At 31.1% G+C, this 121,896-nt stretch overlaps 1 long non-coding RNA gene across 3 annotated transcripts; it reads left to right on the top strand.

Annotated features, from left to right (window-relative positions):
- The first annotated feature begins 201 nt into the window (after positions 1-201).
- On the top strand, positions 202-97,435 carry LOC116420384. Of its 3 annotated transcripts, XR_004230667.1 has the most exons (9): positions 202-3,556; positions 4,777-4,986; positions 50,393-50,447; positions 51,699-51,883; positions 85,931-86,024; positions 87,059-87,126; positions 91,266-91,402; positions 91,542-91,739; positions 97,150-97,435. It is a non-coding gene; the product is annotated as an uncharacterized LOC116420384 (long non-coding RNA). The 3 variants fall into 3 exon arrangements; XR_004230666.1 differs by having other exon boundaries at positions 50,393-50,442; positions 85,931-87,126; XR_004230665.1 differs by having other exon boundaries at positions 85,931-87,126.
- The last annotated feature ends 24,461 nt before the right edge of the window (positions 97,436-121,896 follow it).

The following is a 121,896-nucleotide window of genomic DNA, read 5'->3' as shown; positions in this document are numbered from 1 at the left end:
TCATTATTATTAAAATAAAACAATGTTTAAATTATCACAAACAATAATTATAAGAGGATGTCTATATAATATGAAATTTTATCAAATTAAAATTTTAAAAGATCCTACTTGAAATAGCAAGTTTCGCTAATCACCAGGGCTAGATTCAGTTACTATTATTTTTCTCATGTTGATGCATTAACAGTTAATGAAAAAAGTTTAAAAGGTCTTTAAAAGAATCATTATTATTAAAACAAAATAACCATTAAATTATTACTAGCACTATAATATGAAAAAATATCAAAATCAATTCTCAACATTACTACATCAGACAACAAGTTTCATTAATCACCCGGCATAGATAGTTATTATTATCTCTCATGTTGATACATTAACAGTTAATATAAACATTTAACAGGTCTTTAAAAAAGAATTATTATCATTAAAATAAAACAACCATTAAATTATCACAAATAATATTCATCATATTATGTCTATATAATATGAAATATCAAATTAGAATCTCAAGATATCCTACTTTAGACTGTAAGTTTCAGTACTGTTATTAAAATAAAAAAATAAATTATCTCAAACTAATTATTGAGTATGTTTATAAGATATGAAAAAATATTAAAAATCCCAAAATATTCTACCTCAGACTACAAGTTTCAGTAATTAGCAGGCTTAGATATAGTTATTATTATTTCTCTCATGTTGATGCAATAACAGTTAATGAACAAGGTTAAAGAGGTCTTTAAAAAGAATAATAATTATTAAAATAATACAACAATGAACTTATCACAAATAATAGTCATAATAGTATGTCTACATAATAGTATGTATATGTAATAAGAAATAATGTAAAATTAGAATCCCATGTTATCCTATCTCAGACATCAAGTTTCATTAAATCACTGGGACCTGATACTTTCTCTCATGTTTATAAAATAAAAGTTAATGAAAATGTTCAACAGGTATTTAAAAAAGAATCATTATTATTAAAAATTAAACAAATTATCACAATATTAATTATAGTATATTTATATAATATGCAATAATATGAAATTATAATCCCACGAACTCCTAAATCAGACAGCAAGTTTCACTAATGACTTGGTCCAAATATATTTATTATGAGTATTTCTCACTTTGATGCAGTAATGGCAAATGAAAAGTTTAAGTGGTCTTTTAAAAAAGTAAATATTATTAAAATAACTGATAATGAAGTAGAAGGAAATGAACAAAACTGGAAGAACACTATATTTAGGACCAGCAATATTTTATAATGATCAATTGTGAATTACTTATCAATTCGGAGCAACACAGTGATTCCAAATAATTTTAAAGGTCTTAGGATGAAAAATGCTTTCCATTTCTGGAGAAAAAATGATGAAATCTAAATACAGAAGAAGGCACTTTTTCTTTGCTTTCTTTTCCTTGTGTTTTTGGTCTGTGTTGTCTTTCATGGCATGCCTTCCATGGAAATGTTGTGCAAAATGCACATGTACAATCATTATAAAAAGTGTTGCCTTCCTAAAAAGAAATGGGGAGGAGGGAAGATGTGAGAGTATTTGGAACTCCACATATGAAAAATAAAGACAGAATGTTAAAATAGTTTTGATATATAACTGGGAAAAAATAAAATATTAAATTAAGTTAACAAAAAAGAAATCTCAGTGGAAGTCCATGGAGCATGATGAAAAGATACCTGCCTCTCCTCTTTTCTTCTCTCTACTTCCATTTAGTGGCTAGAGATCAGGCAGGAGACAGGCAGGACACAATCGAAAACTGCCACCTCTCCTCTTAGAAGCTGGAGACCAGGGAGGAGTCTCACAAAAATGAGGGAAGAGAATCAAGGAGCATTATGGAAGGAACCTCCACTCCTGTTTTCTTCTCTTCTTTGATCCTTGGAAGCTGCATGTCAGGCAGGAGATATGCAGGGCATAATGGAAGGGGCCCATCATTTCTCTTGTCTCTGCCAGTGGATGCTGGAGACCAGAAAGGAGACTAATAGCGGTCAGGAAGAATGCATCCAAAGAACAAGGGAAGGCGCCCCCTCTCCTCTTGGATCCAGAGGCTGGGGACCAGACAGCAGATTCCTAGAGTTCAGACAGGGTAGATGTGGGGCACAATGGGGCTTCTGCTGCTTCTTTCTCTCCTTCTCAATACTTTCCTGCAGAGAAGGAAGATGGCTCAGGAAGATGAGGAAGAAAATGCACTGGCATGGTGGAAGGCACCTGTACCTCTTCTTTCCTTCTCTCCTCTTCCCTTTGGAGACTAAAGATCACAAAAAAGACAGAAATAATACAATGGAACCCGTAGCCTCTCCTTGTTGATCCAGAAGCTGTGGAAATCAGAAAGGAGAGGCATGGAATGTGATGGAGAACCCCCTTCTTCCCACTTCCACTGGTATCTGGAGACCAGGCAGGAGACTCATGGAAACTAGGGGGAGACACATAGAACATAATGAAAAGTGCCTGCCTCTCCTCCTCAATCCTTATCTCCTCTTCTCCTTTCTCCTCTTCCATTTGGAGAATGGAAATTAGGCAGGAAATAGGCAAGGCACAATGGAAAGTGCCCACCAGTTCTCGTCAATACACAGGCTAGAGATCAGGCAGAAGACAAACATGTTACGATAGAACACCACTTCTTGTTGATACAGAGATTAGAGAATAAGCATGAGACTTGTGGAGATCAGGAAGGAAATGCACAGGGCACTATGGAAGAAATCTACTTCTCTTCTCTCTCTGATCAGAGGCAGGAAACCATGCAAAAGAATCATGAAAATCAGGCAGGAAACTCACAGAAAATATCTAGGTGTCTTCTTTCCTTCTCTCATCTTTCCTCTGAAGACTGGGGATCAGGCAGAAGACAGACCTGGCTCAATGGAAGCTGCCCATCTCTCCCTTTTTGATCCAGAGGCTAGAGACCAGACAGGAAGCTTGTGGAAATTAGGATGGAGAAGCACATGGCAGGATGGAACAGACCCAGCTTTTTTCACTGCCAAGGAAGGCTGGAGACCCATCAGTAGACTCATGGGCATCAGGGAGGAGGTAAATGGGAATGATGAAATGTGCCCATCTGTTCTCTTCTCTCTTTTCCTCTTACCTGCAGAGGCTGGAGATCAGACCAGAGAAAGATGGAATCAACTGGAAGGCACTTGCCTCTCCTCTTCCCATTTCAACTAGAGGCTAGAATCCAAGCAGGAGACACATAAAAATCAATCAGGAGACTCCTGGTTCACTCTGGAAGGCACTGCCACTTCTCCCCTCCTTTTCTGTCAGCTTCCCTCTGGAGGCTGGAGATGAGGCAGGAGTCAAGAAGGGCACTGTGAAGGGCACACATCTCTCTGCCATCCACAGGCTGATGGTCAAGAAAGAGATGCTCTGGATGGAATGGAAGGCTCCCACTTTTCCTCTGATTCAGAAAGCGGATCTCATGTAGGAAATTCATTGAGATCAGGCAGGAGATAGGGCTGGGTGAAAACCATTCTCTCACCTTCTTCCTTTCACTACAGGCTAGAGACCATGGAGCAATCTTATGGAAAACAGAAGGAGATGCAGAAGCATGAAGTAAGGTGCATTTATTTCCTCTTTTCTTCTTTGGTTTCTACCCAGAGATGGGAAATAATTGATATAGAGTGAAATGGGGAGAACCAGGAGAACACTATATATAACACCAGCAATTTTCATAATAATCAACTGTGAATGACTTATTGATTATCAGTTTTAAAGTTCTTAGGATGAAAAATGTTCTACATTTCTGGAGAAAAAAATTGCTGAAATCTAAATACAGAGAAGGGCACTTTTTCTTTGCTTCCTTTTTTGTGTGTTGTCTTTCACAGCGTGACTTACATGGAAATATTTTCGAAAATGCACAGGTTTGGTCAAATATGAAAAGGGTTGCCTTCTTAATGAGGAGGGGGGAGGAGGGAGGAAGTGAGAGTATTTGGAACTCCATATATGAAAAATAAAGACAGAATGTTAAAATTGTTTTGATATATAACTGGAAAATATTAACATATTAAATTAACAAAAAAGAAATCACAGGGGAGATGCCTGGAGCATGATGAAAGGTACTTCTTTTTTTCTCACCTCTTCCATTTGGAGGCTAGAGATCAGGTAGGAGACAGGCAGGACACAATGGAAAGCTGCCACCTCTCCTCTTAAATGTAGAGGCTGGAGACCAGGCAGGAAATCAGGGGGAAGACCCATAGAGGATGATACAAAGTATCAGCCCATGTTCTTTCCTTCTTTCTTCTATTTGGAGGCTGTAAGTCAGACAGGAGACAGGCACAGTGCCAGAGAAGGCCCGATCTCTCCTCTTGGATCCGGAGGCTGGAGACCAAGTGTGAGGCCCCTGCAAAACAAGGAGAGATATATGGAATTATGAAAGATGCCCACTTCCTCTCTTCCCAGTCCTATTAGAAGTGAGAGATCATGAGGAGAATTATGGAAATCAGGGAAGAGACACAAGGACCATCAAAGAAGGAACTTCCTCTCCTATATTCTTCTCTCCTCTGTCCCCTGGAAGCTGGATATCAGGCAGGAGATATGTAGTGCATAATGGAAAGGGACCATCTTTTCTCACTCCCAGTGAATGCTGGAGACCAGACAGGAGAGTAATAGAGGTCAGGAAGGATGCATGCAAAGAACAAGGGAAGGCGCCCACCTCTCCTCTTGGATCAAGAGGCTTGGGACTAGACAACAGATTCCTAGAGTTCAGACGAGATAGATATGGACAACAATGGGGCTTCTGCTGTTTCTTTCTCCCCTTATTCATTCTACTTTCCTGCAGAGAATGAAGAAGACTCAGAAAGATGAGGAAGGAAATGCACTGGCATGATGGAAGGCAACTGCACCTCTTCTTTTCACATATGAGAGATGGAAGATCAGGTAAAGGATTCATGAAGATCAAGCGGGAGACTCATGGAAATCCAAGAGGCGACCCATGGAGAATGATGAAGGGCACCTGCCTCTCCTCTTCCCTCCTGAGGCAGAAATTCAGGTAACAGACTCATGGAGTTCCCCAAGGAGAGGAATGGGCCTGGTGGAAATTCCACCTCCCCTCTTTCCTCTTCCACTGGAATCAGGAAATCACACAAGAGACTCATGGAAATCAAAGGGCATATTATTTCTCACTTATTGATCTCATGCAACAATAGTTAATGAAAGGGTTTAACAGGTCTACTATACTATGTCTATATAATATACAGGAATATCAAATTAAAATCACAAGTGTTCCTACCTCAGAACACAAGTTTCACTTATCGCCAGGGCTAGATACAGTTATTATTTCTCTCATGTTGATTCAATAACAGTTAATGAAAAAATTCCACAGGTTTTTAAAAAAATAATTATTAGTTTAATAAAACAACCATAGTATTATAAAAATAGTATTCATTCTACCATGTCTATATAATATGCAATAATATCAAATGAAAATCCCAAAAGATCAAACCTCCTATAGCAAGCTTCATACACATCACCAAGCCTAGATACAGTTATTATAACTTCTGATTTTGATACAATAACACATAAGGAAAAATTTAACAGGCCTTTAAAAAAGAATAATTATTAATAAAATAAAACAACCATTAATAATCACAAATAATATGACATAATATATCTATATAATATGAAATAGTATCCAATTAAAATTCCAAGAGATCCTATTTCAGATAGCATTCACCAGGCCTAGATAAAATTAAAATTTTTTTGCTCATTTGGATGCAATAATAGTTAATGAAAAAGTTTAACAGGTCTTTACAAAAAAATCATTATTATTAAAATAAAAAAACCTTTAAAGTATCACAAACAATAATTATTATGTCTGTATAATATAAAATTATATAAAATTAAAATCTGAAAAGATCCTTCCTCATTGAGTAAGTTTCAGTAATGAGCAGGCCTTGATATTTATTATTATTTCTCACATGTTGATGTAATAACAGTTTATGAAAGGGTTTTAAAAGTCTTTAAAAAGAATAAGTTTAGTTAAAATAAAACAAGCATTAATTTATCACAAATAATATTCATTACATTATGTCTATATAATATGAAAAAATATCAAATTAAAATCCCAAAAGATCCTACCACTGATACTACTAATTACCAGGGCTAGACACACTATTTTTTCTCTCATGTTATTGCAATAAAATTTAATAAAAAGTTTAATAGATCTTCAAAGAAATCATTATTATAAAATAAAATAACCATGAAATTATCTCAGATAATATTCATCATAGTATGTCCATATATTATGATATAATATTAACTTAAAATCCCCAAAATCCTACCTTAGGCATCAAGTTTCACTAATCAATAGGGATAGATACAGTTACTATTATTTTTCTCATGTTGATGCAATAATAATGCAATTTAACAGGTTTTCAAAAAGAAAAATTATTATTTAAAAACAATAAATTATAATAAACATTAATTATTACATGTCTATATAATATGAAATAACATCAAATTAAAATCCCAAAGGATCATATCTTTTACATGTTTCATTAATCACCTGAGTTAGATACTGTTATTATTTCTCTCATGTTGATGCAATAACAGTTAATGATATGGTTTAACAAGTGTTTAAAAGGAATCATTATTATTAAAAGAAAACAACCATTAAATTTAAATTATCAAAAACAACAATTATTACAGTATATCTATAAGATATGAAATAGTATCACAATAAAATACCCAAAGTTACTACCTCAAACAGAAAGTTTTAGTAAACTTCAGGCCTAGATACAGTTATTATTACTTCTCTCATGCTAATGTAGTAGCAATTAATGAAAAAGTTTAACAGGTCTTTAAAAAAGAATCATAATTATTAAAATTAAACAAGCATAAAGTTATCATAAATAATAGTCATTATACTATTTCTATACAATATGTAATGATAATAAATTAAAATCCCAAACGATCTTACCTCAGACATCAAGTTTCAATAAGTAGCAAGACTAGATACAATTATTATAACTTCTTTCATGTTGATGCAATAATACTTTATAAAAGGACTTAACAAATCTTTAAAAAAGAATCATTATTATTAAAATAAAACAACCATTAAATTATCCCAAACAATAATTATTATAGTATATCTATAAAATATGAAATAACATCAAATTAAAATGCAAAAAGATCCTACATCTGACAGCAAGCTTTATTAATCACCAGGGCTAGATTCGGTTACTATTACTTCTTTTGTTGATGCAAAAACAGTTAATAGAAAAGTAATATAGGTCTTTAAAAAAGAATCATAGCATGTTTACATAATATGCAATCATATCAAATTAAAATCCCAAAAGATCCCATTTCTGACAGTAAGTTTCCTTAATCACCCTGCCTAGATACTGTTATTATTATTATTTCTCAGGTTGATTCCAAAACCATTGAGGAAAATATTTAACAAGTCTTTAAAAAGATCATTCTTATTAAAATAAGATAACCATTAAATTATCACAAAAATGTTCATTATAGAATGTCTATATAATATGAAATAACATCAAATTAGAATCTCAAGACATCCTACCTCAAACTGTAAGTTTAAGTAATCAGCAGCCAGAGTTATTAGTTTTTCCCTCTTGTTGATACGATAACATTTTATGAAAGGGTTTAACAGGTATTTAAAAATGAATCGTTATTATTAAAATAAAACAACAAATAAATTACCACAAACAATATTTATTATAGAATGACTATATAATATGAAATGATATCAGATTAGAATCTCAAGGCATCCTACCTGAAACAATGGGTTTCAGTAATCAATAGGCCAAGATAGTTATTATTACTTCTCTCTTGTTGATCTAATGACCATTTATAAAAGGGTTCTAAAAAGGAATCATTATTATCAAAATAAAATAACCATTAAATTATTGTAAACAATAATTATTATAATATATGTGTACCATATGAAATAATATCAAATTAAAATCCTAAAAGATTTTACCTCAGACACCAAGGTTTGCTAATCACCAGGCATAGATACAGTAATATTTACTCTTCTCATGTTGATGCAATAATAGTTTATAAAAGGGTTTAACAAGTCTTTAAAAAAGAATCATTACTATTAAAATAAAACAACAGTTAAATTATCAAAAACAATAGTTGTTATAGTATATATAATATGAAATAATATCAAATTAAAGTTCCAAAAGATCCTACCTCTGAAAGCAAGTTTCATTGATCACCATGGCTACATACTTTTATAATTATTATTACTCATGTTGATGGAATAACAGTTAATGAAAAAGTTTAACAGGTCTTTAAAATGGAATCATTATTATTAAAATAAGACATTCAATTATCACAAATAGTGTTCATTATATTATGTCTACATAAAATGAAATAATATCAAATTGGAATCCTAAGACATACTACCTCGGAAAGTAATTTTCTAGGCCTGTAATGGGCAGGCCTAGGTACAGTTATGTCTCTCTTGTTGATGTAATAACCAATTTATGAAATGGTTTAACAGGTCTTTTGGAAAGAATCATTAGGGGCAGCCAGGTAGTGTGGTGGATAGAGTAGCAATCCTGAAGTCAGGAGTACCTAAGTTCAAATCTGGTCTCAAACATGCAACACTTCCTGGCTGTGTGACCTTACTCAAGTCCTTATCCCCAATTGCCTCAGGAAAAAAAAAATCATTATTATCAAAATAAAACAACCACTAAATTATTACAACCAATAATTATTATAGTATGTCTATAAGATATGCAATATTATCAAATTAAAATCACAAGAGATCCTACCTTAGACAGCAAATTTCATTAGTAAGGAAGCTTATAAAGAGTTATTATTACTTCTCTCATACTGAGGCAATAACAGTTAAAAGAATCATTATTTTTAAAATAGATTAAATTATCACAAACAATAATTATTATACTATATCTTTATAATATGAAATAATATCGAATTGGAATCCCAAAAGATCTGATATTTGACAGCAAGTTTCACTAATCACCGGGCCTATATACTGTTATTATTATTGTTACTTCTTATGTTGGTGCAATAAAAGTTAATAGAAAAGTTTAACAGGTCTTTAAAGAAGAATCATAATATGTTTATAAAATGTGCAATCATATCAAATTAAAATCTCAAAAAAAATTCCACCACTGACAGCAAGTTTCAGTAATCACCAGGCCTAGATACTGTTATTTTTTATTATTTTTCATGATGAGGCAAAAACAGTCAATGAAAAAGTTTAACACTTCTTCAAAAACAAATCATGATTATTAAAATAAAACAACCATTAAATTATTACAAATAATATTCATTAGAGTATGTCTATAAGTTACGAAATAATATCAAAGTAGAATCCCATGATGTCCTAGTTCAGATATTAAGTTCTTTAAAAAAGAATCATTATTATTAAAATAAAACAACTGTGAAATTATTACAAATAATATTCATTATAAAATGTCTGTACACTATGATATAATTTCAAATTTGAATCTGAAGACATCCAACTTCACACTGTAAGTTTCAGTAATAAGTAGGTCTAGATACAGTTATTATTGTGTATCTCAAATTGATGCAATAACAGTATATAAAATAGTTTAAAGGGTCTTTAAAATGTATTATTATTAAAATAAAACAACCATTAAACTGTGACAAACAATAATTATTATACTATATGTATGAAAGGATGTGACATGTTTTATAAAAAGAATCATTATTATTAAAATAAAATAACCATTAAATTATCACAAACAATGATTACTATAGTATTTCTGTATAGTATGAAATAATATCAAATTAAAATAAAAAAATATCCTATGTCTAACAGCAAGTTTCACTAATCATCAGGCTTAGATACACTTATTATTATTATTATTTTTCATGTTGATGGAATAATACTTAATGAAAAAGTTTAACAGATCTTTAAAAAAGAATCACAACTATTAAAATAAAAAAATTACATTATCACAAATAATATTCATTATACTATTTCTATACATTATAAAATAATTTCAAATAGAATCCCAAAGTACTTACTTCTGACAGAAGGTTTCACCAATCACTAGGCCTTGATATATTTACTATTATTATTTTTCATGTGGACACAATAACAATCAATAAAAAAATTTTAAAGTTCTTTAAAAATGACTCATTATTGTTAAACAAAATGACCATTCAATTATCACAAATAATATTCATTATAGTATGTTTGTATAATATGAAACAATATGAAATTAGAATCTCAAGAAATCCTACATTAGACTGTAAATTTCAGTAATGAATAGGCCTAGATACAGGTATTATTATTCCTCTCATGTTGATGCAAAAATAGTTAATGAAAAAAATTAACAGGTATTTTAAAATAATCGTTATTATTAAAATAGAAACCATTAATATATCACAAAGAATATTTATTGTAGTATGTTTTTATAATATGCAATAATATGAAATTAGAATCTCCAAAGGTACTAATTCAGACAGTGAGTTTCACTAATCACCAGGCCTAGATACCAGTTATTATTATGTCCTTCATTTTGATGCAATAACAGCTAATGAAAAAGTTTTAAGAGATGTTTTAAAAAGAATCAATATTATTAAAATAATGCTACCATCAAATCATCACAAATAATATTTCTTATAAAATATCTATATAATATGACAAAATATCAAATTTGATTTCCAAGACATCCTACCTGAGACAGTAATTTTCAGTAATGAGCAGGCCTAGATACTGTTATTATTATTTTTCTCTTGTTGAAGCAATAACAGTTTATGAAAGGCTTTTATAGAGATTTGAAAAAGAATCATTCTTCTTAAAATAATACAACCATTAAATTTTCACACACAGTAATTATTGTAGTATTTTTATGAGATTTGAAATAATATCAAATTAAACTCCCAAGACATCCTACCTCAGATGATAAGTTTCAGTAATGAGCAGTTCTAATAATAGTTATAATTATTTCTCTTCTGTTGATGCAATAATATTTTATTAAATGGTTTAACAAGTATTAAGAAAGAAATATTGTTATTAAAATATAATAACCATTAAATTATCACAAACAATAAATATTATAATGTTTGTATAATATAAAATAATATCAAATTAAAATCCCAAAGGATTCTACCTCTGACAAGTTTCACTAATCACCAGGCCTAGATAGGTTTATTATTTTTTCTCAAATTAATGCAACAATATAATAATGATCAAGTTTAACAGGTCTTTAAAAAAGAATCATTATTATTAAAACAAAAAAATTAAATTGTCGCAAAAAAATTCATTATTGTATGCTTTTATAATATGCAATAATATGAAATTAGAACCTCAAGATGTCAAGATGTCCTAACTCAGACAGCTAGTTTCACTAATCATCAAGGCTAGATAATTATTTTTCTGTTATTTTGATGCAATAACAATTAATGAAAAAGTTTAATAGTTCATTAAAAAAATCATTATTATTAAAATAAAATAATGATTAAATTACCACAAACAATATTTATTATACAATGTCTATATAATATGAAAAAAAATCAAATTAAAATCCCAAAAGATCCTACCTCTGAAAGCAAGTTTCACTAATCATAAGGCTTAGATACTGTAATTGTTATTTCTCATGTTAAAGCAATAATTGTTCATAAAAAAGTTTATAAAAAAAATCATTATTATTAAAATAAAACAAAAATTTAATTGTCACCAAGAATGTTCATTATAGTATATCTATATAATATGAAATAATATCAAATTAGAATCTCAAGGCATTCTGCTTCAGACTGTAAATTTCAGTAATGAATAGGCCTAGATACAGTTATTATTATTATTTCTCTCATGTTGATGCATAAGTAGTTTATGAAAGTGCTTTACAGGTCTTTTAAAGAATCATTAGTATTAAAATAAATATCCATTAGATTATCACAAATAATATTAATTATCCTATGTCTATGTAATATGAAATAATATTCAAGAATAATCCCAAAAGATCCTACCTCAGACAATGAGTTTCACTAATCACTAGGGATAGATACAATTAATTCATGTTGATTAAATAAAAAATAATGAAAAATTTTGACATTTCTTTTTTAAAGTGTCATTATTATTAAAATAAAGCAACCATTAAATTATCACAAATATTCATTATACTATATTTATGTAATATGATATAATATCAAATTAAAATTCCAAGAGATCCTACCTCAGACAGCAAGTTTAATTTATTATGAGGACTAGATACAGTTATTATTTCTCCTATGTTGATCCAATAACAGTTAATGAAAAAAATTTAACAAATCTTAAATAAATAATCATAATTATTAAAATAAAACAACCATTAAATGATCACAAATAACATTCGTTATAGAATGACTATGTAAAATGAATTATCAAATTTGAATCCCAAGCCACGCTCCCTTAGATTTTCAAGAATGAGATGTTCCAGATTCAGTTATTATTATTTTTCTTGTGATGATGCAATAATAGTTACTGAAAGGCCTTTTCAGGTCTTTGAAAAGGAATCATTTCCATTAAAATAAAACCATCATTAAATTATCACAAATGCTATTCATTATACTATATCTATGAAATATGAAATAATATCAAATTAAAATCCCAAAGATCCTACCTCAGACAGCCAGTATTATTTCTCTTAGACTGATGCCATAATGAAAATGATAATGATAATGATAATGAAAAGTATTCACAGGTCTTTAAAAAAGAATCATTATTATTTAAACAAATCAACCATTAAATTTTCACTAACAATAATTATTATAGTATGTATGTAAGATATGAAATTGTATCAAATTAAAATCCCAAGAATCCTACTTCAGAAAAGTTTCAGTAATCGACAGGCATAGATACACTTATTTGTCTCATGTTGATGCAATAACAGTTTATGAAATGATTTAGCAGGTCTTTAAAAAAATTGTTTTTCTTAAAATAAAACAACCATGAAATCATGAAAAACCATAATTATATCTATATGACATGAAATGAACATTAAATTACAATTCATAGATTCTAGTTCAGACAGGAAGTTTCAGTCATCAGCAGGCCTAGATACAGTTATTATTATTTCTCTTATGCTGATGCAGTAACAAATTAATAAAAAGTTTAACAGGTCTTTGAAAAAGAATAACTATTATTAAAATAAAACAATTAAATTCACACATAATATTCAGTATACTATTTCTATACTTTGGGAAATAATATCAAATTAGAATCCCAAAAGATCTTTTCTCTGGACAGAAAGTTTCACTAATCAACAGGCCTAGATACAGTTGTTATATTTTTAGTCATTTTGATGCAATAAAAGTTAATGAAAAAGTTTAATAGGCCTTAAAAAGGAATCATTATTATTGCAATAAAATGTGGATTAAATTATCACAGATATTCATTATAGGATATCTATATAACATAAAATAATGTCAAATTAATCCTAAGAGATCCTATCTCAGACAGCAAACTTCAGTAATGTGCAGGGCAAGATATAGTCGTTATTATTGATCTCATGATGCAATAATAGTTTATGGAATAGTTTTACAACTCTTTACAAAAGAATCATGATTATTAAAATAAAACAATCATTAAATTATAACAAAAATAGTTATAATCTGTCTATATAATATTATATTATAATCTGTCTATATAATATCAAATTTAAATCCCATAAATCCTTCCTTAGATGGCAAGTTTGAGTAATCAATAGACCCAAATACATTTATTATTATTATTTCTCATGTTGATGTAATATCGATTAATGAAAAAACTTAGTCTTTAAAATGAATTATTATTAAAATAAAACAACTATTAAGTTATCACAAATAATATAACAAATTTCACTCATCACTGAGACTTGATGCAGCAATGATTATTTCTCTAATGTTGGTATAATAAACTAATTTAAAAGTTAATAGGTCTTTAAAAATAATCATTAATGTTAAAATAAAACAAGCATTAAATTATCACAAATAATATTTATTATACAATATTATTATAATATGAAATAATATCAGATTAAAATCCCAAGAGATCCCACATCTAACAGCAAGTTTCAGTAATGAGCAAGGCTATATAGTTATTATTTCTCTCTTGTTGATGCAATAAAAGTTTATGAAAGGATTTAACAGGTGTTTAAAAAAGAATCACTATTATTAAATTAAAACAACCATTAAATTATCACTAACAGTAATTATTATAATATGCTTATAAGATATGAAAGAATATCAGTATAAAAACCCTGAAGACCCTCATAATAATAAGAAGTAATCATGATTATTAAAAATAAAACAACCATTAAATGACCACAGATAACATTCATTGCAGAATGGCTATGTAATATGAAATATCAAATTTGAATCCCAAGAGATCCTACCTCAGAAAGGAAGTTTCAGTAATGAGCAGGCCTAATTATACTTATTATTATTTATCTCATGTTGATGAAATAACAATTTATGAGAAAGTATAACAGGTTTTTTAAAAAGAATAATTTTATTGAAATAAAGCAAACATTAAATTATCAAAAAACAAAAATTATATAGTATGTCTGTATAATATGAAATAATATCTAATTAAAATCCTAAAAGACCCTACCTCAAACAGCAAGTTTCACTAAGAACCAGGCCTAGATAAAATTATCATTATTATTTCTCATGCTCATGCAATAACAATTAAAGAGAAACTTTTCATCTTGAAAAAAGATGCAGTTATTAGAATAAGCAACCACTAAATTATCACCAATAATATTCATAATAAAATGTGTATATAATATGAAATGATATCAAATTTGAATCCCAAAACATCCTGCCTCAGAAAGCAAGTCTCCCTTATCACCAGGGATAAGGGAATACAGTTTATATAAAATACAGTTTATATACAGTATATAAAAGCTAGATACAGTTATTTTTATTCCTATGTTGATTTAATAACAGTTAATGAAAAAAGTTTAACAGAGCTTTAAGAAATAATCATAATTATTAAAATAAAAACCCATTAATTTATAATAAATAATATTCATTATATTTTGTATAAGATGAAATAAAGTCATATTAAAATCCCCTAAGACCCTACTTCAGACAGCAAGCTTCATGAATCCTCAGGACTAGATACAGTTATTATTGAATTTATTATATTCATGCAATAACACTTATGGAAAAGTTTAACAAATGTTTTAAAAAGAATAATATCAAATTAAAATCTCAAGCATTTGTACCACCACATAACATGTTTCACTAATCATCAGGACTAGTTAGAGTTATTATATCACTCATTTTGATGCAATAAGAGTTAATGAAAAAGGTTAACAAGTCTATAAAAAAAGAATCAATATTATTAACATAAAAATCATTAAATTGTCACAAGCAATAATTATTATAGTATATCTATATGATATATAATGGCATCAAATTAGAATCCCAAAAGATGCTTCCTCAGACCATAAATTTCAGTAACTAACAGGCCTATATATTATTACTTCTCTTCTGTTGATGCAATAAAAGTTTGACAGGTCATTAAAAAAGAATTATTGTTAAAATAAAACAACCATTAATTAAATGCAAATAATATTCAAAAAATATTTCTATACAATATAAAATAATATCAAACAAAAATCCCAGGAGATCCTATTGCAGAAATCACATTTCACTAGTCATCAAGGTAGATAGAGTTATTATTATTTATCTCATGTTTATAGAATGAAACAATGAAAATGTTCAAAAGGTATTTAAAAATATAATAATATAATTAAAATAAAACAACAATTAAATTATCACAAATAATAATCATTATTGTATATTTCTACAATAGGCAATGATATGAAATTAGAATCTCATGAGCTCCTAACTCAGAAAGCTATTTTCACTAATCACCAACCCTGGATACAGTTATTATTTTTCATGCTAATTCAATAACAATTAATGAAAAAGTTTAACAGGTCTTTAAAAAGCTATCATTATTATTAAAATAAAACAACCATTAATTAGCAAAAATAATATTCATTATAGTACAGCTCTGTAATAAGAAAAAATATAAAAGTATAATCCCAAAAGATCTTATCTCAGACAACAAGTTTGACTAATCACTAGGGCTAAATACAATTATTATTATTTCTCTCATGTTGACACAATAACAATAAAAATTTTTAAATGTCTTTAAAAAGTATCATTATTATTAACATAAAAGAACCCTAAAATTTGTCACAAATAGTATTTATTACACTATTGTGTATAAGATATGAAAACATGTCAAAATAAAATCCTAAGTGATCCTACTTCAGATAGCAAGTTTCGCTTATCACCAGGACTAGATTCAGTTATTATTATTATTTCTCCTATGCTGGTCCAATAACAGTTAATGAAAAAAGTTTTAACAGGTTTTAAGAAATAATAATAATTATTAAAATAAAGCAAGCATTAAAATATAACAAATAATATTTATTTAAATGTTAACAAAATTTGCAATAATATAAAATTAGAATCACAAGATTTTCTACATGAGACAGTAAGTTTCAGAAATTATTAGCCCTAGATACTGTTTTTATTATTTCTCTCATGTTGATGCAACAACAGATTCTGAAAGGGTTTTTACAAGCCTTTTAAAAAAATCATTATTATTAAAATAAAACAATTTATAAATTATCAAAATAATATTCATTATATCTATAGAATATTAAATAATATCAAATTAAAATCCCAAAGATGGTACCTAAAACAGCATGTTTCACTAATCAACAGGGCTAGAAGCAGTAATATTTCTCTTCTGCTGATGCAATAACAGACCAAAAAAAGGTTCCACAAGTCTTTAAATAAAAACTTTTTATTAAAAGAAATCAACCATTAAATTTTCACTAACAATAATTATTATAGTATGTCTATAAGATATGAAATAATATAAAATTAAATTCCAAGAATCATACCTCAGAACAGTTTCAGTAATCAGCATTATAATATGTCTATATAATATGAAATAAGATAAAATTAAATGCCAAGAAATTGTACCACAAATAGCATGTTTCAAACTAATCATCAGTCCTAGTTAGAGTTTTTATTATTTCACTAGTTTTGATGCTATAAGCCTTAATGAAAAGAGTTAACAGATCTTTAAGAAAGAATTAATTATTATTAAAATAAAACCACCAGTAAATTATCATAAAAATATTCATTATAGTGTGTCTATAAGGCATGAAAAAATATTAAATTAAAATCCCAAGAGATCCTACTTCAGATAGCAAGTTTCAATAATCAGAAGGCTTAGATATAGATATTATTATTTGTCTCATGTTGATGCAATAATAGTTTATGAATGGTTTAAAAGATCTTTAAAAAAGAATCATTATTACTTAAATAAAACAACCATTAAATTATCACAAATAATATTCACCGGAGAATATCTATATAATATGAAATTAAAATCCAAAAAACATCCTACCTCAGACAGTAATTTTCAGTAATGAATAGGTCCAGATACATTTATTATTATTTCTCTCATGTTGCTGCAATAAGCTTATGAAAGGGTTTAATAGGTCATTAAAAATATCATTTTATTATAATCAAACAACCATCATAGTATTACAAATAAATTATAATATTTTATACAATATGCAATAATACAAAACTACAATCTCACAAGGTTCTAATTCAGACAGCTAATTTCACTAATCACCAGGCCTAGATACTGCTAGTATTATTTCTTATGTTAATTCAATGCCAGTTAATGAAAAATTTAACAAGTTTTAAAAAATAATCATGAATGTTAAAATAAAACAACAAATAAGTTATCACCAATAATATGAATTATACTCTTTCTATACAATATAAAATAATATAAAATTGAATTCCCAAAAGATCCAACCTCTGACAGCAAGTTTCACTAATTACCAAGCCTAGATATTGTTATTGTTATTATGTCGCATGTTGATGCAACAACAGTTAATGAAAATGTTTAAAAGGTATTTAACAAAGAATCATTATTATTTTAAATAACATTTAAATTATCACAAATATTCATTACAGAATGTCTATATAATATGAAATAATATCAAGTTAGAATCTCAAGACATCCTACCTCACACTGTAAGTTTCAGTAATGAGTAGGCCTAGACACAGTTATTGGTGTTTCTCTGATGTTGATTCAATAACAAATAATGCAAAAGTTTAACACGTCTTTAAAAAAAGTATCATTATTAGTAAAATAAAACAGCCATTAAGTTATCATATGCAATAATTAACCTTGTTTGTCTACATAATAGGCCGTAATATCAAATTAAAATTCCACAAATTCTTCCTGAGACAGCAAGTTGCATTAATCACCAGGCCAATTACATTTACTATTACTATTATTTATCATGTTGGTACAATAACAGTTAATGAAAACCTTTAAGAGGTATTTTAAAAAGAATAATTAAAATTAAATAAACATTAAATTGTTACCAAAATATTCATTATGCTATTTCTATAAAATATGAAATGAAATCAAATTAAAATCCCAAGAGTTCTTACCTCAGATATCAAGTTTAACTAATCACCAGGCGCAAATAAATTTATTTTTATCATTTCTCATGCTGATGCAATAACAGTTAAGAAAAAAACTAAGTGGTCTTAGTTAGAATAATTATTAAAATAAAATAACCATTAATTTATAATAAGTAATATTTATTATAGTATATCTATACAATATGAAATATAATAATATTAAAATCCCAGAAGGCCCTACTTCAGACATCAAGTTTCAGTTATCATCAGGGCTAGATACAATTATTATTTTGCTCATGTTGTCCAATAAGAAATAATGAAAATGTTTAATAGTTCTTTACAAAAGGGTCATTAAACTTAAAATAAAACAACCATTAAATTATCACAAATAATATTTATTATAGAATGTCTATATAATATGAAATAATAACAAATTACAATCCCCCAAAATTGGATGCTTTAGAATGCTGCCTTATAGGATGCTTTAGAATCACTACAATCCAATTCCACCACAGAGTCAGATGAGACTGGACATTTGCAGGGGCATGTGAATGTTGTCATTGGGTTATTCTGCTGCTGCTGCTTGTGCTCTCCAGTACTCTGTTGAAAAGCCCATCGGAGTGGTTTGGCTGTTTCCTTATGAGTTAGTTCTGGCCCAGTGGACCTGAATCATGAGGAAAATTGCTGCTCCTGTTTTCTCCCTCCTGGAAGATCCAGCTGCCAAAGAAAATAGGCAGGTGCAACCTGTTAAACATGCACACTTGTCGCCCCAAAGAATTGGTTCTTTCACAGAGCTTTTATTTGGGACCCATTTCAGTAGTGACTTGTAAAGAACCTTGGAAACCTGTCTGACAGCATGTTTCACCGGACTTAGACACTGTTATTATTATTTCTTATAATGATGCAATAACAGTTAAGGAAAAATTTAACAGGATTTAAAAAATAATCATCATTATTAAAATAAAACAACCATTAATTTATCACAAATAATATTTGTAGTGTGATTTCTAGAGCCCCCAAGTTGGGGTACCAAAATATACTGTCCAGACTAGCTCTCTGGAAGACCTCAGGACCAGCCTGGATCCTTGGTCTTATTGAAGGATTGATGAAGGCAGGAGACTCACAAGGATGGTCAAAGATGGAGTCTTGAATTCAAGTCCTCTCAGCTCTTAAATAGCTTGGTATGATTATATCATTTTATCATTATATTATTATCATTATGATTATATGAACTAAGTATGTGCCAACTAGAGAACCATACATCACCACAGCACACAGAGCAAATGCTAACTATAAGCACCTTGCTATTGACATGTAAATGCCTCTCTTTACTGTAAGTATCCCTTGCTCCAAGTAGAACACATGATCACCTGGTCATGCCCTCCTTGACTTCTCAGGAAGGGTGAGAACACCAAAGGGAGATGGGGAGCCAAATCAGACATTGTTACCAGGTTTCCTCTGGGCTGATGGGTCTTATATTTACCCAGAGTTCCTCCACTATCTGCAGTCCTTTACTCATTATAGTATGTCTATACAATATGAAATAATGCCAAATTAGAATCTCAAGACTTACTACCTTTGACTGTAAATTTCTGTAATGAGGTGGCCCAGGTATAATTATTATTATTTCTCTCTTGTTGATGCAAAGATACTTTATGAAAGGGTTTAACAGATCTTTAAAAAAGAATAGTTGCCCTTAAAAGAAAAATAATTATTATGTCTTTGAGATATGAAATAATATCAAATTAAAAATTCCTACCTTAGATGTCCTGTAATCAGTAGGCCTAGATTCAATTATTATTATTTCTCTCATATTAATGCAATAAAAAGTTTATGAAAGGAATCATTATTATTAAAATAAAACCATCATTACAATGTCACAAACAATAATTATTATATTTTTCCATAAAATATGAAATAATATCAAATTATCAAAATATCAAATTAAATTCCCCAAAATATTTCCTCAGACAGTAAATTTCATTAATCACCAGCCATAAATGCATTTATTATTATTATTTCTCATCTTGATACAATAACAGTAAATGAAAAAGTTTGACAGGTCTTTAAAAAAGAATAGTTATTAAAATAACAATGCATCAAATTATCATAAACAATATTCATCACATTATTTCTATATAATGTAAAATAATATTAAATTAAAATCTCAAAAGAGGCTACCTCAAGCAACAAATTTCACTAATCACTATTTCTTTCATGTTGATGTAATAGCAGTTAATGAAAAATTTAACGAGTCTTTAAAAAATGAATCATTATTATTAAAATAAAGCAACAATTAAGTTATCAGAAATAATGGTCATTATACTATTTCTCTATAATATGACAATGTCAAGTTCATTTTCCAAAACATCCTATCTCTGACATCAAGGTACACTAATCACTCAGGCCTCTGTACTATTATGGTTATTATGTCTTATTTTGATGCGATAACAGTTAATGAAAAAGTTTATCAGGCCTTTAAAAAAGATTCATTATTATTGAAAAAGACAACCTTTAAATTATCACAAATAATGTTCATTATAGTTTCAAATAATATGAAATAATATCAAATTAGAATCCAAAGACATCCTGCCCAGATAGTAAGGTTCAGTAATGAGCAGGCCTACATCCACTTATTCTTATTTGTCTCAAGAACTTGATAAAATGGTTTTAGATGTCTTTAAAAAAGTATAATTTTTATAAAAATAAAACAGTAATCATTATAGTATGTCTATTTAATATGAAATCAAATTAAATTCCCAAAAGGTCCTGTGTAAAAACAGCAAGCTTCACTAATCACCAGGGCTAGATTCAGTTACTATTATTTCTTTCATGTTGATGCAATAACAGTTAATGAAAAGGGTTCAACAGGTTTTTAAAGGAATTATTATTATTATTATTAAAATAAAACAACTATTATAAGATCACAAATAATATTCATCACAATATTTTTATATATGGAACGATATGAAATTGGAATCCCACAAGGTCCTAACTCAGACAGCTATTTTCACTAATCAACAGGCCTAGATTTCTCTCATTTTGATGCAATAACAGTTAATGAAAATGTTATTAGGTTTTCAAAAAGGAATCATTATTATTAAAATAAAACAACCATTAAATTATCACTAATAATTTTTCTCATAGTATATTTATATAATATAAAATAATATCAAATTAGAATCCCAAAAAATCCAACCTCTTACAGTAAGTTTTAATAATCACCAGGCCTAGATGCTTTTATTCTTATTCATTTCTCATGTTAATACAATAATTATTATAATTAATTATAATTAATAATTAATTAATTATAATTAATAATAATTAAAATATAAAGAAATACTACCTCAGACAGCAATTTTCAAAAATCAGGAGGCCATTATTATTTTTCTCACACGGATGCAATAACAGTAAGTGAATAAGTATTACAGGTCTTTAAAAAAGAATCATAATTATTAAAATGAAACAACCACTAAAATGAAACAACACAACTAATATTGATTAAAATATTTCCATATGATATGAAATAATATCAAATTAGAAACCCGAGAGATCCCATCTCAGATATCATGTTTCACCAATCACCAGAGTAGCCATTTTTTCTCTCATGTTTATGCCATAAAAGTTAATGAAAATGTTCAATAGATATTTAAAGAAGAGTCATTATAATTAAAATAAAACAACAATTAAATCATCACAAATAATATTAATTATACCATGTTTATATAATAAGTAATAATATGAAAGTAGAATCCCACGAGTTCCCAACTTAGATAGCTATTATCACTAATCATTATTATTAAAATACACAACCATTAAATTATCACAAATAATATTCATTGTAACATTTCTATATAATATGAAATAGTATCAAATTAAAATCCCAAAAAGTCCTACCTCAGACAGGAAGTTTCTTGCATCACCAAACCTAGATGCATTTATTATTATTATAGTTTCTCATTTTGCTACAAATAAAGTTGATGAAAAAGTTAACCAGTCTTTTAAAATAACAATTATTATTTTAAAAAATAACAAATGATCACAAACAACAAATATTAAGGAATGTCAATATGATATGAACTCATATGAAATTAGAATTCCAAGATAGCCTATTACAGACATTAAGTTTCATTAAGTATTAGGGTTAAATTCAGTTATTATTATTTCTCTCATTTTGATGCAATAAAAGTTAATGAAAAAGTTCAACCTGTCTTTAAAAAGAATCATTATTACTAACATAAAACAAGCATCATATTATCAAAATAATATTCATTATAGCATGTGTTTATAATATGCAATAGTATCAAATTAAATTCCCAAAAGATCCTACCTCAGATAGGAAGTTTCTTGCATCACCAAGCTTAGATACAGTAATTATTATAATTTCTCATATTGATTCAATACGAGTTAATGAAAAAAGGTTTTACACATTTAAAAAAATAATCATTATTATTAAAATAAAACTACCATTAAAGATAATATTCATTATACTAGATATATAATATGAAATAATATCAAATTAAAAATCTCAAAGATCAAATCTCATGTGGCATCTTTAACTAATCAAGAGGGCTAGGTACAGTCATTATTATTTCCCTTACACTGATGCAATAAAAGTTAATGAAAAGGTTTGACAAGTCCTTAAAAGAATCATTATTACCAAAACAAAATAACCATTCATTTATCATAAATAATAATTATTAGAGTATGTCTATATCTATATAATATGTAATAATATCAAATTTAAATCCCCCAAAACCCTACCAAAGACCTCAAGTTTTACTAATCACCAGGCCTAGATGCAGTTATTATTTCCCATTTTGATACAATAACAGTTAACAAAAAATTTTAACAGGTCTTTAAAAAGAAATCATTATCATAAAAATAAAATAACCATTATATTGTCACAAATACTAATGATTATCATATATCTATATAATATGAAATCATATCAAATTAAAATTCTAAAAGATCCTATAGAGATAGGATACTGACAGCAATTTCAGTAATCACCAGGCCCCAAAACTGTTGTTGTTATTATTATTATTTCTCTTGTTGCTGCAATAATATTTAATGAAAAATTTTAGTCTTTAAAAAAAGAAACATAATTGTTAAAAAAAAACAAGTTATCAGCTATAATAAACATTATACTATTTCTATACAATATGAAATAATATCAAATTAAAATGCCAAAAGATCCTATTTCTGACAGCCAGTTTAACTAATCACCAGGCCTTGATACAGCTAATATTATTATTTTTCATGATGATGCAATGACAGTAAATGAAATACTTTAATAGTTCTTTTAAAATGAATCATTATTATGAAAAACATAACCATTAAATTATCACATATAATACTAACTACAATATATCTATATAATATGAAATGATATCAAATTAAAATTCCAAGACAATTTACTTCAGACAGTAAGTTTCAGTAATGAATAGGCCTACATAAAGTTATTATTTCTCTCAAGTTGATGTAATAAAAGTATATTAAATGGCTTAAAATTCTTTAAAAAGTATCATTATTAGTAAAATAAAACAACTATTAAATTGTCATAAAGAATAATTATTATACTACTGTGGAGGTTTTCTTGGGAGCCAGCCTTAGTCTTAGTTGAAATAAATAATTACTTCGAAATCTCAGCCAGCTGGTAAAAGTTGCAAACGTTTATTTCTCCTTACATATTATCCCGGTTAGTTGAGGCCTATCTCACTGCCTGGCTCCAAGAGATCTTGTAGTTTTGTCCTTGGCTCTTGCCTCTGCTTTCTTCAGCCTCCAGCCAGCTCCGACTCCTGGCTTCTCAATCTCCAGTCTGTGGCAAGTAGTCTTTTCTTCCAGAGTGTTCTGTCTCAGAGCCCTGTTGATGTTCTGGAGAAATTCCTCCTAGCTCCAAGAGCTTCCTTCATTTATGTGATCTCCCAAAGGTTAACTCCGCCTTCTGGAGGGAGAGGGATTCTGGGTTATCTCCCAGAGTGCTCTCTGGTCCTGAGGAAGGTGTGAATTCAGCTCTCATACTAGCCCTGAACTCTCGTGTGAACTCCATTGAGTACTTAGATACTTGAACACAAGCATTGTTCAATCAGTTCCACCTAATACCTTGTTTCAAGTTCTGGCCCAAAATCAGATCAAATCAACTCCAATGTCTTCACACTTTGTAAAAGATTCCAACAGATCCTACCTCAGACAGCAAGTTCCAATAAACAGTAGGCCTAGATAAAAACATGTAATAACGGATTTCTACGAGAAAGTTTAAAAGGCCTTTAAAAAAAGAATCACTGTTATCAAAATTAGACAAGTATTAAATTATCACACAAAATAATTATTATAGTATGTCTGTATAATATGCATTAATACCAAATTAAAATCCTAAAATTTCCTACCTAAAACAGCAAATTTCAGTATTTATCAATCTAGATAATATTATTATTATTTCTCATGTTGTTGCAATAATAGTTAATGAAAAACTTTAACAGGTCTTTAAAAAAGAATCATAATCATTAAAACAACTGTTATCACCAATAATATACAGTATAGTATTTCTAAACAACATGAAATAAAATCAAATTAGAAACCCAATTGTCCTACTTCTCACAAGCAGTTTCACTAATCATCAGGCCTTTATACAGTCATTATTATTATTTTTCATGGTGATGCAGTAATAGTTAATGAAAACCTTTAACAGTTCTTTTTAAATGAATCATTATTACTAAAATAAAACAACCATTAAATTATCGCAACTAATATTCATTGTACTATGTCTATATAATATGAAATAATATCAAATTAAATTGCCAAATATCTTACCTCAGAAAGCTTGTTTCACTAATCACCAGGACTCGATACTAATTATTATTTATTATTTTGCTTATCTGATGCATTAACAGTTAATGAAAAGGTTGACAATTCTTTAAAAAAATATTATTAAAATAACAAAACCATTAAATTATCAAATAATATTCATTATAGGATGTCTATATTTATTAAAAATATTAAATTAGGATCCCAAAATTCTATTCACACAGTAAATTTCAGTAATATAAGCCTAGAATAAAGTTATTATTATTTCCTTCATTTGGATTCAATAACAGTAAGGAAAAAGTTTAACAGTCTTTACAAAAATTATTATTATTAAAATAAAAAACCATTACATTATCACAAACAATAATTATTATACTATGGCTATGTAATTGAAATAATTCAATTTAGGATCCAAGAATACCTCAGAAATAAGTTTCAGTAATAAACGAGCCTATATACAGTTATTATTATTTCTTTCATGTGGATGCAATAACAGCTAATGAAAAATTTGAACAGGTCTTTAAAAAGATTGATTATTATTAAAATAAAACAACAATTAAACAGTCCCCAAAATAATTATTATAGTATTCTACACAATATGAAATAATATCAAGTAAAGTACCAAGAGCTCCTACCTCAAACAGCAAGTTTCCGTAATCACCAGGCCTAGATATAGTTATTATGATTTCTCTCAAGGATGATACAATAAAAGTTAATCAAAAGTTAATAGTTTTAACATAATTATCACTATTAAAATAACCATTAAATTATACAAATAATTTTGATTACAAAATTCTACATATAAAAACAACATCAAATTAGATTCCTAAGACATCCTACCTGACGTAATTTTCATAATGAGAAAGGCCTTACATACAAGTTATTGTTTTTTCATTTTGATCAATAACAGTTTATGAAAGGTTTTATAATTTTAAAAGAATAATTTTATTAAAATAAACCATTAATTTATCACAATAATATTCATTATATTTTGTCTTTATAATATGAAATAATATCAAATTAAAATCAAAGAATCCTACCACTGAGAAGTAAGTTTCACTAATCACCAGGATAGATACAATAACTATTTTCTCTCATGGTGTTGCAATAAAACTTAATAAAAAGTTTTAATAGGTCACTTTTGTAGACCTATTAATGTAGAATCATTATTATGAAAATAAAACAACCATTAAATTACCACAGTTAATATTCATGGTATGTCTATATATTATTCAATAATATCAACTTAAAAATCCCAAAAGATCCCACCTTAGGCAACAATTTCACTAATCATTAAGGATAGATACATTTACTATTATTTTCTTATTATAAGTGTTTATGAAAAGGTTGAAAAGGTCTTTGAAAAAGAATAATTATTATCAAAATAAAATCATTAAATTAACATTAACAATAATTATTATCTGTAATTATACTGTAAATGAAATGGTTAACTTTCTGAGCCTTCAGAATGGGTCTTAGTTTCAGTGGAGAATCAGGAGGCAGGAAAGCCACCAGGAGGCTGATCAAGAATGGAATCTCTCTGGTGACTTTGTCCTCAGTTTAAATACTCTAATTATAAGTACATCATCATAGGGGTAAATCTTGTAGGATAGGTGTCAATCTTGTAGAACTATACTAGGTACTAAGTACATGAAACTAGAGAATCATTATATTAATTCCACTAGTTAACTTGTTTTAGGATTAATCATTATATAAACTAGAATCTATTAATCACCATTAAACTAGATAACCATTGTCTTAACAATTCCACTGAGTTAACACCTTGTTGTGGATTAAATCAATCACACTGAACGAAGCATATTTCTCCAGAGTTCCTGCTCTTTACGTTATAAGTGTAAGTTATGAAATAATATAAATTAAAATACAAAAGATCCTATTTCAGACAAGAAGCTTCAGTAATCAACAAGCCTTGATATAGTTATTATTATTTCTCTTATGTTGATACAGTAACAGATTATGAAAAGGAAGTCTAACAAGTCATTTAAAAGAACCATTATATTAAATAAATCAACCACTAAATTATCCTAAACAATAATTATTATAGGATATCTAAATAATATCAAATAATATCAAATTAAAATCCTAAAAGCTTTACCTCAACAACAAGTTTCACTAATCACCAGAACTAGAATGATTACTATTAATTTCTTTCATATTGATAGAATAAAGTTTATGAAAAGTTTAATTAAAAGAATCATTATTATTAAAGAAAACAGCACAAATAATATTCACTAAAGTATATTTATATAATTAATACAATGCATAATATAAATTAAAATCCAAAGGTTCTAACTCAGACAGCTAGTTGATCATTATTAAAAACAACCATTAAATTTTCACAAACAATAATTTTTATAGAGTTCAATTAGATATGCAATAATATCAAATTAAAATCCCCAGAGATCCTACCTCATTTAACAAGTTTCAGTCATCAGGAGCCCTGGAATCAGTTACTATTATTTTTCTCATGTTGATGCAATAATAGTTAATGCAAAGAGTTTAAGGTTATTAAGAAAGCATTATTCTTAAAGTAAAGGAAGCATTAATTATCAAAATAATATTCATTATATTTAAATAATATTATATGAATTTAAATCCATAAGATCAAGCCAAGATAATAGTTTCACTAATGACCAGGACTAAATACAGTTTATGATTATTTCCATAATTTTTCTGCAATAACAGTTAATGAAAAGTTTAAGAAAATTTTAAAAATAATTATTATTATTAAAAATAAAACACCATTAAATGATCATAAACAATATTTATTATTTCTCTCTCTATATATATAATATGAAATAATATCAAGTTTAAATCCCAAAGATCCTACATCAGATAGGAAGTTTCACTAATTTGAGGCCTTGATAAGTTATTATTATTTTACATTTAATGAAATGTCAATGAAAAAGGTTAACAGTTCTTTAAAAAATGAATCATTATTATTTAAATAAAAATCCAATTAAATTATGACAAATAATATATATCATAGAAATTCTATATTTATGAAATAATATCAAACTAGAATCCAACACATCCTACCTCGGAATGTAATTTTCAGTAACAAAAAATCTAGATAGTTATTATTTCTCTCTTGATGCAATAGCATATTATGAAAGCTTTTAACAGGCCTTTTAAAAATCACTATTATTAATCTAAAACAGCCATTACATTATCATAAACAATAATTGGTAATATGCTTATAACATATGAAAACATGTAAAATTAAAATATAAAGAAATACTACCTCAGACAGCAATTTTCAAAAATCAGGAGGCAAATACAATTATTATTTTTCACACGGATCAATAACAGTAAGTGAATAAGTATTACAGGTCTTTAAAAAAGAATCATAATTATTAAAATGAAACAACCACTAAATGAAACAACACAACTAATATTGATTAAAATATTTCCATATGATAGAAATAATATCAAATTAGAAACCGAGAATCCATCTCAGATATCATGTTTCACCAATCACCAAGGTAACCATTTTTCTCTCATGTTTATGCCATAAAAGTTAATGAAAATGTTCAATAGATATTTAAAGAGTCATTATAATTAAATAAAACAACAATTAAATCATCACAAATAATATTAATTATACCATGTTTATATAATAAATAATAATATGAAAGTAGAATCCACGAGTTCCCAACTTAGATAGCTATTATCACTAATCATTATTATTAAAATACACAACCATTAAATTATCACAAATAATATTCATTGTAACATTTCTATATAATATGAAATAGTATCAAATTAAAATCCCAAAAAGTCCTACCTCAGACAGGAAGTTTCTTGCATCACCAAACCTAGATGCATTTATTATTATTATAGTTTCTCATTTTGCTACAAATAAAGTTGATGAAAAAGTTAACCAGTCTTTTAAAATAACAATTATTATTTTAAAAAATAACAAATGATCACAAACAACAAATATTAAGGAATGTCAATATGATATGAACTCATATGAAATTAGAATTCCAAGATAGCCTATTACAGACATTAAGTTTCATTAAGTATTAGGGTTAAATTCAGTTATTATTATTTCTCTCATTTTGATGCAATAAAAGTTAATGAAAAAGTTCAACCTGTCTTTAAAAAGAATCATTATTACTAACATAAAACAAGCATCATATTATCAAAATAATATTCATTATAGCATGTGTTTATAATATGCAATAGTATCAAATTAAATTCCCAAAAGATCCTACCTCAGATAGGAAGTTTCTTGCATCACCAAGCTTAGATACAGTAATTATTATAATTTCTCATATTGATTCAATACGAGTTAATGAAAAAAGGTTTTACACATTTAAAAAAATAATCATTATTATTAAAATAAAACTACCATTAAAGATAATATTCATTATACTAGATATATAATATGAAATAATATCAAATTAAAAATCTCAAAGATCAAATCTCATGTGGCATCTTTAACTAATCAAGAGGGCTAGGTACAGTCATTATTATTTCCCTTACACTGATGCAATAAAAGTTAATGAAAAGGTTTGACAAGTCCTTAAAAGAATCATTATTACCAAAACAAAATAACCATTCATTTATCATAAATAATAATTATTAGAGTATGTCTATATCTATATAATATGTAATAATATCAAATTTAAATCCCCCAAAACCCTACCAAAGACCTCAAGTTTTACTAATCACCAGGCCTAGATGCAGTTATTATTTCCCATTTTGATACAATAACAGTTAACAAAAAATTTTAACAGGTCTTTAAAAAGAAATCATTATCATAAAAATAAAATAACCATTATATTGTCACAAATACTAATGATTATCATATATCTATATAATATGAAATCATATCAAATTAAAATTCTAAAAGATCCTATAGAGATAGGATACTGACAGCAATTTCAGTAATCACCAGGCCCCAAAACTGTTGTTGTTATTATTATTATTTCTCTTGTTGCTGCAATAATATTTAATGAAAAATTTTAGTCTTTAAAAAAAGAAACATAATTGTTAAAAAAAAACAAGTTATCAGCTATAATAAACATTATACTATTTCTATACAATATGAAATAATATCAAATTAAAATGCCAAAAGATCCTATTTCTGACAGCCAGTTTAACTAATCACCAGGCCTTGATACAGCTAATATTATTATTTTTCATGATGATGCAATGACAGTAAATGAAATACTTTAATAGTTCTTTTAAAATGAATCATTATTATGAAAAACATAACCATTAAATTATCACATATAATACTAACTACAATATATCTATATAATATGAAATGATATCAAATTAAAATTCCAAGACAATTTACTTCAGACAGTAAGTTTCAGTAATGAATAGGCCTACATAAAGTTATTATTTCTCTCAAGTTGATGTAATAAAAGTATATTAAATGGCTTAAAATTCTTTAAAAAGTATCATTATTAGTAAAATAAAACAACTATTAAATTGTCATAAAGAATAATTATTATACTACTGTGGAGGTTTTCTTGGGAGCCAGCCTTAGTCTTAGTTGAAATAAATAATTACTTCGAAATCTCAGCCAGCTGGTAAAAGTTGCAAACGTTTATTTCTCCTTACATATTATCCCGGTTAGTTGAGGCCTATCTCACTGCCTGGCTCCAAGAGATCTTGTAGTTTTGTCCTTGGCTCTTGCCTCTGCTTTCTTCAGCCTCCAGCCAGCTCCGACTCCTGGCTTCTCAATCTCCAGTCTGTGGCAAGTAGTCTTTTCTTCCAGAGTGTTCTGTCTCAGAGCCCTGTTGATGTTCTGGAGAAATTCCTCCTAGCTCCAAGAGCTTCCTTCATTTATGTGATCTCCCAAAGGTTAACTCCGCCTTCTGGAGGGAGAGGGATTCTGGGTTATCTCCCAGAGTGCTCTCTGGTCCTGAGGAAGGTGTGAATTCAGCTCTCATACTAGCCCTGAACTCTCGTGTGAACTCCATTGAGTACTTAGATACTTGAACACAAGCATTGTTCAATCAGTTCCACCTAATACCTTGTTTCAAGTTCTGGCCCAAAATCAGATCAAATCAACTCCAATGTCTTCACACTTTGTAAAAGATTCCAACAGATCCTACCTCAGACAGCAAGTTCCAATAAACAGTAGGCCTAGATAAAAACATGTAATAACGGATTTCTACGAGAAAGTTTAAAAGGCCTTTAAAAAAAGAATCACTGTTATCAAAATTAGACAAGTATTAAATTATCACACAAAATAATTATTATAGTATGTCTGTATAATATGCATTAATACCAAATTAAAATCCTAAAATTTCCTACCTAAAACAGCAAATTTCAGTATTTATCAATCTAGATAATATTATTATTATTTCTCATGTTGTTGCAATAATAGTTAATGAAAAACTTTAACAGGTCTTTAAAAAAGAATCATAATCATTAAAACAACTGTTATCACCAATAATATACAGTATAGTATTTCTAAACAACATGAAATAAAATCAAATTAGAAACCCAATTGTCCTACTTCTCACAAGCAGTTTCACTAATCATCAGGCCTTTATACAGTCATTATTATTATTTTTCATGGTGATGCAGTAATAGTTAATGAAAACCTTTAACAGTTCTTTTTAAATGAATCATTATTACTAAAATAAAACAACCATTAAATTATCGCAACTAATATTCATTGTACTATGTCTATATAATATGAAATAATATCAAATTAAATTGCCAAATATCTTACCTCAGAAAGCTTGTTTCACTAATCACCAGGACTCGATGCACTAATTATTATTTATTATTTTGCTTATGCTGATGCATTAACAGTTAATGAAAAGGTTGAACAATTCTTTAAAAAAAGAATATTATTAAAATAACAAAACCATTAAATTATCACAAGTAATATTCATTATAGGATGTCTATATATTATTAAAAATATTAAATTAGGATCCCAAAACATTCTATGTCACACAGTAAATTTCAGTAATGAGTAAGCCTAGATAAAGTTATTATTATTTCCTTCATTTGGATGCAATAACAGTAAAGGAAAAAGTTTAACAGGTCTTTACAAAAGAATTATTATTATTAAAATAAAAAACCATTACATTATCACAAACAATAATTATTATACTATGGCTATGTAATATGAAATAATGTCAATTTAGGATCCCAAGAATACCTCAGAGAATAAGTTTCAGTAATAAGCAGGCCTATATACAGTTATTATTATTTCTTTCATGTGGATGCAATAACAGCTAATGAAAAATTTGAACAGGTCTTTAAAAAGATTGATTATTATTAAAATAAAACAACCATTAAACAGTCCCCCAAAATAATTATTATAGTATGTCTACACAATATGAAATAATATCAAAGTAAAGTACCAAGAGCTCCTACCTCAAACAGCAAGTTTCCGTAATCACCAGGCCTAGATATAGTTATTATGATTTCTCTCAGGATGATGCAATAAAAGTTAATCAAAAAGTTAAATGAGTTTTAAACATAATTATCACTATTAAAATAACCATTAAATTATCACAAATAATTTTGATTACAAAATGTCTACATAATAAGAAACAACATCAAATTAGATTCCTAAGACATCCTACCTAGACAGTAATTTTCAGTAATGAGAAGGCCTTACATACAGTTATTGTTTCTTTCATTTTGATGCAATAACAGTTTATGAAAGGGTTTTTATAAGTTTTTTAAAAAGAATAATTTTTATTAAAATACAACCATTAATTTATCACAATAATATTCATTATATTTTTGTCTTTATAATATGAAATAATATCAAATTAAAATCCAAAGAGATCCTACCACTGAGAGTAAGTTTCACTAATCACCAGGACTAGATACAATAACTATTTTTTCTCTCATGGTGTTGCAATAAAACTTAATAAAAAGTTTAATAGGTCCACTTTTTGTAGACCTATTAATGTAGAATCATTATTATGAAAATAAAACAACCATTAAATTACCACAGTTAATATTCATCATGGTATGTCTATATATTATTCAATAATATCAACTTAAAATCCCAAAAGATCCCACCTTAGGCAACAAATTTCACTAATCATTAGGGCTAGATACATTTACTATTATTTTTCTTATTGCAATAAGTGTTTATGAAAGGGTTGAAAAGGTCTTTGAAAAGAATAATTATTATCAAAATAAAATCATTAAATTAACATTAACAATAATTATTATACTGTAATTATACTGTAATGAAATGGTTAGCTTTCTGGAGGCCTTCCAGAATGGGTCTTGGTTTCAGTGGAGGAATGCAGGAGGCAGGAAAGCCACCAGGAGGCTGATCAAAGATGGAATCTCTCTGGGTGACTTTGTCCTCAGTTTAAATACTCTATTATAAGTACATCATCATAGGGGTAAATCTTGTAGGATAGGTGTCAATCTTGTAGAACTATACTAGGTACTAAGTACATGTAAACTAGAGAATCATTATATTAATTCCACTGAGTTAACACCTTGTTTTAGGATTAAATCAATTATACTAAACTAGAGATCTATTAATCACCATGCTAAACTAGATAACCATTGTCTTAACAATTCCACTGAGTTAACACCTTGTTGTAGGATTAAATCAATCACACTGAACAGAAGCATATTTCTCCAGAGTTCCTGCTCTTTACGTTATAGAGTGTAAGTTATGAAATAATATAAAATTAAAATACAAAGAGATCCTATTTCAGACAAAGAGCTTCAGTAATCAACAAGCCTTGATATAGTTATTATTATTTCTCTTATGTTGATACAGTAACAGATTATGAAAGAGTCTAACAAGTCATTTAAAAAGAACCATTATATTAAAATAAATCAACCACTAAATTATCCTAAACAATAATTATTATAGGATATCTAAATAATATCAAATAATATCAAATTAAAATCCTAAAAGCTTTACCTCAACAGCAAGTTTCACTAATCACCAGAACTAGATATGATTACTATTATTTCTTTCATATTGATAGAATAAAGTTTATGAAAAGTTTAATTAAAAAGAATCATTATTATTAAAAGAAAACAGCACAAATAATATTCACTAAAGTATATTTGTATAATATGCAATGCAGTAATATGAAATTAAAATCCCAAGAGGTTCTAACTCAGACAGCTAGTTGATCATTATTATTAAAAAACAACCATTAAATTTTCACAAACAATAATTTTTATAGAGTGTCAATTAGATATGCAATAATATCAAATTAAAATCCCCAGAGATCCTACCTCATTTAACAAGTTTCAGTCATCAGGAGCCCTGGAATCAGTTACTATTATTTTTCTCATGTTGATGCAATAATAGTTAATGCAAAGAGTTTAGCAGGTTATTAAGAAAGCATTATTCTTAAAGTAAAGGAAGCATTAATTATCACAAATAATATTCATTATGTTTAAATAATATGCAGTTATATGAATTTAGAATCCCATAAGATCCAAGCCAAGATAGCTAGTTTCACTAATGACCAGGACTAAATACAGTTATGATTATTTCCATAATTTTTCTGCAATAACAGTTAATGAAGAAGTTTAAGAAAATTTTAAAAATGAATTATTATTATTAAAATAAAACCACCATTAAATGATCATAAACAATATTTGTTATATTCTCTCTCTATATATATAATATGAAATAATATCAAGTTTAAATCCCAAAAGATCCTACATCAGATAGGAAGTTTCACTAATTATGAGGCCTTGATACAGTTATTATTATTTTACATGTTAATGAAATAGTCAATGAAAAAGGTTAACAGTTCTTTAAAAAATGAATCATTATTATTTAAATAAAAAATCATTAAATTATGACAAATAATATATATCATAGAATGTCTATATTATATGAAATAATATCAAACTAGAATCTCAACACATCCTACCTCAGAATGTAATTTTCAGTAACAAAAAATCTAGATAGTTATTATTTCTCTCTTGTTGATGCAATAGCATATTATGAAAGCTTTTAACAGGCCTTTTAAAAATCACTATTATTAATCTAAAACAGCCATTACATTATCATAAACAATAATTGGTACAGTATGCTTATAACATATGAAAACATGTAAAATTAAAATATAAAGAAATACTACCTCAGACAGCAATTTTCAAAAATCAGGAGGCCAAATACAATTATTATTATTTTTCTCACACGGATGCAATAACAGTAAGTGAATAAGTATTACAGGTCTTTAAAAAAGAATCATAATTATTAAAATGAAACAACCACTAAAATGAAACAACACAACTAATATTGATTAAAATATTTCCATATGATATGAAATAATATCAAATTAGAAACCCGAGAGATCCCATCTCAGATATCATGTTTCACCAATCACCAGAGTAGCCATTTTTTCTCTCATGTTTATGCCATAAAAGTTAATGAAAATGTTCAATAGATATTTAAAGAAGAGTCATTATAATTAAAATAAAACAACAATTAAATCATCACAAATAATATTAATTATACCATGTTTATATAATAAGTAATAATATGAAAGTAGAATCCCACGAGTTCCCAAATTAGATAGCTATTATCACTAATCATTATTATTAAAATACACAACCATTAAATTATCACAAATAATATTCATTGTAACATTTCTATATAATATGAAATAGTATCAAATTAAAATCCCAAAAAGTCCTACCTCAGACAGGAAGTTTCTTGCATCACCAAACCTAGATGCATTTATTATTATTATAGTTTCTCATTTTGCTACAAATAAAGTTGATGAAAAAGTTAACCAGTCTTTTAAAATAACAATTATTATTTTAAAAAATAACAAATGATCACAAACAACAAATATTAAGGAATGTCAATATGATATGAACTCATATGAAATTAGAATTCCAAGATAGCCTATTACAGACATTAAGTTTCATTAAGTATTAGGGTTAAATTCAGTTATTATTATTTCTCTCATTTTGATGCAATAAAAGTTAATGAAAAAGTTCAACCTGTCTTTAAAAAGAATCATTATTACTAACATAAAACAAGCATCATATTATCAAAATAATATTCATTATAGCATGTGTTTATAATATGCAATAGTATCAAATTAAATTCCCAAAAGATCCTACCTCAGATAGGAAGTTTCTTGCATCACCAAGCTTAGATACAGTAATTATTATAATTTCTCATATTGATTCAATACGAGTTAATGAAAAAAGGTTTTACACATTTAAAAAATAATCATTATTATTAAAATAAAACTACCATTAAAGATAATATTCATTATACTAGATATATAATATGAAATAATATCAAATTAAAAATCTCAAAGATCAAATCTCATGTGGCATCTTTAACTAATCAAGAGGGCTAGGTACAGTCATTATTATTTCCCTTACACTGATGCAATAAAAGTTAATGAAAAGGTTTGACAAGTCCTTAAAAAAGAATCATTATTACCAAAACAAAATAACCATTCATTTATCATAAATAATAATTATTAGAGTATGTCTATATCTATATAATATGTAATAATATCAAATTTAAATCCCCCAAAACCCTACCAAAGACCTCAAGTTTTACTAATCGCCAGGCCTAGATGCAGTTATTATTTCCCATTTTGATACAATAACAGTTAACAAAAATTTTCAAATATCAAATTAAAATCCCGAAAGGCCATACCTCTAACAGCAAGTTTCAATAATCACCAGGCCTAGTTATTATTTCTCGTGTGGTTGCAATAACAGTTAAGAAAAAAGTTTAAGAAGTCTTTTTAAAAAGAATCACAACTGTTAAAATAAAACAATTAAGTTATCTCCAATAATATTCTTTATATTATTTCTATACAATATTAAATAATTTCAAATTAGAATCCCAAAGTACTTACCTCTGATGGTTTGTTTCACTAATCACCAAGCCTTAATGTCATTATTATTTTTTTTCATCTTGATACAATAACAGTCCACGAAAAAGTTTAACAGTTCTTTAAAAATGAATTATTATTATTATTAAACAAAATGACCATTCAATTATCACAAGTAACATTCATTATTGTATCTTTGTATAATATGAAATAAAAATGCCAAGACATCCTACTTTAGACAGTAAGATTCAGTAATGAGCAGTCCTAGATACATTTATTATTATTTCTCCCATGTTGGTACAATAACAATTTATGAAAGGGTTTAACAGGTATTTTAAAAAGAATCACCATTGGGACTGCTAGGTGCTGCAGTGGATAGAGTACCAGCCCTGAAAAGTCAGGAAGATCTGAGTTCACTTCTGGCCTCAGACACTTATTGCTTCCTAGCTGTGTGACCCTGGGCAAATCACTTAACCCCAATTGCCTCAGGGGGAAAAAGAATGATTATTACTAAAATAAAACAAGCCTTAAAGTATCACAAACAATAACTATTATACTATATCTATATAATATGAAATAATATCAATGTAAAATCCCAAAATATCCTACCTCAAACAACAAGTTTCACTAAGCACCAGGGCTAGATACGGTTACTATTATTTCTCGCATGTTGATGCAATAACAGTTAATGAAAAAAGCTTAACATGTCTTTAAAAATAATCATTATTTTTAAAATAAAACAACCATTAAATTATCACTAACAATAATTATTATAGCATGCCTATATAATATAAATTAATATCAAATTAAAATCCCAAAAGACTCTACCTATTGTTAGAAATAACACTCTTGACACGGAAAACCAGATATCCAGGAAAATTTCTTAAAGACAAATCTTAAGGAATCGTCTTAACGTTTATATCCAGAAGTGGGCCCCACTCCTCTTCGGGAAGAGGGAGCATTGAGTACTTTATACTTACTCATGTGAAGCAACTCCTGCCTTCAGAAAACAGATTGGTCCATTTTATCCAGGTTACAATCTTTCTGATATGCTCACTACATGTTTCCCCTTAATATGTCTAAAATATGCCCCCTTCATCATACATCCCATGTTCAAAAATAGCAGAAAACTCCTGCTATCAGGTGTGTTGTTTAATATTCAATTAGCCTGTTAAGCAGGCACATTAGTGATTTCGTCAAGTCTTGTCATTGACCCCAACTAGTTTAAGTTGGATGGGCTATTATCTCAAGTTTGTGATTTTCTCAAAACCACAAGACTCTTGCTAATTGGCTGAATCCCCCTGTGCCTTCCCACCTCCCCCAATTCCTTCTTTGCTCAAGACTTTTACTGATCACTTAATTGTTCTGTGAAGCCTAACCTTCCTTAACCTCTCATATTCTGAAAATCTCTTGCTCAGTGGTAACCACTATCCCACACTACCTCAAAGCTTGCAATACTGTGGAAACACATGCTTTCAACATTTCTCATAATTTCTGCATTTCCTTTTTAATAAGGATTTGGTTTGCACATCTTTTCTGTTGCCCCTTTTTCAAACCTTTAAACATCATCTTACATTCCTCATCTATATTTTGATCTTCCTCAAAAGTAACCATTCTAATTTAACATTTCTCTTTAAACTAAAAATTTGTAACCTGAAAGGAACAAGACTAACAAAGGAATACAATAAACTTGGCCCAAACAAAATCAAACAATAATGTGATCCACAATCCATAATTAGGTGTACATGGTTCTAAGTAGATCCTCAGCTTGAACCCATCATCCTCCTTCTTCTTTCTTTTGTGTGATGGAATTCTAGGGACAAGGGAAAGAGATCTCAGTCTTCCACAGGAATCATGATTACTTCAAGCTGGAAAGGGGTGGTAGCGTTGAATCATCTTACAGAGTAAACCTTTAAGAACCTTATTTTATACAGATTAATGCATCTATCAATAGATAGAATGAGTAGGCCAAATATTCATTTACCTACTTATTTAGGATATAATGATCATATTTTTCAGATTGAAAACTACAAGGTCTTACATACTTGTATTGTACTCATGATTTCTATTGATTACTTACTCTAGTTAAAGCAGCTTGCTATAAGAGGAAAAAGCTGGAACATAACTAATAATCAAAAACTGGTCCTTCAGGCCTGTCTGAGAGCACATCCATGATAGGATAAAGCATTCTTAGCTCTGTTTTATAGTTGACAATTATGCAGTAACCATTCCACCTTATAGCCACTCAGGAGTAATCAGGTAGGTTTTTACTGAAAGGAACTCCCCTGGGAAACTGAGTCAGAAGGATCCTGCCTCAAGCAGAGGCCAAGGTTTTTTGCCCAGAAATTAACTTTTGCCCAGACATTAACTTCCATCTATAACAGTTCAAGATCACATTCTTCTGAGTAGATTGTGGCATATTTCTCTCATATGGTGTATTACTGACGATGACTTTTGTAGAAAATTATACCTGAATTCTAAATTCTAAAAATATCAGCTATAGTCCCAAGAGATTTATCTCAAATAGCAAGTCTCATCAATCAAAGCTTTAGATTTAATTTAGTTCTCAAGAATCACATATCCTAAATAAGTATTGCCTACAATCCTACATTAATAACAGTAAGAGATTCATCCTAGAAATTTCTTAAGTCAGAAGACTTTTCTGCTTTAAATCTCCTTCCTTAGTTTTACCTGTAGAGGGTCTCCTGTAGGAATTACACCCCCCCTCCAGTTATAATTTGTTTCTTTGGTTTCCTTCACTTCCTCTAATTCTCCCAGTTCAGAAACAGGTCCCTTAACTTTAGTGTAATGAGTCCAATCTCATTCAGTGGTTCTTACAACAGTCTCAGTGGTTAGCAGAATCTGGAATGGCCCATCCCAGTTAGGAAGTAACCTTTCTCCTTTCCAAGATTTTATCAGTACCAGTCACCTGGTTTGGATGGAAGTACAGTGAATTCAAGTGGTGGAGTCTGAGCAAGGAATCCTTTGAATGGAAGTTCTGAAAGACAAGTAGATACTGCCAGTATATAGCGTCTTAGAAACCTATCCTTCCTCTGAAAGCATGGGACCTCTCCTTCCCTTACATACAACATTTCAAAGGATGATAATCCAATATCCCACCTAGGGGTTGTTCTGACTCTGAGAAGTGCTAGTGGCAAAAATTTCGTCCAAGGTAACCTTGTTTCAATGCCTACTTTAGTGATCTGTTGTTTTAAAGTTTGATTCATTGGCTCTACTCTTCCTGAAGAAGGTGGATGCCAAGGGCTATGGAATTCCCATTTAATTCCTAAACACATCAAGACATTCTGTAATACCCTAGCAGGAAAGTGGGTTCCATTGTCCACAGTGGCCCTTTCCACTAATCCAAACCGAGGTATGATCTGTTCAAGGAGGATTTTGCTGACCCCAGCTTCCATGGCTGAGCTCAGAGGATAGGCTTCCCATCAACCAGTTAAGTGATCTACAATTACCAGTAAATGTTTACATATCCCAATTAGTGGCATTTCAGTGAAAATTACCTGAAGAGTTTGGAAGGGTCTTAGCGAGATTTCTCTTCCCCACTTCATTTGTTTCCTCAGGATCTTTTTGTGCCATATTACACATCTTTCTGTGATTTGTTTCGCCACTGTGTAAGTCCCAATACACCCAAACTGTTTAAGAATCATATCACACAGTGCTTGGGTTCCTCAATGACTTTCCCTATGGAGAATTCCTATCAGTTCTCTTGTTATCCCTTTGCTTAACATTTTGGGAGTACCCACCATCCTTTCTCATCTTTAGTAGCCCCTAATTTAAGCAACTCTTCTGTTTCCCTTTGATTAAAGATGCGGGTCACTTTGGGACAATCTATTTGCAGTATTAAGACTAATGTGGAGTTTTCTTTGTCACTTAGTACAGCTTGCCTTGCTTCCTCATCTGCAAGCCTATTTTCACTCACTTCTAGCGAGCTTCCCTTTTGGTGTCCTTTGATATGTACCACTACTATTTCTGATGGCAATAGTAAATTTTCTCACCATGAGCCAAATCCTTTCCTTTACTATTTATGAGGCTCCCTTCCTCCCAAAATTTTCCAGCTGACTACCCCGTAGGCAGATTTGGAATCTGTATATATAGGTCCTTCTTAGTTTCCTGAAAGGCCCGATTTAGAGCACAGAGTTGTATGTCTGTGCTGACCAATTCTTTGGACTCTTGTACTGACCAATCTTTCCCATTTATGATTGTAGAACCATTCCTTCTCTTTCCTTCAACCACTTGTGAAGATCCATCTATGAATAATCGTTCTTCTGTTTCAAAAGGAATATCACTCAAATCTAATCTAACTTTGGTTTGGAAGTCTATCACATTCAGACAACTATATTCAGGTTCTACCTGACTTGATTGACTTTTCTGTGGGGAGGTGACTGGATTGATACAGTTCTCAATGCTTAAAACCAAGTCATCTTTTTCAGCAATAATAATTCATATTTTAAGATTCTTGAATCAGTCAGCCAAGAATCTGACCTTTGGTTTAGGATAGTCCTAACTTGATGTGGGGTGCTTACTATCAATGCTCCCCCAAAAGTCAATTTTCAACTTTCTTTTACCAACAAGGTAGTTGCGGCTACTACTTGTATAGACTCAGGCCATCTTCTAGAGGTAGGATCAAGTAATTTGGATAAGAAGGCAACTGGTTGCCTTTGTCCAGCCCATAACTGAGTTAAAACCCCCAAAGCAGTTCCTTTACAATAACAAACAGATGGAAAGGTTTGTTAAGAGTAGGCAGAGCCAATACTGGGGCTGTAACCAGAGCCTGCTTTACCTGTAGAAACATTTCTTTCTTCTCTTGTAACCATTTTTAATTGCTCTAGCTCTTTTAATAATTTTTGAGTCTTTTGTTAGTTATGCATATTAGTCAATCCATACTCTATCCTGTCAATCCCCCAAATTTCCTTAATTCCCTCTTAGTCTGGGGGATGGGTTTCTCTGTTACAGCTTTAATTCTGTCAGAATTGGTTTTTCTAATTATTTTGCAGATCAGATGTCCCAAATTTCTACCTCTCTTTCCAAAAACTAATTTCTTGGGTGACACTGTCAACCCATTATCTCCTAAAAAGTTTAAAAGATTCATTGAGGTTTCAGAAACTTTTTTCTGTTTTTCTCCAGTGAGCAAGTCATCTACATATTTAACAAACTTAGACCCTTTGGGAGTTCAAACTTTTCTAGAAGACTTTCCAAAATTTGTCCAAAAAGATTTGGAGCCTCAGTGAATCCTTGAGGTAGAACCATCCACTTATATTGCTGTTTCCCATCTGTCCAAGCAAATAAATCTCTACTGTTTTCAGCTAAAGGACCATCCCAAAAGGCATCCTTCAAGTCATTAATTGTGAACCACCCATGTTTTGTAGGTATTTGGCTAAATAGGGTATAAAGATTAGGAACCATTGACTGACAGACTGAAACCAACTGATTTACTTCCCTCAAATCTTGAACCAGCCGATATGTTCCATCAGGTTTTTGAACTAGGAGTACAGACATATTGAAAGGAGACATACATGGTTCCAAAAGCCCTTGCTTTAACAGTTGATCAATAACCGGCTGCAGTCCTTTCCTTCCCTCCATTGGGATAGTATATTGTCTAACATAGGCCACAGCCTGAGAATTCTTTAGTTTAATTTCCATTGGATCAACCTTCATACCCCCACAATTTCCTTCCCCTACCCAAACTTCTGGTCTAATGTTTTTATAGGTTTCAGTACTTAACAAATGTAGTCTAACAGCCAATAATTCCTGTATCATTTTTATCTCTATATCTAATTTATGAATTAAGTCTATTCCCAACAGGTTTATTCCTACTTCTGGGACAAATAAAAATTTGATAGTACTTTGTTTATTTCCATACTAAATAGTTGTTTCATTAAAAATTGGTACTTGAAAATTTTCTCCTTTCACTCCAGAGATCTTAAGGCTGTCCCCACTCAATTTCATGCTCTCAGGTTGTGTAATAAGTGAGGATCTTTCTGCCCTGGTATCTACAAGGAATAGCATATTTTCTCTGGAGCTCCCAACCTTTACATTAAGCAGGGGTTTTTGGCCAGGTTTAAAAAGAAAGAACCCCTGAATTCCCTAACAGTTTTCTTCCTCAAATGACATGAAGGGTGTTACTTGCTTTTTTTTTCACTTAGGGCAATTCCTCTTGAAGTGCCCTTGATGAGATTCTAGTGGTAGAGAATTGATGTGGGAATCCTGGTCAGAGGCACAGGTCCAATATGAAAAGAATTCATGAACCCGAAGTCTTAGTGGCAAAAAATGAAGTTTTATTCTTCACTAAGAAGCTCTCTCTTAGCAGACAAATATCTTGATGAGATTTGCAAAGAATGTGTTAACATTCTTTTGTGAGCAAATCTTGGGGCTGGGGGCAGTTTGAGCTGAATATATATATCCCAATTGAATGAAATCACTTTGAAGGCTTTTTCCAGAATTTGGAGTTTCCTGAATGAGGATCCAGTGACCCAAAAGATCAATGGGGGGGGGGGTGATTTGCCCAAGATCTCCAATTGAATGAACTGCTTATCTTAGAAAAAGACCAATCTGGAAAATATGCCCCATCCAAGACTCAGGAACCCCGAATCTCCCTTCTTTTACAGATCAAAAGGGACACAGTTTCAGAGTTCAACCTTTCCCCCCAACCCTGACTTTCCACATCTATAACACTTATTTTCTCCTAACCACTCCTTACCTCTCCATTGTTTCTCATTATTTTCCCTTCTTTCCCCAATCTGGTACTTCTGTTTATTTTCTCCTAACCACTCCTTACCTCTCCATTGTTTCTCATTATTTTCCCTTCTTTCCCCAATCTGGTACTTCTGTTTATTTGTTTGTCATGGTTTGTTCCCATGATTTTATTTTTCTGTTTTTTGTTTCTCATCTTCCCTTAGGACATACTTTCTGAGCCTCCCTCAATAATTCTTCTAGAGGCTTAGTATTCTATTGTTCCAACTTTTGGATTTTTTTATTTATATCTGGCCAAGAATTGGTCACAAAGTGTGCCTTGAATATCCCTTCTGCTAGAGGATCTGTAAGTCTAAACCAGAATACCTTCTAAAAATTTCTCTCAGCCTTTCTAAAAATTCATATGGAGACCCCTCCTTTTTTGGTGAATTTCAAACACCTTGTTCAAATTCTGAGACTTTGGTACTGATTCTTAAATGCCTGCTATAATTAATTCCCTATGGTCTTGTATATTAGCCCAGTGAACTTGATTATTATGATCCCCACCTGGGTCTACATAGGGATACTTGATCTCCCCTGGAATCACTCCCACTGTGGGAGGGTGTCTCCTTTCCCACCCTGCCATCCCAACCCTCCTTATCATACTCTTTTCCTCTCCAGTTAAAAGAATGTTGAGGATTGACATCAACTTGATGAGGTATGGATCATGGCAAAAATATGGGTTGGTCTCCTAGTTCTCTAATACACCAAGTTAGGGCAGGTTCACAGGGAGAAACGCTACACAAAAGGCTGTGATAAGAAAAGGCACTTTATTAAAGAGAGAAAGATACTAAGATGTTCTCTTAGTGGGCAATGTCAAAGAATTGCCAACAGACATTTTCTCAGGGCTTACTTATATACAGAAACAAAACAATTTGGGCTTTGCATCCGAAAGGAACATACTTGAGATAGGGTGTGGGAAAAGTCTTTCCCAGAGAATGTAGATTTAGCATCCAAAAGGTGCATAATGTGTGGGAAGAGAGTCTTTCCCAGGGAATGTAGGTTTTGCATCCAAAAGGTGCATAATGTGTGGGAAGAGAGTCTTTCCCAGGGAAGGTACATATGGGAAGAGAGTCTTTCCCAGGGAATGCAGATGCTCTTCTGGACAAGGCTGTATTGTCCTCATCAAACTCACTCCAAGTATAGATATTTGGACCTAAAAACTGGTCCATTAGTTCAGACAAAGATTTCATTTTTCTTAAAGGATCTCACTTCAGTAGTACTTAAGGGAGCATTCACAAATGCAATTCCCTCCCTCCCATTGGTCCTTCCCTTAGGGGAAACGTGGGGTGGGATTAGGAGTAGGAATGGAAACAGAGCCTCATTCCATCCCACTTTTTTCTTTACACTTAAATGGAAGTTTCTGAATGTCTTGTTTATACTGTTTTCCTTCTTTTCTGCCTGGAGTAAAGTTTTTCTTCTATCTCCTTTTTGTCTGAAGTTGGTGGATTTATTAATAGGAGTAGCGAAGGGTAAGGGAGAAGGAAATAGGAGAGCTGAAGCATTAAGTAGAGGTGGATTATAAAGAGGAGACAGGGGGGTAAAACAAAAAGGGGATCCCATTTAGAAAATGACTCAGTACTTTCCTGATCTTTGCTTGATTGACTTAGAAAAATTCCAGCAGCTGTTGAAATCTGAGGACCCCAACAACTGGCATGATCCTTTTCTCCCCCTGTGACTCCTTTCTTATCATTTACATACAAGTTTAGTAATTTTAATAATTTAGTCCCCTAATTCCTTATTTGCTCAAGGCTTCTATTAATCACTTAATTGTTCTGTGAATCCTAATCTTCTTTAACCTCTCACATTCTGAAAATTTCTTGGTCAGTAGTACCCATTATCCCACACTTCCTCAATGTTTGCAATATTGTGGAAACCCAACTTTTCAGCATATCTCACACTAACAGCAAGTTTCACTAATCACCAGGGCTAGATAGGTTACTTATAGTTCTCCCATGTTGATGCAATAACAGTTAATGAAAAAGTTTAACAGGTCTTTAAAAATAATCCTTATTATTAAAATAAAATAACCATTGAATTATCAGTAAAAATAATTATCATAATATTCATGTATAATATGTAATAATATCAAATTAACATTCCAAAAATTAAAATTCCATCAACAAACCTAGATAAAATTATTATTATAATTTCTCATAATCATGCAATTACAGCTAAGGAAAGAGTAACAGGTCTTTAAAAAAGAACAATTATTATTAAAACAGTCATTAAATTATCACAAGTCATATTCATTATAGTATATCTACATAATATGAAATAATATCAAAGTATAATCCCAAAAGATCCTACCTCAGACTGCAAGTATCAGTAATAAGGAGACCTAAGTAAAGTTTTTATTATTTCTGTCATGTTGATGCAATGCCAATTTGTGAAAGGGTTTAACAGATCTTTTAAAAAGAATCATAATTGATAAAACAAAACAATCATTAAATTATCAGAAATAATTATTAGAGTATGTGTATAAGACATGGAATGATATCAAATTAAAATCTCGAGACATCCTACCTCCAACAGCCATGTATAGTAATCAACAAAACTAAATATAAGTATTATTATTTCTCTTATGTAGATGCAGTAACAATTAATGAAAAAGATTAAAAAGTCTTTCAAAAAGCATCATAACTATTAAAATAAAACAGCCATTAAGCTACCACAAATAATATTTATCATGTTAATTCTGTACAACATGAAATAATATAAAATTAAAATCCCAAAAGATACTACCTCAGAGAACAAGTTTCACTAATTGCCAGGGATGAAAACAGTTACAATGATTTCTCCCATATTTATGCAATAAAAGTTAATGAAATAGTTTAACACGTCTATAAGAAAAAAATCATATATTATTAAAATAAAACAACCATCATGTTATCACAATAATATGCATTATAAAGTGTTTATACTATGCAATAATATCAAATTAAAATACCAGAACATCCTACCTAAATTAGGAAGTTTCATGCATCACCAATCCTAGATACAGATATTATTGTTAAAATTTCTCACATTGATGCAATAACAGTTAATGAAAAAGTTTAATAGATCTTAAAAATAATAATTATTGAAATAAAACAACAATTAAATTATCAAAAATAATATTCATTATACTATATCTATGAACTAATAACAAACTAGAATCCCAAAAATTCCTGGCTCAGACAGAAATGTTTCACTAATCATTAGGTCTAAAAAAGATATTATTATGCAATAAAAGTTCATGAAAAAGTTCAACAGGGCTTTAAAAATTGTTTTTATTAAAATTAAAAACCATCATATAAAAATAATATTCATTATAGTATGACTACATAATCTGCAATAATATCAAATTAAAATCCCCAAAGAACTTTCCTGAGATAGGAAGTTTCATGTATCACTAAGCTTAGATACTGTTATTATTAATATAATTTCTCATGTTGAGGAAATAACAGTTAATGAAAATTTTAACAGGTCTTCTAAAAATAATGGTTATTATTAAAATGAAACAACCATTAGATTATCAAAAATAATATTCTTTATACTATATCTGTATTATATGAAATAATATAAAATTAAAATCCCAAAGATCCTACCTCAGACAGCCATGTTTCACTAATTACCAAGACTAGATGCAATAATTATTATGTCTCTTAAGCTTATGCAATAACAGTTAATGAAAAGGTATAATGTCCTGGTTAGTTTTCTGGAGGTCTCTGAACAAGGCTTCATTTCAACAGAGTAATCACCATGAGAATAGCCAGGGATCAAGTCCAAATTCTTTATTTCTACTTCAAAATCTGTCTCCTTCATTTGGGGCCTGGCTAGCTTTCTGGAGGTCCTTCAGAAAGGACTTGGTTTCAGTGGAGAAATGAAGGAGAGGAACCAGGAGCCTGATCAAAGATGGAATGTCTCTCTGAGTCCAAGGGTTAAATTATCACAACCTATAATTATTATAGTACATATATAAAATAAAAAATAACATCAAATTAAAATCCCAAAGAGCCTTCCTCTGACAACATGTTTCACTAATTACCAAGGGTAGATGCAGTAATTATTATGTCTCTTATGCTTATATAATAATAGTAAATGAAAAAGTTTAACAGGGCTTTAAGAAGGAATCGTTATTAAAATAAAAAAAAACAATTAAATGATCACAAATACAATTCATTATATAATGTCTATAAAAGTTGAAAGAATATCAAATTAGAATCATAAGACAACCTGCCTTAGACGGTTAAGTTTCAGGAATGAGGTGTCCTAGGTATATTTATTATTACTTCCCTCATTGTGATGCAACAACATTTTATGAAAGAATATAACATCTTTAAAAAGAATCATTATTTCTAAAACAAAACAACTATCATGTTATCAAAATAATATTCATTATAATATCGATTTATAATGTGCAATTATATCAAATTAAAATCTCAAAATATCCTCCCTCAGATAAGAATTTTCTTGCATCACCAAGCCTAGATAAAGTTATTATTATTATTATAATTTCTCATGTTGATGCAATAACAGTTAATGAAAATGTTTAACAGGTGGTTTAAAAGAATTGTTATTATTATAATAAAACAACCATTAAATTAACACAAATAATATTAGTTTAATAAAATAACCATCATGTTATAAAAACAATATTCATTCTACTATGTCTATATAATATGCAATAATATCAAATGAAAATCCCCAAAGATCAAACCGTATATGGCAAGCTTTACATATCACCAAGCCTAGATACAGTTATTATTATTATAATTTCTAATTTTGATACAATAACACTTAAGGGAAAATTTAACAGGTCTTTAAAAAAGAATAATTATCAATAAAATAAACTGATTAAATTATCACAAATAATATTAATTGTAATATACCCATATAATATGAAATAGTATCAAATTAAAATCCCCAAAGATCCTACCTCAGACAGAAAGTTTTAGTTAACTTCAGGCCTAGATACAGTTATTATTACTTCTCTCATGCTGATGCAGTGACAATTAACGAAAAAGTTTAACAGGTCTTTAAAAAGAATCATAATTATTAAAATAAAACAACCATAAAGTTATTATAAATAATATTCATTATACTATTTCTATACAATATGTAATAATATTAAATTAAAATCTCAAAAGATCCTACCTCAGAGATCAAGTTTCAATAAGTAGCAGGATTAGATACAATTATTATAACTTCTTTCATATTGATGCAATAACACTTTATGAAAGGACTTAACAAATCTTTAAAAAAGAATCATTATTATTAAAATAAAACAACCATTAAATTATCTCAAACAATAAGTATTATAGTATATCTATAAACTATGAAATAACATCAAATTAAAACGCCAAAAGATCCTACATCTGACAGCAAGTTTTATTAATCACCAGTTCATTTAGTTACTGTTACTTCTTGTGTTGATGGAAAAACAGTTAACAGAAAAGTAAAACAGGTCTTCAAAAAAGAATCATAGTATGTTTACATAATATGCAATCATATCAAATTAAAATTTCAACAGATCCCATCTCTGTATTTATCCAAGAACACTTGCTATTTTTCCAATTGTTTAGATATGACTTCATTTGTGTGGAAATTGTTTTGTAGTTCTGCTCATATAGTTTCTGACTTTCCCTTGGTAGATATATTACTAAATATTTTATACTATCAACAGTTATTTTAAGTGCAATTTCTCTTTGTATCTCTTGCTGTTGGATTTTGTTAGTGATATATAAAGATGCTGATGATTTATGTGGATTTACTTTGTATCCTGCAACTTTGCTAAAGTTGTAGATTACTTCAAATAGCTTTTTAATTAATTCTCTAGGGTTCTCTAAGTATACCATCATATCATATGCAAAGAATGATAATTTGGTTTCCTCATTATCTGTTCTAATTCCTTTAATCTCTTTTTCTTCTCTTATTGCCAAGGCTAGGATTTCCAATACAATATTGAATAGCAATGGTGATAGTAGGCAACCTTGTTTCACCCCAGATCTTCTTGGGAATAGTTCCAGTTTATCCCCAGTTTATTCCAGTTTATGGAAATCAGGATGGAGAAGCACAGGGCATGATGGAAGGCATCCAGCTTTTCTCACTGCCAAGAAAGATCGGAGACATAAGTAGACTCATGGACATCAGGCAGAAGATACATGGGAATGATGCGATGTGCCCATCTCTTCTCTTCTCTCTTCTCCTCTTCCCTGCAGAGGATGGAGATCAGAGCAGAGAAAGATGGAATTAACTGGAAGGCACTTGACTCTCCTCTTCTTATTTTAACTAGAGGCTAGAAACCAAGCAGGAGACTCATGAAAATCAATCAGGAGACTCTCAGTTTACTCTGGAAGGCACTGCCACTTCTTCTCTCCTTTTCTGTCTTCTTCCCTCTGGAGGCTGGAGATGAGGCAGGAGCCAGGAAGGGCACTGTGAAGGGCACACATCTCTCTGCCATCCATAGGTCAAAAAATAGATGCTCTGGATGGAATGGAAGGCTCCCACTTTTCCTCTGATTCAGAAGGGGGAAACTTATGTAGGAAATTCATTGAGATCAGGCAGAAGATAGGGCTGGGTAAAAGAGTGAAAGCAATTTTCTCACCTTCTTTCTTTCACTACAGGCCATGGAGAAGTCTTATGGGAAAACAGGCAGGAGATGCAAGAGCATGAAGTAAGGTGCATTTATTTCCTCTTTTCTCCTTTGTTTTCTACCCAGAGATGGGAGATAACTGATATAGAGTAAAATGGGGAGAACCAGGAGAACACTATATATAGCACCAGCAATATTTTATAATGATCTACTGTGAATGACTTATCAATTATCAGTTTTAAAGTTCTTAGGATGAAAAATGTTCTACATTTCTGGAGAAAAAAATTGATGAAATCTAAATACAGAGGAAGGCACTTTTTCTTTGCTTTCTTTTCCTTGGGTTTTTGCTCTATTTTGTCTTTTGTATCATGACTTACGTGGAAAGGTTTTACAAAATGCACAGGTTTAGTCTAATATGAAAAGGGTTGCCTTCTTAATGAGGAGTGGGAGTAGGGAGGAAGTGAGAGTATTTGGAACTCCATATATGAAAAATAAAGACAGAATGTTAAAATTGTTTTGATATATAAGTAGGAAAATAATAACTTATTAAATCAAGTAAACAAAAAAGAAATGACAGGGGAGGTCCATGGAGTATGAAGAAAGATACCAGCCTCTTCTCTTTTCTTCTCTCCTGTTTCTTTTGGAGGTTAGAGATCAAGTAGGAGACAGACAGGACACAATAGAAAGCTGTCACTTCTCTCTTAGATGTAGAGGCTGGAGACCAGGAAGGAAATCAGGGGGAAGACCCATAGAGGATGATGCAAAGTATCTGCCCCTGTTCTTTCCTTCTTTCTTCTTCTTTTGGAGGCTGGAAGTCAGACAGGAGACAGGCACAATGCCAGAGAAGGCCCGATCTCTCCTTTTGGATCTGGAGGCTGGAGACCAAGTGTGAGGCCCCTGCAAAAAAAGAAGGAGAGATACATGGAATTATGAAAGATGCCCACTTCCTCTCTTCCCAGTCCCATTAGAAGTTAGAGATCATGAGGAGAATCATGGAAATCAGGGAAGAGACACAAGGACCATCAAAGAAGGAACCTCCTCTCCTATATTCTTCTCTCCTCTGTCCCCTGGAAACTGGATATCAGGCAGGAGATATGTAGGGCATAATGGAAAGGGACCATCTTTTCTCACTCCCAGTGAATGCTGGAGACCAGAGAGGAGAGTAATAGAGGTCAGGAAGGATGCATGCAAAGAACAAGGAAAGGCGCCCACCTCTCCTCTTGGATCAAGAGGCTTGGGACCAGACAACAGATTCCTAGAGTTCAGACGAGATAGATATGGACAACAATGGGCTTCTGCTGTTTCTTTCTCCCCTTATTCATTCTACTTTCCTGCAGAGAATGAAGAAGACTCAGAAAGATGAGGAGGAAATGCACCTCTTCTTCTCATGCATGAGAGATGGGAGATCAGGTAAAGGATTCATGAAGATCAAGCGGGAGACTCATGGAAATCCAAGAGGAGACCCATGAAGAATGATGAAGGGCACCTGCCTCTCCTCTTCCCTCCTGAGGCAGAAATTCAGGTAACAGACTCATGGAGTTCCCCAAGGAGAGGAATAGACCTGGTGGAAATTCCATCTCCCCTCTTTCCTCTTCCACTGGAATCAGGAAATCACACAAGAGACTCATGGAAATCAAAGGGCATATTATTTCTCACTTATTGATCTCACGCAACAATAGTTAATGAAAGGGTTTAACAGGTCTATTATACTATGTCTATATAATATACAGGAATATCAAATTAAAATCACAAGTGTTCCTACCTCAGAACACAAGTTTCACTTGTTACCAGGGCTAGATACAGTTATTATTTTTCTCATGTTGATTCAATAACAGTTAATGAAAAAGTTTAACAGGTTTAAAAAATAATAATTATTAGATTAATAAAACAACCATCATATTATAAAAACAATATTCATTCTACTATGTCTATATGATATGCAATAATATCAAATGAAAATTACAAAAGATCAAACCTCATATAGCAAGCTTTAAACATCACCAAGCCTAGATACAGTTATTATTATTATAACTTCTGATTTTGATACAATAACACTTAAAGGAAAATTTAACAAGTCTTTAAAAAAGAATAATTATTAATAAAATAAAACAACCATTATATTTTCACAAATAATATTAATTGTAATATATCTATATAATAGTAACAAATTAAAATTCCAAGAGATCATACTTCAGATAGCATTCACCAGGCCTAGATAGAATTATAATTATTTCCCTCATTTGGATGCAATAATAGTTAATGAAAAAGTTTAACAGGTCTTTAAAAAAGAATTATTATTAAAATGAAAACCATTAAAGTATCATAAACAATAATTATTATGACTGTATAATATGAAATTATATAAAATTAAAATCTTAAAAGATCCTACCTCATTGAGTAAGTTTCAGTAATGAGCAGGCCTAGATACAGTTATTATTATTTCTTTCATGTTGATATTATAACAGTTTATGAAAGGGTTTTAAAAGAAAAGGGTTTTAAAAAGAATAAGTTTAATTAAAATAAAACAATCATTAATTTATCAGGAATAATATTCATTACTTTATGTCTATATAATATGAAAAATATCAAATTAAAATCTGAAAAGATCCTACCAGTGATAACAAGTTTCACTAATCACCAGGACACTATTTTTTCTCTCATGTTGTTGTAACAAAAGTTTAAAAAAGTTTAATAGGTCTACAAAGAAGAATCATTATTGTTAAAATAAAATAACCATTAAATTGTCACAGATAATTTTCATCATAGTATGTCCATATATTTTGCAATAATATCAACTTTAAATCCCCCAAATCCTAACTTAGGCAGCAAGTTTCACTAATCACTAGGGATAGATACAGTTACTATTATTTTTCTCATGTTGATGCAATAATAATGCAATTATTTGACAGGTTTTTAAAAAGAAATATTATTTTTAAAATATTAAATTATAACAAACATTAATTATTATAATGTCTATATAATATGAAATAACATTAAATTAAAATCCCCAAAAATCCTACCTTTTACATGTTTCATTAATCACATGAGTTAGATATTGTTGTTATTATTATTATTTCTCTCATGTTGATGCAATAACAGTTAATGGTACAGTTTAACAGATTTTTAAAAGGAATCATTTTTTATTTTATATATATATGATATAAAATTGTATCAAAATAAAATAACCAAAGTTACTACCTCAAACAGAAAGTTTTAGTAAACTTCAGGCCTAGATACAGTTATTCTTACTTCTCTCATACTGATGCAGTAACAATTAATGAAAAAGTTTAACAGGTCTTTAAAAAAGAATCATAATTATTAAAATAAAACAACCATAAAATTATCATAAATAATATTCATTATACTATTTCTATATAATATGTAATGATAATAAATTAAAATCCCAAAAGATCTTATCTCAGACATCAAGTTTCAATAAGTAGCAGGACTAGATACAATTATTATAACTTCTTTCATATTGATGCAATAACACTTTATGAAAGGACTTAACAAATCTTTAAAAAAGCATCATTATTTTAAAAATAAAACAACAATTAAATTATCCCAAATAATAATGATTATAGTATATCTATAAAATATGAAATAACATCAAATTAAAATGCAAAAAGATCCTACATCTGACAGCAAGTTTTATTAATCACCAGGGCTAGATTCAGTTACTATTACTCTTGTGTTGATACAGAAACAATTAATAGAAAAGTTCTTAAACAGGTCTTTAAAAAAAGTCATAGTATGTTTACATAATATGCAATCATATCAAATTAAAATCCCAAAAGATCCCATCTCTGACAGCAAGTTTCCTTAATCACCTTGCCTAGATACTGTTATTGTTATTATTTCTCAGGCTGATTAAAGGAAAACATTTAATGGGTCTTTAAAAGGAATCATTCTTATTAAAATAAAACAACCATTAAATTATCACAAAAATGTTCATTGTAGAATATCTATACAATATGAAATACCATCAAATTAGAATGTCAAGACATCCTACCTCAAACTGTAAGATTAAGTAATCAGCAGACATAGTTATTAGTTTTTCCTTCTTGTTGATACAATAACATTTTATGAAAGGGTTTAACAGGTATTTAAAAATGAATCATCATGATTAAAATAAAACAAGAAATAAATTATCACAAGCAATATTCATTATAGAATGACTATATAATATAAAATATTAGATTAGAATCTCAAGGCATCCTACCTGAAACAATGGGTTTCAGTAATCAATAAGCCAAGATAGTTATTATTACTTCTCTCTTGTTGATGTAATGACCAATTATGAAAGGGTTCTAAAAAGGAATCATTATTATCAAAATAAAATAACCATTAAATTATTGTAAACAATAATTATTATAATATATGTGTAGCATATGAAATAATATCAAGTTAAAATCCTAAAAGATTTTACCTCAGACACCAAAGTTTGCTAATCACCAGGCAAAGATACAATAATTATTACTTTTCTCATGTTGATGCAATAACAGTTTATAAAAGGGTTTTAACAAGTCTTTAAAAAAGAATCATCATTATTAAAATAAAACAACAGTTAAATTATCAAAAACAATAATTGTTATAGTATATATAATATGAAATAATATCAAATTAAAGTTCCAAAAGATCCTACCTCTGACAGCAAGTTTCATTGATCACCATGGCTACATACTTTTATAATTATTATTACTCATGTTGATGAAATAACAGTTAATGAAAAAGTTTAACAGGTCTTTAAAACAGAATCATTATTATTAAAATAAGACATTCAATTATCACAAATAATGTTCATTACATTATGTCTATATAAAATGAAATAATATCAAATTGGAATCCTAAGACATCCTACCTTGGAAAGTAATTTTCTACGGCTGTAATAGGCAGGTCTAGACACAGTTATTATTATTTCTCTCTTGAATGAAATGATGATGAAAATGAAAGAGTTTAACAGGTCTTTAAAAAAAGAAACCTAACTTAAAATAAAAACAATTATATTATCACAAATAATATTCATTATACTGTTTCTATATATTATGAAATAATTTCAAATTAGAATCCCAAAGTACTGATGGTATATTTCACCAATCATTAACCCTTGATATAGTTATTATTTTCATTTTTCACATTGACACAATAAGTCAATGACAAATTTTAAAGTTTAAAGTTCTTTAAAAATGAATCATTATTATTAAAGAAAATGACCATTCAGTTATCACATTAATATTCATTATAGTATGTTTGTATAATATGAAACAATATGAAATTAGAATCTCAAGCAATCCTACATTAGAATGTAAATTTCAGTAACGAATACGCCTAGATACAGTTATTTTTATTCCTCTCATGTTGAAGCAATATTAGTTAATGAAAAAAATTTAACAGGTCATTAAAAATAATCATCATTATTAAAATAAAAAGCCATTAATATATATCACAATAATATATATATATATATATATATATATATATATATATATATATCACAAAGAATATTCATTGTCGTTTGTTTCAATAATATGCAATAAGATGAAATTAGAATCTCCAAAGGTCCTAACTCAGACAGTGAGTTTCACTAATCACCAGCCTAGATACCAGTTATTATTATGTCCTTCATTTTGATGCAATAACAGCTAATGAAAAAGTTTAAGAGATGTTTTAAAAAGAATCAATATTGTTAAAATAATGCTACCATTAAATCATAACAAATAATATTTATTATAAAATATCTATATAATATGATAAAATATCAAATGTGATTTCCAAGACAGTACCTCAGACAGTAATTTTCAATAATGAGCATGTCTAGATATTTTTTTTTTCATTGAAGCAATAACAGATTATGAAAGGCTTTTATAGGGGTTGAAAAAAGAATCATTATTATTAAAATAATACAACCATTAAATTTTCACACAGATTAATTATTGTAGTATGTGTATAAGATTTGAAATAATATCAAATTAAAGTCCCAAGACATCCTACCTCAGATAGTAAGTTTCAGTAAGGAGCAGTTCTAACAGTTATAATTATTTCTCTTATGTTGATTCAATAATACTTTATTAAATGGTTTAATGAGTATTTAAGAAATAATTACTGTTATTAAAATATAATAACCATTAAATTATCACAAACAATAAATATTATAATATGTCTATATAATGTAAAATAATATCAAATTAAAATTTCCAAAGAACCTACCTCTAACAAGTTTCATTAATCACCAGGCCTAGATACAATTATTATTGTTTTTTCTCATATTAATGCAACAACATTTAATGATAAAGTTTAAAAGGTCTTTGAAAAGAATCATTATTATTAAAACAAAACAACAATTAAATTATCACAAATAATATTCATTATTTTATGTTTATAAAATATGAAATAATATGAAATTAGAATCTCATGATATCCTAACTCAGACAGCTAGTTTTACTAATCACCAAGCCTAGATATAGTTATTGTTTTTTTCTGCCATTTTGATGCAATAATAGTTAAAGAAAAAGTTTAACAGTTAATTTTAAAAAATCATTATTAAAATAAAATGATTAAATTGTTACAAACAATATTTATTATACAATATCTATATAATATGAAAAATTATCAAATTAAAATCCACAAAGGTCCTACCTCTGATAACATGTTTCCCTAATCATGAGGCTTAGATACTATTATTGCTATTATTTCTCATGTTGATGCAATAACAGTTAATGAAAAAGTTTCATTATTATCTGAGCTAGATGTACTAATTATTATTTCTGTAATGCTGATGCAATACCAGTTAATGAAAAGGTTTAACAGTTCTTTAAAAAGAATCATTATTATTAAAATAAGACAACCATTAAAATACAACAAAGAATGTTCATTTCAGTATGTTGCTATAATATGAAATGATATCAAATTAAAATCACAAAGAGCCTACTTCTGACAGCATGTTTTACTACTCAACAAGGCTTCATGCAGTAATTATTATTTCTGTTACACTAACAGATAATGAAAAGTTTTCACAGGTCTTTAAAACATCATTAATGTTAAAGCAAATCAACCACTAAATTTTCAGTAACAATAATTATTATGTCTATAAGATTTGAAATAATATTAAATTAAAAACCCAAGTATCCTGCCTCAGAAAACAGATTCAGTAATCAGCAAGCCTAGATATACTTGTTATTATTTCTCTCCTGTTGATGAAATAACAGTTTATGAAATGTTTTAGCTGGTCTTTAAAAAAAGATTTGTTTTTCTTAAAATAAAACAACCATTAAATTATGAATAACAATAATTATTTTAGTATGTCTAAAAGACATGATATAATATTAAATTAAATTTCCAAAAGATCATACCTCAGACAAAATGTTTCATTAAGTTGCAGGCCTAGATAGTTATTATTACTTCTCTCATGCTAATGCAATAATAGTTTAAGAAAGGGTCTAATCATTATTTTAAAAATACAAATATTAAATTATCACAAAAATAAATTATTTTTATGTATACATAATATGAAATAATATCAAATTAAAATCCCAAAAGATCTTATCTCTGACAGGAAATTTCAATGATCACCAGGGCTAAATAGTGTTATATTTTTATTTTTCATGCTGATGCAAATACAGTTAAAAGTTTAAAAGGTCTTTTAAAAAGAATCATAATTATTAAAATGAAACAATAATTATTAAATGCAAACAATATTCATTAAAATATTTCTATACAATTTGAAATAATATAAAATTAAAATCCCAGGAGATCCTATTGCAGACATCACATTTCACTAATCACCAGGGTAGATAGAGTTATTATTTCTCTTATGTTTATTGAATGAAACTTAATGAAAATGTTCAAAAGGTATTTTAAAATATAATAATATAATTAAAATGAAACAACATTTAAATTATCACAAATAATATTCATTATTATATATTTATATAATATGCAATAATATGCAATTAGAATCCCATGAGTTCCTAACTCAGACAGCTATTTTCACTAATCACCAACCCTAGATACAGTTATTATCATTATTTTTCATGTTGATGCAATAACAATTAATGAAAAAGTTTAACAGCTCTTTAAAAAGCTATCACTATTATTAAAATAAAACACTTAAATGAGTACAAATAATATTCATTATAGTACAGCTATGTAATAAGAAATAATATCAAAGTATAATCCCAAAAGATCTTATCTCAGATACCAAGTTTCACTAATTACTAGGGCTAAATACAATTATTATTATTTCTCTCATGTTGATTCAATAACAAAAAATGAAAAATTTAAAATTTCTTTAAAAGATATCATTATTATTAAAATAAAAGAACCCTAAAATTATCACAAATAATATTCATTGCACTATGTGTATAAGATATGAAAGCATGTCAAATTAAAATCCTAAGAGATCCTATCTCAGGCAGCAAGATACATTTATTATTATTATTTCTCTTATGTTGATCCAATAACAGTTAATGAAAAAAGTTTAACAGGTCTTTAAGAAATAATAATAATTATTAAAATAAAACAACCATTAAAATATAACCAATAATATTCATGTCAATATGTTAACATAATTTGCAATCATAGAAAATTAGAATCCAAGATTTTCTATGTCAGACAGTAAGTTTCAGGAATGAGTAGCCCTAGCTACTGTTATTATTTCTCTCATGTTAATGCAACAAGTTTATGAAAGGGTTTTAATACTTCTTTTTAAAAAGAATCATTATTATTAAAATAAAACAATTATTAAACTATAAAAATAATACTCATTATATTATATCTATATAATATGAAATAATGTCAAATTAAAATCCCAAAGATCCTACCTCAGACAGCATGTTTCACTCATCAACAGGGCTAGAAGCAGTAAGTATTGTTTCTCTTATGCTGATGCAATAACAAAGAAAAGGTTTACAGGTCTTTAAAAATAGTTATTATTAAAATAAATCAATCATTAAATTTTCACTAACAATAATTATTATAGTATGTCTATAAGATATGAAATAATATAAAATTAAATTCCAAGGATCCTACCTCAGAAAAGTTTCAGTAATCAACATTATAATATATCTATATAATATGAAATAATATCAAATTAATATCCCAAGAGATTATACCACAAATAGCATGTTTCAAACTAATCATCAGGCCTAGTTAGAGTTATTATTATTTAACTCATTTTGATGCTATAAGACTTAATGAAAAAGGTTAACAGATCTTTAAGAAAGAATAATTATTATTAAAATAAAACTACCATTAAATTATCATAAAAATATTCATTATAGTATGTCTATATGGTATGAAAAAATATTAAATTAAAATCCCAAGAGATCTTACTTTAGACAGCAAATTTCAATAATCAGGCCTAGATATAGATATTATTATTTTTCTCATGTTGATGCAATAACAGTTTATGAAATGGTTTAAAAGACCTTTAAAAAGAATTATTATTACTAAAATAATACTACTATTAAATTATCACAAATAATATCCATTAGAGAATTTCTATATAATATGAAATAATATGAAATTAAAATCCCCAAAACATCCTACCCCAGAAAGTAAGTTCCAGTAATGAATAGGACCAGATGCATTTATTATTATTTCTCTCATGTTGTTGCAATAGGTTTATGAAAGTGTTTAATAGGTCATTAAAAAGTATAATTTTATTATAATCAAACAACCATCATAGTATTACAAATAACATTATAATATTTTATACAATATGCAATAATATGAAATTAGAATCCCACAAGGTCCTAATTCAGACAGCTAATTTTATTAATCACCAGGCCTAGACAGTGCTATTATTATTATTTCTTTGGTTGATGCAATGGTAGTTAATGAAAAAGCTTAACAAGTTTTTAAAAAAAGAATCATAAATGTTAAAATAAAACAGCAAACAAGTTATCACCAATAATACGAATTATACTCTTTCTATACAATATGAAATAATATCAAATTAGAATCCCAAATGTCCTAAGTCTGACAGGAAGTTTCACTAATCATCAGGCCTTGATACAATTATTATTATTATTTTTCATGTTGAACCAATAACAGTCAATGAAAAAGAGTGAGTTCTTTAAAAATGAATCATTATTATCTAAAGACTCACCATTTAATTATTACAAATAGTATTTATTACAGCATATCTATATAATACGAAATAATATAAAATTAAAATCCAAAGACATCCTACCTTAGTAAGTTTTAGTAAAGAGGATACCTAGATACAGTATTAGTTTTCTCATGTTGATGTAATAATAGTTTATGAAATGGTTTAAAGGTCTTTAAAAAAGTTTTTTTATTATGATAAAACAGCCAATAAAGTATCAAAATTAATTATTATAGTGTGTCTATATATTAGTTATTATTATCTCTTTCATGTTGATGCAATAACAATTTATGAAAGGGTTTAATAAGTCTTTTAAAAAGAATCATCACTATTAAATCAAGCAGCTTTATATATATAAATATATAATATTTATTGTTATAAATTATAGTTGTTGTAGTCTGTCTTTATAATATGAAATAATATCAAATTAAAATCCCAAAAGTCCCTACCTCTGACAGCAAGTTTCACCAATTAACAGGCCTACATACTGTTATTATTTTTTTTTTATCTTAATGCAATAATATTAATGAAAAAGAGTTTTAACAAGTCTTTAAAAGAGAAGCATTTTTTAAAAAATCCCATTAAAATCTCACAAATCATATTCCTTATGCTATATTTATATAATATATACTAATATAAAATTATAAAAGCATGGGATTTTGATGTAAGTAAAACAACATTAAATTATCACAAATAATAATTATTATACGTCTATAAAATATGAAAAATGTCTAATTAAAATCCCAAGAGATTGTACTTCACACAGCAAGTTGCAGTAAACAGGAAGTCTAGATACAGTTATTATTTCTCTAATGTTGAGGCAATAACACTATGTGACAGGGTTTAATACCTCTTTCAAAATGAATCATAATTAGTAAATTAAAACTATAAAGTTTTATATATATATGTATGTATATATATAAAGATAAAAAATTATCAAAACTACTAATCCTTGTACTATTTCTATAGTATCAAATATCAAATTAAATTCCCAAACGATCCTACCTCTGACAGCAAGTTTTACTAATCATCAGGTCTAGATACTATTATTGTTATTATGTCTTATGTTGATGCAATAACAGTTAATGAAAATGTTTAAAAGGTCTTTTTTAAAAGAATCATTATTTTTCAAAAGAACCTTTAAATTATCACAAATATTATTCATTACAGAATGTCTAGGTAATATGAAATAATATCAGATTAGAATCTCAAGACATCCTACCTCACACTGTAAGTTTCAGTAATGAGTAGGCCTAGACACAGTTATTGTTATTTCTCTCATGTTGAGAATGTGGCTTTGAATTTTTTCTGGAGCTATATACAATTGGTAGTTCCTTAGTCTTTCTATGGTCTCTTGTAGAAATGCTTCTAATATTTGCTCCTCAGGTGCACACCCCAAGATATCATCTATGTAATGTAACAACATTACTTTTGGAAATGCTTTTCTTGCATGAATAAGAGCAGCAGCCACATACATTTGACACATAGTAGGGCTTTTTTCATTCCCTGGAGCGAAACTGCCATTTATATCCTTTATAAGACTCAGTTAAATTAACATTGGGCACTGAAAAGGCAAATCTTTTCATATCCTGCTTATCTAGAGAAATAGAATAGAAACATTCCTGTCTATAACCCAAAGAGGCCATTCTCTAGGCAATTGAGTAGGAGATGAAAGTCCAGGCTGAAGAGTTCCCATAGTTTCCATCTGTTCATTATTTTTCTTAAACCAGTCAACATCCTCAATTTTCCAGATTTCTTTTTTTTTTTTTTTTTTTTTACAACAAATACAGGGGAATTCTAAGGACTTAGAGAAGGTTGTGACCTTGGTCAAGGTGTTTCTGTCCTATATATAACAAAAATGTCTAATTCAACTCTTACAGAATATTCCAGCTTGCTTATTTCTATACTCACCCTATTTCTGGGTCACGGAGACTTCTCCACTGAACTCAATGATCATGTAGATTGAGCTGCTGAGTGTAGGTCCTCACATCTAGGGCCTCACATCTAGAGCCATACGTTTAGGCACCAAAATGTAGTGTCTTTCTTTCTAGTGCCCCACATTGGGCGCCAAAATGTAATGTCCTTTCTAGAGCCCCCAAATTGGGGTGCCAACATGTACTATGCTTTCTAGAGTCCCCACGCTGGGGTAACAAAATATACCATCCAGACTAGCTCTCTGGAGGACCGGAGTCAGTGCTCCACAATGAGCAAGTGCTAACTATAAGCACCCTGCTATTGATATGTAAATGCTTCTCTTTACTGTAAGTATCCCTTGCTTCAAGTAGAACACAGGTGGTCATGCCCTCCTTGACTTCTTAAGAAGGGTGAGAACACCAAAGGGAGATGGGCAGCCAAACCAGACATTGTTACCAGGTTCCTTCTGGGTGGAAGGGTCTTATATCTTACCTACAGTTCTCCCACCATCTGTGGCCCTCTACAAATATTCATTATAGAATGTTTATATAATATGAAATAATGCCAAATTAGAATCTCAAGACATCCTACCTTCGACTGTAAATTTCAGTAATGAGTTGGCTTAGATATAGTTATTATTATTTCTCTCTTGTTGCTGCAATGATCATTATGAAAGGGCTTAACAGGTTTTTAAAAAGAATAGGAGTCCTTAAAGGAAAACAACTATTAAATTAGGAAAAACAATAATTATTATGGCTGTGAGATATGAAATAATATCAAAATCGCAAAAATTCCTACCTCAGATGTCCAGTTTTAGTCATCAGTAGGCTAGATTCAGTTATTATTATTTCTCTCATATTAATGCAATAAAAAGTTTATGAAAGGAGTTAATACATATTTTAAAAGTCATTATTATTAAAGTAAAAGAATCATTAATTATCAAATCAATATTTGTTATAGTATGTCTATAAGATATGAAGTAATATCAAAACAGAATCCCATGAGATCCCATCACAGGTATCAAGTTTCACTAATCAACAGGACTAGATTCAGTTGTTATTACTTCGCTCATGTAGATGCAATAAAAGTTAATTCAAAAGTTCAACAGGTTTTTCAAAAAATAATTATTAATTTAATAAAACAACCATCATATTATCAAAAATAGTATTGATTTTAGTATGTCTATGTAATATGAAATGAAAATTCCAAAAGATCCTACCTCAGATAGGAAGTTTTATCACAAATCCTAGATATATTTATTATTATTATTATTATAATTTGTGATATTGATGCAATAACAGTTAAGGAAAATTTTAACAGTTTAAAAAAGGATAACTATTAATAAAACAACCATTAAATTACTACAAATAATATTCATTATAATATGTCTGTGCAATATGAAATAATATCAAATTAAAATCCCAAGAGATTGTCCTGCAGATAGCAAGTTTCACTAATCACCAGGCCTTAGTACTATTTCACACCTTTTAATGCAATAAGATTTAATGAAAAAAGTTAACAGATGTTTAAAAAAGAATCATTATTATTAATCTAAAAATCATTAAATTATACCAAATAATGATTATGACATTATGCTTATACAATATGAAATATCAAATTAAAATTCCATAAGACCCTACATCAAACCCTAAGTTTTAGTAATTACCAGACATAGCCACAGTTAATATTATTTCTCTCATGCAGATGCAATAACAGTTAATGAAAAAGTTTAACAGGTTTTCAAAAAAAGAATCATTATTATTAAAATACAGCAACCATTAACTTATCACAAATAATATTCTTTATAATATGCCTATAAGAAATGAAAATTATCAAATTAAATCCTAAATATTCTACCTCAGACAGAAATTTAACTAATCACCAGGGATAGATACTGTTATGATTATTTCTCTCAAGTTGATACAATAACAGTTAATTAAAAAACTATAACAGGTCTTTAAAAAAGAATCATTATTATCAAAATCAAACAACCATTAAATTATCAAAAATAATATTCATAATAGTTTCTCTATATAATATGAAATAATATCAAACATAATCCCAAAAGAACCTACCTCAGACAGCAAGTTTCAATAATGAACAGGTCTAGATACAGTTAATATTATTTCTGTCACGTTGAAGCTGTAACAGGTAATGAAAAATGTTTAACAGGTTTTTAAAAGAATTATTATTATTAAAATAAAACAATTAAAGTATAACAAACAATAAACATTATAATAAGTCTATATAATATGAATAAATATCAAATTAAAATCCCCAAAGATCCCACCTCTGAGAGCAAATTTCTTTTATCACTCTGCCAAGATACTGTTATTATTTCTCATGTTGATGCAATAACAGTTAATCAAAAAGTTTAACAGGCCTTTAAAAAGAATCATAATTATTAAAATAAGACAAACATTAAATTATCACAAATAATGTTCATTATAGAATGTCTATATAATATGAAATAATATGAAATTAGAATCTCAAGACAGCATATCCCAAACTGTAAGTTTCAGTAATCAGCAGGCCTAGATACAGTTACTGCTTTTTTCCTCTTCTTGATACAATAACATTTTATAAAAGGGTTTAACAAGTTTTATAAAAGGAATCATTATTATTAAAATAAAACCATCATTACCATGTCACAAACAATAATTATATTATTTCTATAAAATATGGAATAATATTAAATTAAATTCCCCAAAATATTTCCTCACACAGTAAATTTCATTAATCACCAGGCTTAAATATATTTATTATTATTTCTCATGTTAATACAATAACAGTAAATAAAAAAAAGTTTGACAGGTCTTTTAAAAAGAATCATAATTATTAAAATGAAACAACTATTAATTAAATGCAAATTATATTCATTAAAATATTTCTGTACAATATGAAATAATATCAAATTAAAATCCCAGGAGATCCTATTGTAGACATCACATTTCACTAATCACCAGGGTAGATAGAGTTATTATTATGTCTCTCGTGTTTATGGAAAGAAACTTAATGAAAATGTTCAAAAGGTATTTAAAAATATAATAATATAATTAAAATAAAACAACAATTAAATTATCGCAAATAATATTTATTATTGTATATTTATATGATATGCAATAATATGAAATTAGAATCCCATGAGTTCCTAACTCAGACAGCTATTTTCATTAATCACCACCCCTAGATACAGTTATTATTATTTTTCATGTTGATACAATAACAATTAATGAAAAAGTTTAGCAGGTCTATCATTATTATTAAAATAAACAAACATTAAATTAGCATAATAATATTCATTATAGTACAGCTATGGAATAAGAAATAATGTCAAAATACAATCCCAAAAGATCTTATCTCAGACAGAAAGTTTCACTAATCACTAGGGCTAAATACAATTATTATTATTTTCTCTCATCTTGATTCAATAACAATAAAAAATTTAAAACTTCTTTAAAAAGTGTCATTATTATTAAAATAAAAGAACCCTAAAATTATCACAAATAATATTCATTACACTATGTGTATAAGATATGAAAACATGTCAGATTAAAATCCTAAGAGATACTACCTCAGACAGCAAGTTTTGGTTATCACAAGGACTAGATTCAATTATTATTGTTATTCCTCCTCTGTTGATCCAATAACAGTTCGTGAAAAAAGTTTACAGATCCTTAAGAAATAATAATAATAATTAAAATAAAAAGCCATTAAAATATAACAAATAATATTCATTTCAATATGTTAACATAATTTGCAATAATATAAAATTAGTATCCCAAGATTTTCTAGGTCACACAGTAAGTTTCAGTAATGAGTAGCCTTAGATCCTGTTTTTATTAGTTCTCTCATGCTGATGCAGCAACAGTTTATGAAAGGACTTTTAGACTTCTTTAAAAAAGAATCATTATCAGTAGAATAAAACAATTATTAAATCATCAAAATAATATTCATTATATTATATCTATATAATATGAAATAATATAAAATTAAAATATTTAAGATCCTACCTCAAACAGCATGGTTCACTAATCAACAGGGCTGGAAGCAATAAGTATTATTTCTGTTATGCTGATGCAATCACAGACAACGAAAAGGTTTCACAGGTCTTTATTAGTCAAAAGAATCAACCATTAAATTTTCACTAAATAATTTTTATAGTATGTCTATAAGATATGAAATAATATAAAATTAAATTCCAAGGATCCTACCTCAGAAAAGTTTCAGTAATCAGCATTATAATGTCTATATGATATGAAATAATATCAAATTAAAATCCCAAGAGATTGTACCACAGATAGCATGTTTCAAACTAATCATCAGGCTTAGTTAGAATTTTTTATTATTTCGCTCATTTTGATGTTATAAGACTTAATGAAAAAGGTTAACAGATCTTTAAGAAATAATAATTATTATTAAAATAAAAACACCATAAAATTATCATAAAAATATTCATTATAGCATGTCTGTAAGGCATGAAAAAATAGTTCATTAAAATAAAACAACTGTTAAGTTATCACCAATAATATGCAGTATAATATTTCTAAATAATATGAAATAATATCAAATTAGAAACCCAATTGTCCTACCTCTCACAAGCAGTTTCACTAATCACCAGGCCTTGATACAGTCATTATTGTTTTTCATACTGATGCAATAATAGTTAATGAAAATCTTTAACAGTTCTTTTAAAATGAATCATTATTACTAAAATAAAACAACTATTAAATTATCACAACTAATATTCATTGTACTATGCCTATATAATATGAAATAATATCAAATTAATTTGCTAAATATATTATCTCAGAAAGATTGTTTCACTGATCACCAGGACTCAATGCACTAATTATTGTTTATTATTTTGCTTATGCTGATGCAGTAACAGTAAATGAAAAGGTTTAACAATTCTTTAAAAAAATATTATTAAAATAACAAAATCATTAAATTATCACAAATAATATTCAATATAGGATGTTTATATATCAAATTAGGATCCCAGGACATTCTACATCCCACAGTAAATTTCAGTATTGAGTAAGCCTAGATAGTTATTATTATTTCCCTCATTTGGATGTAATAACAGTAAAGGAAAAAGTTTAACAGGTCTTTAGACAAGAATTATTATTATTATTATTAAAATAAAAAACCATTAAATTATCACAAACAATAATTATTATCCTATGCTCATATAATATGAAATAATATCAATTTAGAATCCCAAGATATCTTACCTCAGAGAATAAGTTTCAATAATGAGTAGGCCTATACAGTTATTATTTCTCTCATGTGGATGCAATAACAGTTAATGAAAAAGTTTAACAGGTCTTTAAAAAAGATTGATTATTATTAAAATAAAACAACCATTAAACTGTCCCAAAGAATAATTATGTTAGTATGTCTACAAAATGTGAAATAATATCAAACTAAAATGCTAAGAGATCCTATCTCAAACAGCAAGTTTCAGTAATCACCAGGCCTAGATACAGTTATGATCATTTCTCTCAGGATGATGCAATAAAAGTTAATCAAAAAGTTAAATGAGTTTTTTAAAATGATTATCATTATTAAAATAAAACATCCATCAAATTATCGCAAATAATTTGGATGACAAAATGTCTACATAACATGAAACAACATCAAATTAGAATCCCAAGACATCCTACCTAGACAGTAAGTTTCAGTAATGACCAGGCTATATATAATTATTATTGTTTCTCTCATTTTGATGCAATAACAGTTTATGAAAGGGTTTTACAAGTCTTTAGAAAGAATAACTTTTATTAAAATACAACAACCATTAATTTATCACAGATAATATTCATTATATTTTGTCTTTATAATATGAAATAATATCAAATTAAAATCCAAAGAGATCCTACCACTGAGAGTAAGTTTCACTAATCACCAGGACTAGATATAATAATTATTTTTTCTGTCATGGTGTTGCCATAAAACTTAATAAAAAGTTTAATAGGTCTACAAAAAAAGAATCATTATTACGAAAATAAAGCAACTATTAAATTATCACAGATAATATTCATCATAGTATGTCTATATATTACATAATAATATAAATTTAAAATTCCCAAAGATCCTACCTTAGGAAACAAGTTCACTAATCACTAGGGCTAGATACAGTTACCATTATTTTTCTCATGTTGATGCAATAAGTGTTTCTGAAAGGGTTGAAAAGGTCTTTGAAAAGAATAATTATTATAAAAACAAAAGCATTAAATTATCATTAATAATAATTATTATAGAGTTTAAGTTATGAAATAATATAAAATTAAAATACAAAGAGATCTTACTTCAGACAAAAAGTTTCAGTAATTAACAAGCCTTGATACAGTTATTATTATTTCTCTTATGTTGATTATGAATCTAATGTAACAGATTATGAAAGAATTTAACAGGTCATATAAATAGGATCACTATATTAAAATAAATCAAGCATTAAATTATCATAAACAATAATTATTATGGAATGTCTAAATAATATGAAATAATATCAAAATAAAATCCCAAAAGCTTTACATCTCAAACAGCAAGTTTCACTAATCACCAGATATGATTACTATTATTTCTCTCATGTTGATATTATGACCATTTATGAAAGGTTTTAACAGGTGTTTTAAAAGAGAATCATTATTATTAAAAGAAAACAACCATTAAAATATCACAAATAACATTCAGTATCGTATGTTTGTATAATATGCAATAATATGAAATTAGAATCCCAAGAGGTTCTAACTCAGACAACTAGATAATCTTTATTATTAAAAACAACAACTGTGGTGTTCTCTTCTTTAAAATATAATGGTTCTCTGTGAGAACAGGTTTCTTGGGGAGGTTTTCTGGAGGCAGCCTTAGTTCAGTTCAGAGTAATAATCACTCCAAATACAGCCAGCTGATAAAATCCAAACGTTTATTTCTTATCTCTTACCAAGCTCGGTTAACTTTCTTAAAGGCCTCTCTCTCTCCTTGGTTCTAAGAGATCTTGAAGCTTTGTCCTTTGCTTCTGCCTCTGCTTTCTTCAGCTTCCAGCCAGCACAAAGGTGCAAGATGGAATGAATCTGACTCCACCTCCAAGAGTGGGCTTGTGGGCTTCTTCCCAGAGTGCTCTTTGGCCCTAAGAGCTTCTTGCTTATATGAGTTCTCTAAAGGTGTGAACACAAGCATTGTTTCTATCAGTTCCACTTAGAACCTTGTTTCAAGTTCTGGCCCATAACATCTCCTTTTAAGATCAGATCAATCACACTGAACCACGCTAAATTAGATCATTATTGTCTCTATCAATTCTAATGACTTAACAGCTTGTAAGGATTCTAACATCTCCCCCTTTCTTTTGATTTAGAACATAGGTGGTCATGACCTCCCTGACATCTCAAGGAGGTGAGAACCCCCCAAAAAAGGAGGTCATCACGCCTTCCCAGACTGCTCAAAAAAGAAGTGAAAACACCATAAAAAGAAGGTGGTCACACCCTCCCTGACATCTCAGGAAGGGAGATGAAAACACCAAAGGAAATGGGAAGTCAAATCAGATTAGCGGGTTTCTAAAGGGCTCACTTGAAACAGGTACACATCAATATGGGAGGTATTACACATAATTACATAGATTACATAAGCACATAGCAATATAACACAGGCTAGTAGTAATGTAACAAATAACATGAATTTATACATGAGAATTTATACATGTCCATAAGTCCTAGAAATAGTCCAAAAGGAGTCCATTGTCCATTAGTTCATGTGCCTGTAAGCTCTGAAGTACTGCAATAGTCTCATCAACAATTTTTCATCTCAAGGAATCCAATGATTCCTGCTGGTTTTCAAGAACTGAAAGCTGAAGATTTTAAAGTTCTTTTAACAGTCTCATTGTCAGCCATGCTCTTTCAGTGTCAGATGTTTCTTAAATCTCCTTTGTTTTGAGGTTTTTCTGTTTTTCTGTTTCTCTCTGATGGACAAGGTGAATATGGCTCATTGGTACCCATCTGATTCCTTCTCCATCTGTAGAAATACAAGCAAACCCTTTCTCCCAGGCAGTTAATTTATCTAATTCCCTTCTATTTACCACCTTTGAGATTTCTCCTCATCATCTGGTAATTACATTGGAGCTATTTGCACTGGACTGCCCTGTTGGGTTAAAAAGCCTGTATTCTCCCCAACTGTAATCCTGATTGCTTTTCTGTTGGTTGATCACATCAGAGTCCTGAACTTCTAAAGACTCTCTGGGTGTAACCTCAGCTGCCATCATACCCCACCTGTCTTTTGATTGATATCTTGGGGCTGGACCCTGCTTCTCATTTCCCTGGTCAATCTACATTCCGAGGCCCAGTGGAAGCCTTGGTTGCATTTTGGACATGGGGTTTGGGGTTTTATTCTCTCAGCCTGTCCTCTCACTCTATCTCTGTATCTACACTGAGCTCTAAGATGTCCAAATTTTCCGCACTGAAAACATCGACGAGTTTCTCTAGAATTCCTTTGCCAAAAAGGACCCTGTCTTTCCATGTTCATCATAGTCTGAGTATAATAAGCATTTGTGCCCACAGTGGCACAGCATCTTATGATCTTTAAAGGAGCATCTTTGTCTAGTCCCCATATAAATTCTTTTGCAAACCTCATTGGCATTTTCCTTAACCAGATGTCTGGTCATTATTTCTGTAGCTGCATTATCTCCAATGGTTCTTATGATAGGTGTTTGCAAACGTCCCACAAAATCAGCAAAAGGTTCATTGGGACCTTGCTCTATTTTTGTGAAGGCTTCCCCTCGATCTTTTTGTCCTGGGAGGGAACCCCAAGCTTTTATTGCAGCCTTAGAAATTTGCTCATACACTGGAGGGGGTAATAAATCTGTTCTGAATTCTCTCCATATTGACCTTCACCAGCTAGTTGGTCAAAAGCTATTTGTACATTAGCTCCTGTTTGCCTGTTGCATTGGGCTTGAATCCTACATAATTCATGATACTCTGAAAGCCACAATAAATTTTGTCCAGGCTCTAAGCACGTCCTAGGTATGGATTTCCAATCATTTGGGGTTAAGATTTCATAAGACAAATTATCTAGTAACATCTTAACATAAGATGATGTAGCCCCATAAAGAGTGCAACCCTTTTTCAAATCTTTAATTTTTTCCAAATTAAAAGGAGTGTATCTTCTCCCTTTTTGACCTGAAGAGTCAAGCTCTTCGATCACAGGATATGCATTTATAAATTCAGATATATCTTCTCCTTCATTTTTTGCCTTAATTAATACCTTTTCTAATCTTGTCATATTCTGCTTCACAGGAGATGCCTTAATAGGTGGTTTTATTGCATTACTCCCTCTCCCCCTCTTACTTCTTCCTCTACCCATGAAGGGTTAATTGAGGGTGGAGGAGATGTGGAATGATCTAATTTCTCCTGCTGTGAAGTATCACACTCAGAATTGTACTTAACTCCCTTCTTATCTGATTCTTCCTCCTTTTCACCCAGTTTAGTTGGCACCTCCCCTTTTTGCTCTTTCTTCTTTTTCTTCATTCTAATAGTTAAATAATTTCTTATAGCTAGTTGTATTAAATTGTATGTATAAAGTATATTTTTGGAAATTGAGTTTGGATGAGAATTGTAGTATTCACCTAGTTGCTCTCCTACTAATTTCCACTCATTTGGATCCAATTCTTTTTCTGTAGAGAACTAAGGAGATGTGTATTGTACAGTTTTTAAAAGATCAATGACATGCTCAATGACAAGGTTATAATTAAACCTTGATTTTTTATAAGTCTGACAATGGTCTCTGAACATTTTCCTTGAACAGAAACAGAAGGCTGTTTTCTAACCATCTGCCCCATGTTAGCTGAAATTCTACTTTTAACTCTTTTAACAAAATTTCTTTGTTGTATTCACCCTAATTTCTGGGTTGAAAGACTTTTCCACTGGATTCAGGATAGAGGCTTTTCCACTGGGATCAGGATCCTGTCAGTCCCATGTTCAGACACCAAAATGTGGTGTTCTCTTCTTTAAAATATAATGGTTCTCTGTGAGAGCAGATTTCTTAGGGATGTTTTCTGGAGGCAGACTTAGTTTCAGTTCAGAGTAATAATCACTCCAAATACAGCTAGCTGATTAAATCCAAATGTTTATTTCTTATCTTACCAAGCCCGGTTAGCTTTCTTAGAGGCCTCTCTCTCTCTTTGGTTCTAAGAGCTCTTGCAGCTTTGTCCTTTGCTTCTACTTCTGCTTTCTTCAGCTTCGAGCCAGCACAAAAGTGGAAGATGGAATGAATCTGACTCTACCTCTGAGAGTGGGCTTGTGGGCTTCCTCCCAGAGTGCTCTTTGACCCTAAGAGCTTCTTGCTTTTATGAGCTCTCTAAAGGTGTGAACACAAGCATTGTTTCTATCAGTTCCACTTAGTACCTTGTTTCAAGTTCTGACCCATAACATCTCCTTGTAAGATCAGATCAATCATACTGAACCATGCTAAATTAGATAATTATTGTCACTATCAATTCTAATGACTTAAGCTTGTAAGGATTCTAACAAACAACCATTAAATTTTCACAAACAATAATTTTTATAGTGTGTCAGTTAGATATGCAATAATATAAAATTAAAATCCCAAGAGATCCTACCTCATTAGCAAATTTCAGTAATTAGGAGGCCTAGATATAGTTACTATTATTTTTCTCATGTTGATGCAATAATAGTTAATGCAAAGAGTTTAGCTGGTTGTTAAGAAAGCATTATTCTTAAAATAAAGGAAGCATTAATTATCACAAATAATATTTATTACGCTTAAATAATATGCAATTATACGAATTTGGAATTTCACTAGATCTGAACCAAGACAGCTAGTTTCACTAATGACCAGGATTAAATAGAGTTATTATTATTTCCATCATTTTGCTGCAATAACAGCTAATGAAAAAGTTAAAAAAATTTTTAAATGAATTATTATTATTAAAATAAAACCACCATTAAATTATCATGAACAATATTTGTTATCCTCTGTGTGTGTATATATATATATATATAAAATGAAATAATATCATTTGTAAATCCCAAACAATTCTGCATCAGACAGGAAGTTTCACTAATCACCAGGCCCTGATACAATTATTGTTATTTCACATGTTAATGAAATAGTCAATGAAAAAGGTTAACAATTCTTTAAAAAATGAATAATTATTTTTAAAATAAAAAATCATTAAATTATCACAAATAATACTCATCATAGAATGTCTATATTATATCAAATAATATCAAATTAGAATCTCAACAGATCCTACCTTAGAAAGTAAGTTTCAGTTGCAAGTAGGTCTAGATAGTTATTATTTCTCTCTTGTTGTTCTCTCTTGTTGATGCAATAACATATTATGAATGGTTTTGACAGGTCTTTAAAAAAGAATCACTAGCACTAATCTAAAACAATCATTAAATTAACACAGACAATAATTGGTATACTATGTTTATAACACATGAAAAAATATCAAATTAAAATCCAAAGAAATACTACCTCACACAGCAATTTTCAGAAATCAAGAGGCCAAATACAATTATTATTATTTTTCTCATGTGGATGCAATAACAGTAAATGAGTAAGTATTACAGGTCTTTAAAAACAATCATAATTATTAAAATGAACCACTAAAATGAAATGCAAATAATATTCATTAAAATATTTCTATCATGAAATAATATAAAATTAGATCCCATCTCAGACATCATATTTCACGAATCACCAGAATAGTCATTTTTTTCTCTCATGTTTATTCAATAAAAGTTAATGAAAATATTCAACAGGTATTTAAAGAATCATTATAATTTAAATAAAACAATAAAATTATCACAAATAATATTAATTATAGTATGTTTATGTAATAATAATATGATATTAGAATCCCATGAGCCCTAACTTAGATAACTATTTTCACTAATCACTAATCACACATTATTAAAATGAAAAACTGTTAAATGATCACAAATAAAATTCATTATAACATTTCTATATAATATGAAATACTATCAAATTAAAATCCTCACAATCCTTCCTCAGATACCTAGTTTCCCTAATCACCAGGCCTAAATACATTTATTAATATTATTTTTCATGTTGATGCAGTAAGAGTTAGTAGAAATATTCAACAGGTCTTTAAGAAGAATCTTTATTACTAAAAGAAAACAACCATCATTCTTTCAAAATAATATCATTATCATATGTGTTCATTATATGCAATAATGTCAAATTAAAATCCCAAATGATCCTAAGGCCTCAGAAAGGAAGTTTCTTGCATCACCAACCTAGATGCAGTTATTATTACTATAGTTTCTCACTTTGCTACAATAACAGTTGATGAAAAAATTTAACAAGTCTTTTAAAATACTATTATTTTAAAAAATAACAAATGATCACAAACAACAAATATTGAGGACTGTCAATATAATATGAACTCATATGAAATTAGAATTCCAACATAGAGTATTACAGATATCAAGTTTCATTAAACATTAGGCCTAGATTCAGTTATTATTTTTCTCATTTTGATGTAATAAAAGTTAATGAAAAAGTTCAACCTGTCTTTAAAAAGAATCATTATTAACATAAAACAAGCATCATATTATCAAAATAATATTTATTATATTATGTTTTTATAATATGCAATAATATCAAATTAAATTCCCAAAAGATTCTACCTCAGATAGAAAGTTTTTTGCATCATCAAGCCTAGATAGAGTTATTATTATAATTTCTCATATTGATTCAATAAGAGTTAATGAAAAAAGTTTTAGAGATTTTAAAAAATAATCACTATTAAAACAAAACTACCATTAAATTAAACAAATAATATTACTTCTACTAGCTATATAATATGAAATAATATCAAATTAAAATCCCAAAGATCCAACCTCATATGGCATCTTTCACTAATCAAGAGTGCTAGGTACAGTAATTATTATTTCTCTTATGCTGAAGCAATAAAAGTTAATGAAAAGGTTTGACAAGTCCTTAAAAAGAATCATTATTATTAAAAACAAAACAACCATTCATTTATCATAAATAAAAATCATTAGAGTATGTCTGTATAATATGTGATAATATCAAATTTAAATCCCCCAAAACCCTCACCAAAGACCTTAAGTTTCACTAATCACTAAGCCTAGATGCAGTTATTATTATTTCCCATTTTGATGCAATAACAGTTATTTTTTTAACAGGTCTTTAAAAAGGAATCATTATCATAAAAATAAAATAGCCATTAAATTATCACAAATAATAATGATTATCACATATCTATATAATATGAAATAATATCAAATTAAAATTCTAAAAGATCCTACATCTGACAGCAATTTCAGTAATCACCAAAGCTCAATACTATTATTATTATTTCTTGTGTTGATTCAATAATATTTAATAAAAAATTTTAAACAGTCTTTTAAAAAGAATTATAATTGTTAAAATAAAACAAGTTATCCCCTATAATATACATTATACTATTTCTATACAATATGAAATAACATCAAATTAAAATGTCCAGAGATCCTAACTTAATCCCCAGGTCTAGATATAATTACTATAATTTGGCTGATGAAGACGCAATAACAGTGTATCAAAGGATTTTACAGGTCTTTAAAAGAAAATCATTATTGTTAACATAAAAAAATCCATTATGTTAGGACAAACAATAATTGGTATAATATGTCTGTAAGATATGAAATAATATCAAATTAAAATCCCAAGACATCCTCTCTCTGACAGCAAGTTTCGCTAATCACCAGGCTTAAATACACTTATTATTATTTTTTCTCATATTAATGCAATAACAGTTAATAATAAAGTCTTTAAAAAAAGAATCATAATTATTAAAATAAAACAATGATTAAATTATCCCAAACAATATTTATTATACAATGTCTATATAATATGAAAAAATATCAAATTAAAATCACAAATAATATTTATTATATACAGTGTCTATATAATAGGAAATAATATCAAATGAAAATCCAATAACTAGTTTCATTAATGACCGAGATTAGATGCAGCAATGATTATTTTTTTAATGTTGATGTAATAAACCAATTTAAAAGTTTAATAGGTCTTTAAAAATAATCATTAATGTTAAAACAAAACAAGCATTAAATCATCACAAATAATATTTATTATACACCATTATTATAATAGGAAATAATATAAAATTAAAATCCCAAGACATCCTATGTCTAACAAGTTTCAATAATGAGCAGGCCTAGATACAGTTATTATTGTTATGCAATAACAATTTATGAAAGGGTTTATCAGGTCTTTTAAAAATATCATTATTATTAAAGTAAAACAAACATTAAATTATTGCAAAGAATAATTATTATAATATGTTTATAAGATATGAAATAATATCAACTTACAATCCCTAAAGACCCTACGTTCAATAGCCCGTTTCACTAATCATCAGGCCTAGTTACAGTTATTATTATTTCTTATGTTACTGCAACAAGAGTTAATTAAGTTAATTAAAAAGTCTTTATAAAGAATGTTTATTGTTAAAATAAAACAACCATTAAATTATCAAAAATAATATTCATTGTAGAATGTCTATAAAATATTAAATAATATCATATTAAAATCCCAAAGACATCCTACCTCAGACAGTAAGATTCAGTAATAAACAGACCCAGATTCATTTATTATTATTTCTTTCATGTTGTTTCAATAAGTTTGTGAAAAATATTTAATAGGTCATTTAAAATTATCATTTTATTAAAATAAAACAACCACTAAGGCACCACAAATAATATTATAACATTTTTATATAATATTCAATAATATGAAATTAGAATCCCATGAAGTCCTAACTCAGACAGGTAGTTTCACAAATCACCAGGCCTAGATACTGTTATTATTATTATTTCTCATGTTGATTAAATAATAGTTGATGAAAAAGTTTAACAGGTCTTTTAAAAACATCACAAATGTTAAAATAAAAGAACAATTAAGTTAATATCCAATAATAAGAATTATAGTATTTCTATACAGTATGAAATAATATCAAATTAGAATTCCCAAATGTCCTACCTCTGACAGGAAGTTTCACTCATCACCAGGTCTTGATAGAGTTAGTCAATGAAAAAGTTATATGTTCTTTATAACAGTTGTTTATAACAGTTCTTTATAAACAATTCTTTAACATGAATCATTATTCTTTAAAAAACACAACCATCCCATTATCACAAATAATATTCATTACAGTATATCTATATAATATTAAGGCATCCTACCTCAGACAATAAGTTTTAGTAATGAGTGGGCTTAGATACAGTAATTATTTCGCTTGTGTTGATGCAATAAGAAATGGTTTAAAAGATCTTTAGAAAAGAATCATTATTATCAAAATGAAACATCCATTAAATTTTCCCAAAGAATATTTATTATAGTGTATCTATAAGATATGAAATAATATGAAATTAAAATCCCAAGAGTTCCTACTTGAGATAGCAAGTTTCAGTAATCAGCAGGCCTAAATAGTTATTAGTATTTCTCTCATGTTGATGCAATTACAATTTGTGAAAGTGTTTAACAGGTCTTCTTTAAAAAAGAATCATTATTATTAAAATAAAATAACCATTTTTATCACAAACCATAGTTGTTTGACTATATCTTCATTATATGGAATAATATCAAATTAACATCCCCAAAGATCCTGCCACTGACAGCAAGTTCACTAGTCACCAGGCCTACATACTATTATTGTTTTTTCTCATCTCAGTGCAATCACAGTTAATGAAAAATAATTTAATATATCTTTAAAAGAGAAGCATTATTAAAAAAAAACAACCGCTAAAATATCACAAATGATATACATCATACTAATAACCATGATTTATATTTATATTTATTATATTTCTATAATTTATATAATTATATAAACAATAATACACAATAAAATGAAATTAGAATCCTACAAGCTACTAAATCAGAGTCCTAGTTGCACTAATCATCAGGCCTAGATACAGTTGTTATTATTATTTCCTTCATTTTGATACAGTAACGGTTTATGAAAAAGTTTAACAAGTCCTTTAGAAAGTCATCATTATTAAAATAAAACAACAATTAAATTATCAAAAACAACGATTATTATATATAATTTTTATTGTATATAAATAAAAGCTCTTTTATATGGAACTATATCAAACTAAAATTCCAAAAGTTTCTATCTCTGACAGCTAGTTTCAATAATCATCAGGCATAGATGCTGTTATTATTAATTCTCCTATTGCAGCAATAACAATTAATGAAAAAGATGAACAGGTCTTTAAAAAAGAATCCATAATTAGTAAAATAAAACAAGTTATCACCAATAATGTGCAATATAGTGTTTCTATATAATATCAAATAATATCAAATTAGAATCGCAAATGTCCTACCTCTTACAGTAATTTTCACTAATCACCAGGCCTTGATAGAATTATTATTAATTCTCATGTTTATGTGATAATAGTTAATGAAAAAATTTCACACATCTTTATAAAAGAAGCACACTTACTAGTATAAAACAACCTTAAAATTATCTCAAATAATATTTATTATAGAGTTGCTATATAATATGAAACAACATCAAATTAAAATCTCAAGACATCCTACATCAGACTAAGTTTTAGTATTGAGAAGGCCTAGATATAGTAATTATTATTTCTGTATTGTTAATGCAATAATACTTTATGAAAGGGTTTAACAGGTCTTTAAAAAAGAATCACTAGTATTAAAAAAAAACACTAAATTATCCCCCAAATTATTGTAGTATGGTTATAATAAATGAAATAATATCTAATTAAAATCTGAAGAAATGCTACCTTAGACAGCAAATTTCAGTAATCAGCAGGGCTAGATATAGTTATTATAATTTCATTTTGATGCAATAAAAGTTAATGAACAAATTTAGCAGTTCTTTAAAAAAGAATCATAATTAGTAAAATAAAGCAACAATAAAATTATCACCAATAATATTCATTATAGCATGTATATATAATAAGAAATAATAACAAATTAGAATCCCATGAGATCCTCTCTCAGACATCAAGTTTCACTAATCACCAGGATGAAATAGTTATTATTAATAGTATTAGTTAGTATTAATAGTAATAAACAGGTTTTTAAAAGGATCATTATTATTAAAATGAAGAAACCCCAAATTTATGAAAATGAAGAAACCCCAAATTTATGAAAAGCAGAAGTTATTCTAGTATATTTATGTGATATGAAATAATATCAAATTAAAATTTCAAAATATTCTACCTGTAACAGCAAGTTTCAGTAATCACCATCCCTAGATACTGCTATTTTTATTATTTCTCTTGTTGATGCAATAACAGTTAATGAAAAAGTTTAACATGTCTTTAAAAAAGAATCAATTATTCAATAAAACAAGTAAATTATCACAAATAATATTCATTATATGATGTTATGCAATATGAAACAATATCAAATCAGAATCACAAATGTCTTACCTCTGACAGCAAGTTTCCCTAATTACCAGGTCTTGATACAGTTATTATTAGTAATTTTCATATTGATGCAATAAAAGTTAAATGAAAAAGTTTAAAAGTTCTTTAAAAGTGAATTATTGTTAAAAACAATCATTAAATTATAACAAATAATATTCTTTGGAGTATGTCTATATAATATGAGATAATATCAAATTAGAATCCCAAGAGATCCTCAGACAGCAAGTTTCAGGAATGAGCAGACCTAGATACTGTTATTGTTATATCCCTCATGCTGATGCTATAACAGTTTATGAAATGGTTTAACAGATCTTTAAAAAAGAATCATTATTGTTCCAAGAAAACAAGTATTAAATTATCACTACCAATAATTGTTGCATTGCGTCGTAACATGAAATAATATTAACAAGAAATTCTACCTCAGACATCAAGTTTCAGTAATCCACAGGCCTACGTTCACTCCAGTGAAAGGAGATCTGGAAGGAGCATCATGGGTCAGAGTGGAAGGTGCCCACCTCTTCTGTTGGCTCCAGAGGCTTGAGAACAGAAGTGAAATGAGTGAAAGGAGACCAGTGTCTATAATAACAATACTATTGTAAAATTGATCACCCGTGAATGACTTATCTATTCTGAGAAAAACATTGCTACAAGAAAATTGCAAAGATCTTAGGGTTGAATATTGCTATGCATTTCCAAGAAAAAACTGGTGGAGTCTAAAAGCAGACCCTAGCATACTTTTCCATTGCTTTCTTTATTTTCTTCCTTTTTTGTTCTGTGTTTTCTCTTATAGTATGACATTAATGGAAATGTTTTACAGGACTGCACATTTATAGCCCATATGAAATTGAATGGAGGGAGGGGGAGGAAGTGAAAATATTTGGAACTCAAAATCTGAAAAAGAGAAAAAGATTGTTAAAATTGTTTGGACATGTAAGGGAAGAGTAGTGATTTATTAAAAGATGTTCAAAAAGTAAATTACAGCGAGACCATTGGAGAAATATTGAAGCTGCCTATTTCTCATTCCTGCTCTTCTCTTCCCTATGGAGACTGGAGATCAGGCAGGAGATAGGGAGTTCACAATGGAAAGCCACAATTTCTACTCTTTGATCTAAATTCTAGAGCGAAACTCATATTAATTAGGATGGAGAAGGATGAGGCATGATGGAATGCTCCCACATTTTCTTACTGCCAAGGAAAACCAGAGACCTATCAGTAGACTCGGGGACATTGGGCAGGAGATACATGGGAATGATGAAAAGTACCCAGTTTTTCTCCTCTTCTCCACTTCCCTATATAGGCTGGAGATCAGACCACAGAAAGATGGAGCCCACTGGAAAGCACTTGACTCTCCTCTTCCCATTTCTACTAGAACCTAACGTCTAGGCAGGAGACTCATGAAACTTGGGTCTAAGAGTCCTGAAGCACTCTGGAAGGCACTGCCACTTCTCCACTCCCTTTCTCTCCTCTTCCCTCTGGAGGCTGGAAAAAAGGCAGGAGGCAGGAAGGGCATTGTGAATGGCACACATCTCTCTTCCATCCACATGCTGATGGTCAAGCAGGAGATGCTCTGAATGCAATGGAAGGCATCCCACCTTCCTCCTGGTTATAAAGGCTAGACACCAGGTAGAAGACTCATGACGATCAGGAAGAATCCTGATTACATGATAGAAGATGCCCACTTCAACTTTTCTCACTGTCACTAGAGGCTGGAGACCAGGCAGGAGACACAGAAATCCAGGAAGAGACCCAGGGATCATAAAGATTGGTACATGCTTCTCTTCTTTCCTTCTCTCCTCTTTCTGTTGGATGCTGGATGTCAGGCAGGAGATATAGGGCTTAATGGAAGAGGCCCATTTTTTCTCACTCCCAGTGGATGCTGGATACCAGACAGGAGATTAATAGTGATCAGGAAGGATGCATGGAAAGGACAAGAGAAGGCGCTCCCCTCTCCTCTTGGATCCAGAGGCTGGGGACTAGACAACAGATTCCTAGAGTTAAGACAGGATAGATGTGGAGGACAATGGGGCTTCTGCTGCTTCTTTCTCCCCTTCTCTCCACTTTCCTGCAGAGAATGAAGAAGACTTAGGAAGATGAGGAAGGAAATGCACTGGCATGGTGGAAGTCACCTGTGTGTCTTCTTTTCATGCACAGGATATGGAAGATCAGACCTCATGAAGATCAAACAGGAAACTCATGTAAATCCAAGAGGAGACCCATGGAGAATGATGGACATCTGCCTCTCCTCAATAGTTATTCCTTCTTCTATTCTTTCCTCTTCCATTTGGAGGCAGGCAGAAGACAGACATGTTACAATGGAACATCATTGTTTCTTGATGCAGAGGCTAGAGAATATGCATGAGACTCAGAGATCAGGAAGGAAATGCACAGGGCACTATGGAAGGTACTTTCTTCTCTTCCCTCTCTGACCAAAGGCAGGGAACCAGGCAAAAGAATCATGAACATCAGGCAGAAAACTCACAGAAAGTACTTGGGTCTCCTCTTTTCTTCTTTCCAATTTCCTCTGAAGACTGGAGATTAGGCGAAGACAGACCTGGCTCAGTGAACATGCCCATCTCTCCTTTTTTGATCCAGAAGCTAGAGACCAGGGAGGAAGATTGTAGAAATCAGGATGGAGAATCATGGGGCATGATGGAACATACCCAATTTTGCTCACTGCCAAGGAAAACTGGAGACCTATCAGTAGACTCAAGGAGATACATGGGAATGATGAAATGTGCCCACTTTTTCTCTTCTCTTTTTTCCTTTTCCCTGAAGAGGCTGAAGATCAGACCAGAGAAAGATGGAGTCTCCTGGAAGGTACTTGATTCCTTTATTTCCATTTCAATTAAAACCTAGAGGACAAGTAAGGGACTCTTGAATACCAGACACCTCTCTCTTTCCTTTATCTCCTTGTCCCTCGGGAGGCTGGAGCTGAGGAAGGAGCCAGGAATGACACTGTGAATAGCACACATTTCTCTTCCATCCACAGGCTGATGGTCAAGCAGAAGATGCTCTGGATGCAATGGAAGGTTTCCACTTCTTCTCTTTCATCAAGAAAGTAGAGTACATTGAGTCATAAAGTGTGGTGGTTTTCAAATTAGACTGGTTAGTTGATGCCTATCTCTCTGCCTGGCTCCAAGAGATCTTGTAGCTTTGTCCTTGGCTCCTGCCTCTGCTTTCTTCAGCCTCCAGCTCAACTCCATCTCATGGCTTCTCAATCTCCAACTGAGGCGAGTAGTCTTTTCTTCCAGAGAGTTCTGTCTCAGAGCCCTGTTGATGTTCTGGAGAATTTCCTCCTATGGCTCCAAGAGCTTCCTTCATTTATGTGATCTCCCAAAGGTTAACTCCTCCTTCTTGAGGGAAAGGGATTCTGGGTTATCTCCCAGAGTGCTCTCTGGTCCTAAGGGAGGTGTGAATTCAGCTCTCATACTAGCCCTGAACTCTCGTGTGAACTCCATTGAGTACTTAGATACTTGAGCTCTCTAAAGGTGTGAACACAAGCATTGTTCAATCAGTTCCACTTAGTATCTTGTTTCAAGTTCTGGCCCAAAATAATTCTTTCTAAGATTAAATTAACTCCAATGTCTTTAACACTTTGTAAAGAAATGTCTTGACACTTTAGTAAAAATTCCAACAATAAAGGACACACATTGAGATCAGTAGGAGATAGACAGGGTCTGGTGAAAGGCATTCTCTCATCTTCTTGCTTTCACTAAACACAAGAGACAATGCAGAAGCACAGAGTGCCACAGTTGTGGGGAACTCTGGGTGAGGTATAATATCCTTTAGTCCAATAAAAGGAACCTTGATGACGTGTCTGGTTTGACTTCCCATCCCCCCTAGGGGCATCTCTGCCTTCCTGAGAAGTCAGGTTTAAGAACCTGTGTTGTACTTGAAGCAGTTATATGAAAGTGACAAGGAAACATCTGTACACAATAGCAAGTTGTTTATGTGTTCCTGCATGGGCAGTATCTTATAGTTAGCCCATGCACACTGTGATATATTTATGCTGTAGTTATGTGAGTGTATTAGGATATCTAAGGCTGAGAAAATTTTGAATAAATGGACTCCTTTGACCACCTTCATGAACTCCGGCCTTCACTCCTCACCGATGATCAGGTTTCAGGCTGGTACCAAAATCTTTTAGTGTGTAGGTCTAGACAATTGTCATTCAACATGGGGCCCTGGAAAGGAGGGCACAAAGTAGCTCAGCTGACAAGAACAGTGCCAGTTCCAGTGAAGAATCTCTGGGACACAGAAACAGGGCAAGTTTGAAAACAAACAAATAAACAAACAAAAAAAAACAGGCATGAGGGAGGATGCAGTAAAATGAAAGGGCAGTGTCCAGTGTGAGCAGCTTTGGTGTCTTTAGCTAATCGCTAGGTGATGTGGAGAGATCCAGAGAGTGTTGAATGGAAGGAATCAGATTGTAAAGTACAGCTTCCTCCTAGTCCTGCTGCCAAGTGACTCTCTGACCTCTCTCCCTGCCCTCCAATCTTTGCTTATGATTATCTTAACACTAAATATTGAGCAAGCATCAACAGTGAGAAGAGCCATTTATCCAAACATATGCTAATAGAATCATTGTCTCATATCGAGTAGGTAATTATCCTTAAATCCTCGGTTGTCTGATTCAAGTATACCTTTTCAGAGTTTCAGCCCTCTGCATCAGATAGATAAACTGCTTAGGGCAGAGGATTTGCTTGTGTCTCTACAGATGGAGAAGGAATCTGATGGGTGCCAGTATGTTGTATCTGCTTTGTCCATCAGAGAGAGATGGAAAAAAAGAAGACCCTTAAAACAAAGGAGAAGACCCAGGAAACATCAGGTGGTTCCATCTCTAAGTCCACCACTGAAAGAGCATGGCTGTTAGCCCTATATGTATGGCAACTGACTAACGAATATTACCATGACCATAAAAATAATTGCTAATGAGACTGATACAGGACTTCAAAACCTGCAGGAATCTTTGGAGTCTCTAGCACATGAAGTGATGGACAATATATTGACATTGGACTATCTCTTGGCAGGAAAGAAGTGTACGTATTGTTGTAAATTAATAGTTATTTTCTATACCTTCCTTCTGGGACTCATGGAAGTCTTTTATAGTATCTTATTTATTCATATTGCTTTTTATATTAGTACTTGGCTGTGTGATTTTTCCCACACTGAAACTTGCTTTATGGATTTAACCACTAATATATACCTGCTTAAATAAAAACAAAAGAAAGATGGAAATGTAGAAGGTAACAGTTGGAAATGCTTGGCAATGTATAAGACCCTTTAATCCAGTAAAAGGAACCCTGCTGATGTGTCTGGTTGGGCTCCCCATCCCACCTCAGTTCATCTCAACCTTTCTGAGAAGTCAGGGGGAGACAACCTGTGTTGTAATTAAAACAGTTATACTAAAGTGGCAAGAAAACATCTGCACACAATAGCAAGTTGTTTATGTGACCCTGCGTGTACAGTGTCTCATAGTTAGTGCATGTGCAGTGTACTATAGTAATGTAAGTGTATTAGGCTATTCGAGGCTCTGAAAATTTTGAATAAACAGACTCCTGTTTGAACATCTTCATGAGTTCTGCCCTTTACCCTTCACCCATGATCAGGATTTGGGGTAGTATCGGAGTCCCTTAGTGAGCAGGTCTGGACAGAGAAGACTTATGGAGAGTGGGGCAGAAGATAGGAGCAGCAGGAAATAAAATATCTTCTTCCCCCTCTTCTCTTCTTTGTCCTATAACTAGTAAAAGATTTGGCAAGAGTCTCACAGGTAAAAGTGGAGGGTGCTAGCCTCTTGTCTTAGATCCAGCGGCTTGAGACCAGAATGGAGGTTTATTAAATTCATGCAGAATGCATGTGGAGGTATTCACTTCTCCTTATTCCTCCTTTTTCTCTGATCCTCTTTGTGAAGGCTGAAATCCAGCAAGAAATCTCATGGAGTAAAGAAATGGATATGATGGCAAATGGCCATCTCTCCTCTTCCCACCCTCACTGGAGTCTGAAAAATAGGCAGGAGGCTTATGGAAATCTGTCTCATTTCTTTCATCTTCTTCCCTTGCATACCTAGAGATCAGGCAGAGAACACACAGGACAGAATGGAAAGCTGCCACCTCTGCTCTTTGATTTAGTCTGAAGATTTGGCTGGAAACTCCTGGAGAACTGTAAGTAGGAAAATGGGGCATGATAGCAGGTATCCCACTTCTCTTCTCACTTCTATCAGAGGCTGGAGACCATTAAATATCCTTATGGAGATCAGGCAAATGATGCACAGGAAACAGCGGAGAATGCCAATTTTTCTTCTTTTCACTTTCATTATTAATTCCAACAAAGGATTCTTGTAAAAACCAATGAATTGTGCCTACTTCTCTTCTAATTTCTAGAGGCTGGAGACCAGATCAGAGATTCCTAGAGCTCAGACAGGATAAATGTGGAGCATAAGGAGGTCTCTGCTTCTCCTTTCTCTTCCTCTCCTCTCTTTGTCCCTGCTAAGTTTGAAAACCAAGTAAAAGACTCATGGAGTTTCTTTGATTCAGAAAGTGGAACTCATTTAGGACACTCATTGAGATCAGGCAGGAGATAAACAGGGCCTGATGAAAGCCATTCTCTCATCTTCTGTCTTTCACTAAAGGCTAGCACCATGTTTTATGTCCAGTGAAAAAAGATCTGGTAGGAGCCTCATGGAATCGAGTGGAAGGTGCTCACCTCTTCTGTTAGAGCCAGAAGCTTGAGAACAGAAGGAAAATTCAGAGAGATCAGATAGAACACATGCAGAAGCATTCCCTTAGCCTTACTCCTCCTTTCCTCTACTTTTCCTTTTGGTGGCTGAAAAGCAATTTGAAAACTCATGGAGATCAGGAAGAAGAGGAATGGACATGAGGGAATTCTCAGTACTAGACAGGGGACTAGTTCATTTTAGTGTGTAGGTCTAGACAATTGTCATTCAACATGGGGCCCTGGAAAGGAGGGCACAAAGTAGCTCAGCTGACAAGAACAGTGCCAGAAATGAGAGGAGAGATGTTGGAGGGGATTTCAGACAGTTAAGACACTAATGCATTGTTAGTGAAGTTGTATACTGATTCATCCATTCTGAAGGGCAATTTGGAACTATGCCCCAAGAGCTATAAAACCATGGGGGGAGAGCCATGGAGTATGATATAACTGCCTTTCTTCTCTGCTTCTCTTCTCTTCTCTTGAGAGTCTGAAGATCCAGAAGAGGCTCAGCAGGACACAATGGAAACTATTGATGCAGAGGCTAGAAAATAGGTAAGAAACTTTGTAAATCAGGAAGGAGAGAAAAAACAAAAAAAGACTTATAGGTCCAAAAAGATTTATAGAAACTCCTCTTTGGTGATAAAGAATTGGAAATTCAGGAGATGCCCATTGTTAGAGATTTTCCTTCTGAGAATTGCCATGTATGCTATGTCAGCTGGTAGGGTGGACCCAGGAGGTAAAAAAGGGGCTTGGCCTCTGAGGCTGGAGGTTGTGTCTTACAGGTGTTAAAGGTTCTTTTTTTTTGTTGTTGTTGTTTCATGTGCCTTTTTTATTATACTATGTTATGGAAATGCTTCTTTTATTTCATAAATTTAAAAAATCAATTAATTTTTAATCTCACAAAAGTAGTAAATATACCTTCAAACTTCTTTTAGAAATATCCCCACACAAACTTAAAATATGAAAAAAAAAATTCAGAACTCTGCAACAACCCTAAAACTAAAATCCATTTTCAAAAGTTTTCCCTATCCCCACCCTGACCCTTACTCCTTTTCCTAACTTCATATGGAACATGATTTGAAAAGACTTAACCTTGCAGAACAACCTCTACTACCTACAGCCTAAGTGATCTTAGGAAAATCACAACTTCTCTGAGATTCTATTCATTTTTTTTAAATTTTTAAAACATTTTATTGACATTTTATTTCCTGCATCGTCTTTGAAAAGACTTAACCTTGCAGAACAACCTCTACTACCTACAGCCTAAGTGATCTTAGGAAAATCACAACTTCTCTGAGGTTCTATTCATTTTTTTTTAATTTTTAAAACATTTTATTGACATTTTATTTCCTGCATCGTCTTTTCTTTTTTTTTTATTTATTATTATTATTTTTTTATTATAGTAACTTTTTATTGACAGAATCCATGCCAGGGTAATTTTTTTTACAACATTATCCCTTGCACTCACTTCTGTTCCGATTTTTCCCTCCCACCCTCCACCCCCTCCCCTATGTTAAAGGTTCCTTGAGATGATGAGGGGTGTGTCCTCTTCCTAGATCTTTTCTTAGAAGGCAGCATTAACTCCAGGTGTCTCCCTTCTGTGGATCCACCTACACAGTGATGAGTGGGCTAGGCACATATTAATCCCAGAGGAGAGTAAATAAATGGCCAGCTTTGCTATAGGAGAGAGAAGGATGTCGAGAGAAGTAGAAAGAGACAGAAATGTAGAGGGATTCAGAGAAGAGAGAGAGAGAGAGACACAGAGACAGACATACACCTGCTTTTGCTTCCTGCTAACCCCTGCTAATAAAGAAAGGCTATTTGGCACCTTAACATGGTTTGTCTTCATGTGTATCTGGGTAAGATTGGTATGTATGGCCCTGGCAATCAGTAATTTCAGAGTGGGAGGTTACAGCCCATCAATAGGGAAATGACTGAGCAAATTGTTGTTTATTATTGGCATGAAATACTATTATGCTAGAAGAAATGACAAGCAGGATGCTCTTAGAATATTCTTGACTTACATGAAGTGATACAGAGTGAGTTGAGCAGAATTATGGAAATATTGTGTATAGGAACAGCAGTATTGGAAAATGATCAACTGTAAAAGACTTACTTGTTTCAGCAATACAAGGCATCATGACAATTTTAAAGGTATTAGGATGAAAAATATTCTCCATCTCCATTGAAAGAACTTATGAAGTCTAAATGCAGAGCAAGACTCTCCATTTCTTTAATTGTCTTGTGATTTTTGTCCGTGTTTTTTTCATAACATGACTTGCATGGAAATGTTTTGCAAAAATGGACATGCATAATCTACTATGAAAAAGGTTACCTTCTCATGACAGGCAAAGATAATGATAAATGTTGGAGAGGATGTGGAAAAACTGGGATACTAATTTTTTGTTGGTGGAATTGTGAAATGATCCAACCATTCTGGAGAGCAATTTGAAATTATGCCCAAGGGATGATAAAACTGTCCATATCCTTTGACCCAGCAGTGTCTCTACTGGGTCTGTAATCCAAGGAAATCACAGAGGAGGGAAAAATCAAAAAGGAGGTGCACTCACCTGTGCAAAAATGTTTTGTGGTAGCAAAGAATTGGAAAGTGAGAAGAAAAGGGTTGCCTTCTTAATGAGATTTGGAGGGAACGGAGGAAGGGAGAGTATTTGGTATTCAAAATCTCAAAAATAAAAAAGAATGTTCAAACTGTTTTGATATGTAATTGGGGAAATAATAAGACATTAAATCAAGTTTTTAAAAAAGAAATCAGAAGGGAAACCTATGGAGCATGATGAAAGTTACTTGTCTCTCCTCTTTCCTTCTCTCCCTTTCCTTTTGGAGACTGGGGATCAGACAGGAGACAGGATGAAAATGAAAATCTGCCCCCTCTCCTCTTCTATCTAGAGCCTGGACCTCATGAATAACAAGTGGGAGACCCATGGAGTGTGATGGATACTACCTGCTTCTCTTTCATTTTCTCATTTTCCCTTCAGCAACTAGAAATTGGATGGTAGACATGTAGGGTATAATGTAAGGAGCCAATCTCTCCTCTTTGATCCAGAAGCTGGAGAATTGTCAGACTCATTTAGATCAGGAACGAAATTCAGAGAGCACGATGGAAGGAATGCACCTCTCCTCTTTCCAATCCTCCCTGAGACTAGAAGCTTAGAAGACTCATGGGGAATTGTCAGGAGGCCTTTAGAGTATTATGGAAGGTACCTATTTCTCTTTCCTTCTTTCCTATTCCTTTTGGAGATCAGCAGGAGACAGGTAGGGATCAATAGAAAGCTGCCACTTCTTCTCTTTGATCGGTATTCATGAGGTTTTATGGGAAACTCCTGCTAATTAGAATGGAGAAGCATATGGAGTGATGGGATGCACCCACCTTTTTTCTTCTCACTCCCATAGAAGATTGGAGAACCCTCCAGTGACCAGATAGGAAACTTATGTATGTTAGACAGGAAATACATGAGAATGATTAAAAGTACCCGCCTTTTCTCTTCCCTCTTCTTCACTTCTATGCAGAGGCTGGAGATCAGAACACAGAAAGATGGAGTCCACTGGAAAGCACTTGACTCTCCTCTTCCCATTTCTACTAGAACCTAGAGTCCAGGCAGGAGACTCCTGGTACATTGAAAGGCACTGTTACTTCTCCCCTATCTTTTGCTCCTCTCCCCTCCAGAGGCTGGAGATAAGGCAGGAGACAGGAAGGGCATTGTGAAGGGCACATATCTCTCTTCCAGTCACCTGCTGCAGGTCTGCAGGAGATGTTCTAGGTGCAATGGAAGGTTCCCATTTTTCCTCTTTGTTCTAGAAACAGGAACTCATGTAGGATACTCATGGAGATCAGGTAGGAGATAAACAGGACAGGGTAAAACACATTTTCCTCTCCTCTCTTTACTTTCACTATGGCCTACAGACCAGGCAGGAGACTCATGGAAATCAGAGAGGGACACCTGGAGTATGGTGCTACTGTTCCTTTTCTTTCTTACTCTCTTCTTCCCTTGGGAGGCTGGAGATCAGGCAGGAGACAGGGAGGACACAATGGAAAGTGTCCATTCCTTCTTGTTGATGCAGAAGCTAGAGAATTAGTAGGAGACTCAGAGAGATCAGAAAACACATGGGGCCCAGGAAAGGCACCTGATCTTCTTCCCATTCTGACCACAGGTGGGAAACCAGACAGAAGGCTCATGAAGCTCATGGAGAAAACCTATGGAAGGTCCCTGCTTCTCCTCTTTCCTTCTCTCCTCTTCCCTTTGGAGGCTGGAGATTGGGCTGGAGACAGGCAGGACACAATGAATGGACAGCTGCCACGTCTCCTCTTAGATCTAGATTTTGGAGACTAGGTGGGAGTCTCATACAAATAAGGGGGAATACCCAAAGAGCATGATGCAAAGTATCTTCCCCTTTTCTTTCCTTCTTCCATTTAGAGAATGGAGATTGGGCAGGAGACAAGTATGGCCCCATAGAAGGCCCAATCTTTCCTTTTGGATCTGAAAGCTGGAAATCAAGTGTGAGCCTCCTAGAGAACAAGAAGGAGAGGTACAGGGAATTATGAAAGAAGTCCACTTCCATTCTTTCCAATCTTACTGGAAGTTAGAGACCAAACAGATGAATCATGGAAATCGGGGAAGAGACTCAAGGAGCATTATGGAAGGAACCTCCTCTCCTGTTTTCTTCTGTCCTAGGTCCCTTAGAAGCTGGATATCAGGCAGGAGATATGTAGGAGATAAAGGAAGGGGCCCATCATTTTTCACTCTCAGTGGATGCTGGAGACCAGAAAGGAGATTAATAGCAGTCAGGAAGGATGCATGCAAAGAACAAGGTAAGGCACACCCCTCTCCTCTTGGATGCAGAGGCTGGGGACCAGACAACAGATTCCTAGAGTTCAGACAGGATAGATGTGGAGGACAATGGGGCTTCTGCTGCTTCTTTCTCCCCTTCTCCTCTCTACTTTTCTGCAGAAAAGGAAGATGGCTCAGGAAGATGAGGAAGAAAATGCACTGGTATGATGGAAGGCACCTGTGCCTCTTCTTTTCACACATGAGTGATGGAAGATCAAGTAAAGCATTCATGAAGATCAAGCGGGAGATGCATGAAAATCCATGGAGAATGATGAAGGGCACCTGCCTCTCCTCTTTCCTCCTGAGGCAGAAATTCAGGTAACAGACTCATGGAGTTCCCCAAGGAGAGGAATGGGCCTGGTGGAAATTCCACCTCCCCTTTCATCTTCCACTGGGGTCAGGAAATCAGACAAGAGACTCATGGAAATCAGAAGAGATATTATTTCTCTCTTGTTGATGTACTAACAGTTAATGAAAGTGTTTAGCTGGGCTTTAAAAAGAATCATTATTATTAAAATAAAACAACCCTTAAGGCTTTAAAAATAATTATTAATTTAATAAAACAACCATCATGTTATAAAAATAATATTCATTCTACTATATTTACATAATATGCAATAATATCAAATGAAAATCTCAAAAGATCTAACCTCATAAAATAGCAACTTTTATACATCACGAAGCCTAGATACAATTATTATTATAATTTTTGATATTGATGTAATAACATTTAAGGGGAAGTTCAACAGGTCTTTAGAAAAGAATAATTATTAATAAAATAATATAACCATTAAATTATAACAAATAAAATTCATTTTACTATGTCTATGTAATAAGTAATAATATCAAATTAAAATTCCAAGAGATTGTATCACAGGTAGCATTCTTCAGGCTTAGACAGAATTATTATCATTGCTCTTATTTGGGTACAATATTAGTTAATGAAAAAATTTAACAGGTCTTTACAAAGGAATCATTTTGATGAAAATAAAACAAACATTAAATTATCACAAATAATATTTAGTACACTATTTCTATACAATGTGAAAGAATATCAAATTGAAATCCCAAAAGATCCTATCTCAGACAGAAATTTTCATTAAACTGCAGCCCTAGATACAGTTATTATTACTTCTCTTATACTGATGCAATTTGTAATGGGCTGAAGCTTGAGTTGATGCACTGAGGTCCCAAGCACGTAAGGCTAAATAGTAATTGGACCATACTCTATTAATATATGCTTGGAGAAAGAATGGCCCCTGCCTACTCTTTGTGCAAATTTTGATGTGTTGTATGGGAAATGACGTAGGATGATTTTGGTGGGTGGAGAGAGAGAGGCAGGGCGAGAGGCAAAGAGACTGCTGGCTGGGTTTGTGTTGTGGCTGCTCACATTCTTATCGCCATCCCCTTTCATCTCCACAAAGAATAAAGATCGAGGATTTTCCCTTAACCTGAATTCCTGACTCTGGCTGATTTTAAAATAAGCTGTCATCACATTTGGCACCCAAGTGTGGGAACCAAAGATCCTACTTTCACTGAAGAAGTCTCTGGTGACTAGGAACTTAGATGAGTTTTGTAATAGACAAACAGGGAACTTATTTTCTTAAAGACTAAACTAGTAACCTTTTCTGGATGAAATGGGACAGATGTTAGGAAAAGATTCTCCTCCATCCCCACCCTCACCCCCAGCCCCACCCTGAAGTGGTGCTATAGAAAGCATGCATGCTTAAGCTGATAGAAGGAAGAGGGTTACTTATAACTTGGGAACAGATAGCTAGACTTCTGGGTTTTTAGAGGAAGAGCAAATCTCTCCAGATAATTGGACATTAATAGGGCACCAGCTCTCTGAATATTACAATGAAAAAGGTCCTTGTTAAATTTCCATCGAGGCATTCTATGTATACAATATAATACAGTTGGCCTTAAAAAATCCTATAAGTTATAGAAAAAAGAAAAAAAGTTCTAGGAATAGCCAGATGAGGAAACCTAAGGAAAAGGAGGAAGACAAGGAACAGATTAATGACCATATCCCTACAGGGCATGGAGATTTAAGTGAGTCTCAAGGGTATGGTGACTTTCCACCACATGAGGCAGCTTTAGCCCCACCTAAGGAGTAGGTAATTGACTCTCCTCCATCAACTCCACCTTCCAGGATGGAGGGAGGAGGGGTAGTGGGGGGGGGGAGTGACAGCACCAGCATCTCCCCCCAGCATCTAACCGCTACTATGACTAGACTGCAAAAGGGACTACTTAAAGCCAGGGCAGAAGGGAGAGATGTAACTGAGCTCCAACCTCACATTTTTCCTGTGATTCAACAGTTTAACTCTTCAGGTCAAAAAAGTAGAAAATACACTCCTTTTGATATAGAAATCCTCAAAGACCTGAAAAAGGCTTGCATTCTTTATGGGGCTACATCAGCTTATGTTAAGATGTTATTACAGAATTTGGCTTTTGAAATCTTAACCCCTAATGACTGGAAATCTATAGCAAGGGTATGCTTAGAAACTGGACAAAACTTGTTGTGGCTTTCTGAATATATTGAGATCTTAGGATACAAGCCCAACAAAATAGTCAAAGTGGAGTTCATACTGCAATCACCTGTGACCTACAGGTGTAGGTTCCTATGCAGCCATCTCAGTACAGATTAATTATTCCATAGCAGCATATGAGCAACTTGCTGCAAATGCTCTCAAAGTGTGGGATTCTCTCCACAATAAAGACAACAAGAGTGAGACCTTCACAAAAACAATATAAGGGGCAAATGAACCCTTTGCTGACTTTGTGGGACATTTGCAGACAGCTATCACAAGAACTAATGGTGAAAATGCAGTAACAGACATTTTGATAAGGCAACTTGCTAAGGAAAATGCTAATGAGGTCTGCAGAAGAATTATACTAGGACTGTGCAAGGATGCTCCTCTAGAGGAACTCATAAGACGCTGTGCCACAGTGGGTACAAATGCCTTTTATAGCCAGGATATGATGTAGATTTCCCAAGATCCCAACATGAGAAGACAGGGTCCCTTCTGGCAAGGGACTTCCAGAGAGACTTGTCAATGCTTTCAGTGTGGTAAAGTAGGGCATTTGAAAGCTCAGTGTTGGTATAGAGAAAGAATGAGAAAACAGGGTGGGGAACAAGACCCAATACCCCATGTCCAAAATGCAACAGAGGCTTCCATTGGGCCTCAGAATGTATACTGATTCAGAGAAACGGGATGAGGGGCCCAGCTCCAGGGCCCCAGGCAAAAAACACTTGGGTCATGATGGCAGCTGATGCTAAACCCAGAGAGTGCCTAGAAGTCCAGTACCCAGACATGACCAATCAGCCAGGAAGCCATATGATGGGAGATAGGGATTACACAATCAATCAGCCAGGAAGCAACCTGAAGGGAGAAAGGGATTACAATTGGGGAGAATAGAGTTGTATGCAGCTGGGACAACTGAGATATCCGCTGGAGAAGTGAAATCTGTTCCTCTTCAGCCTGTGGATCCCTTGTCTCCAAATACAGTAAGCTTGACCATTTCACCTCCTGAGAGTACGTACAAAACAGTGTTCATCCACACACTGATGTAGGAAACTGGGGAATGTGTAGATAATATCCCAGTTACTAATACAGGTAGACAATATGTGACTTATCACCCAGGAGAAGTAGTAGCATCAGGTTTACTGATACAGAATCCTAATAAGCAACCTGGTGATAGTCACCCAGATTCTGACTCCAAGCCACAAAATCCAGGAATATGCTGGACAGTAGCTGTAACAGCTGACCAACATATGATCATGATCTATATAAATGACCTACCATTGTAAGGATTGGTAGACACAGGTGCAGATTGTACAGTCATTAGAGGTGCCAACTGGCCCAGTCACTGGCCAAAGATTAAAGGAGACACCTACATGTCTGGCGTAGGAGGATCAATAGCAGCTGAAGTTAGTGCTGCCCTTATGAGATGGACTTTTGAAGGCAAAACAGGAGTTTTTACTTCTTTTATAGTTGAAAAAATCCCCATCAATCTGTGGGGAAGAGACGTCTTACAACAATTAGGGCTAAAAATGAGTAGTTCTGATTTTTTAGGCAGGGCTGTTGTTGAAAGCCTGCCAACATTTTCACCTGTTCCTATCCAATGGAAAACTGATACACCAGTGTGAAGTTGAACTGGCTTTATCCAATGTAATGGAAAGAGTTACTCAAAAACCCTTGGAAATATCAGTTTTTGCTACACAAGAGGCACCCACAGCAGTCCTTCATCAAGGAGACAGTGTGAGAGAGTGGGTGAACCTCCCAGCACAACCAGAACAAAGCCTTACTCCTTACCCAGTGCTTGTGGCTAGAATTTTATTAAAGGCCATTAAGCAAGCAGTACAATTATCGGGGACAAGACCTGACAAGATATATACCTTTTATACTAATACACAAATTAATGTGTGCTATGAGACCATCCCAGAGTGGCAAATTTTTTGGCTATGGCTTCAAATTTTACACATGGGTCTCCATTAAAGATAACCAGACTATGACATAATTGGCAATGGATTCTTGAAGAAAAAGCTTCTAAAGTTCCTCTTAAAGAACCAACTATCTTTACAGATGCATCCAAACATAATATTTGTGCTGTGTACTCTCATGACTTAACTATAAAGAGAGTAGTCAGAACTCCTTTTCAGTCCACTTAGCAGGATGAATTGTATGCAATCATTCTAGCTCTTACTTATCCAGGAGATATAAATATAATATCTAATTCGGCCCATTCAGTAGGTATAGTACAAAGAATTTCCACGGCCCAAATAAAATTTGTAGTCTCTAATATATATCAGCTCTTTAAGAAAATTCAAGAGCAAGTGAGAAACCATCCTGGTAAGATTTATATTTTGCATGTCCACTCACATAGTGGACTTCCAGATCCTATTTTTGATGGTAATTCAAAGGCAGATCGCCTTCTAACTATGTTGGTCAATATTCCTTTATTCTAAGAAGCCCAGGAATCTCATTCTAAATATCATCAGGCTGCTCGAGCTTCACGTTTACAATTCAGAATAACAAGAGAGGAAGCAGGGAGCACAGTAAAAGCCTGTACGGCTTGCCTTCCTTTCCACACTCCTACACTACCTCCAGGGAAGAACCCTCGTAGTTTGAGACCCAATGAAATCTGGCAAATGGATGTGCCCCATTATAAATATTTTGGTCGTCTGTCTTTTATCATGTTATGGTAGACACCTTTTCAGGATTCACTTTTGCAATACCAGCAAACAAAAAGGACAGCGAGAGTGGTCACTGAATTCCTCATACAAGCATTAGCAAATTATGGGTGTACCACAAGCAATAAAAACAAACAATGGTCCTGCATATACTTCTAAACATTTTGCACGCTTTTGTGCACAGTATAAGATTTTACACATCACTGGCATACCTCTTAATCCTCAAGGACAGGCAATAGTAGAGAGGAGAAACAGAGACATTACAATGCTCCTCCAAAAAGAAAAGAAAGGGGGAGCCACAGGTAACCCTATGAGAACTTCTAAATCTAGACCTTTATATTGTTAACTTATTGATTTTTGACAAAGAAGAACTGACTCCGGCAGGCAGGTTTATAACCCACTGGAAGGGCAGTGTCCAGTGTGAGGAGCTCCATTATATTTAGATAATCGCCAGGTAAGGTGGAGAGAACCAGAAAGTGGTGAATGGAAGGGACCTGATAGATTAACTGCTTGGGTTTGCTTGTATCTCTACAGGTGGAGATGGGTGGTAACGAGACATATTCGCCTAGTCGATCACACAGAGATGGAGCAGACCCTTGAAAGGAAGGATAAGACCCAAGAAATATCATGTGGATCTGTTGCTGATTGTGTAGGACATTGAATCAATGAAATAGCATGGAAGTTATAGCATTTCACTCATGGACATCGAAAATTATTGGACTTCAAAACCTTCAGGAATCATTGGAATCTCTGAGACATAAGACTGTTGTAGGACGTGAAAGCCCTCAGGAATCATTGGAATCTCTAAGACATAATAAGACTGTTGCAATACTTGAAAAAGCTCAGGAATCATTGGATTCTCTGAAACATGATCAGATTGTAGTAGGACTTGAAAGCCCTCAGGAATCATTGGATTCTCTGAGACATAATAAGACTGTTGCAATACTTGAAAAAGCTCAGGAATCATTGGATTCTCTGAAACATGATCAGATTGTAGTAGGACTTGAAAGCCCTCAGGAATCATTGGATTCTCTGAGACATAATGAGATTCTTGCAATACTAGAAATGCTCAGAAATCGTTGGATTCTCTGAAACTTGATAAGATTGTTGTAGGATTGGAAAGCCCTCAGGAATCATTGGATGATCTGAGACATAAGATTCCTGTAATACTTGCAAAACCTCAGGAACCATGGGATTCTCTGAGACATGATAAGATTGTTGTAATGGCTGAAACGCCTCAAGAATCACTGGATTCTCAGAGACATGATTAGATTGTTGTAATAATTGAAAGCCCTCAGGAATCATTGGATTCTCTGAGACATGATTAGATTGCTGTAATAATTGAAAGCCCTCAGGAATCATTGGATTCTCTGAGATTTGATAAGATGGTTGTAATAATTGAAAGCACTCAGGAATCATTTGATTCTCTGAGACATGATGAGATTGTTGTAATACTCTGAACTCCTCAGGAATCATTGGTTTCTCTGAGACACATAAAATTGTTGTAATACTTGAAAACCCTCAGGAATCATTGGATTCTCTGAGACATGAAAAGATTGTTGTAATACTTGAAAGCCTTCAGGAATCATTGCATCTCTGAGACAAGATAAGATTGTTGTAATACTTGAAACACTCAGGAATCACTGGATTCTCTGAGACATGATTAGATTATTGTAATACATTAAACTCCTCAGGAATCATTGGATTCTCTGAGATTTGATAAGATTGTTGTCATAATTGAAAGTCCTCAGGAATACTTGGATTCTCTGAGATTTGATAAGATTGTCGTAATAGTTCAAAGCCTTCAGGAATCATTGTATTCACTGAGACAGGATGAAATTCTTGTAATAATTTAAAGCCCTCAGGAATCATTGGATTCTCTGAGACATGATAAGATTGTTTCAATACTGAAAACCCTCAGGAATCATTGGGTTCTCTGAGACATGATAAGATTTGTGTAATACTTCAAAGGCCTCAGGAATCATTGGATTCTCTGAGGCATGATCAGATTGTTGTAATACTTGAAAGCCTTCAGGAATCATTGGATTTTCTGAGATTTGATAAAATTGATGTAATATGTTCAATTCCTCAGGAATCATTGGATTCTCTGAGATATGATAAGATTGTTGTAATAGTTCAAAACCCTCAGGAATCATTGGATTCTCAGAGATATGATGAGATTGTTGTAATACGTTAAACTGCTCAGGAATCATTGGATTCTCTGAGACATGATAAGATTGTTGTAATAATTGAAATCCCTCAGGAATCATTGGATTCTCTGAGACATGATAAGATTGTTGTAATACTTGAAAGCCCTCAGGAATCATTGCATCTCTGAGACAAGATAAGATTGTTGTAATACTTGAAACCCTCAGGAATCACTGGATTCTCTGAGACATGATTAGATTATTGTAATACATTAAACTCCTCAGGAATCATTGGATTCTCTGAGATTTGATAAGATTGTTGTAATAGTTCAAAACCCTCAGGAATCATTGGATTCTCAGAGATATGATGAGATTGTTGTAATACGTTAAACTGCTCAGGAATCATTGGATTCTCTGTGACATGATAAGATTGTTTCAGTACTTGAAAACCCTCAGGAATCATTGGATTCTCTGAGATTTGATAAGATTGTAGTAATAATTTAAATACCTCAGGAATCATTGGATTCTTTGAGACATGATAAGATTAGTGTAATAATTTCAACTCCTCAGGAACCATTGGATTCTCTGAGATATGATAAGATTGTTGTAATACGTTAAACTCCTCAGGAATCATTGGATTCTCTGAGATATAATAAGATTGATGTAATAATTGAAACCCCTGAGGAATCATTGGATTCTCTGAGATATGATAAGATTGTTGTAATACGTTAAACTCCTCAGGAATCATTGGATTCTCTGAGATATAATAAGATTGATGTAATAATTGAAACCCCTCAGGAATCATTGGATTCTCTGTGACATGATAAGATTATTTCAGTACTTGAAAAGCCTCAGGAATCATTGGATTCTCATAGATATGATAAGATTTTTGCAGTACTTTAAACTGCTCAGGAATCTTTGGATTCTTTGAGACATGATAGGATTGTTGTAATACATTAAACTTTTCAGGAATCATTGGATTCTCTAAGATTTGATAAGATTGTTGTAAAAATTGAAAGATCTCAAGAATCATTGGATTCTCTAAGATAAGACAAAATTATTGTAATACGTTAAATTCCACAGGAATCATTGGATTCTCTAAGATATGATAAGATTGTTGTAATAGTTCAAACCCCTAGGAATCATTGGATTCTCTGAGATATGATAAGATTGTTGTAATACGTTCAACTCCTCAGGAATCATTGGATTCTCTGAGATATGATAAGATTGCTGTAATAATTGAAACCCCTCAGGAATCATTGGATTCTCTGAGATATGATAAAATTGTTGTAATACGTTAAACTCCTCAGGAATCATTGGATTCTCTGAGACATAATGAGATTGTTGAAATACTCTAAACTCCTCAAGAATCATTGGATTCTCAGAGATATAATAAGATTGTTGTAATACTTTAAACTCCTCAGGAATCATTGGATTATCCGAGACATAATGAGATTGTTGTAATAATTTAAAGCTCTCAGGAATCATTGGATTCTCTGAGACATGATGAGATTGTTGTAATAGTTGGAAACCCTCAGGAATCATTGGATTCTCTGAGATATGATAAGATTGTTGTAATACGTTAAACTCCTCAGGAATCATTGGATTCTCTGAGACATAATGAGATTGTTGTAATAATTGAAAGCCCTCAGGAATCATAGGATTCTCTGAGATATGATAAGATTGTTGCAGTAATTGAAACCCCTCAGGAATCATTGGATTCTCTGAGATATGACAAGATTGTTGTAATACGTTAAACTCCTCAGGAATCATTGGATTCTCTGAGACATAATGAGATTGTTGTAATAATTGAAAGCCCTCAGGAATCATTGGATTCTCTGAGATATGATAAGATTGTTGTAATAATTGAAACCCCTCAGGAATCATTGGATTCTCTGAGATATGATAAGATTGTTGTAATATGTTAAACTCCTCAGGAATCATTGGATTCTCTGAGATATGATAAGATTGTTATAATACGTTAAACTCCTCAGCAATCACTGGATTCTCTGACACATAATGAGATTGTTACAATACTCTAAACTCCTCAGGAATCATTGTATTCTCTGAGATATAATAAGATTGTTGTTAAAATTTAAACCCTCAGGAATCATTGGATTCTCTGAGATATGATAATATTGTTGTAATACGTTACACTCCTGAGGAATCATTGGATTTTCTGAGATATAATAAGATTGTTATAATAATTGAAACATAATGAGATTGTTGTAATACTTTAAAATCCTCAGGAATCATTGGATTCTCTGAGACATGATGAGATTGTTGCAATACTCTAAACTCCTCAGGAATCATTGGATTCTCTGAGATACGATATGATTGTTGCAATACTTTAAACTCCTCAGGAATCATTGGATTCTCTGAGACATGATAAGATTGTTGCAATACTTGAAATCCCTCAGGAATCATTGGATTCTCAGAGATATGATGATTGTTGTAATACGTTAAACTGCTCAGGAATCATTGGATTTTCTGAGATATGATAAGATTGTTGTAATACGTTAAACTCCTCAGGAATCATTGGATTCTCTCAGACATGATAAGATTGTTGTAACATGTTAAACTCCTCAGGAATCATTGGATTCTCTGAGATATGATAAGATTTTTGTAATAATTGAAATTCCTCAGGAATCATTGGATTCTCTGAGATATGATAAGATTGTTATAATACGTTAAACTCCTCAGCAATCATTGGATTCTCTGACACATAATGAGATTGTTACAATACTCTAAACTCCTCAGGAATCATTGTATTCTCTGAGATATAATAAGATTGTTGTTAAAATTTAAACCCTCAGGAATCATTGGATTCTCTGAGATATGATAAGATTGTTGTAATAATTGAAAGCCCTCAGGAATCATTGGATTCTCTGAGATATGATAAGATTGTTGTAGTAATTGAAACCCCTCAGGAATCATTGGATTCTCTGAGATATGATAAGATTGTTGTAATACGTTAAACGCCTCAGGAATCATTGGATTCTCTGAGACATAATGAAATTGTTGTAATAATTGAAAGCCCTCAGGAATCATTGGATTCTCTGAGATATGATAAGATTGTTGTAATAATTGAAACCCCTTAGGAATCATTGGATTCTCTGAGATATGATAAGATTGTTATAATACCTTAAACTCCTCAGCAATCATTGGATTCTCTGACACATAATGAGATTGTTACAATACTCTAAACTCCTCAGGAATCATTGTATTCTCTGAGATATAATAAGATTGTTGTAATAATTGAAACCCCTCAGGAATCATTGGATTCTCTAAGATATGATAAGATTGTTGTAATATGTTAAACTCCTCAGGAATCATTGGATTCTCTGAGACATGATGAGATTGTTGCAATACTCTAAACTCCTCAGGAATCATTGGATTCTCTGAGACATGATGAGATTGTTGCAATACTCTAAACTCCTCAGGAATCATTGGATTTTCTAAGATATAATAAGGTTGTTATAATAATTGAGACCCCTCAGGAATCATTGGATTCTTTGAGATATGATAAAATTGTTGCAATACTTTAAACTCCTCAAGAATCATTGGATTCTCTGAGACATGATGAGATTGTTGCAATACTCTAATCTCTTCAGGAATCATTGGATTCTCGGAGACATAATGAGATTGTTGTAATACTCTAAACTCCTCAGGAATCATTGCATTCACTGAGACATGATAAAATTGTTGTAATACGTTAAAGTCCTCAGGAAAAATATTAAATGCTCTTGGATAGGGCGAGCAAATATAATAAAGATGACAATATTACCTAAACTAATCTATTTATTTAGCGCTATACCAATCAGACTCCCAAAAAACTATTTTAATGAGCTAGAAAAAATAACAACAAAGTTCATATGGATAAACAAAAGGTCAAGAATTTCAAGGGAATTAATGAAAAAAAATCAAATGATGGTGGCTTAGCTGTACCAGATCTAAAATTATATTATAGAGCAGCAGTTACCAAAACTATTTGGAGGCTAAGGAATAGATTAGTTGATCAGTGGAATAGATTGGGTTCAAGGGATAAAACAGTCAAACAAATATGCAACCTAGTCTTGACAAACCCAAAGATCCCAGCTTTTGGGATAAGAACTTACTGTTTGATAAAAATTGCTGGGAAAAATTGAAAACTAATATGGCAGAAACTAGGCATTGATCCATACTTAACGCCGTACACCAAGATAAGGTCAAAATGGGTTCATGACCTAGGCATAAAGAATGAAATTATTAATAAATTAGAGGAACATAGGATAGTTTACCTCAGACCTGTGGAAGGAAGGTCTTTATGACCAAAGAGAACTAGAGATCATTACTGATCACAAAATAGAAAATTTGTTATACCAAACTGAAAAGTTTTTGTACAAACAAAACTAATGCAGACAAGATTAGAAGGAAGAATAAACTGGGAAAATATTTTTACGGTCAAAGGTTCTGATAAAGGCCTTATTTCCAAAAATATAGAGAATTAACTCTAATTTATAAAAAATAAGATTCTCCAATTGAAAAATGGTCAAAGGATATGAACAGACAATTTCAGATGAAGAAAATTGAAACTATTTCTAGTCATAGAAAAGATGTCAAGTCATTGTTAATCGAGAAATGCAAATTAAGACAACTCTAAGATACCACTACACACCTGTCAGATTGGCTAAGATGACAGGAAAAATACTGATGATTGTTGAGGGAGTGGGAAAACTGGGACATTGATGCATTGTTGGTGGAGTTGTGAACGAATCCAACCATTTTGGAGAGTAGTTTGGAACTATGCTCCAAAAAGTTATCAAACTGTGCATACCTTTGATCCAGCAGTGTTACTACTGGGATTATATCCCAAAGAGATTATAAAGAAGGGAAAGGGACCTGTATGTGCACGAATGTTTGTGGCAGCCCTTTGTAGTGGTTAGAAACTGGAAACTGAATGGATGTCCATCAGTTGAGAATGCTGAATAAATTGTGGTATATGAAAATTAGGGATATTACTGTTCTGTAAGAAATGACCAACAGGATGATTTCAGAAAGGCCTGGAGAGACTTACACGAACTGATGCTGAGGAAGTGAGCAGGACCAGGAGATCATTATATACTTCAACAATAATACTAGATGATGACCAGTTCTGATGGATCAGGCCATCCTCAGCAATGAGATCAACCAAATCATTTCTAATGGAGCAGTAATGAACTGAACTAGCTATACCCAGAAAAGAACCTGGGAGATGACTAAAACCATTACATTGAATTCCAATCCCTATATTTATGCACACCGTATTTTGATTTCCTTCACAAGCTAATTGTACAATAATTCAGAGTCTGATTCTTTTGTAACAAATAATGTTTTTTATGTATACTTATTGTGTATCTAGTTATATTTTAATATATTTAACATCTACTGGTCATCCTGCCATTTAGGGAGGGTGGGGGTAAGAGGTGAAAATTGGAACAAGAGGTTTGAATTGTTAATGGTAAAGTTACCATGTATATATCCTTAAATAAAAGGCTATTTAAAAAAAAAATAAGATTATTGTAATATTAAACTCCCTCAGAATCATTGGATTCTGAGACATAATGAGATTGTGTAATACGTTAAACTCCTCAGGAATTATGGGATTCTCTGAGATATGATGAGATTGTTGTAATACGTTAAAGTCCTCAGGAATCATTGGATTCTCTGAGACATGATAAGACTGTTGTAATACGTTAAACTCCTCAGGAATCATTGGATTCTCTGAGATATGATAAGGTTGTTGTAATAATTGAAATCCCTCAGGAATCATTGGATTCTCTGAGACATAATGAGATTGTTGTAATACTCTAAACTCCTCAGGAATCATTGGATTCTCTGAGATATGATAATATTGTTGTAATACGTTACACTCCTGAGGAATCATTGGATTTTCTGAGATATAATAAGATTGTTATAATAATTGAAACATAATGAGATTGTTGTAATACTTTAAAATCCTCAGGAATCATTGGATTCTCTGAGACATGATGAGATTGTTGTAATACTTTAAACTCCTCAGGAATCATTGGATTCTCTGAGATATGATAAGATTGTTGTAATACTTTAAACTCCTCAGGAATCATTGGATTCTCTGAGATATGATAAGATTGTTGTAATAATTTAAACTCCTCAGGAATCATTGGATTCTCTGAGACATGATAAGATTGTTGTAATAAGTTAAACTCCTCAGAAATCATTGGATTCTCTGAGATATGATAAGATTGTTGTAATAATTGAAACCCCTCAGGAATCATTGGATTCTCTGAGATATGATAAGATTGTTGTAATAATTTAAACTCCTCAGGAATCATTGGATTCTCTGAGATATGATAAGATTGTTGTAATAATTGAAACCCCTCAGGAATCATTGGATTCTCTGAGATATGATAAGATTGTTGTAATACTTTAAACTCCTCAGGAATCATTGGATTCTCTGAGACATAATAAGATTGTTGTAATAATTGAAACCCCTCAGGAATCATTGGATTCTCTGAGATATGATAAGATTGTTGTAATAATTGAAACCCCTCAGGAATCATTGGATTCTCTGAGATATGATAAGATTGTTATAATAAGTTAAACTCCTCAGCAATCATTGGATTCTCTGACACATAATGAGATTGTTACAATACTCTAAACTCCTCAGGAATCATTGTATTCTCTGAGATATAATAAGATTGTTGTAATAATTGAAACCCCTCAGGAATCATTGGATTCTCTGAGACATGATGAGATTGTTGCAATACTCTAAACTCCTCAGGAATCATTGGATTCTCTGAGACATAATGAGATTGTTGTAATACGTTACACTCCTCAGGAATCATTGGATTTTCTGAGATATAATAAGATTGTTATAATAATTGAAACCCCTCAGGAATCATTGGATTCTTTGAGATATGATAAAATTGTTGCAATACTTTAAACTCCTCAAGAATCATTGGATTCTCTGAGCCATGATGAGATTGTTGCAATACTCTAATCTCTTCAGGAATCATTGGATTCTCTGACACATGTTGACATTGTTGTAATACTCTAAACTCCTCAGGAATCATTGGATTCTCGGAGACATAATGAGATTGTTGTAATACTCTAAACTCCTCAGGAATCATTGCATTCACTGAGACATGATAAAATTGTTGTAATACGTTAAAGTCCTCAGGAAAAATATTAAATGCTCTTGGATAGGGCGAGTATAATAAAGATGACAATATTAATTTAAACTAATCTATTTATTTAGCGCTATACCAATCAGACTCCCAAAAACTATTTTAATGAGCTAGAAAAATAACAAAAAGTTCATATGGAAAACAAAAGGTCAAGAATTTAAGGGAATTAATGAAAAATCAAATGATGGTGGCTTAGCTGTACCAGATCTAAAATTATATTATAGAGCAGCAGTTACCAAAACTATTTGGTATTGGCTAAGGAAAGATTAGTTGATCAGTGGAATAGATTGGGTTCAAGGGATAAACAGTCAACAAATATAGCAACCTAGTCTTTGATAAACCTAAAGATCCCAGCTTTTGGGATAAGAACTTACTGTTTGATAAAAATTGTTGGGAAAATTGAAACTAATATGGAGAACTAGGCATTGATCCATACTTAACGCCTACACCAAGATAAGGTCAAAATGGGTTCATGACCTAGGATAAAGAATGAAATTATTAATAAATTAGAGGAACATAGGATAGTTTACCTCTCAGACCTGTGGAAGGGGAAGGTCTTTAGACCAAAGAGAACTAGAGATCATTACTGATCACAAAATAGAAAATTTGATTATACCAAACTGAAAAGTTTTGTACAAACAAAACTAATGCAGACAAGATTAGAAGGAAGCAATAAACTGGGAAAAATATTTTTACGGTCAAAGGTTCTGATAAAGCTTATTTCCAAAATATAGAGAATTAACTCTAATTTATAAAAATAAAGCCATTCTCCAATTGAAAATGGTCAAAGGATATGAACAGACAATTCTCAGATGAAGAAATTGAAACTATTTCTAGTCAATGAAAAGATGCTCCAAGTCATTGTTAATCAGAGAAATGCAAATTAAGACAACTCTAAGATACCACACACACCTGTCAGATTGGCTAAGATGACAGGAAAAATAATGATGATTGTTGGAGGATGGGAAAACTGGGACATTGATGCATTGTTGGTGGAGTTGTGAACGAATCCAACCATTTTGAGAGTAGTTTGGAACTATGCTCAAAAAGTTATCAAACTGTGCATACCTTTGATCCAGTAGTGTTACTACTGGATTATATCCCAAAGAGATTATAAAGAAGGGAAAGGGACCCTGTGCACGAATGTTTGTGGCAAGCCCTTTTAGTGGTTAGAAACTGGAAACTGAATGGATGTCCATCAGTTGGAGAATGGCTGAATAAATTGTGGTATATGAAAATTATGGGATATTACTGTTCTGTAAGAAATGACCAACAGGATGATTTCAGAAAGGCCTGGAGGACTTACACGAACTGATGCTGAGGAAGTGAGCAGGACCAGGAGATCATTATATTCAACATATCTAGATGATGACCAGTTCTGATGGATCAGGCCATCCTCAGCAATGAGATCAACCAAATCATTTCTAATGGAGCAGTAATGAACTGAACTAGCTATGCCCAGAAGAAAGAACTCTGGGAGATGACTAAAAACCATACATTGAATTCTAATCCCTATATTTATGCAACCGCATTTTGATTTCTTCAAGCTTAATTGTACAATAATTCAGAGTTGATTCTTTTGTACAGCAAATAATGTTTTGTCATGTATACTTATTGTGTATCTAAGTTATATTTTAATATATTTAAATCTACTCATCCCCAATTTAGGGAGGGGGGGGTAAGAGGTGAAAATTGGAACAAGAGGTTTGGCAATTGTTAATGCTGTAAAGTTACCCATGTATATATCCTGTAAATAAAAGGCTATTAAATAAAAAAAAAAATAAGATTATTGTAATACCTTAAACTCCTCAGGAATCATTGGATTCTCTGAGACATAATGAGATTGTGTAATACGTTAAACTCCTCAGGAATCATTGGATTCTCTGAGATATGATAAGATTGTTGTAATAAGTTAAACTCCTCAGGAATCATTGGATTCTCTGAGATATGATAAGATTGTTGTAATAATTGAAACTCCTCAGGAATCATTGGATTCTCTGAGATATGATAAGATTGTTGTAATAATTGAAATCCCTCAGGAATCATTGGATTCTCTGAGACATAATGAGATTGTTGTAATACTCTAAACTCCTCAAGAATCAATGGATTCTCTGAGATATGATAATATTGTTGTAATACGTTAAAGTCCTCAGGAATCATTGGATTCTCTGAGACATGATGAGATTGTTGCAATACTCTGAACTCCTCAGGAATCATTGGATTCTCTGAGATATGATAAGATTGTTGTAATACGTTAAACTCCTCAGGAATCATTGGATTCTCTGAGACATAATGAGATTGTTGTAATAATTGAAACCCCTCAGGAATCATTGGATTCTCTGAGATATGATAAGATTGTTGTAATAATTGAAACCCCTCAGGAATCATTGGATTCTCTGAGATATGATAAGATTGTTGTAATAATTGAAACCCCTCAGGAATCATTGGATTCTCTGAGATATGATAAGATTGTTGTAATAATTGAAACCCCTCAGGAATCATTGGATTCTCTGAGATATGATAAGATTGTTGTAATAATTGAAACCCCTCAGGAATCATTGGATTCTCTGAGATATGATAAGATTGTTGTAATAATTGAAACCCCTCAGGAATCATTGGATTCTCTGAGATATGATAAGATTGTTGTAATAATTGAAACCCCTCAGGAATCATTGGATTCTCTGAGATATGATAAGATTGTTGTAATAATTGAAACCCCTCAGGAATCATTGGATTCTCTGAGATATGATAAGATTGTTGTAATAATTGAAACCCCTCAGGAATCATTGGATTCTCTGAGATATGATAAGATTGTTGTAATAATTGAAACCCCTCAGGAATCATTGGATTCTCTGAGACATGATAAGATTGTTGTAATAATTTAAACCCCTCAGGAATCATTGGATTCTCTGAGATATGATAAGATTGTTGTAATAATTGAAACCCCTCAGGAATCATTGGATTCTCTGAGATATGATAAGATTGTTGTAATACTTTAAACTCCTCAGGAATCATTGGATTCTCTGAGATATGATAAGATTGTTGTAATACTTTAAACTCCTCAGGAATCATTGGATTCTCTGAGATATGATAAGATTGTTGTAATACGTTAAACTCCTCAGGAATCATTGGATTCTCTGAGACATGATGAGATTGTTGTAATAATTGAAACTCCTCAGGAATCATTGGATTCTCTGAGATATGATAAGATTGTTGTAATAATTGAAACCCCTCAGGAATCATTGGATTCTCTGAGATATGATAAGATTGTTGTAATACGTTAAACTCCTCAGGAATCATTGGATTCTCTGACACATGATGACATTGTTGTAATACGTTAAACTCCTCAGGAATCATTGGATTCTCTGAGATATGATAAGACTGTTGTAATACGTTAACCTCCTCAGGAATCATTGGATTCTCTGAGATATGATAAGGTTGTTGTAATAATTGAAACCCCTCAGGAATCATTGGATTCTCTGAGACATAATGAGATTGCTGTAATACTCTAAACTCCTCAAGAATCATTGGATTCTCTGAGATATAATAAGATGGTTGTTAAAATTTAAACCCTCAGGAATCATTGGATTCTCTGAGATATGATAATATTGTTGCAATACGTTACACTCCTGAGGAATCATTGGATTTTCTGAGATATAATAATATTGTTATAATAATTGAAACATAATGAGATTGTTGTAATACTTTAAAATCCTCAGGAATCATTGGATTCTCTGAGACATGATGAGATTATTGCAATACTCTAAACTCCTCAGGAATCATTGGATTCTCTGAGATACGATATGATTGTTGCAATACTTTAAACTCCTCAGGAATCATTGATTTCTGAGACATGATAAGTTGTTTAATATTGAAATCCCTCAGGAATCATTGGATTCTCAGAGATATGATAAGATTGTTGTAATACGTTAAACTCCTCAGGAATCATTGGATTCTCTGAGATATGATAAGACTGTTGTAATACGTTAACCTCCTCAGGAATCATTGGATTCTCTGAGATATGATAAGGTTGTTGTAATAATTGAAACCCTCAGGAATCATTGACTTTCTGAGAATAATGAGATTGTGTAATATTTAAACTCTCAAGAATCATTGGATTCTCTGAGATATAATAAGATGGTTGTTAAAATTTAAACCCTCAGGAATCATTGGATTTCTGAGATATGATAATATTGGTAATACGTTACACCCTGAGGAATCATTGATTTCTGAGATATAATAATATTGTTATAATAATTGAAACATAATGAGATTGTTGTAATATTTTTAAAATCTTAGGAATCATTGGATTCTCTGAGACATGATGAGATTATTGAATATTAAACCCTCAGGAATCATTGACTTTCTGAGATACGATATGATTGTTGCAATACTTTAAACCTAGAATCATTGGATTCTCTGAGACATGATAAGATTGTTGCAATACTTGAAACCTCAGGAATCATTGGATTCTAAGATATGATAAGATTGTTGTAATAGTTAAACTCCTCAGGAATCATTGATTCTCTGAGAATTAATGAGATTGTTGTAATAATTGAAAGCCCTCAGGAATCATTGGATTCTCTGAGATATGATAAGATTGTTGTAATAATTGAAACCCCTCAGGAATCATTGGATTTTCTGAGATATGATAAGATTGTTGTAATATGTTAAACTCCTCAGGAATCATTGGATTCTCTGAGATATGATAAGATTTTTGTAATAATTGAAACTCCTCAGGAATCATTGGATTCTCTGAGATATGATAAGATTGTTATAATACTTAAACTCCTCAGCAATCATTGGATTCTCTGAACATAATGAGATTTTAACCTCTAAACTATAGGTCATTGTATTCTCTGAGAATAATAAGATTGTTGTAATAATTAAACCCCTCAGGAATCATTGGATTCTCTAAGATATGATTAGATTGTTAATACTTCCCCTCAAGGTCTTTCTTGCACTGTGACATTTTTATTCTCTAAACTCCTCAAGGAATCATTGAATCTCTGAGATATGATAAATTTTTAATAATTGAAACCCCTCAGGAATCATTGGATTCTAGACATAATAGATTGTTAATACTTAAACTCCTCAAGAATCATTGGACTGAGATATAATAAATTTTTTAAATTTAAACCCTCTGGAATATTGGATTCTTGAGATAATAATATTTTTAATACTTACACCAGAGGTCATTGGATTTTCTGAATATAATAAATTTTATAATAATTGAAACATAATGAGATTGTTTAATCTTTAAAACCTCAAGTCATTGGATTCTCTGAGACATGATGAGATTTTGAATATTAAACTCCTCAGGAATCATTGGATTCTCTGAGATACGATATGATTGTTGCAATACTTTAAACTCCTCAGGAATCATTGGATTTTCTGAGACATGATAAGATTGTTGTAATACGTTAAACTCCTCAGGAATCATTGGATTCTCTCAGACATGATAAGATTGTTGTAACATGTTAAACTCCGTAGGAATCATTGGATTCTCTGAGATATGATAAGATTTTTGTAATAATTGAAACCCTGGGAATCATTGGATTCTTGAGATATGATAAGATTGTTGTAATATTGTTAAACTCCCAGGAATCATTGGATTCTCTGAGAATAATAGATTGTTGTAATAATTGAAAGCCCTCAGGAATCATTGGATTCTCTGAGATATGATAAGATTGTTGTAATTGAAACCCCAGGAATCATTGGATTCTCTGAGATATGATAAGATTGTTGTAATATGTTAAACTCCTCAGGAATCATTGTATTCTCTGAGATATGATAAGATTTTTGTAATAATTGAAACTCTTCAGGAATCATTGGATTCTCTGAGATATGATAAGATTGTTATAATACGTTAAACTCCTCAGCAATCATTGGATTCTCTGACACATAATGAGATTGTTACAATACTCTAAACTCCTCAGGAATCATTGTATTCTCTGAGATATAATAAGATTGTTGTAATAATTGAAACTCCTCAGGAATCATTGGATTCTCTAAGATATCATAAGATTGTTGTAATATGTTAAACTCCTCAGGAATCATTGGATTCTCTGAGATATGATAAGGTTGTTGTAATAATTGAAACCCCTCAGGAATCATTGGATTCTCTGAGACATAATGAGATTGCTGTAATACTCTAAACTCCTCAAGAATCATTGGATTCTCTGAGATATAATAAGATTGTTGTTAAAATTTAAACCCTCAGGAATCATTGGATTCTCTGAGATATGATAATATTGTTGTAATATGTTAAACTCCTCAGGAATCATTGGATTATCTGAGACATAATGAGATTGTTGTAATACGTTACACTCCTCAGGAATCATTGGATTCTCTGAGATATGATAAGATTGTTATAATACCTTAAACTCCTCAGGAATCATTGGATTCTCTCAGACATCATAAGATTGTTGTAATATGTTAAACTCCTCAGGAATCATTGGATTCTCTGAGATATGATAAGATTTTTGTAATAATTGAAACTCCTCAGGAATCATTGGATTCTCTGAGATATGATAAGATAGTTGCAATAATTGAAACCCCTCAGGAATCATTGGATTCTCTGAGATATGATAAGATTGTTGTAATACGTTACACTCCTCAGGAATCATTGGATTTTCTGAGATATAATAAGATTGTTATAATAATTGAAACCCCTCAGGAATCATTGGATTAACTGAGACATGATGAGATTGTTGTAATACTCTAAACTCCTCAGGAATCATTGGATTCTCTGAGATATGATACGTTTGTTGCAATCCTTGAAATCCCTCAGGAATCATTGGATTCTCTGAGACATGATGAGATTGTTGTAATACTCTAAACTCTTCAGGAATCATTGGATTCTCTGAGACATGATAAGATTGTTGTAATACATTAAACTCCTCAGGAATCATTGGATTCTATGAGATTTGATAAAATTTTTGTAATTATTGAAACCCCTCAGGAATCATTGGATTCTCTAAGATATGATAAGATTGTTGTAATATGTTAAACTCCTCAGGAATCATTGGATTCTCTGACACATGATGACATTGTTGTAATACGTTAAACTCCTCAGGAATCATTGGATTCTCTGAGATATGATAAGATTGTTGTAATAATTAACCTCCTCAGGAATCTTTGGATTCTCTGAGACATAATGAGATTGCTGTAATACTCTAAACTCCTCAAGAATCATTGGATTCTCTGAGATATAATAAGATTGTTGTAATAATTGAAACCCCTCAGGAATCATTGGATTCTCTGAGATATGATAAGATTGTTATAATACCTTAAACTCTTCAGGAATCATTGGATTCTCTCAGACATGATAAGATTGTTGTAATATGTTGAACTCCTCAGGAATCATTGGATTCTCTGAGATATGATAAGATTTTTGTAATAATTGAAACTCCTCAGGAATCATTGGATTCTCTGAGATATGATAAGATTGTTGTAATAATTGAAACCCCTCAGGAATCATTGGATTCTCTGAGATATGATAAGATTGTTGTAATACATTAAACTCCTCAGGAATCATTGGATTCTATGAGATTTGATAAAATTTTTGTAATTATTGAAACCCCTCAGGAATCATTGGATTCTCTGAGATAATAAATTTTGTAATTGAAACCCTAGAATCATTGATTCTCTGGAATGATGAATTTTGTAATATTTTAAACCCTCAGGAATCATTGGATTCTCTGAGATATAATCAGATTGTTGTAATACATTAAACCTCAGGAATCATTGGCTATGAATTTTGATAAAATTTTTTGTAATTATTGAAACCCCTCAGGAATATTGGATTCTAAGATATGATAAGATTTTTAAATATTAAACCCTCAGGAATCATTGATTCTTAACTATACTTGTTGTAATAGTTAAACCCTCAGGAATCATTGGTTTCTGAGATAGTAAGACTGTTGTAATACATTAACCTCCTCAGGAATCATTGGATTCTCTGAGATATGATAAGGTTGTTGTAATAATTGAAACCCCTCAGGTCATTGGATTTCTGAGAATAATGGATTGGTAATATTTAAACCCCTCAAGAATCATTGGATTTCTGAGATATAAAAGATGGTTGTTTTTAAACCCCAGGAATCATTGGTTTCTGAGATGATAATATTTTTAATAGTTACACTTAGGAATCATTGATTTTTGAATAATAAGATTTTATAATAATTGAAACATAATGAGATTGTTTAATTTTTAAAACCTTTAGAATCATTGGATTTCTGAGACATGATGTTTTGCAATATTAAACCCTCAGGTCATTGTTTCTGAGATACGCTATGATTGTTCAATTTTTATACCCCAGGTCATTGATTTCTGAGACATGATAAGATTGTTGCAAAACTTGAAATCCCTGGAACATTGATTCTCAAGATAGGATAAGATTTTGGGTAATAGAAACCCCAGAATCACTGGACTTGAGACATAATGAGATTTTGTAATAATTGAAAGCCCTAGGAATCATTGATTTTTGAGATATGATAAGATTTTAATAATTGAAAGCCTCAAGAATCATTGACCGAGATATGATAATTGTTGTAATATGTTAAACCCTCAGGAATCATTGATTCCTGAGATATGATAAGATTTTTTAGTAATTGAAACCCCAGGAATCATTGGGATTTCTGAGATATGATAAGATTTTATAATAGTTAAACTCCCCAAAGAAATTGATTCTCTGACAATTGAGATTGTTAAACATTAAATCCTAGAAATATTGTATTTTCCTGAGATATAATAAGATTTTGTTAATTGAAACCCCAGGAATCATTGATTCCAAGATATGATAAGATTGTTGTAATATGTTAAACCCCTCAGGAATCATTGATTTCTGAACATGATGACATTGTTTAAAGTTAAACTCCCTAGGAATCAATTTTTGAGAATGATAAGATTTTGTAATAATTGAAACCCTAGGAATCATTGGTTTTCTGAGATATGATATGTTGTTTAATTGAAACCCCCAGGAATCATTGATTTCTGAGAATAATGGATTGTTAATATTTTAAACTCCTCAAGAATCATTGATTCTCTGAGATATAATAAGATGGTTGTTAAAATTTAAACCTTCAGGAATCATTGATTCTTTAGATATGATAATATTTTAATGTTACACTGAGGAATCATTGATTTTCTGAGATATAATAAGATTTTATAATAATTAAATTAATGAGATTGTTTAAATTTAAAATCCTCAGGAATCATTGGATTTCTGAGAATGATGAGATTGGAATATTTAAACCCCAGAATCATTGATTCTCTGATACGATATGATTGTTGTTATTTTATACCCCAGGAATCATTGATTCTTGGACATGATAAGATTGGAATACTTGAAACCTCAGGAATCATTGATTTGAGATATGAAAGATTGTTTAATATGTTAAACCCAGGAATCACTGATTTCTGAGAATAATGAGATTGTTGTAATAAAGCCCTAGGAATCATTGATTCTTGAGATATGATAAGATTGTTGTAATAATTGAAAGCCTCAGGAATCAGATTTCTGAGATATGATAAATTTTTGTGTATTGAAACCCTCAGGAACTTGATTCTCTGAGATATATAAAGATTGTTATAATACGTTAAACCCCCAGCAATCATTGATTCTCTGACATACGAGATTGTTACAAATTAAACTCCCCAGGAATCATTGTATTTTGAGAATAAAAGATTGTTGTTAATTGAAACCCCTAGAATCATTGATTTCTAAGATATGATAAGATTGTTGTAATATGTTAAACCTCAGGAATCATTGAATTGGAACATGATGACATTGTTGTAATATTGAACCCTCAGGAATCATTGATTCTAGATATGATAAGATTCCTTGTAATATTTAACCTTAGAATCAACTCTGAGATATGAAGTTGTTGTAATATTGATACCCAGGAATCATTGACTTGAGAATAATGAGATTGTTGTAATATTTAAATTCAAGAATCATTGATTCTCTGATATAATAAGATTGTTGTTAAAATTTAAACCTCTGAATCATTGATTTCTGGATATGAAATATTGTTTAATACGTTACATCCTGAGGAATCATTGGATTTTCTGAGATATAATAAGATTGTTATAATAATTGAAAATAAGAGATTTTTATTTTTAAAATCCTCAGAATCACTGGACTTGAGAAGATGAGATTTTTAATATTTAAACCCTCAGGAATCATTGACTTGAGATAAATATGATTGTTGCAATTTTAAACTCCTAGAATCATTGATTTTCTGAGAATGATAAGATTGTTGTAATAGTTAAATTCAGGAATCATTGATTTTCCGACATGATAAGATTGTTGTAAAATGTTAAACTCCGCAGGAATTTATTGACTTGAGATATGATAAGATTTTTGCAAAATTTGAAACCCCCAGGAATCTTTGATTCTCTGAGATATGATAAGATTGTTGTAATATGTTAAACCTCAAATCATTGATTTTAATAATGAGATTTTGTAATAATTGAAAGCCCAGGAATCATTGGATTCTTGAGATATGATAAGATTTGTTGTAATATGAAACCCCAGAACAATTTCAATAGATAAGATTGGTAATATGTTAAACTCCCAGAATCATTGGACTTAATATAAGATTTTTTAATTAAACCCTCAGGAACTTGGGATTCCTGAGATATGATAAGATTGTTATAAAGTTAAACCTCACAATCATTGATTCTCTGGCAATAAGAGATTGTTAAATATTTAAACTCCCTGGAATCATTGTATTGTCTGAGATATAAAAGATTGTTTTAATAATTGAACCTCAGGAATCATTGATTCTAAGATATGATAAGATTTTGTAATTGTTAAACTCCCAGAATCATTGGATACCTGAACATGATGACATTGTTGTAATATTTTAACCTAAATCATTGATTTTGAGATATGATAAGATTTTGTAATTTTGAAACCCCCAGGAATCATTGATTTCTGAGATATGATAAGATTGTTGTAAAATTGAACCCTGGAACATTGGATTCTCTGAATAAATATTGTTGTAATATGTTAAACCCCCAGAATCATTGGAATCAAACATAATGAGATTGTTGTAAAATTGAAACCCCAGAATCATTGATTTTGGAATGATGAGATTGTTGTAATATTTTAAACCCTCAAGAATCATTGATTCTGAGATTTAATAAGATTGTTGTTTAATTGAAACCCCCAGGAATATTGATTTAAATTGAATTGTTTAAAGTTAAATTCCTCAGAATCAGATTTTGAGATATGATAAGAATTTTAATTGAAAACCCTCGGAATCATTGATTTGGATATGATAAGATTTTGCATAATTGAAACCCCAGAATCATTGGATTGAGATGATAAGAGTTTTAAGAAACCCTCAGAAATCATTGATTCTGGGATGTGATAAGAATTTTTAATTGAAACCCTCAGGAATCATTGATTCTCTAATATGATAAGAATTTTGTAATAATTGAAACTCCAGAATATTGGATTTCTGGATATGATGATTTTTGTAATAATTGAACCCCTAGGAATCTTGGGTACTTGAGATATGATAAGATTTTTAATATTAAACCCCAGAATCGACCTCTGACAATGTTGACATTGTTGTAATATTGTTAAACTCCTCAGGAATCATTGATTTCTGAGAATGATAAGATTTTGTAATTGAAACCCAGAATCATTGATTCTGGATATAAAAGATTTTGTAATTGAAAACCCTCAGAAATCATTGGATTCCTGGATATGATAAGATTGTTTAATATTGAAACCCGAATCAATTTCCTTGAGATATGATTAGATTGTTTAAACGTTAAACTCCTCAGGAATCATTGATTCTACACATGTTGACATTTTTAATACGGAAACCCCAGAATCATTGATTCTCTGGACATATAAGATTTTTGTATTGTTAAATTCCAGAATATTGGATTCTCTGGACATGATAAGATTGTTGTAATACGTTAAACCATTAGGAATCATTGATTCTTTGAGTATGATAAGTTCTTGTAATTGAAACCTCAGGAATCATTGATTCTCTGACATGTTGCCATTGTTGTAATACGTTAAACCCTCAGGAATCATTACTCTGAACATGTTGAATTGTTGTAATTTTTCAAACCCTCGAACATTGATTCTGAGAAGATAAGATTGTTGTAATGTTAAACTCCCATTGACCCTGAGATAGATAAGGTTGTTAATTTAAACCCCTCAGGGAATTTTGGATTTCTGAGAATAATGAGATCGTAATTCAAACTTCAAGAATCATTGGATTTTCTGAGATATAATAAGATTGTTATAATAATTGAAACCCCGGGAATATTGATTTGACAATGTTGACATTATTTATTAAACCCCAAATCATTGATTTGGATATGATAAATTTTGTAATAGTTAAACCCCTCAGGAATCATTGGATTTCGAGAATGATAAGATTGTTGTAATAAGTTAAATCCTCAGAAATCATTGGATTCTCGGGATATAATAATTTGGTAATATTGAAAGCCTCAGGAATCTTTGATTCCTAGATAATGAATTGTATATTTAAATCAAGAATCATTGATTTCTGAGATAATAAGATTGTTGTAATAATTGAAACCCCTCAGGAATATTTTTCTTGAGATATGATAATTGTTGTAATAGTTAAAGTCCCAGAATCAGATTTCTGAATTTAATTTTGTATTATTGTTAAAACCTGGAATCAGATTTCGGATAGATAAGATTTTGTAATATGAAACCCAAATCTTGATTTCTGATATGATAAGATTTTTAATAGTTAAACCCCCAGGAATCATTGGATTCTTCAAGTTGACATTGTTGTAAAAGTTAAACCTCAGGAATCATTGATTCTTGAAGATAAGATTGTTTAAATGTCAACCCTCAGAAATCTTGATTCTGGAATGATAAGTTTGTTTATAATTGAAAGCCCCAGGAATCTTTGATTTCTAAAATGAGATTGCGAATATTTAAACCCCTCAAGAATCATTGATTTGGATAAAAGATTGTTGTAATATGAAACCCCAGGAATCATTGGATTCTCTAAAAATTTGAGTTGTTTAATATTTAAATCAAAATCTTGACTCTGAATAAAAAAGGTTGTTAAATTTAAACCTGAATTTTCGAGAAGATAATAGGAAATAAACCCTGAGGAATCATTATTTTCTGAGAAAAAAGATTGTTTAATAATTGAAATAATAATTTTTTTTTTAAAACCTCAGAATCATTGATTCTCTTGAGAAGAAGATTGTTGAATTTCAAAACCCCGGAATCATTGATTTCTGAGATAGATATGATTTTCAATATTTATAATCCAGGAATCATTGATTTCTGGACATGATAAGATTGTTGAATATTGAACCTAGAATCATTGATCAGAATATAAGATTGGTAATATTTAAACTCCCAGGAACACCGATTCCTTAAATGAGAGTTGAATAATTCCCCTTAATCATTGGATTTCTAGATATATAAGATTGTTGTAATATGTTAAACCTCAGGAATCATTGACTCTGAGATATGATAAGATTTTGTAGAATTGAAACCCAGGAACTTGATTCTGAGAATGATAAATGTTAAAAGTTAAACTCCCAGCAATCATTGATTCTCTGACAATAGAGATTGTTACAAATTTAAACCCTAGGAATCATTGTATTTCTGAGAATAATAAGATTGTTTAATTGAAACCCCAGGAATCATTGATTTCTAAGATATGATAAGATTGTTGTAATATGTTAAACCCTCAGGAATCTTGATTTCTGAACATGATGACATTGTTGTAATAGTTAAACCCCGAACATTGGATTCTGAGATATGATAAGACTCTTGTAATATGTTAACCTCCTCAGGTCATTGATTTCTGGATATGATAAGATTTGTTGTAATTTAAATCTCAGGAACTTGGATTTCTGGATAAAAATTGTTGTAATAATTGAAAACCCCAGAACATTGATTCTCTGGATATGATAAGATTGTTGTAATTTGAACACCCGGAATTATTGGATTCTGAGAATGAGATTGTTGTAATACTTAAACCCTCAGGAATCATTGATTCTATGGATTTGATAAAATTTTGTAATTATTGAAACCCCTCAGAATCATTGACTTAAGATATGATAAGATTGTTGTAATATTAAACTCCTCAGAATCATTGGATTCTCTGACACATATGAATTGTTTAATAGTTAAACCCTCAGGAATCATTGATTTCTGGATATGATAAGACTGTTGTTAATTAACCTCCTCAGAATCATTGGTTTCTGAGAATATAAGGTTGTTGTAATAATTGAAACCCCAGGAATCATTGACTTTTGGAATAAGATTGTGTAATTTAAACTCCCAAGAATCATTGATTTCTGAGATATAAAAGATGGTTGTTAAAATTTAAACCTTTAAATTGGATTCTGAGATATGATAATATTGTTGTAATACGTTACACTCCTGAGGAATCATTGGATTTTCTGAGATATAATAAGATTGTTATAATAATTGAAACATAATGAGATTGTTGTAATACTTTAAAATCCTCAGGAATCATTGGATTCTCTGAGACATGATGAGATTGTTGCAATATTTAAACCCTAGGAATCATTGGATTGAGATACGATATGATTGTTGTAATACTTTATACTCCTCAGGAATCATTGGATTCTCTGAGACATGATAAGATTGTTGCAATACTTGAAATCCCTCAGGAATCATTGGATTCTCAGAGATATGATAAGATTGTTGTAATATGTTAAACTCCTCAGGAATCACTGGATTCTCTGAGACATAATGAGATTGTTGTAATATGAAAGCCCTCAGGAATCATTGGATTCTCTGAGATATGATAAGATTGTTGTAATACTGAAGTCCTCAGGAATCATTGGATTCTCTAGATATGATAAGATTTTGTAATATGTTAAACTCCTCAGGAAATCATTGATTCTCTGAGATATGTTAAGATTTTGTAGTAATTGAAACCCCAGAATCATTGATTCTGAGATATGATAAGATTGTTATAATATTAAACTCCTCAGCAATCATTGATTTCTGACACATAATGAGATTTAACATCTAAACCCTCAGGAATCATTGTATTCTGAGATATAATAAGATTGTTGTAATAATTGAAACCCCTCAGGAATCATTGGATTCTAAGATATGATAAGATTGTTGTAATATGTTAAACTCCTCAGGAATCATTGGATTCCCTGAGATATGATAAGACTCTTGTAATAGGTTAACCTCCTCAGGAATCATTGGATTCTCTGAGATATGATAAGCTTGTTGTAATAATTGATACCCCTCAGGAATCATTGGATTCTCTGAGACATAATGAGATTGCTGTAATACTCTAAACTCCTCAGGAATCATTGGATTCTCTGACATAAGATATGATTGTTGCAATACTTTAAACTCCTCAGGAATCATTGATCTTCTTCGAGACATGATAAGATTTGTTGTAATATGTTAAACTCCTCAGGAATCATTGGACTTCCGACACATGTTGACATTGTTGTAATACGTTGAACCCCCAGGAATCATTGGATTCTCAGACATGATAAGATTGTTGTAACATGTTAAACTCCGTAGGAACTTTTCATTGACTTGAGATATGATAAGATTCTTTTGTAATACTGAAACCCTCAGGAACTACGGATTCTCTTGAGATATGATAAGATTTTGTAATATTGTTAAACCCCTCAGGAACTGGATTCCTCTGAGACATACTGAGATCATTGTACGGCCTGAAAGCTTCCTTTGTAATCATTGATTCTCTGAGATATGATAAGATTGTTGTATTACTGAACCCTCAGGAATCATTGATTCTCTGAGATATGATAAGATTGTTATAATACGTTAAACCCCTCAGCAAACATTGACTTTCGATTACATACACGAGATTGTTACAACACTCTTAAACCCTCAGGGAATCATTGTATTCTGAGATATAATAAGATTGTTAACATTGGAAACCCCTCAGAAC

Source organism: Sarcophilus harrisii, chromosome X (assembly GCF_902635505.1).
Source record: "Sarcophilus harrisii chromosome X, mSarHar1.11, whole genome shotgun sequence".
Taxonomy (NCBI): Eukaryota; Metazoa; Chordata; class Mammalia; order Dasyuromorphia; family Dasyuridae; genus Sarcophilus; species Sarcophilus harrisii.
The sequence above is the reverse complement of the archived record's forward strand: the minus strand, read 5'-3'. Positions and strand labels throughout refer to the sequence as shown.